The 101,608-nt window shown below is 37.0% G+C and overlaps 2 protein-coding genes and 2 pseudogenes across 3 annotated transcripts; 1 reads left to right on the top strand and 3 right to left on the bottom strand.

Moving 5' to 3' along the window:
• Positions 1–2,416: 2,416 nt before the first annotated feature.
• On the bottom strand, positions 2,417–2,827 carry LOC118837213 (annotated as a pseudogene).
• An 11,369-nt stretch (positions 2,828–14,196) lies between these two features.
• NDUFV3 (NADH:ubiquinone oxidoreductase subunit V3) lies at positions 14,197–38,867 on the bottom strand. The gene is made up of 4 exons (XM_036745803.1): positions 38,696–38,867; positions 37,566–37,686; positions 17,783–18,736; positions 14,197–14,442 (listed from the first exon to the last, which is right to left on the bottom strand). The coding sequence occupies exons 1-4, from the start codon at positions 38,741–38,743 to the stop codon at positions 14,291–14,293; spliced, it is 1,275 nt and encodes a 424-aa protein (XP_036601698.1). The 5' UTR covers positions 38,744–38,867; the 3' UTR covers positions 14,197–14,290.
• Positions 38,868–50,087: 11,220 nt separating this feature from the next.
• Positions 50,088–101,187, top strand: WDR4 (WD repeat domain 4). Of its 2 annotated transcripts, none has more exons than XM_036747487.1 (11): positions 50,088–50,199; positions 52,815–52,880; positions 53,577–53,720; positions 57,324–57,480; positions 71,440–71,552; positions 86,599–86,659; positions 88,707–88,805; positions 91,150–91,214; positions 93,912–94,095; positions 94,589–94,658; positions 99,970–101,187. In XM_036747487.1, the coding sequence occupies exons 1-11, from the start codon at positions 50,111–50,113 to the stop codon at positions 100,101–100,103; spliced, it is 1,182 nt and encodes a 393-aa protein (XP_036603382.1). In that variant the 5' UTR covers positions 50,088–50,110; the 3' UTR covers positions 100,104–101,187. The 2 variants fall into 2 exon arrangements, with proteins under 2 accessions (XP_036603382.1, XP_036603381.1); XM_036747486.1 differs by having other exon boundaries at positions 94,589–94,661.
• LOC118839980 lies at positions 73,391–74,431 on the bottom strand (annotated as a pseudogene).
• Positions 101,188–101,608: the final 421 nt, after the last annotated feature.

Genomic DNA, 101,608 nt, shown 5'->3' with positions numbered 1-101,608 from the left:
GAGGTCCCCCACTTTTATAGTGTCATTATGTCTTCCTGCTTTTCCACTAAGTATTTAGATGCTATGGTATTCAATACATTTATCTTCAATACTGATATTAATTCAGTATGATCACTATGATACCTTTATTCAAAATGGAGTTTCCATTTTTATCTTTCTTAACCAAGTCTGTTTTTGCCTTGTCTAGGAGCATGATTGCTACCCCTGCTTTGAAAAAAATCCAGCTGAAGCATAATAGCTTTTGCTTAGGCCTTTAACTCTGAGCAAAATTTTGTTTGAAATGTATTTCTTTTTTTTGGAAGTAAAAAAAAAATCAAACTATTTTTTCATCAGACCACTAGGAAAATATGACATAGCCTTGAAAACACTGAACAGGAAGGCTATGTTAATTGCTGTAAGTAAGGGGAATTTTAGAGTAAGTAAGGTAGATTTTAGTGTGTGTAAAGTGGAATTTTGTTATTATTTCTTAGAGTTCAGTTTCCCAGGATCTATGGCCATAACAACCTCAGTTTCCCAGGATTTGTGGCCATAACACTCTCTGTTTCACAGGTATTAGATATGAGTTCCCAGGCCCATGTTCAAAACATCTCCACCATGCTTGTGCAGCATTATATAAGGATAAATAATATAAACATGTGCTGAAATTGTAAACATCCACTGCGACTGTGCAGTGAGATATAGGGATGAGGTGATGTAAACTTGTGAGGCTATTGCTGGCAATATGCCTTCTTTGTCTGATACCCTATAAAATAGGTGATCAGTGGTCGGTGAGTTGGGGAACCTTTATGGTTGAATGCACAAGCTAGGATGCTGTGCGCCTTGATCGGGCCCCACCAAGGATTGGGAGGGGGGAATCTGTGTTTGCCTCAACTGGCCCCCATAGAGGCTTGAGGGGATTTAAGGGAGCCCTCTAGGGTTGAATGCACAAGTTGTGCCTGTCTCGATTGTCCCCATCGAGACATAGGGATAGTTGCCCCACCCCCACCCTCGCGGCCCCTGCGAGAAGATTGATTAGGGAATACTTTAGGAGTTTGTAGTGCTTCCGTTACCAGCAATACTGTCTTAGAGAAAAACAGACTAGAATAAAGCTTATTGTTAACCCCTTTGAAGCTGTATTTCCTGTCTGACCAAATCAAGAGTGAACCTGTTAGAGGCTGGAGTCCAAACCTCTAGTGCCTCCTGTGTGTTATCTAACAATTGCATTCAGTAAGAAGTTGGTATAAAGAGAACAACACAATGCATGGCACTGACATATTACTCAAAGTTTTAACCAACAGTGATAACTGGATAATTGGTGCTAGCTGCCTCCTGTACTCTGGGGTAGAAAAAAGCTCTCCCTTGCAACTTGCTTCGAAGTTTAAATTGTCTTCCTACCTTTTCCTGTCCTAAGAGGGTCCTCTTAACAAGTTGTTTCTGTTGAAGAGGAAAAATTAGTAGGGCCAGGGTCAGGGATCACATCTTTTTCTGCTTTGGGGAAAACTAAGTTTCCCCCAAACCAGTCATCTACCATTCTATTAAGCAAGAGGATTAAGATTGTTCTGCAAGCAAAGAGAGGCTCTCTGTGGCCTTAACTCAAAACCATTTCATGCTAGTCTCAAAAAACACTTTAACTGAAGTGTTGCCCCTGTAATACCTTCTAGAAGGGCAAGGAAAAGTAACCTGAGCAGCAGTCCTAGAAAAGCCAATGTGAGCTTCACATGCCTGGTGGGAGGTTTCCCTTTTATGATCTTGCTTGGTGCCCCAGCTGAAACCCAGTGTGAGCAATGCCTTCATCAAAGGAAAGATCACCTGGTTGCTGCTCAGCGCTCTAATCCAAGTAGCCCTCTTTCCCTAGACTCCCCTCTGAATGCCAGTTCTTGGACTGGGGAGAAAAGCACAAATGTGTTTCTCTTTTCCAATCAGTAGTGAACTCATGGCTGCTGCTTAATGGTCGGGAAATGGTTCAATTAGGTGGATGTGAAGTTGGCACCAAACAAAAGTGGGCAGCTACCCCAGGGATTCCTACCAGATGGGAGGTAGGTTGGGGAGGAGAACTGCTAATACCTATAAACCCAACAGGTTATTCCAGCTTCTAGGAACGGAATATCTCTGAACCAGCTGAAAGCTGGTAAGGGCTTCAACAGATAGACTAGGAGTCATCTTCGCTGAAGGGATGGGCCTGGGTAGTATTGGCCCTCCATGCTACCTCCAATCCAGATCTGAGCACCAGTTTCGTCCATTTCTTCACATATGGGCTAAAATATAAAATGGAACTAACAGAGTCCAGAGGCAGATGTGAAATTCCCATAAAGGTATTCTTAAACTTGCTACCAGCCTCAATTTCTTCATTCTTAAATTTTCACTTAAAGGTAAAAATTTCCATACATTTTTACAAGTAGATCCATTCTCCCACCCCAGATGACTATTGACAATGACTCTATTTTGCAATAGATGCCAGGGAATCCTTCGTCTTCTTGGTCATGGTGGGGATGAGGCACATGTAGTCATCAATACATTTGGTCACACAGGACTCTAGCTGCCTCTTCACCTGCTGCTCCTTGCTCCCCGCATCTATCAAGTCTGGCTTTGTCATTGCAGTGCATGGTGCAGTGAGCCAGGAGATCCTGGAATTTCTCCAGTTTGCTGGTCACAAGGGCTTGTGCTGGGCCAAGGGAGCATGGCAGCATTCAATGCACTGATGAACCTGCTGCATGGAGGCCTGGGTATCTTCACAGCAGGTGGCATTGCACTGGAACATGGTACCCTGCATCTTGTGGATATTCTTCTGCTCCAGTCCTTTCACCATGGTGTCCATCGCCTCCTGTACCCAAAGCTGCTGCGACTCCATCCCCCAACACCGTGTCCTGCCCTGCTCAACCAGGGGGCTCTCGCCCAGTGTTCACATGGAGCCCCAAGAGCGACCTCGCTGCACTTGGGACTGAAATGTGTTTCTTATGAACAAATTGTTAGATTCTGCTTTCTAATCCATTCAACTCTCCCCTTACATTTTATAAGTGAGTTTATCTTATTCAAGTTCATGGTTATGACTATTGTGTATTTTCCTTCAATCTATTCACTTATTACTTTCTTGCCTCCCTTTACAAAGAAGAGGGTAGTGAATGACAGCATTAGTGAGCTATGTTTGATGCAATTGAGTGGGAGATACTTCTTGTGAAGACTTCACAGAGAGAAAAAATATAAGAATTATTTCTGGAATAAGCAGGGGCAATGAGATGATGGAATAGACCTTGGGATTTAACCTTGTTTTGTCCCTACCTGAGAAGCCTCTGTGAATTATTGGGGTACTTGGGTGGTCTCGCCACCCCACACACAATCTACTTCTCTTTCCCTTTCCTTCTCTCCTTCATTAAGAAACCAACCACAGGGTCTTAGACTTTCTTACTTTTCTTTTAAACCCCTTTCTTGATCCACCTTCTGAAGTTAGAGCTTACTTATGACTAAACCTATTAGGCTATGCTTCTTCTTATTCCCACCCCCCCCCATCCTCTCTTCCAGTTCTTTTAATATACTGTTGAACTGAATGTATTTGTGTATGTGTATAAATGTACACATGCTTCTTTGACTAGTTCAGATGAATTTCAAGTGGTTTTCACTGCCTCCCCATCTCCTTCCTTGTTGTGTAGTCTTCTACTTGTGCACCCAGATATGACAGTACTTTTCCTTACCCTCCTTTTTTTCCTATTGTATTTTTTACCTCCCTTTTCTTTCTTCTTGAAAAAGATCATTGAAACATAACACAGCCACTTCCAAGCCCTTTTTCTATCTCCTAGATCCTTGATATTAAGGTTCTGATGGGGATACTTGTTTCTTCACCTGTATTAGAATGTAAATAATTCCTCATTGTAAAGTCCCTTTCAATGGCTCAGATATTTACCTTATTGGACTTCTCTTGATTGCTGTATTTATATTTCAACTTTTCTATTCAGTTCCAGTCTTTTAATCAGTAATGCTTGGGAATCTTATTCTGTATGGAGATAGACCAGCCCCTCCCCCGACACAGAGATCATACTGTTTTTGCCTGGTAAATTATCCTTATTTGTAAGCCTCTATCTTTTGCCTTATGGAATGTTCTATTTGAAGCTCCTGTGCTTTATAGTGGTAGCAGCCAAATTTTGTTTCAACCTGACCTGTGACTCCTTGACTTTGCTTTACTCCTTTCTTGGCTGTGCTTCTGATTCTTTGAGACTTTGTGACCATGACTCAACTATCTTTTCATACTGTCTGAATGTCATCTCCTTTTTTCTGCTCCATGGGTGAGTTCCTTCTGGGGGGCCTCCATTTGGGGGACTTAACTGCTGGAGTTTGAGGCGCTGGAAACCCCAAAATGTAAGGGTACAGGGTGAATCTGCCTCAAAAAGAATTCAACTACTCAAGCCTTCTTTCAGTCAAAGTATCAAGGTTTTATTACGACACCAGTATGTCCGGCAAGATTTCTAGTAAATCTGTGAACTTGATGAGGATGGGATTGACACATACACAAAAAAGACTGTAAGACGATCTGGTTGGAATTAAGAAGAGGCAAGTAGCCTGGTGTGGGCCAGGTGCAGACAATGAAAGGAGTTAAGTGGTCAGGGAGCCACAGGAAAGTTCAGGGGCTGGGTTGCTTTCAGACATATGGTGTTTTCCTTTTAGGGGTCCAGGTTCCATCCTCCCATCATAACCACAATAGCTGTTTCATTCAACACTCAATTGTACTTCTGACTTCACCACTACCCTCCCTCTGGATACCTCCCTTCTTCCCATACTTCTTACTTCCCTTTGATCTCGTGGTTATCTTCTGATAAAATACAAGCTCCTTTAGTGCAGAGATTATCATTCTTTTTAATTGTATTTGCATCCCTTAGCATTTAGTATAGTGTCTAGAACAGTATACATGCTTAATGTTTGTTGCCTTGCGTCATTACCCCTTGTGGCTGCTTGCAGAACTTTTTGACTTGGAAGCTCTAGATTTTGGTTATGAAGCTCTTGGGACATTTCATTTTGGAGTTTCTTTTAGGAGGTGACCAAAGGATTCTTTTTGTTTTTTAATGGGGTGGATAATTGTGAAGACTTCACAGGGTATGTCTAAGGGAATAGGAGAGGTTTGGGATTTGGCCTTGTGATTCTGGAAGGTCAGGGCCTGGAGCTGTGGGCATGCCCTTCCCCCTCTCTCAGATGTTAGAAGATAATGAACTTCCTGTGAGCTATTTGTTCTCTGCTCCAGGAAGGTCTCTCCTCCCCCCCCACCCCATTTCTTCTCCTAGACTTTCAGAGGCCACCCTGGCAGTTGAGTCGCAATAGGGAAAACCCGAATGGACCGGATCAACCTTGGTCCTCTGTCTAGTTTTCGTGCCTAGACTGTAAGCCCACCTTCCAGCCAATGGTGAGAAGAGATAGAGGTGGGTGGGAATCTTTTCATTAAGAGTATAAATTAAGGCAGGTTCCCTTTTACCTCGCCTCCTCCATTATGGAGGTGTGCCCAAATCTTGCAAGGTTTGTAAAATAAATTTCCTTTTTTTCTCCTAAAGATGTCTATTATTTAAAAATCCTGTCCCATACATTTTCATTTCATCTTCTGATTCTAATCGGCTTAGATGATCTTTATTCACAATTGTTGAAATACAGTAGTCAGGCTCTTTTTCTAACATTTTTTTACTTGACCTGTTTTCCAGATCAGTTTTTAAAATAAGAAGTATCATTTTCTTTTATTTTTTTAATGTCTTTTAACTTTTATAATTTATTGTTGCCCCCTTGAGTCATTAACTTGTTTGTTGCATTCAGGGAGTGTGTGACTTGGGTAAGGTTTGGTACCGCTTCTATTAATTCTCCTTCCAAGTTTTTTCCTCTAATCTTATAATTTGTTTTATCATGGTTCTTCTGAACTTTTGAGCTCACAAGGTTGTAGCCTGATTTGTTCCAATGGTCATTCACCTAAGAGCAGGAAAGGACAAGACAGGAAAATAGCTGCGTGATATGCTGATGGTTTTATGTCATCCTTGGTGGAGAGAGTAGGCAGCTGTAGGTAGGAACCTCTCTCCCAACCTAGAGACTTAATAGCAATTGTTTGCTCAATCACCAGAAGAGAGAGATGTTATGTGTTTTATTAATGCCTTTTATATGCACTTTGTACCAACTCAGGGTTTCTTCAACACATCATAGTCAGACAGGAAACAAAGAATTCCTACATTTCCTGAACTGGGGGAAAGGCCCTGTGGTGGAAATATGCATTGCTGTGTGATACTTTAATGCTTATTAGACCCCATTTTGTGACCTGGGACCCATCTTGTAACTTTGAATTGTGTTTTAATTTTAATTCTGAATTTAAAAACTAAACTCTCCACTATGCCTTGGCTTTCTATGACTGTGTATATTGATAAGCAACTGAGATGTCTAAGGTCAGACCACTTATGCTCTAGAATAGGAGAAAGAGGAAAGGTATGATCAGAAAGTGAAATGTGCTAATTTTGGGATTAAGAAGGTACAGCATTAAGGCAGAATTCATGACTTTGAAGAAAATCATGGGCATGCCTGAATGGTTCGGAATCGCAGGATATAAGGAATTCTCTAAGAAGGCGGCAGAGGAATTAAAGCATTTATTCAAGCTCCAAAGTAGCAGACCCATGGAACAATGTCCCCAATTCAGCATTGGGGCCAAAACTTTCCAGATCAAATAAGCCTACAGAAAAATATTATGGCAGTAAGCCAAACCATACTTGTGCTTCCCCCCAATGCTAGGGCTCTCCTGTAAGATTACCCACTGGTCTCAAGTCCTTGCTTAGCACTCTCTGGTCCAAGAAGCTGGTTCTCTGGTCAGTCCTGCACTCAGTAGTGCCTGCTGCTTCGGCTTTTTTTGCTCCTCAGCTTTTATTGCTCCACCTCCTGCTTCCCCCACGTCTGCCTCTCCAAGGTCTGTTCTATCTTTTTATACAGTCCTTAGCCGTCATCCAATCAACTAGAAAGTCATTTGAGCAACCAGAACTTAGGCACCTAGTATTGGCTCTGGTTTTAGCAACTCCCCTTAGGACCATGAGGGCTTCAAGCCCACATAAGCTTAGCACCTAGTAATTAGGGGTTTGGGCCTGGGGCTTTTTACCTAGTAATAAAAGGGTATGGGCCTGGGGTTTAGCACTTAGTAAGACTTAATCAAAGAGACTTAATTAATTTATCATTCTAAAACAGTAAGAAAGTCCCACCTTAGTTACCAATGCAGAAGGCCCTGCCATGGCACAGCTACATTCAAGCCATGTGGGAACTTGGGGAATTGATCCATCAGCCCCTATAACACATTCAGCTAAAGTACAAAGATTTCTTTGTTGTGGGGATCAGAGAAGACTGCTGTGATAGTAAAGCTCCTAGAATCACCATAATAAGTATACAAAATACACCATGATAGGGAGGCCTTGTGTGCTGAAATCTGGCAGGTTACTCATACTACCCAGTATGAGTTCTGACACCCAGTTGATGGGTTCCTGCTTGGTTGCGAATTTCTTAGTTTTTGGTTAACAAAAAGAGCTGCTATAAATATTTTTGTACATAAAGGATCATTTCCTTTCTTTGATCTATTTAGAATAAGGCTTAGTATGATACCACTAGGTTAAAGAGTATGCAATTTAGTAGCTTTTGGGGCATTATTCCAAATTGCTTTCCAGAGTGGAATCACAGCTATTAGATCTTTTTAATAACAATTAAAACATTTTTTTCTCTCATTGGCTACGTCTAAAAATGTCTGTCTCATTCTGTATCTTGATTCCATCACCCATCAGGAGTTGGGTGCCATGTTTCATCGGTGGTCCTCTGGAATCATGGTGGGTTGTTGTGTTGATCAGTTTTCTTTAGTATTTTAAAAGCTGGGTTTTCTTTTTGTCTCTACAGTTATATTATTGTATAAATTGTTCTGTTAGTTCTGTTCATGTAGTTCTGCATCGGTTCATGTAACTCTTCCCAGATTTCTCTGAAACTCTGCCCTTCATAATTTTTTTCTTCAATTTTATTTTCAGTTCCGAATTCTCTCCTTCCCTCTAACCCCTACCCATCTATTAAGAAGGCTAGAAAAACAGACCACAAAAAGTCTAGTCATGCAAAACAAATTCCACATTAGCCATATTTTTTTTTAAGAAAATGTTTCATTCTGTACTGAGTCTATTTTTTTATCTAAAGGAGAATAACACATTTCATCATGAATCCTTTGAAACTGTGATTGGTGATCAGAATTACTAAGTCTTTCAAAGTTGATTATCTTTAAAATATTACTGAATGTGTAAATTATTCTGGTTCTTCTCACACCACTTTGCATCAGTTCATCTAAGTCTTTCCCGGTTTATCTCAAACTATGCCTGTCATCATTTCTTACAGCACAATATAATTTCATAATGTTTATAGGTCATAATTTATTCAGCCATTCCCAAGTGATGGGTACTCTCTCCATTTCCAATTCTTTGCCACTAGAAAAAAAAAGATGCTATAAATATTTTTGTACATCTTGGTGGTTTTTTTTTTTATTTCTTTGGTGTACAGGCCAGGGTTGTGTATTATTGGATCAAAAGGTATGCACAGTTTAATATTTTGGGGGAATATTTTTAACTGTTTTCCAGAATGGATGTACTAATTCATAATTCTATCAATAGGGCAGTAATGTACCTGTTTTTCTGTAGCCCCTTCAACATATTTTTTTTTGGTCACTGTTTCCAATCTGATGGGTATAAAATAAGACCTCAGGGTTTTTAATTTGTATTTCCCTAATTATTATTCAGAGAATTTTTTTCATATGGTTGGTAATAGCTTAGATTTCTTACATTGAAAACAGCTTGTTCATACCCTTCCATCATTTATCAACTGGTGAAATGCCCTTATTCTTATAAATTTGCATTAGTTCCTTATACACCCTGGAAATGAGACCTGTATCACAGAAACTTGCTGCAAAGGGTTTTGTGTTTGTTCCCTGCCCTGTCCCTCCCCTTCCCAATCACCTCTTTTAATGGGTATATTGTTTCCATATTCACTTTGACCTTTGGTTCCAAAAACCTGGGCAATTTTCATTTATGAATAGCCAGGCTTTTTTATCAGTTTTCAGAGATCCAGATGTTTTGGTTTTTTTTTTACTATCAATTCTTGCTTGTTGTTTCCAAAATTTTAATAATTTTATTATAGTGGAGTCATTAGCTTACTTAGTTTTCAGGGAATCTCTTTCTTGGATATGGGTTACTCCTTCCTGATGTTATTCTCCTTCTAATTCTCTCTTCCAGGGATTTTAATTCTTTATTTCTTGCTTAATTTTTTCTAGGTATTCACGGAATCTTTTTGGGACACTAATTTATTCCTTTGAGTGACCGCTTACAATTGTTACTGTGTCATTGGTGAATCTGTGGATCTACAATAATTTTTATACTATTTTTTTCTTTGATTTACTCATCTCTCCAGCTGGAGTTCCTGACTTAGAATTTTGTGCCAAGGTCAGGTTCAACCAAGTTTGGCTTTTTAGGGGAGAGGTCAGGTTATCTGCCCAGCTTGTTCTCAACCCTGAATTCCTGTGCTTGACTTCTACCTCCTGGATCTTTGAGGTTGTGATGGATCCTTAGGGAACTTTCTGGCATGTCAAGACAGAGGCCAGAAACCTTGGAGGCCCTGAGCCTGGCACGGCCTAGTCTACAAACTGCCCTGCCACTCTGGTTACTGCCTAGTCCTCAGGCTCTGCTCTGTCTTTGGCTGAACTATGAAGCTAAGGTTTTGTTTTAGCATGTCTGGGCACTCACTTTGCTAGTGGCCCCCTTTCCTATTGTCCTTGGGTGTCTGACTTTTCAATGCAATTCTAAGGTGGAAAAAGAAATCACCATTTCTTTTTTTGTTACACTTTTTTTTTTTGATGTGAGAAGGCAGGGCAATTGTGGTTAAGTGACTTGCCCAAGGTCACACAGCTAGTAAGAATGTCAAGCATCTGAGAAGGGCTGGTGCTCTACTCATTGTGCCACTTAACTGCCCCTCTAATTTGATTTCTTAATCATTATGTGGGCTGGTATGAATCCGGGTTTTTGTTGGAGTGGTATATGTAAGCTGGGCAGTGTGCTTGCTCAGGCAGCTATCTTGGCCATAGTTCAAGGATGTGATGTGGATGAGGCAGCAAAGGAGATTAAGGAGTGTTCACACAGGGTGAAAAACTACTCTATCTCAAAACCCCTTGATGTCATCTCCCACTGTCTTCCTTTCCTCTAGACCCTGACAATATGGTAGTCATCTTCACCCAAACCAACCTCATTCCACATGCCTTCACTACCATCTTCTCCCTCCTTTGCCACCAGAATGCATCCTCAACCATACCTCATGCTGAATCTTCAACCTCTCCCTATCTACTTCATATTTCCCTGTTGCCTTCAAACATTCTTAAAACCTTTACTAGACTCTACCATCCCCAAGAACTTTTCTCTCTTCTCTCCTCCCTTATCCAACAAAACTCTTTAAAAATACTGTCTATGCCACTTGTACAAAAATATTTATAGGAGCTCTTTTTGTGGTGGCAAAGAACTGGAAATTGAGGGTATGCCCATCAACTGGGAAATGGCTGAACAAGTTGTGGTATATGAATGTAATGGAATACTATTATGCTATAAGAAATGATAAGAAGGATGCTCTCAGAAAAACCTGTACTTATATGAATTGATGCTGAGTAAAATGAGCAGAACCAGGAGAACATTGTATAGTAACAGCAACATTGTCCCATGATCAACTTTGATAGACTTAGCTCTTCTCAGCAATACAATGATCTAAGACAATTCCAAAAGACTCATGATGGAAAATGCTATCCACAACCAGAGAAAGAACTATGGAGTCTGAATGCAGATAGAAGCATAATATTTTCTTTTTTTCTTTCTTGTGGTTTTCCCCTTTTATTCTGATTCTTTTTTCATAACATGACTTAGGTGGAAATGTTTAATATGATTGTACATGTCTAGCCTACATCAGACTACTTGGCATCTTGGGGTGATAGGACAGGAGGGAGGGAGAGAGGAAAATATTTGGAACTCAAAATCTTATAAAAGTGAATGCTGAAAACTATCTTTACATGTAATTGGAAAAAATAAAATACCGTTAAGTGGGGGGGGGGAGACTGTGTTGTCTCCACTTTTTTTTCTCCTTTTCTTTTTTTCTTTGTAATCCTACATATTGTTTTTTAATATTTTATTTTTTCCCCAACTGCATGTAAAAACACAACATTCATTTTAAAAATTCTGAGTTCCAAATTCTCACCCTCTCTTTCCACACCCCCCTTCCCTTGGATGGTAAACAATCTGATATAGATTATATGTGTGTAATCATGTAAAACATTTCCATGTTGTGGAAGCAAAGTAAAACTAAAAAAAAGTGAAAAATAATATGTTTTGGTCTATATTCAGACACCATCAGTTCTTTCTCTGGAGACAGCATTTTTCATCATGAATCCTTTGTGATTGTCTCGAATCACTATAATGCTGAGAATAGCTAGGTCATTCACAGCTGTTCATTGCACAGTATTGCTGTTACTGTATACAATGTTCTCCTGGTTCTGCTCACTTTACTCTGTAAGTCTTTCTAGGTTTTTCTGAGAGCATCCTGCTCATCATTTTTTATAGCACAATAATATTCCATCATAATTGTCTACCACAGCTTGTTCAGCCATTTTCCAGTTGATGGGTATCCCCTCAATTTCCAATTCTTTTCTACCACAAAAAGAACTATTATATTTTCATACAAATAGGTCCCCTCCCCTCTTTTTTTCTTATTTCTTTGGGATACAGAACTAGTAGAGGTATTGCTGGATCAATGGATATGCAGTTTTATAGCTCTTTGGGCAGAGTTACACATTGCTCTTCAGAATGGTTGGATCAGTTCACAACTCCAACAGTGCATTAGTGTTCCAATTTTCCCATATCCCCTCCAACATTTATCATTTTCCTTTTGTTTTTTAAAATTTTGGGGGAGGTGGAAAGGCAGGGCAATTGGGGTTAAGTGACTTGCCCAAGGTCACACAGCTAGTAAGTGTGTCAAGTGTCTGAGGCCGCATTTGAATTCAGGTCCTCCTGACTCCTGGGCTGGTGCTCTACTCACTGGTGCCACCTAGCTGCCCCTATTTTCCTTTTCTGTCATATTAGCCAATCTGACAGGTGTGAGGTGGTACCTCAGAGTTGTTTTAACTTGCATTTTCTCTAATCAACAGTGATTTAGAGCATTTTTCATGACTGGATAGCTTTGATTACTTCATCTGAAAACTGCCTGTTCATATTCTCTGACCATTTATCAACTGGGGAATGACTTGTATTCTTATAAATTTTACTCAGTTCTCTATATTCTTGAGAAATGAAGTCTTTATCAGAGATACTTGCTGTAAAAATTTTTTCTGCTTTCCTCTCATCTTGGTTGCAGTGCTTTTTTTTTTGGTGTGTGCAAAATTTTTATTTTGATATAATCAAAATGATTCATTTTATATTTTGTAAATTTAATCTCTTGTTTGGTCCTAAATTCTTCCCTTATCCATAGATCTGGTAGGTAAACTATTCCATGCTCGGCCTTAACTTGCTTACAGCATCACCCTTTATGTCTAAATCATGTACCCATTTTGACCTTATATACATGTATACAGTGAGATGTTTATTTATACCTAGTTTCTGCCATACTATTTTCCAGTTTCCCAGCAGTTTTTGTCAAATAGTGAGTTCTTGTCCCAAAAGTTCTTGATTTCTTAAAACCTTGTGCTATGTAGCTTCCAACCTTATTAACTAAACCTGCTCTCTTTAGTTACCAGCAATCTCTTAATGGCCAAATCTGACAGTGTCTTCTCAGCCCTCATCTTTCCTTTCTGCTGCATTTTTGCACATGTCCGCCGACCATCTTCTCTTCCTGTTTTCTGTTCTTTCAGTTTTTCTGACCTCTCCAGTTTCTTCTCTTACCTGTCTGACCGTTCTTTATCCATATCGTGCCCTCTCATTCCGTGTTCCCCAAAGCCCTCTTCTTTTTATGTATCAACTACATGCATATGACTCATAGATTATCATTAGTTCTGCACCCTCAGTTACCTATTGGATATTCCAAACTGACTGTCCTAAAGATATCTCAAACTCAATATATCCATAACTGAATTCAAATATCTTACTATTTGTCTATAATCTAGGTGTGTCTGCATCTTCCTAATATAGGAAGTGTTTAATTAAAAATAATTCCAAATTTAACATTCCCACCAGCATCTGGTTAATGCCTTATATCCAATCAGAACCTTTTTCTTTTAGCTTAAAGCTTAATAAGACCTATCAAAAAAAATAAACGTCTCTAGAAAGTGTGATACCTTATGCTATTCATCTTTTATACCTTAGAATTAGCTTCATACACTTTCCTACTGGCAGATTTTGGTGGAGGAAGAGGAAAAAGAATATGAGGGTACTAATCACTCAAGGAAAAGGACAAAGGTGGGAGAAAGAGTGAAGAATAGAGAGAGTTTACAACGCCAAAGACAAACTTTACCTATTATGCAATTTTTGTCTATGGCTGACCCTTATCACAAAGTTACTTTAAGAAGAGCATCCCCACTAATTACAGCATTTAGGGGCCTGTACCTTCAACTTAATGGCTAAATGCTACCAATCAGTACTTTCTAACCATTCACAAATACTATATAACAACTCCTCTAACAAGAAATATAGAGATCCATCCAGACAGCAAAGTGAATGAACCCAGCTCCTCAATTTCTATTATGGAGATTAAAACACTTTGAAATAAAGAAATATAAAAATAAGTGTAGGAAAAGATTTGAAATAAACCAAAGAAACTCAAAAGACAACAGCCTTTCATACACCATAATAAAATACAAGTAGATATTTGACTTAAAAAATAAAAGGTCAGATCATTTTATAAATAGTCTAGGAGAATTTTTAACCAAAGGATAGAGTCAATAACAAAATATAAAACAAATCACTTAGATTACATGAAATTAAAAAGCTTTATCATGAAGAAAATCAATAGTGCCTAGGATAAAAAGGGAAGCTGAATTTTTTTTGCATTATATATCTCTAATATGGAATATAATTCAAGACATTTAAGGAATTTAACACAAATATATGACCAAGAGCCATTTCCCCAGTAAGTGGTCAAAGAATTTTCTTGAAGAGTTTTCAAAAGAAATGTAAACCATTAATCACAGGAAAGACTGTTCCATTAATTTTGAAAGCTGAGGTGAGGCAAATGAAATCTTTATACCAGTTACTGTTGAACTGACTTTATTTATGGAGGAGAAAATGCAGCAACAATGACTCACAAGTTGAATTACAGAGAAACTTGAAATTTTTCTTTTAACTCAGTGTCTAGGTGATTCTCGTCCTGAGGATGGCTGAGGCAACCTAAATTTCAAAAGATCCAGGTTAAAATCTAAGAAGGTGTAAGTGTTGTAGTTATGATGTTGAAGGTTCTTGTAGGTAGAATTATCAAATGCCTCTGCATTTTCAGTCTCTGTGGAAGAAAAATAAAGCTAGTAAGTTTAAAGCCAGAAGAATCAATTACTTTTTGGCTAAGTCAATCAACAAGTAAGTATTAAGCCACTTAGAAGTTAAAACATTCTCCAAATACCTAATCTAATGCAGTGAAATTAAAAATTACTAACTTGTTTTTAAAAAAAGAATGCTTACTTAGTAAAAAGCAACAGTTGTTCAAAGCAAAATGAAATTAATCTTATTTTTTTAAATAAATATTTCAAAAATCAAATTAGTGTCTATGATTGGATTATATCATCAAAATTTGCCTCATTAATAACCTCATATTTATAGTAACATGGCTGCATGATTCATAATACTAGCCAAGGAAATGCATAGATGCACTTTTAGCAAGTTTGAAAATGCAGATAAAGCTTGAAAATGCAGATAAAGCAATAGTGGAACATTTTTTAGAAAGGCAGCAAAAGCTGAACTATTTTCCCCTAGTCTCAATGAGTACAGAATTTAGACAAATTTCATCAGTAAACTGTTTTAAAAATATTTTCTTGGTTATAACTACAATGAACAGATACGATAATTTAATAAGTATTTTTTCTTTAAAAAAATCACTTGTTTTTTCACTAAAGCCACTGGATTTGCCTGTGTTCTTTGCTTTTTCAAATTTTGTTTTTCAGTGCTATAGAATATAACTTTATTCCCCCATTCAAAAAAATAAAAGAAGTACCCAGTGAAATATTTGAATAACAATTTGACAAAAATATTTTAAATAATATCCTCCCCATCAAAAGTTCATCTATGAAGCTGAAACTTTCTGTATGTGTTGTCTTCCCCATTAGAACATAAGCTTTATTGAGAGCTGCCTTACTTTTCTATTTATGTCCCCAGTACACAGCACAGTACACTGTACACAGTAATTACTTAATAAATGCTTTTTTCATTCCATTATTCAACTAAATATCTGAAGTTTGTTGTGAGTTGTAGATCCACTGAAAACCGAGAAAAAACATGCTTTCCAAAAACTGAGCATGCCACATAAAATGAGAATAAAATAAAGTTATATGAAATGATACATTATCTTTTTTGTTTAAAGTACAGCTTTTAATAATTCTGGGTATCTGAGACTAATGACTTCATCAAAAATTTCTCTTCCATTTCTATTTCTTGAAGCCAAGAAACCTATCTTTGTAAAAATAATTCCTGACTTTTTTTTTTAATAGCACTTTAAGGTTTCAAAGTGCTATGCATATAGTCTCACATTTGATCCTCAGTAACAAAACAATGTAGGTGTAAACAGGTATTATCATCTCTATTTTTGAGAAGAGGAAACAGAAGCTAGAATTTAAGTGAATTGAGCAGAACAGTGGTGTTAAACTCAAACAGAACCTATCCCTGAGGGCCCACATATTGACTCAGAAAATCACAAATTAACTTTACTTGTATTGTATTTTTATTTATTTTGTTAAATATCCCCAATTTCATTTTAATCTGGTTCTACTCAGGGGATTTTGTGGCTCTACTGCCCTTTGGCACTTTGGTTAAGACAGAATATTATCTGAATTGAGATTCCTACCAACTTGCACTCTGGTGCTCCCCCCCCCTTCTATTATACCAGGTTGTCTTAACCCAGATATTAAAGTCTTTGTTCCTTTGATTTCTAGATCTAAGTTAAACTAAACATATTTGTTTAATTTTGTTTTGTTTAAAAGGCATTTAACACTAACTAAACACACTCAGTGTCTTCACTGTTGCATAGTTAAATCCTCAAACAATACTTGAATGTCATTTTGAAAGAGATTCACAATTACAAAAAAATCTTATTACTATAAAAAGTCAATGTTACACATTTTCCCTTTTTAAATTTTCATGTCTTCTTAAGACTTAATAGAGGACGAGAAAAGTGTCCTTACAAGGAACATATATCCTGAAAGAATTTTCTGTATGTAAACCGCCTCCTCTTCCAACAAAATTTTTGTTAACTGAAAACACACAATATAACTAATCTTGATTCCAAAGTTTCCAGTATTCCTGTCCAATTCAGAGGATGATTTAAAATGGAAGTAGCTGAAAATATTTTTTTGTAATCCTGAGCAAGTTCTGTAAACTAATAACACTATTTGCATGGTGTTAGAATAAGTTAAAAAAAAGTGCACAGAAAATATGTAAATTTAGTAAACATGTTACAATCCACAAAGGAACTATACTAGATAGCATATAAATTAGTGGGCAAAAAGACACTTTTAACTAAGCTGTATACAGAGGAAACAAGAGAGAGCAGTATACGTATAAAGCAGCATAACACATAATCCAAGCAATTACTGTATTAAAAACCTCACCCTGAAATTCTTTTTTAAAATAGCATACACACCTAAAGTTACAGGAAGATTTCCAGTTTTTAATGCTCAAAGAAAAAAAAATTAAGCAAGAGCAAGCAAGCTGTTACTAATCATTTGGCTCTATTTAAAATATTTTATCCAAAATTCTTTTATAAAAATGAATCTTAGAAACAATCAAGTTTCCAATAGCGTTTCCATGGTAAATCAGAGAAAGCAAAACAGTGTAGAGTACACTAACACCCTGTAGCCTTCAATCACAACAAAGGGCAAGTCTTGCAACCTTTTAGAACTGAGATTACTTTTTTTTTCTCCTCAGGGTTGTTGTGAGATTAAAATAGATGGCATTTATATAGCATTTTAAGGTTTGCAAAGTGTTTTACAAATATTATCTCATTTGATCCTCACAACAAACCTGTGAGGTAGGTTGCTGTTATTATCCTCCTACAAGTGGGGAAATAAAGGCAGACAGAGGTTAAGTTACTTTCCCAGAATCACACATCTAATAACCTTCATGTCTTTCTGACTTCAGGTCCAGCACTCTAGCCCCTGTTCTGTTAGCTACCTTAGACACTTAGGTGATATATACTCTGAACTAGTAAGCATACAAAACAATTAATAGAACAAAAGACCATATAGTTTTTAAATGATAATGCTTAACTAGATGATCACTCAGTCACATGACATGATATGAAACCACATGACTATGTCCTATACAAAAATTAAATAAGGGAAGAGCGCTTTATCAATATTCAAAAATTATATTTGCTGTACAATCCAGACTACTATGTTACCTTTCCTTTCCAAATGGAAACACACATTAAAAATACTGTGGAACTGTCCAAAGTAAAAGATTTATGGCTAAAAGATTATTAAATCTGTTAACCAGAGACATTCTAACATGCCATACTTTGGTAAGAGAATGCAATTAAGCAAAATAAAACATATTTATAAATTTATAAAATTATTTTGATCATGAAATCTCCTCAATGGCATAATAATACTTTGAATCAGAAATTAAAGTTGTACCCGGTATGATGCCTTGATTTTTCAACTTCACTGCCAGCCCTTGAAAGACTTCTTCCTTTGCACCAGTGTTTACCGCTGGCACATTTTCCTCTAAAACATTTTCTTTGGTCTGAGGAGAAGGTGCTTCCAAATTTAGGATGGGTACCTGTTCCTCCAAAATGTCTTTGTTCTCAAAATGACCTGCTGTAAAATCAACAGCTGTTGGTTTCTCTTCCCTGTTTTCTTCCTTCACTATGTCTAACTGGGTTGATGATCCTCCTTCCATTTGGTCAGATAACTTCCTAGGAATTTCAACTAGCTTTTGGCTTTCTTTAGTAATTTCATTCAACTTAAATATAGAATTCTGCATTTGTGCTTCTTTTGTACTCTGCTCTCTAAAAGATTCTATTACTTCCGATTTGGGTATTTTAGGTTCTTTATAGGCTTCTGATTGCTTAACAGTCAATTTCATCTCTGATTGATGAGGTTTCTCTGCAAGCGTGGAATCCATGTGTGCTTTCTGGAACTGGGTCTTCTTGGTTAATTTCAAAGTTCTTTGGGTCCTAGTCTCAGAAGTGTCCCGTTGTGGAGACTCTTCTTTGGTTTTGACAGCAATCTGACGTTTCAAGACAATTTCTGAGGCACTATCTTCTCTATCAGAATCTGAGTCAGATGAAGATGATGAAAAATCACCACCAGCTGGTTTTTGGATCTCTTGGTGGCTTGCTAAATAAGTATCCTTTGGTCTAAGTGAAGAAGCTGAAACTCGTTGAGGAAACTCTACTACAGTCTTTCTTGGCAAAAGTTTCCCGATTTCTTCATCTGTCTGCTGTTTGATGTCATCAGAGTTAATATTAACTATGATCTTGCCTTTATTCACAGCTGATGGATAAGAATTAGGTGATGATAAATTTTGGGGAAATTCAGCTCTTTGGGATGGTAATAACTTGACCCCTTCCTTTGGTGCCACTACATCTAGGAAATGGCATAAAAAGGAACATTAATCTTTCCAATATAATTTTCTTATATGAATACGGTTTCAAATATTTTAAAAAATATAAACTAAACCATAGCCCAGTGGGCAAAGATGCATATAATTTATGAAAGTCAGTTTAAAACCATCTATTTAGATATCAAACTAATATCTGTACTGCTTGGAGGTCAGGACACATGTATAGCATAATAAGAAAGTTTAAAATGAATACTTTTCAACCTAATGCTTATATTACATGTCATTCCATTCATTTGGGTATACTTAAAGGACTGCCCCCATAATACAAAAATCAAAGGAAAGCTGTTTAACATAAATAAAAAAAGAATAGCAAAAAACACAATCTATAAATACATATTACACAACAGATTTTACTGAAATATTTTTCTTCAGCAGTGGAATAAAAAAAGGTTTAGGTTAGTAATTAGTATATTTACCAACAGGAACAATGAACAGTCACTAACGAATTAATTAGTTAGTGCCTACTCAACTGCCCAGACACTGTTCCCCATTACAGTAAAATATCAGTAAACAGCTTAAGGTACAAAACACAGTGAAGAAACATTATTGGGTCAGAGAACAATTTTACAAAAAGGAACTCAGAATAGTGTAACTCTACAACAAAAGGTAAGCAGAGCCTCAGGAAAAATAAATGGCCTGACCACAGAGACTTCTTTGAGTTGCCAGAAAAATTGAAGCATGAGATAAAGAAATGAAATCAGAAGTGAAAAAAGGGCTCAGGAGAAAAAAGTGAAAGAAAAAAATAAATAGCAGACAACAGAAAATAGCAAATCTTAGCCAAGAAACTGAATGAAAAATGAAATGAAGTTAACAAAACTCAATGGCTCCATGAAAATAAAAATAATAGAATAAGGTCAAATGACTGGAAAAATGGAAGAAAATCTAAGAGATCACACACACACACACACACACACACACAACCTGGAAAACAAGTCAAGGGGAGATAATTAAAGAATCATCAAATTCACCAAGAACCATGACCATGATTGTGATACCCTATTTCAAGAAATTATGAATGAAAACTGCGCACATCTATTGGAAGCAGAAGGCAAAAGTGGAAAAAAAGAAAAAAAAGAAAAGAATTCATAAATCACCTCCTAAACCAAAACCATTTTGATTAGGAATGTCATGGCCAAAATCAAGAATTTCCAAGTCAAAGAAAAAAATTACCAGCAGACAGAGAAACAAATTTCAAGTAACAAGAAACCTGGGTACCAGAAAGGAAAGAAAACATATTCCAAAAGAGGGAAAAAAAGTTTACAACTACAAACAACTCAACCTGAAAAATTAAGTATAATCCTAAAGGTAGGAAAATGGATTTTTACTAGCATAGTGGACTTTCCCATAGTCTTGTGAAAAGCCTAAAACAGAACGGAATCTTTGAAATGCAAATACAAGAGACAAGAGACACCCAAAAACGTATAACATTTGAGGAATCCAGAAGGACAATACAATGAAGTGATAACATTCTAAGAGAGGGAGAGGTGATAAGTATGTCTTCAGAATATTGTTTGAGGACCATGACATTACAGAGATGATGCCATGGCATGCAAGTAAATTGGATTTAAGTGAAGGAAGGCCGCACAAACTCACCAGCCTCACTTTCTCCTCCAGAGCCATCTGGGTCCAGTAGTGAGATATAGTTCAAGATGACTGGAGATGACCCTGGATGTAGTAGGAGACCTTGGTCTTTTTAAGCTAAGGTCTTTAACAGGTCTCAGTTTGACTGAGGCAACATCCATGAAAAATATTAATTTCTTCAAAGATCAAAGAAGAAAGACAAAAAATACAAATTGAGTGTGGGTTTATTCATTTGGTTGGTTTTTAAATCTATGTGTATGTATGAGTGTGTATATATGTAATATATACATATGTGTATATATTTTTGTTAAATATTTCCCATACACATAAACAAATTTTTAACACTGATTTTTTTTTAATTTTGAATTTGAAAAGCTCTCTCTCTCCTTCTCCCTCACACCTTGAGGAGGTAAGCAATATATTGATTATACATGTGAAATCATATAAAACATACTTCCATATTACCTAAGCTGCAAAAGAAAATGCATACAACACAAACAAGAAAAATAAAGTAAAAGTATGCTTCAATGTGGACTTAAGAATTTATCATTTCTATCTGGATGGACTGCATTTTTCTTCATGGATCTTTTGGAATTGTCCTGGATAACTGTCTTGATAAGAGTTCGAGTCTTTCACAGTTGATCGTCCTTATGATATTGCTGTTACTGTGTACAATGATCTCTTGATTCTGCTTACTTCAGTTCAGTTAATATAAGTTATCCTAGGTTTTTCTGAAACCATCCTGCTCGTCATTTCTTACAGCACAACAGTATTCCGTTGCAATCATCATGTTCAGCCATCAACCAATTGATGAGTGTCCTTCAATTTCTAATTCTTTGTCACCACAAAAAGAGCTGCTTTAAATATTTTTGTACACAGAGGTACTTACTAGTGGTACTGTTGGGTCAAAGGGTATTGCACAGTTTTATAGTCTTTTGGATGTAGTTCTAAATTGTTCTCCAAAATGGTTGGACTAGTTTACCACTCCAACTGTACATTAGTGTCCCAATTTTTTCACATCCCCTCCAGCATTTGTCATTTTCCCTTTCTGTCATGTTGGCCAATCTGACAGGTATAAAGTGCTATTTCAGAGTTGCTTTATTTGCATTTCTCTAATCAGAGTACCTCTGACAGATAGGTGGTGCAATGGATAGAATGCAGGGCCTAGAGTCAAGAAGACCTGAGTTCAATTCAGGACTCAATCCAAAGTTCTAATTTGCTTTCCACTTTCCCCAGCAATCTTTTCAAAAAGTCCTTGCCCCCAAAACTTGGATTTTTGGGTCTATCAAACAGTAAATTATTATGGTCATTTACCACTATGTATTGTGTACCTAATCCATTCCACTTATCTACCACTCCATCTCATAGCCAGTACCAAACTGTTTTAATGATTACTACTTTGTAATATAGTTTGAAATCAGGTATCCTAGGCTGCCTTCCTTCACATTTTTTTCATTGAGTCCACTGATATTTTTGACCTTTTGTTTTCCCCTGTGAATTTTGTGATTATTTTTCTAGCTCTATAAAATAATATTTTGGTAGTTGACTGGCAAGGCACTGAGTAAGTAAATTAATTTTGGTAGAATTGTTATTTTTATCACATTACTTTAGCCTACCCATAACCAATTAGTATTTCTCTGATTGTTTAGATGTCTTTATCTGTGTGAAATGTTTTGTAATTGTGTTCATATGATCCCTGAGTTTGTTGTGGCAGGTAGATGTCTTAAGTATTTTATATTGTCTGCAGTTGTTTTAAATGGAATTTCTCTTTCAATCTCTTCCTGCTGGGTTTTGTCGGTAGCACATAGAAATGTTGTTGATTTCATGATATTGATTTCATGTTGTTGTTCAGCCATTTCAGTTGTGTCCAACTCTTCCTGACCCCACTTTGGGTTTTCTTGGCAAAGATACTGAAGTAGTTTGTCATTTCCTTCTCCAGGTCTTTGAACAGATATGGAAAGTGAGGCAAACAGGGTCACATAGCTAGTAAGTGTCTGATGTTAGATGTGAACTCAGGAAGATGAGTCTCCTTGACTCCAAGACCAGCACTCTATCCATTGTGCCACTGCTAATGATTTATGTAACTTTATTTTAAATCCTGCAACTCTGCTAAGGTTGTTAAATTGTTTAAACTAGTTTTTTCAACTGATTCTCTAGAATTCTCCAAGTATATCATCATATCACTACAAAGAGTAATAGTTTTGGTTCCTCAATGCCTATTTTTATTCTTCCTATTTCTTTCTTGTTTTATTGCTATAGGTAGCATTTCTAATACAATAATGAATAATAGTGGTGATAATGGACATCCTTGCTTCACCTCTGATCTTACTGGGAAGACTTCAAGATTATCCCTCTTATAAGATAATGCATAGTCTTGGTTTTAGATATGCTTTCTACTGTTTTTAATAGGAAAGGGTGCTGTATTTTGTCAAAAGCTTTTCTTGCATCTATTGATATAATCACATGATTTTTCTTTTTGTTATTGATATGGTAAATTATGCTGACAGTTTTCCTAATATTGAACCAGACCTGCATTCCTGGTATAAATCCTACCTGGTCATAATGTAAGACCTGAATTCAAATCCAGCCATACATTTATTAACTATGGGACCCTGGGAAGGTCACTTAATCCTGTTTGCCTCAGTTTCCTCATCTGTTTAGAGCTGGAGAAGGAAATGGCAAACCACTCCAATATCTTTGTGAAGAAAACCCCAAATGGGGTCATGAACAGCTGGACACAGCTGAACAACACAACAACAAAGTGAAGTAAACACAACTAGGAGAACAATTTATACAGTAACAACAGGATAACTCTAATCAACACACTGACCAAACATAATTCTAAAGCACACATGATAAAGCAACCTTTCCACCTCAATAGAGAACTGACAGACTTGAGAGTGCACACTGAAGCATGTTTTCTTCCATTTCTTTCTTTTTTCTTGCTTTTGTTTTAAAGAGGATAAAGGCTGGAAAAAGGCTAATGCAGAAATGTGTTTTGTATTTCTATGTATATATTTGTAATGGATTTTATTTTTATTGCCTTTTCAATGAAGGGAGGAAATGGAGAGAATTTAAAATTCAAAGTAAAATGAAACTGAACCTAAAATTTTTTTAAACAAAAATGTAGCTACACAACAAAAGATTTGTAGGAAATGATATAGAGTGAACAGAACCAGAACGATTTATACAATACAATAAACTTACAATTTGAAAAGATTAAGAACGCTGATCAACATAGCTGCCAAACATAATTCCAGAAGATCTGCAATGATGAACCATACTTACCTCCTGAGAAAGAAAGGATGGACTCAGGGTACAAAATGAGGCCTATATGTTTGGAATTTGTTTTGCTTAACTGCATATTTGTTACAGGGGCTTTCTTTTCTTTTCTTTTTTTACAATGGAGGGGAAAGATATTTGTTAGTTAAAAAAATTGAATGTAAAAATTATGTGTTACTAGTGGGGGTGATCAGATTTCTTGTCTTCTACCCTTTCCCTTCTTCTTTGTAATTGATTGGGGGTAGGAGAGAGAAAAAAATAAATAGGTAAAAGAGGACATAAGAGCAAAATATATATTTTATTATCATATTAAATGACACAAGGGGAGGAAACTCATCTATAAAACAGGTGATGGTAACAGAAAGCAGAATCCAAATAAGATGTCCTTGACAAGAAACACTGAAATGAGGAGATGGAGGCAGAGCCAAGAAGATAAAAGTGGTAGGTGGCAATGCAGTGAACTAAACTGGTCAAAGGAGGGAAAAACACACACAGAGACATAAACAACTGTGTACAGAAATACACTTTAAAGAAAGGGAAATAGGAGGGAAAGGAAATAAGAGAAAGTGGACAGTAGGAATAAAGGGGGGCAGATTAAGGGTGTAATGGCAATCAGAGTGGGACTTTTTTGTTTTCTCTTTTAGAATGCTAAGGTAATCAAGTACCTTTGTTGAGTCTTGCCTTTCAAATGTAATGGCAAGCAAAGTGGACTTTTTGTTGTCTTTTGTTTCTTTGACTGAATCAAGAAGTCTTTGACCTGCTTAAGAAACAAGAAAGCCTAGTTCACATGGGTTTGAGTTGGCTGTGAAGCCTGAAGAAGCATCACGTGGTTTTGAGTTGCATGGTTGTGACGCCAAGACATGTATGTAAGATTTGAGTTTGGCATTTTGCCTTTGGGGGCACACTCATTGAAAGAGTGTTGGTCATGAGACTCTGGGTAAACTGTTGAAGCAGCCCACCCTATCCCCCGCTTTGAAAACCCAAAGCTTGGTGCTTCTCTGTTAACTATGTATTGTGATTTAGTTAGACAGAAATGTTGATCTGTTCATATTATCTCTTTTCGTAATTTCTGTTTATATTTGCTCTGAGGTTCAGGGTTCTGGTTTTTCCCCCTGAACTAAGTGAATGGTATATGTATGTTTAATTAAAGTGAGATTATTAACCCCTTAAAGTAGCTTTCCTTAGAAAAGCAGATCACAGAACCTGTGCTAGCAGCCTTCCTGTGTGCTGGTCTTGTTGGTCTTACGCCCCCACAGCAGCTGCTAGCAACATTGTTGTTACAAAGGGATGGTTTAGTGAGAAGCTAAACCCGTAAAGAGGGGACAGAAAACAAGGACAAGGAAAGGTGTAAGATAATAGGATGGAGGGATACGCACATTTAGCAATCACAACTATGAATGTAAATGAGAAAAACTCATCCATGAAACAGAAGAAGATAGTTTAATGGATTAGAAACCAGAATCTAATACTATGTTGTTTACAAGAAAAACACTTGACTCAGAAAGATACACACAGAGTTAAAATATGGGGCTGAAGGAAAATCTATGCAATCTGCTGAACTAAAAAAGGCAGGGGTAGTAACCATGATCTCAGACAAGGCAACAACAAAACCAGACCTAACTAAAAGAGATAGAGGAAAGGAAGATAAGTATTTTGCTAAAAGATACTATAGACAATGAATTAACATCAGTATACTAAATAGAGATAACTGTTGACATTCATTTTTCAAAATTTTTGGTTCCAAATTCTTTCCCTGCCTTCCTTGTGTCCTCTCTGAGAAGAAAAGCAATTTAATGTAAGTTATACATTTGCAGTCATGCAAAACATATCTCCATAATAGTCATCCTGTGAAAGAAAACATGGACCAACCCCCCCCCCCCAAGAAAAATTTAAAAATTAAAAAAAAAGTATGCTTCAATCTGCAATTAGACTCCATCAGCTCCTTCTCTGGAGGTGGACAGCATTTTTCATCATACATCCTTCAGTATTGTCTTGGATCATTGTATTGCTGAGAATAGCTAAGCTATTCACAATTCATCTTCATCCAATATTGCTGTTACTGTGTTAAAGGTATTCTCCTGATTCTGCTAATTTCACTTTGCATCAGTTCATGTAAGGCTTTTCAGGTTTTTCTGAGAGCATTCTGCTTGTCATTTCTTACAGTACTAGTAGAAGAGTATTTTATTTTTACAACTTGTTCAGCCATTTCCCAATTGATGGTCATCCCCTATCCAATTCTTTGCCATCACAAAAAGAGCTCCTATAAATACTTGTGTGCTACAAATCTTTTTACTTTTTGTTTTTTTTTTTTATCTGTTTGGAATACAGACCTAGTAGTTGTACTGATATGATTACATGATTTATAGATCTTTGGGTATAGTTCCAAACTGCTCTCCAGAATGGCTGAATCAGTTCACAACTCCACCAACAATGCATTAGTGTCTCAATTTTCCCACATCCCCTCCAACACTTGTCATTTTCCTTTTCTGTCATATTAGCTAATCTGATAGGTGTGGGGTAGTATTTCAGTTATTTTAATTTACCTTTCTCTAATCAACAGTGATTGAGAGCATTTTTTATGACTAGTTTTGCTTACTTCATCTGAAAACCTCCTTTATATTCTCTGACCATTAATCAATTGGGGAATAGTTCTTATTTTTATAAATTTGACTCAATTTTCTATATATTAGAGCTATTAGGCCTTTATCAGAGAACCTTGCTATATAATTTTTTTTCAGTTATGATTACCATATGTTTTTTTTTATCTTATTTCCCTACTTATCCCATTCTTCTTTCACTCTCTCCATCCCCAAAAGTGTTTTGCTTCTGACTACCACCTCCTCCAAACTGCCCTTCCTGCTATCAGCCCCCTGCTCTTTTCTTACTCCTTTCCCCTCTATTTTCCTGTAGGATAAGATAGATTTCTATACCCAGCTTAGTGTGTATGTTATTCCCTCTTTGGGCCAATTCTGAACTCCTGTATATTCCCTTCCATTTAAAAGCTCTTTCATGCCTTTTGTGAGAAAACTTATCCCATTTTATCTCTTCCTTTTCCCCTCTCCCAGTACATTCCTCTTTCTCACCCCCTAATTTTATTTATCATTCCATCATATTTAACTCACATCCATGTCCTCTAAGTGTACTCCTTTCAGCTGCCCTAATGATGAGAAAGTTCTTAGATGTTACAAGTATCATCTTCCCATGCAGAAACAGAAACAGTTTACCTTATGATTTCTCTTTCCTGTTTACCTTTTTATGTTTCTTTTGAGCCTTGTGTTTAAACATCAAATTTTCTATTCAGCTCTGGTCTTTTCATCAAGAATGCCTTGAAAGTCCTCTATTTCACTGAACATCCATTTTCCCCCCTTTAAGATTATGCTCAGTTTGCAAGGTAGGTGATTCTTGGTTGTAATCCTACCTCTTATGACCTCCTGAATATCATAATCCAAGTCCTCAATCCTTCAATGTAGAAGTTGCTAATCTTGTATTATCTTGGCTGGCTCCATGATACCTGAAATGTTTCTTTGTGGCTGCTTACAATATTTTCTCCTTGACCTGGGAGCTCTGGAATTTGGTTGTAATATTTCTGGGAGTTTTCATTTTGGGATCTCTTTCAGGAGGTGATTGATGGATTCTTTCAATTTCTATTTTGCCCTCTGGTTCTGGAACAGGGCTGTCCAAAATACGGCCCACAGGCTGCACGCGGCCCTCAGTACAATTTTATTCAACCTACCTGTGGGTTTTAATTTTCATGAGCAAAAAAATAACAATTTGCATGGAATGTATATTAATTTTTTGTAACTCCATCACTAATAAATAATCTCACTGATGTTAATTTTCTTTGGTGTTTTTAAGCAGTATTACAGACAGAACATATCTCACAGAATTTTCAGTCTATCAGTGGGATGCATTCCGTCCATATAATACAGACTAGTCAGTATGCACCTACCTTTATACTGTTGTGTTGTTTTGTTTTTGCTTTCATACTTCCTGCCTTCGCCTGTAGTATTGATGATGTACATTCCCTCACTTTCTAGTAGTGTACTATATTTTTTATTCTGGGTGTGACCCTCGAATGATTATTTTATTTTAATGTGGCCCTAAGATAACCTAAGGTTGGACAGCCCTGTTCTAGAATATCAGGACAGTTTTCCTTGATAATTTCTTGAAAGAGTTGTCTAGGCTCTTTTTTTGATCATGGCTTTCAGTAGTTCAATAATCTTAAATGATCTGTCCTGGATCTATTTTCCAGGTCAGTTGTTTTTCCAATAAGCTATTTCCCATTTTCTTCTATTTTTTTTTCAATTTTTAAAATTCTTTTTTGATGTCACTTGGAGTCATTAGCTTCCACTGGCTCAATTCTAATTTTTAACAGATTATTTTCTTCCTTGAGCTTTTATACTTCCTTTTCCATGTGGCTAATTCTACCTTTTAAAGAGTTTTTTCTTCAGTGAATTTTTGTACCTTTTTCTCCATTTGGGCAGTTCTTCTTTGTAAGGATTTCTTCTCTTCAGTCAATTTTTGTATATACTTTTCTATCTGGCCAATTCTTTTTAAGGAGTTCTCTTCAGTGGATTTTTGTGCCCTTTTACCATTTGACCTATATATATTTTTAAGGTGTTATTTTCTTCAGTATTTTTTTGTGTTTCCTTTACCAAACTGCTGATTCTTCTTTTTAAAAAATGATTTTCTTGCTTCATTTGTGCTTCATTCATTCAAAAATTTCCCAGTTTTTCTTCTACCTCTCATTTGATTCTTAAAATCCTTTTATTGAGCTCTTCCATGAATATTTTGGGTCTGAGACCAACTTACATATTCCGTTGAGGCTTTGGATGTAAGTAGATTTGATTTTTCTTCTGAGTTTGTTTATCTTCTCTGTCACCCCACTAACTTTCTATGGTCAGGTTCTTTTTTTATTGTTTTTTTTTTTGTTGTTGTTGTTGTTCATTTTCCCAGCCTATTTCTTGACTAAAGTAGGGCTCTGCTCCCAGGTTAGAGGAGGAACTGTCCCAAATTTCACACTTTTTTTGCAGCTACTCTTAGAGACAGTTCTGAAAGTCTGTAAATTTTCAGTTCTTCCAAGGTGCTATAATCTAAGGAGAGGTGTGGTTACTGCTCTGGTCTGTGAGTGACCACAACCATTCTTTTCCACTCTGGAGCTGTGCCCAGCATCCCCACTCTCCTGCTGCTGCAATATATGGTATGCTACTGCTCCTTTTTGCCCAGGACTGGGACCGAAGACTGCTACCTGGATCCAAGTAGGGACAATGCAACAGTCCTGCACTCAGCAGAAGCAAAGAGACTGCTGTAATCTCTTTCTGATCGGTGGTCCAACCCCCTTGCTATATGTGAGCTGAGGGCTCTAGAAGCCACTGATACTACTACCGATTCAGTCACCTCAATGCCTGCTGCTGGTTTGCTGGGGTGCGGCCTGCACTGGCCTAGCCTGTTCGGGAGCTTGCTCCACTCTCTTCCTGGTGCAACAGACCTTTACTGCTGACCTTTGTGTTGACTTGAAAAACTGTTTCACCAGTTGGGTTCTGCCACTTCAGAATTCATTTTGAAGCATTATTTAAAGTTGTTTGGAGGAGAATCTGGGAAAGCTCAGACAAATCCCTGCCTTTTCTCCACCATCTTGGCCACTGATGCAAAAATTTTAAATATTAGCAAGGAGACCACAGCAACATATCACAAAGATTATAAATTATGAATAGCCTGGATTTATACCAGGAATGCAGGACTACTCAAATGTTAGGAAAACTATAAAACAATTGGCCAAATAAAAATAAAACAACAAAAACCGAATGACTGTTATGAATAAATATAGAAAAAGCTTTTGATTATATACAACACTGATTACCGTTCAGAACACTAGAAAGCACAGAAGCTTTCCTTAATATGATAAGTGCTATCTAATTCCAAGTGCCAGAATTTTCTACAATGGGGATAATAAGGTAAAGGCCTTTCCAATAAGATCAGGGGTAAAAGGAAGTCCATTATTAACATCACTATTCAATATAGTGCTAGAAATGCTAGTTATCACAATAAGACACAAAAAAGAAACTTAGGGAATAAGCATAAGGAAGGAGGAAACAGAATGATCAGCTTTTGCAGATGCCAAAATGGTTTATGCAGAGAACATGTAGAGTCAACTAAAATACTCAGCATAACAAATAACTTCAGCAAAGTTATAGGATATAAAATAAACCCTCACAAATCATCAGAACTGCTATATATTACCAACAAAATCCAGCAGGCAAGAAGAAAAAGAGAAATTACATTTAAAATAACTACAGACAATAAAAAATACTCAGAAACCTATCTGCCCAAAAACACAGAGAATATTTATGAACACAATTATAAAACATTACTTCCCTGAAAAGACACCTAAATAACTGAAGAAATATTAATCCCTTCATTGACAGGCCAAACCAATAGAACAAACTGACAATACTACCTAATTTGCTTATTTAGTGATACCAATCAAACTACCAAAGGATTATTTTATAGAACTGGAAAAATAATAATAAAATTCATCTGGAAGAACAAAATGTCAAGAATGTTAAGGAAATTAATAATTTAAAAAATACTAAGAAGGAAAGGGGCCTAGCAATAGCAGATCTCAAAGCACACTAAAAAACTGTAATGATCAAAACAATTTAGTACTGGGTAAGAAACAGAGAGGCTGATCAATGGAACAGATTAAGTATACAATGTGCAGAAGCAAATGAACACAGCAAAGCCCAAAGATCTCAGTTATTGGGACAAAAATTCAAAATTCAACAAAAACTGCTGGGAAAACTGAAGAGTAGTCTAGAAGAACCTAAGTATAGAACAATATCTCAAACCCTATATCAAGATAAGCTCCAAATGAGTAGGTGATCTAGACATAAAGGGTGATATCATAAATTACATAAATTAGAATATGGGAGAAATAAACTGTCAGATCTACGGAAAGGAGAAGAAGAGTTCATGAATAAACAAAGAGATAGAGAGTGTGACAGGGAGTAAAATGTACTAGTCTGATAAAATTTAAAAGTTTTCCACAAGTAAAACCATTATAAAAACTGGGAAAGACTCTTTGCATTAAGTTTCCCTGATAAAGGTCTCATTTCTCAAATATATAGTTTATTCAAACTTATAAGAATAAGAACCATTCCCCAAATGATAATGGTCAAAGGATATGAATAGGCAGCTTTCAGAGGAAGAAATCCAAGTTATCAAAAGACATGCTATTGAAAAAAATGCTAACAGAGAAATGAAAATTAAAAGAACCATAAAGCTCCATCTCATACCCATCAGATTGGTAGAGGAAAATGGCAGATGCTAGAGAGGTGATCAAAAAACAGGCAAAAACAGGTGATCAAAAAAAACAGAACTGGTGGAACTGTTTTAGCCATTCTGGAAAGCAATTTGAGATTATGTCCAAAAACCTACTAAATTATATATACTCTCTCCGTCTCAGCAATACTGCTGCTGGGTCCATACTCCAAACAGATCAAAGAAAGAGGGAAAGGAACCATATGAACAAAAATATCTACAGCAGCTCTTTTTATGGTGGCAAAGAATTGGAAATTGAGGGGACGCCCTGATCAATTAGGGAATGATTGAACAAGTTGTAGTATATAATTGTGATGAAGTACTATTGTGCTACAAGAAATGACAAGCAGGATGGTTTCAGAAACACATAGTATGACTTATGTGAACTGATGCAAAATGAAGTGAGCAGAACCAGGAGAACATGGAACACAGTAACAGCAATAGTGTAACGAGGATCGAGTGTGAAAGGCTTAGCTATACTCTGATTGAGACAATGATCTGAGACAATTCCAAAGAACCCATGATGAAAAATGCTATCTACCTCCAGAGAGAACTGATGAACTCTTGAGGATAAACTCAAATACAATTTTTTTACTTAATTTTTCTTACAACATGGCTAATATGAAAATGTTTTATATGATTTCCCAATATATAACTGATATATTGCTTGCCTTCTCAACGAGTGGTAGAGAGGATGGAGGGAGGAAAGGAATTTGGAACTCAAATTTTTTAAAAATGAATGTTAAAATACGTAAATGATTTAAAAATGTTTATGGTAGCCTTTTTTTGTATTGGCAAGGAATTCGAAACTGAAGGAGTGCTCATCAATTGGGAAACAGTTGAATGAGTTAGGGCATATGAATGGAATGGAATATTGTTGTTTTTAAAGAAAATTATGAAGGAGATGGTTTCAGAGAAACCTGGAAAGACCTTGTGGTGATTCCATGTGAAGTGAACACAACAGATAGAACAATTTATACAACAAAACCACAACACCACTATTTGAAGGAAAAACCTCTAATCAGCACAATAACCAACTACAATTCCAAAGGCTTGATTAATTAAGCATGCAACCTACTACCTAGATAGAGACTGAACTCAGGGTACAGATTGAGGCATATATCTTTTTGTTAACAGCCAATGCAGAAATTTGTTTTGATTGACAAACATGTGTTTAACAGATTTTGTTTTTCTTGCTTTTTCAATGGGAAGAAAGGAGGAACAAAAGAATGTGAATCTTTTTAAAAAACAGAGTTAAAAAAATGGAATCCTATAAAACTTTTAAAGACTAGCATGCTGTGATACTATATAAATTGTTCGGGAAAATATGAAGAACAAATCTTACCAATTTGCTTTTATCAAACAAATAAAATTTTGATATCTATACAAGGGAGCAATAAATCAGAAAAAGAAACTGTAAGCCACGATCTGTAATGCATATTGATGCAAAAATACTGAATGAAGGATTATGTGCTATGATCAGGATGAATTTATACCAGAAATACAGGGATGGCTCAACGACAGGAAAATTTAATTTAAATTAAACTAAAAATTAATTTAATACATCATATTAACAACAATAAATATCATAAGCACACATTTTATTCAGCAGATATTTATAAAAACACTAAAAAGCATAGGTTTAAACGGACCTTTCTTTATAATGTTAAGCTGAATCTATCAAAAACCAAGAACTAGAAATTTATTCATAATGGAGAAATACTACAGACCTTTCTAGTAACAACAGGGATAAAGAGATCCAGGCAAAAATGATTAAAGAAGAGGAAGCAATAATTGTCTAGCTCTCTCCCATGATAGAGTTCAACAAAAACTGAAGGACAGCATCAGAATGAATTTGATGCAATGAGAAATCACAGTGGGTCAATTTTTTTTTTTTAGGATCAGTCAGCATAGGAAGATAGTCTTGCTAGTACTGGGGAGGGCATCCAGGCAGCAAGGCATGGAGCCCTCTAGCATGGGGACTGGGTTGGGGCCTATAGCCATATACTAGGAAAGAGAGCAGAAAATGTTATTTACAGGAAACACACTTGAAACTTCACACAGTTAAATAAGGGGCAGAAGCAAAATCATTTTTTTAAAGTTATTATGCACAACAAAATAGACTTGGTTGAAAGAGATAAACAGGGAAACATTTTATGCTTAAAGACACCACCAACAATAAACTCATGTCAATACTTAAGCTATTAAAAGATTAATTAAATGCTATCAATTCTTAAGCTACTAAAGTTTAAAACTGCAGTAAGACTTCTGTGACACCACGCATATGTATTAAAGGCAAAACACCTAAACACTTAAAGGTACAGAGAAAAACAGTAAAGCTAAGAAAGTATGGGACCTTAACATACCCTTTTAAAAACCTATACAAATCTAACATCAGGGAAAAAAAAAAGAAATAAAAGGAAAAAGAAAAGAAGGGAAAGGATTTAATGACCCAAAGAGAATTTTTTGAAGAGGTAGATATGACAGCTCTCTGGCGATTACTGACTGGGAATAGAAAGGTGTACACACACTTCTCAGCTGCTTATAACAATATCTTTACATGCAGTAGGGCATACAAATCTCACAAAAAGACTGAAAGGAAAAAATATTTGCCATCCTTTAATCTCCACAATGCAATAAAAATTGTATCCCTGAAACAATTAAAAATTAATTGGAGGCAATAATTCAATCCTAAAGAAATGGTAGGTCAAAAAGCATATATCATAAAAAAACAGATTTCAAATAAATCAAATAAAATAACAGCCGTTAGACAATATATAAAAATTTATGGGATACCACCAAAGTTGTCCTTGGGGAAAATTTCCATCTTTAAGTATTTTCATCAGCAAGAGACCAAAAGAATAGATTAATTGGTCATACAACTAAAAAACAAAAACAAAAAAACCCAGAATTTTAACAATTCCAACTAAAACACATCAAAACAGAAATTCTGAAATAAACAAAACTGAATGAAAAAATGGAATCAATAAGAGAAAATTTAAAACAAATAAAGAAACAAATAAAGGAAAACTTAAAACTATTTAACACAATTACACCCCAGCAGAACTGACAAATGAAATGAATGAATTTTTCAAAAAATAACAGAACAAGAAATAGCAAACTTAAGATCAGGGATAAACCAAAAATGTCCTTTTCCACCATTATAATTTAATACAATTCTAGAAGTTCTAACTATAGTGATGAGAAAAAAAATTTGAGAAAATAAAGCACAGACAATAGGGAAAGAAAATTATCACTATTTGCAGATAGTATGATGATTTACCTAAAGAACCACAGAGATTCAACTAAAACCTTTGCTGAAACAATGACTTCAATAAAGTGGCATTCATAGCATCAAAAGGGGGAGAAGTCAGAATGTATGCGAGTGACAGGACAGATAAAGGAGAAAGTGGCTAAAACTATCAAAGAGCTTGAAGAAAAACCTTCACTTAAGAACCTGGAGCACAACCATTCCTGAACAGATAAGTGGTCAAAGAGCAGCTAGGTGCTAGGTGGCATAGTAGATAGAGTCCCAGCCAGGCCTGGAGTCAGAAGACTCATATTCCGGAGTTCAAATCTGGCCTCAGCCACTAACTAGCTGTGTCATCCTGGGCAAGTCACTTAACCCTGTTTGCCTCAGCTTCCTCATCTGTAAAATTAGCTGGAGAGGGAAACGGCAAACCACTCCATTATCTTTGCCAAGAAAACCTCAAATGGGGTAAGGAAGAGTTAGACACAACTGAAAAACAACAGAACAAAACCAACAAAGGATATAAACAAATAATTCTTAAAAGGATTGCAAACTGTTAACAGACATGAAAAAAATACTTCCAATAAAAGAATAAAATAAATGCAAATTATAAAAAAAATCCCTGAGGGATTGTCACCTTACACCCCAGAAAATTGGCAAAAATTAAAAATAGATGGGAATAGTTAATGTTGGAGAGGTTTTAGGAAGATAGCACACTAGTAGGTTGTTTACAGAGCTAAGAATCAGTACAGTCATTTTAGGAAACAATAAATAACTATGTAATTACAGTGAATAAAATGTCCATACTCACTGACATAGAGACTATCATATTAGAGGTCACTGATAAGAGAAAGAGAAAAGTCCTTACAAACACCAAAATATTTACCACAGTACTTTTCATGGTAGCAAAGAACTGGAAACAAAAAATGCCCAACAAACAGGGAATGGCTAAACAAATTGTGGTACTTGAATGTAATGGAATATTACTATGTTGTAAGAAACAAGGAGTAAGATGAATATAGAGAAGAATGAGGAAGATTTACATGAACTGAAGCAGAGTATAGATTAAGCAATACCAAGAAAACAATATACACAATGGCTACAACAATGTAAATGGAAAGAATAACAATCACGGTACAGTTTAAAATAAATGTTGCAAAGTTATAAAGGATAAGTATGCCCCAAATGAAAAGACACTTTCCTTTGCTGGTGTGAGAGATCTATGGGTGTGGTATTATATTGCAAAATTTTCAGATTTTTTTCAAAAGTATTGATCAGAATAGCCATATTTTCCTCTTATTCTCTTTCTCCAAAAAAATACTGCTATAAAAGATCTCTGGAAGAGCAGGAATTAGAGGGATATGGGTTAAACATAAGTGACATAAAACAGAGGATATCAACAAAAAAATAGGTTTTTAAAAATTAGAACACAAGCAGACAAATTAAGACAGAGGATGCTAAAATTAAGACGGAGAAGACACTAAAATAAGAAGGATAAGTAATATCAAAAAGATTATAAATTTTGAAAAATAAGTATTACAATAGGGGCAGCTAGGTGGTACAGCACCAGCCTTGGAGTCAGGAGGACCTGAGTTCAAATCTGGCTTCAGACACTTGACACTTACTGGCTGTGTGACCTTGGGCAAGTCACTTAACCCCAACTGCCTTGCCAAAAAAAAAGTATCACAAGACAAGGAAAACTGAACCAATACCTGGTGATTCAAAACACCATGGAATTCCTAAAAAGAATAAAACTACAACAGGATTTCCCAGAATGCTTTGAAAGAGAAAATCAGAATTTTCCAGAATGGTTCAACAAGAAATTTCCTCTTTTCAAAAGAAAACCATGCGTGAAGTTAATAATGTCAAAAGGTATGGCCTAATGACATAAATAATTAGAAGACTGGAAAAATGTATATGCAGAGTACTAAGTATCCCCAAAGAAATGAAAAGGGAGAGAACAGAGCTGGAATACAAATATGATGTAATGAAAGGACAATCTGGAAGAGGAGTTAAAGGCAATAACTTTTGAATGCCAGTTAAGATAAACTCCCTGAACAGAGGCAGGTGGCCCAGTTCCCCTCAACTCAATCCAACCAAACCCTGAAATTTTCACCAGACTAAATAATACAATATTGTTTCTACCTTCACAAAAGTCAAAACCTATGCTCTCTGCTTACATAGCTACCACACGTTGGTATATGTCCTCATCTCTCATCCCCTCATGCCAGGACTAGTGCCATAAATAGACTTCTGGTTGTTCTCCCTACCTCAAGTCTCTACCTACTCCAATCCTTCCTCCACTCAGCTACCAAAGAGATTTTCTGAAAGTATAGGCCTGACAAGGTCACTAACCTTGTCTAATCCTTACTAAACTTCCATTGGCCCCCTTTTATTTCTAGGATCAAATATAAAACACTGTCATTTGAAGACTTTCATAACCTGGTCTCTTTGCTACCTTTCCAGTCTTCTTAGACTTATCTTCCCCCTCCATATCTTACAGCTACTTGATGTTCCTCACAAACAATACTCCTCCATCTCCCAACCCCATGCTTTTCATTTGTTTTGCCTATACATATTTGTTATAAGAGGGGGAGGAGGGGAAAAGGTGAGTTTGTGAGTAGTAATAAATATGGAAAAAAGAAGAAAGGTACATTTTTTTTTCATTTAAATTAATTTATAGTTAATTCTAAATGCTAGTTGTACTGATGATTTTCAATAAAACACACGATATAAAAAAAGGAGGTGGAGTTCAATGGACTCTGCACAATGCCCTCATGCTTTGGTTGATGACTTCCCATTGATAAAACTCATTGAGAAAAAGAGGGGAAGAAAACATAGACAAACTGCAATTACAGTTGAAGGAACCAAGGAGGAGATAGTATAATAAGACTCACCAAAAAAAATGACTCACAAGTATATCTTATCCTCACACTACAAAAATATCCACAGAATAGTATATGTGTTCATGAGAAGTGGCTAATAATGGAAAAAACGACACATTAGGTTTGATAGACACAAACATTTCAAGATTAGAAGAAAAAAAGCAGGGCAACCAGAGGTCTAGTTCATAGTACTATGGGGTTCCATTAGAAATGATGGCATAACACATATTATGTTGTAATATAGTAATATTACACTTAGGACACATAAAAATAATTCAGAGCAAGGCTAAAAGCTGAATGAAAGCTCAATATATTGCTGACTTGTGTGGTCCTAAATTTCATTTATAGATTTTATGTCTGTCTTTAACCGAGCAATATACAGAAAATGAAGATTCATAATTTAATGCTATTTTTAAAATGACTATTTTATGCATGGCATGATTTATTTACTTTGTAGAATCTTCCTTTTATTACCTTTTGGTGGCTGTTGCATTTTAGACTTCTTTTGTTTTTCCTTTTCATTGCCTCCTGATTTTGTAGAGAGAAAAGCTGTTGAAGCAAATTCTCGAAGCCCCCATGCTTTTAGTTGTACGGTCTGAAAAAAAAGTAATTGTAGGCATTTCTTAATACGATGTCAGTCAATTAACTTCATTTATTCTGGCTAATAATTGTTTTGTGCTCACAAAGCATAAGGAGGAACTTTTAAAGCTGTCTTTTTACTGACAAAAATCTAAGGTGCATCTGCAAATTATTATCACTTCTTTCTGCTTTGAACTTAAGCGAATCAGAAAATCAAAAGTGGCTATTTACATACAGAGAAAATATGAATGATTCAAAAAAATCTCCTAGCTCTTGATCTGTAAAAATTTATAAGCTCTAAACCAAATTATTTTATGTGATTTGACATCTATCTTAAATTATTTTCCTTTCCCCCTCCTTTCCCTTATTAACAAACCTTTTTATATCTGTATTTACAAACCCAGATTTTACTGACACAATATTCACATTTTATAGTAGGCTCTTTTGGGCAAACACAATCTTCTTTCTCACTGGCTTGTGTAAAATAGGGTGTGTTGTTGCCAAAGACTGACTGGTAATACCTTGGGTAAACTGATTCAACCTAACCTGACTTCAGTTTCTCCCCTTGCTAGATGAGAGATAAAAGATATTTTAATCACATAAATCACGAGCCAACTGGACTGACAAAGATGATATGTATAAATCACACAAAGCTCCTGTGATTAAAGAGGGGGATGTGAAAAGGATGGGAAATTTTTGTTCTTGCCCTGGCTTAGTGGAATCCATTCTCCTTTTAACGGACCAAGATACAGTCAATGTCAAATTAACTTACACAGTAACAGATTCCGGCAAGACAAGACTCACGTGACCTGTCGTCCGGCAGAGAGCGACAGTCATTCACCCGCAGCACATGCGCAGAGCGACTACTAAACCACCTCCCTTCCTCCCCTTCCCCTCCCCCTCCAATCTCGACGCGCCCCGTCGGAGAAGACCCGGCCCAGCCTAGCCCGGAGACCCCCTTCGGGGCTCCCCCCTCGGAGCCTCTGACGGATCCCTCTACCTGCACAAGCCCCTCCCGACCTTACCTTTAATACCGCCCCTCGGCCCAGTCCCAGGACAGAGGAAAAGGCCATGGCGGTAGTGTTGGGGGACCTCTAGGCGAGGGCGACACGTCCAGAGGACAGCGGCTGGCCTCCCCCAGAGCTCGAGCTGGCTTCTCTTCGCCTAGGCGTGAGCACGATTGGCCAATCCCAAGCCGGGGGCGGGGCCAGAGCTTGCCTTCCTTCGGGCGGGGGAGTAGGGGCGGGTCACAGCTCAGGGCTCTTGTAACACGAAGCTCCGCCCCTCTTCCCCCCTCCCCCCACCTCCGCGCCCTCGAGTCTCCCAGCGGACCCCGCCCCCAGGGAAAGGCGAACTGATAGCGCCGCAGTCTTACCCCAAGTTCGGATTGTGCCGAGGTCAGGAGTGGGACGTAGACAGCCTTATATAAAACAGTCTCTGGTTTTAAAAAACCAACGAACAAACAAAAACGAAGAAATACCTTTAGCAGCACCCAACCTTATGCGGTGCTGTTAGGAGGCAATTCCAATAGAATAATGTGTATTGACTTTTTCAGAACCTTAAAATGCTGCATAAACGTCTCTTCTGATTCCTGTGGGCCTTTTTCTCCTTCCCCCATCCCCACCCCCAAGACCAAGCAAACTGGAGCATTCCACTTTTCCAGTAAACTTTTTTTTTTTTTACTTAAATTGCCTTAATGTATCGGGCAGAATTTCCCCCCAGTCCATCCTCATCTAGCAGAGTGCTCAGTATTCACTATGGCCATTTGAAGTATAGCTCATTGACTTCATCTGTTGTGAATACTACCTCTACTGATGAACCCCGTTTTTGTTCACTTCTTTTCTATGTCATTCTACAAAATCTGTAGAACACACATCTCAGTGCTCTCGTGGACTTCCTCTGATTCTTTTAATATTTTATGGACACTAAATAACTACAAATTGCAGGTTTTTAAATTTTACATTTTTAATTAAACTTTAAGCTTTATTGATAACTTTTTAAAATTTACATCACAATCAATTCCAAGTATGTCTCTCCTTGCCCATACCTCCACCTAGTAAGTCTTCCCTTTAAAAGAACAATGATAACCAAAAAGCAGAACCAACACAGTGAACTCATCCGACCAAAAAATGCAAAAGCCTGGGTTTGCCTGGTCTTTGAACAAAGGAGATATTTCCTCATCTCTTCTTCGGGGATGATTGATCCTTATAATGACACAGAATTCAACTTTGTTTTAGTGGGTTTTTTCCTTTATATTACTTATATTCATTGTGGATTTCCCTCCCCTGGTTCTGCTTGCTTCACTGTATGAGTTCATACAAGTTTATACAAATCTGTATTTCTCTAAATTTCTCATATTTTTTGTTTCTCACAGAATAATAATATTCCTTTACATTCATGTACTAGTTTGTTTAAGCATTCCTCAGTCACTGTGTACCACTTTGTTTCCAGTTCTTTGCTATCACAAAAGTCCTATGAGCATTTTTATATATGTGTATATACATATATACACACATATACATACACATACATACATACATATATGTGGATGGAATTTTGGTCTTGGAACTTCTTGGATCATATGGCCAGAAGCAGGAACTTGATGAAAGGTATGGATATTTTAGTCATTTTTTCTCATAACTTCAAATTGTTTTCTATAAATGTATTAGTGTGCCTACTCTCCTGTAGCCCCTTCCAACATGGTCTATTTGCATCTTTCATCATCACTGCCATTTTTCTGGGTGTGATGGATATCTTACAGTTGTTTTAATTTGTATTGTTAGTGCTTTGGACCAATCTTTTATATAATTGATGGTGGTTAGCAATTCTTTTATAAACTATTCTGATCCTTTGACTACTTTTCTATTGGGCAATGGCCTTTGGTCTTCTATATTTGTGTTAGTTCCCTCTATCTTGGTTATAAGGCCTTTATCAGAGGTATTTGACAAAATATCCCCTATTTCCACCCTCCCCCCCCATTGATAGTCTTTTTTCTTATCCTACTTTCATTGACATTTTTAATGCACAAACTTTTTAAATTTTAGGATAGGAACTGGACCTGTGATTTCATTTGTATAGGGAATTTCCAGAAGAGGAAACACCCTAGGGCAGCTAGGTGGTGCAGTGGGTAGAGACTGGAGTCAGGAAAACTCATCTTCTTGAGTTGAAATCTGGCCTCAGACACTTACTAGCTGTGTGACCCTGGGCAAGTCACTTCACCCTGTTTGTCTCAGTTCCTTATCTGTAAAATGAGCTGGAGAGGAAATGGCAAACTACTCCAGTATTTTTTTCTAAGAAAACTCCAAATGGGGTCACAGGAGACTAAAAACTTTGCAATTCAGTCTTAGAGAGTTGCCTAGAGCACCAAGAAAAGTGACTTCAGGGTCAACTTAGGCAAGCCAACCTAAACTGGCTTCAAGGCCAGATCTCTGTTATTTTATGCTGCCTGTTTTTAATTTCATATAGTTGAAACTGTATTTTTCTTTCATAACTTCTCTGTTTTCTCTGTCTTAGTCCTAGTTGAGAAATGTACATCCTTCTATGCTCCTATGTCTTTTTGTGATATGACCTTTTATGAGAGGCAACATGGGGTAATAGAAAGTTCTGGCTTTAATGTTACAACTCCAACATATACTGGCTGTGTAACCCTGGGCAAGTCTTAGGACTTTCAACAGCTTTCTAAGATTGTAAGTTTCAAAGGACATGCCAGCCTGAATTGGTAGAACTCTGGAGTTTCCTTCCCTAGGAGTTTCTAATACCAGTGAAATCACAGGTCTAGTGCCTATCCCTGAGGCTTTTTTATATTTTCTTTGTATATCTGATGGAACCCTAATAAAGCTGCCCCCAGCCCCAAAATTCGAACTTCCTTATAGGCCCCATTGAACAGCAGGCCCACTGCACCTATCTCACCACTCCCCCCACCCTGCATTCAATATCCTAACTTCTTCATATATGCCTTACTGGTCACTAGAACAACAGGTGTGTCCATGAAGTCATACTTCTCACAGAACAGCAGGCATGTCCATGTGATGGGATCCCAGCCACTGCCCCCAGACCCATTCCTCATATTTCCCACAGAAACAGCAGGTGTGTCCATGCACTCAACCACAACCACATCGGTCTAGTCTCAGACAGGACCACGATAGTCAGCCAATCAGAAAGCAGCCCCACCAGGATGCCCAAGTAGGATGTGGACCCCAAAACAACAGAAGGAACTTTCCCTAAGTAGGCACCTGTGCAGTAATAGTAAAGTCCTGACTTAGAGTAAACTTATGATGTAGAGAGGCTAATTATATCATTGTTATACGTACCCTCCCAAATGGGTTTTTCTATATGCATTGTGGGTAATCGCATGCACAGTTCCACTGTGGCTGAGACCCCTCCCCTATTACCTAATCCCTTTACAAACCCTTCCTGCTTTTTTAATATTCATAACTTCTGTTACGTAATTGCATCTTTACACTATAAAAGTCCATCTTGCTTTCTCTAAAGTCGCTGGTTCCTTTTGGAACTTAGCCCACTCCATGAGAAGTGACAATCTCAATAAATGTCTAAACTTGGATTAGAGGTGGTCTGACTGAATTTTTTGAGACGGTTCCACCACAACACATAATGAAATCTCGACAGTTTTTGACATCCCTGGTGGGGCAGAGACTAAACCCCAACATATCCATTTGAAATTGGGAGGGCAGACAGTTCTATGGTATAGAGTATTAGGTTCCCGTGCCAGTTGACAAAAGCCTACAAAAACCATTATCTACCTCAGGGCTGTCCAACCTTAGGTTTTTATTGAAACAATTGACAATATATTTTGATTTGCTATTTTAGTGGGAGCTCTGCGGTAGCTCTGCTTCTTTTACTAAAGCATTTATATAAATTTCTATGCTTGTAGGCAGCCGCATAAATTGCACTGTGTGATCTATCTGAAGTATAATATCGTGCAAAATGTCACTCAACATATATGTTGGAGTGGGTTACTAAAAAAAAACCCAATAATAATTGGGGAGTATGAATCTGTGATTTTATCTGTGTAAACAGATTGGTGAATCTGCTGAAACAGATTGGTGAATCCCAAGTAGGATCAATTACTTTATTGCCGAACTTGATGGTTCTGAAAAAAATCTCATTTCTCAATTATCATTATAACAAGGCTATCTGTCTATTCCTATGACTTCCATTTCCATTTAATGGACTACAATGTAATGCAAACATAACATTTATATGCACTGGGAAGCCAAAAAAAATGTGTGACTCACTTTATTTGGGTGGTCTGGAACCAAACCTGCAATATCTGTGAGTATGTCTACAGCCTGTAGAGATAAAGATATGGGAAATGAATTGGATAGTCGACATTAAAGTGAAGGTCTTTCACCAGAGACCCAGCCCTGTACCAGGAAACGGTTTGTGTTTCAAAGATGAGAAAACCTCCCCCCACCAAAAAAAAAAAACAAACAAAAAACAAAACCCTTTCCCTCATAATAAGGATTAGTTTCCCCTGGGATCACATTGGACCACGATTCCTTTTGATGAGGTTGGAGAGCTGGTTCATCAAATGTGAAAAAATTCACTTAAACCTTCTCTGTAGCCATTGGGAGCTTTATTGACACAAAAGCAGCGGGCCTGAGATTTAGCAAGGAGCTAAACAAAGGCACTGATGTAGGGAAGGGACCAGACTAATATAGACAAAAAGCTATACAGCCTGTAGGATGATTTTAGGGTTTCTCATGGGGGTTGGAGATTTAGGGATAGGATAAGCCTTACAGGGTAAGGACAAGATAAGGGAGTCCAGACTGGACACAAGATAAGGGGAGAGACTTTGGGGTGCCAGGGAGAGAAACTCATCCCTTAGGGTACCTTTGTATTAAGATACATTAGGGTATCCCCAGGAAAAAGGCAATTTAGTTCTTAGGGCACTGTTTGCACCCACATCATTTCCCCACTCATCCACTAGGCAGGAGAATTCTTTCGGGGCGGGGGGTAGGGGGGTGGGGGGGGTGGGGCGGGGGAGGGCAAAGATTGTTGTCTTCCGTAGTGGCTTCTTGCTGAACAGGAGTGAAGAGTCCATTTCAGGGGCCAAGAATAAGTTGAGGAGAAGCGATCACCTTAGGGGTGTGGAATGCAGTGTCAGCTGAGTCCAGGGTGGAGAGAGGCAAACCACTTGGGGACATCAAGGGTAGAGGTTAGTAGCCTAAGAGCTGAAAGTGGAATTTCTGCAGGTGAGAAGACAGAAAGTGAACAAACCAGGAGGTTAAACAAGCATGGACCAAATATAAGAGCAAATGAAATGATTAATAACTAGGTCAGAATGAGCGAAAGAAGGGGGAGGAACCATGACCCCCAGGAAGAGGTAGGGGGAGATACCAGGCAGGAGTGGATGTCTTGCATTCAAGAGGCTGCCTGTAATGTCCTTCAAGTGCTCAAAGGATAAATTCCATGCAGAGTTTCCAGGGAATAGGGGGAAAGCTATGGGGAGTAAGCTAGTATCCTGGGAATGATGGTGACACACCCAACAATCCTGCACTCTGCCCTGCCCCACAGAGGTCCCTATTTGAATTAAGGCATTAGGCTTCCAGTCCTGAGGAAGCAGGCCTAACCCTAGGCATAGGGTGGGAATCAGGAATAAGTGGGCTAGAAACAGAAGTGGTTCAAGATGGGGCCCAGAACCCAGCATAGCTAGAAGGCACACAGTCAAGTCCCCAAGGAGAGAAGTTTCAATGCATACTCTTCTTTGATCACTCTTCTGGCTACTCACACCCTCAATCTTATCTCACATCTCACATCCTGCCTCCTACTTGCTTCATCTGCCTCAGCATTCCTGTCTTCCTCACTATACACCCAAATGCTTTTTGAGAGAGGGACAAAGTTGCTGTCCCTGTCTGAGTAGGGGTATGGAGGGGAGTAAAATGAGGCTGAAGCAGCATCCAGGGGATGAGGAGAGTGTGGAACAGGAATCCTTGTTGCATGACCATATGCAGGTGGACAGCCAGTAGTCTAGAAGACACGAATCTGACAGACAAGTTTGATATGCAGGGTCCAAATAGGGAAACTGAGTCAGACGGAAGTTAAGTGACATCCCTACAACAATGTCTGAGCCTGGATTTTAACTTAGTTCTTCCTGATTCTAAGTCCAGCCCTTGATCTACCACCTAGCTGACAGTAAATCCAACATCACGGATCACTTAGACACACGTATGGGCCTATCTGAGGCCTATAACCAATTAGTGATTGTTTCACTGTTGCTCTGCTGACTGCCTCAGCAGCCACTGCTGCCTACCCACCTACTACTGGTGCTGTTAAGTGTTAATGTATCACTAGTAAAGCCTCCTTAAGTGACTCTTGGAGTCACTCCTTCTTGGAAAAATTCAAATGGACCAGCTGGCTGGGCAACAGGGCAAGCTGGGGATCCAGGTTCCTATGGTAGGGATTGTTGTACTCACTTCCCCCTAGCTCATGAACCATTGGTGCAAATAGGGATCATTCAGGCAGGTACGTAGCTGTACCAATATCCTGATGAGCATGGCACTGTGATTAGGACTTGAAACTAGAGGTCTCAAATTCTTCAGCAATAGGGCACTCCTTTCTCTTCTTTTTTTTTTTTCCTCTATTTATTTATTTATTCATTTACTTATTTATTTATTTAATATATTTAGTTTTCAGCATTGATTTTCACAAGAGTTTGAATTACAAATTTTCTCCCCGTTTCTACCCTCCCCCCGACTCCCAGATGGCGTATATTCTGGTTGCCCTGTTCCCCAGTCAGCCCTCCCTTCTGTCACCCCACTCCCCTCCCATCCCCTTTTCCCTTCCTTTCTTGTAGGGCAAGATAAATTTCTATACCCCATTACCTGTGTATTTTATTTTCTAGTTACATGCAAAAACTTTTTTTTTTGAACATCTGTTTTTCAAACTTTGAGTTCCAAATTCTCTCCCCTCTTCCCTAAGAAGTCAAGTCAAGCAATTCAGCATAGGCCACATGTGTATCATTATGTATAACCCTTCTACAATACTCATGTTGTGAAAGACTAACTATATTTTGCTCCTTCCCAACCCATCCCCCTTTATTGAATTTTCTCCCTTGACCCTGTCCCCTTTCAAAAGTGTTTGTTTTTGATTACCTCCACCCCCATCTTCCCTCCCCTCCATCATCCCCCCCTTTTTTTTATCTTCTTCCCTCTTCTTTCCTGTGGGGTAAGATACCCAATTGAGTATGTATGGTATTCCCTCCTCAGGCCAAATCTGATGAGAGCAAGATTCACTCATTCCCCCCTCATCTGCCCTGTCCCCTCCTCCCACAGAACTGCTTCCTCTTGCCACCTTTATGCGAGATAATCCACCCCATTCTATCTCTCCCTATCTCCCTCTCTCAATATATTCCTCTCTCATCCCTTAATTTGATTTTATTTCTTTTAGATATCTTCCCTTCATCTTCAACTCACCCTGTGTCTGCTCTCTCTCTCTCTCTCTCTCTCTCTATCTATCTATATATATATATATACACACACACATACATATATATACATACACATACATTCACTTATATATATATACACATAAACATATATATCTATATCTATTTATCTATATATATATATATCTATATTCCCTTCAGCTACCCTAATACTGAGGTCTCATGAATCATACACATCATCTTTCCATGTAGGAATGTAAACAAAACAGTTCAACTTTAGTAAGTCCCTTGCAATTTCTGTTTCTTGATTACCTTTTCATGCTTCTCTTGAGTCTTGTGTTTGAAAGTCAAATTTTCTATTCAGCTCTGGGTCTTTTCATTGAGAAAGCTTGAAAGTCCTCTATTTTATTGAAACTCCATATTTTGCCTTGGAGCATGATACTCAGTTTTGCTGGGTAGGTGATTCTAGGTTTTAATCCTACCTCCATTGACCTCCGGAATATTGTATCCCAAGCCCTTCGATCCCTTAATGTAGAAGCTGCCAGATCTTGGATTATTCTGATTGTGTTTCCACAATACTCAAATTGTTTCTTTCTGGCTGTTTGCTGTATTTTCTCCTTGATCTGGGAGCTCTGGAATTTGGCGACAATATTCCTAGGAGATTTCTTTTTGGGATCTATTTGAGGAGGCGATCGATGGATTCTTTCAATTTCTATTTTGCCCTGTGGCTCTAGAATATCAGGGCAGTTCTCCTTGATAATTTCTTGAAAGATGATATCTAGGCTTTTTTTTTTTTGATCATGGCTTTCAGGTAGTCCAATAATTTTTAAATTATCTCTTCTGGATCTATTTTCCAGGTCAGTGGTTTTTCCAATGAGATAGTTCACATTGTCTTCCATTTTTTCATTCCTTTGGTTCTGCTTTATAATATCTTGATTTCTCATAAAGTCACTAGCTTCCACTTGCTCCAATCTAATTTTTAAAGTAGTATTTTCTTCAGTGGTCTTTTGGACCTCCTTTTCCATTTGGCTAATTCTGCCTTTCAAGGCATTCTTCTCCTCATTGGCTTTTTGGAGCTCTTTTGCCATTTGAGTTAGTCTATTTTTTTAAAGTGTTGTTTTCTTCAGTATATTTTTCAGTATTTTTTTGGGTCTCCTTTAGCAAGTCATTGACTTGTTTTTCATGGTTTTCTCGCATCCTTCTCATTTCTCTTCCCAATTTTTCCTCTACTTCTCTAACTTGCTTTTCCAAATGCTTTTTGAGCTCTTCCATAGCCTAAGACTAGTTCATGTTTTTCTTGGAGGCTTTTGATTGTAGGTTCTTTGACTTTGTTGACTTCTTTTGGCTGTATGTTTTGGTCTTCCTTGTCACCAAAGAAAGATTCCAAAGTGTGAGACTGAATCTGAGTCTGTTTTTGCTGCCTGGCCATGTTCCCAGCCAACTAACTTGACCCTTGAGTTTTTCAGTGGGGTATGACTGCTTGTAGAGTTTAGAGAACTATGTTCCACGCCTGGGGGGATGTGCCAGCTCTGCCACACCAGCGCTCCTCCTTCCCCAAGAACCTCCAACCCGGACTGGCCTTAGATCTTCAGCAGGTTCTTCACTCCTGCTCTGATCTGCCACTTAATTCCTCCCACCAGGTGGGCCTGGGGCCAGAAGCAGCTGCAGCTGTACTTCTGTAGCTGCCCCACCTTCGCTGCTGTGAACTCCTCCCACTAACCTCCTCCACTGTCTTTGGTGTTTGTGGGTTGAGAAGTCTGGTAACTGCTGCGGCTCACTGATTCAGGGCGCTAGGGCACACTCCGCCCGGGTCCTGGTCTGGTTGGTCCTTGCTGCTCACGCTGGGCTCTGCTCCGCTCCGCTCTGCTCCCAGCTCTGTGTGGGATAGACCTCACCCAGAGACCATCCAGGCTGTCCTGGGCTGGAGCCCTGCTTCCCTCTGCTGTTTTGTGGGTTCTGCAGTTCTAGAATTGGTTCAGAGCCATTTTTTTATAGGTTTTTGGAGGGACTCAGCAGGGAGCTCAGGCTAGTCCCTGCTTTGCAGCTGCCATCTTGGCTCTGCCCCTCCCACTCCTTTCGCTTCTTAAGGATGCTGACCAAGGCTGTGACTAGGACCTCTGGCTGCTGGCACCACCAGGGCCAGGTCTTCACATGTCTCAGCAACAGGGAATGCTTCCCCCACAGTGATCAATTCAAGGCCAGTGCCAGTAGGCCCTACAAGGGCCCTACAGGGCAAAATTTTTTCCCTCTTAGAGGCCCCTACAGAAAGACCGGTCCCTTCTTTCACAAAGGCTAGGTAACGGACATCTCACCTCAATCCAGGGACTCAGAATTACTATAGTCAGCTAGAGGATCTTTTTCCAGATATACCTTTACCTTGGTTCTGTAGTAACAGTTTCGCCTCTTTCAGGCTATTAGAAATTAAGATACTTCCCAACAATACCACCCCATGGTTCCCCAAGTCCTCTTTGGGAAGGAATTGTCTGAATCATCTGAAGGAAGGGACACTTTCCAAATGAGTGAAACCATCTGAGGAGAAACAGTGATTGTTCTGGAGAAGGGCCAGAGAGGGGCAGCCAGAATTATGTCCAAAAAAAAGGTAAATTTTTATTGTTTTGGAGACTGTATCCCAGAAACCACTGGTCCAGAGAGCCCTTCCCTTTCTTAGGAGTGTCATTAATTTGTTGCAAACATGTATATTCAAGCTTTGTTAGGGCATAATTTGCACTAGTAAGTTTAATGATTTCTTTTTTTTTAAACTCTTCAATTATTGGCTAGTGTTAATTTTGTCACAAATTCAAACCTGAAGTAAGAGAGCTAGCATTAGGCCCATCTGTAACATTTGACAGTTGATCATTGGGAAGAGATGAGATGACCTATTGGCTCAAATCATGTTTGAACTGGGGAACAGGAATGTAAATAGGAAGGGTGGATTTATCAGATGGCAGAACAAGGCATCAATGGGAACTATTTTCTATGGGACAGGGAAAGTGATTAGCCCAGGCAGAGTAATTAGCATTGTGGGTGTTGGAGGAGACTGCCCATTAAGGTTAAAAAAAAAAGCTTATTCAAGAGAGATCTCACTCAAGGGGGAGTTACCTGAAGTCTCTAGTGTAGCATGATGGGGTCAGGACATGATGAAGACCTCATTTTGGCTTCTTTTCAGTCTTTTCCTTCAGCAACCTGGAGTGAAGTTGGCACATCCATTTTCACTCTAGAAGCTGGAAGCCAGATGTGTCTAAAGCCAAAAGAGACTGAAGAGGTGCCCTGAACAGAGACCCAAGAGACTAGAAGGGCTCTCCCAGCTCTGCCCAGATCCCCGCCAAGGAGGAGAGAGACCCGTGCCAATGCGCTTTGGGACTCTGGCAACATAGTCACGTTCGACTATTTCCGTTGTTTTTTTGTACCAGTGTAATGGCAAGAAGGCCTATTTGCCCGGATTGCCAGGCTGTGGAGGGCTTTAGGAGAATTACTGTGGCCAGTGTATGGAGAATGGATTTATTAGACACTTGAGACAGTGACCCTGATTAGCAATTGTCTAGAGGAGAGGTAGGGATAACCTGAAGATTCCTTGGTGGCTGTGTGAATGGAAAGAAGTGGGGTGGGATGCAAGACACGTTGACTACGTGAAAATCCCTTTTGGGGTGAAGTCTCTACAGATCATTGAATATCATGTGATATTTAAGGGACAGACACATAGACTTCTCGGCATATTTCCTTTCAATTAACCCTTTACGCATTTGATCCCAGCTGCAGCCCTAACCTCAGAGGATTGTTAGGAGACAACCGATGTGACCCTGTATGTGTCGCTTAACATGGTTTACAAGGTAACTACGAGACCCATTAGGGAACGGGAGCTGTGCGAGGCTTCTGCGCACGCGCCTTTACTCCCGGGGTGGGGGAGGGGGGAGGGGAAAGGGGGAAGGGGGGAGTCCGCCTTCCCGACAGCCCCGCGGCCGGCTCCTAGCGAGCTCGTGACGTCAGCACGCGGGGCGTGCGGAAGCCTGCGCGCGCCGGCTCGTCCCCGGGGCTCATGGCGGGTTCTGCCGCTCTGGATGTGTCCCGAAACGGGCTGGTGGTGAGGGGCGGCAGCCGATTTCTGGCAACAGGTACAGACTGCAGGTTAGTCGGGCTGGGGCCGAGGAGCCGGGGAGCCGGAGAGTGCCGGGATGTTACCTAGCTCCTGAGCTCCCCACGGATCCCCACTTTGGGGCCGGTGACATAGATGGTCGCGGGCGGCCGCTGGAATGTTTCTCGTCCTCTCGCTGCGCCTCCTGGATTCCTGCATGCCGAGCAAGTTAGAGTTGGGTATAACAAAGGTGCAGAATCACGTTTGGTTGTGTATCCCACGTAATAACGCGTATGCCCCGGCATCATGAGACAAACAGGTCGGAACTCCCTCGCGCTCTGCTCTCAGCCAGCCCGGTCCACTCTGATGCCCGAACTTCGTGAGGGTGATTTTTTACCTGGCAGATGCCCTTTCACGTGTGTTCGTAGTTTACCACTCTCCCCGGATTCTCGTTAAGTCATTTGTGCGCGGATGCCCTGACGGTTTACCAGAGTTATGTCTTAGGGGTTAGAGAGCTGGCCCCGGAACAGTCAATCATAAACATTTTTTTAGATGCTTACTATGTGCCGGTCAGGGGCCGGATGCAAAGCAAAAGACCTAGGTTCAGGCTCCGACCTCCATATTTACTGACCGTGCGGCACTGGACCATCCCGTTCTTCTTTTGTACCTGATGCCCTATTCGGCTTGACGCGGCAGCTGTTAGAAAACTTTTCATCCCACAGGAATCCTTCCTGGTACCCTCTCTTGCAGGGGGCCTCACCTCATAGCTTCACCCCCCCCCCCCCCAAATCGCGGCCATTCCTCTCTCCTGCCCTCCTCTTCCCCTTACACCCTTCTGACATCTATCCCTGACTTCTGCTTGTCAAGGGGAGCCCCTGCACACGTGCTCTTGATCTCCTCCCCTCTTGTCCGTATATTGTTCTCACCAACTTCCCTGTTCTAATCTTCAACCTCTTCCTATTTATTGGCTTCTCTGCTGCCTACAACACACCTGCATCTCCCTCATCCTTAAAAAAACTCTCACGAGATCCTACCACGGACCCCAGCCATCTCTGTCTATGTCTTCCCTTCCCTCCCTGGCAACAACTTCTATACTCTGCTGTCCTCTGTCCTATAGCCTGGCTTCCTAACTCATCGACATTCAACTGAAACCGCCCTCTCTAAAGTCACTAGTAATCTCTTTTTTTCTCCAATTATGAAACATTTTTTAAAATCCCTCTTACCTCCCTCCACTCCTCTTGGGAAAGGAAGAAAATAAAAACCTTATAAGAAATTTAAACAAATTTCCATGTTGTCCATACCTAGAAATGTCTCATTCTGAAAGTTGGTCCATTACCTCTGTCATGATGTGCATAGCATTTCATCATTGGTCCTCTGGAATTATGGTTGGTCATTATGTTCAGAATTCTTAGGTCTTTCAGAATTTTTTTTTACAACATTAACATAATATGCTGTATAAATTGAGTTCTTCTCATTTTACTCTGTATCAGTTTATGTTTCTCTGAAAAGGTGTCCTTTTTTTTTCAACACAATATGCAGTAGTTGCTTATCTAGGCTCTAAATAAAAATTGCAATTTGATTAAACTCGTATAGCTATTCGTGATGTTTTGTGTTCTTGGTGGTCACTTAAAGATTATGTTTAGAACCTTCCAAACATTTTACCACAAGTCTGTTATGTGGCAAAAAATATTTTAGTTTTATTTAGACAGTTATTGATATGCTGAACAGTGAGCAACAGGCTTATTTATTCATTCCAGTCTCATCAGTTTAAATCATTTGAGCAAATCTGAATGGTGGCAAGTACAGATTTTTAATGACAAGATTCTCTGTTAATTTCACCTCTGTTAATGTCCACCTCTTTGGGTATATTTTTCTAAATAAGCAAGACAGAGTAGGAATCAAGAGACTTGAGTTCCAGCCCTGCTTGATTTGTGACCTTTGGCAAGTCCTTAAGTCACTGTGCAGATGCAACACTCAGAGGTTTTATCGATAGATTTTTCATAGACCATTTTCTTTCTTGTTATGTGTAAGATTTAATTTGGAAGAATGTGGCCTAGTTAGAATTCTCATCTTGAGCCAGGAAGACCCGGGTTCAAATCCGATATCAGACACTATAGTTGTGCATACCTGGGAAAAAAGTTTTCTCTGCCTGTTTCCCCATCTATAAAATAGGAATACAACAGCATTGAGGTTCAAATGACATAATAATTATGATAGCTAACACATATACAGCGCTAACATTTATACAGTGCCAGTGCTATAGCAAGCACTTTACAGTTATTATTTCATTTGATCCTTAGTACAACCTTGTGAGGTAGATGTTATTCCCATTTTACAGATAAGGAAATTGAGGCAAACACAGGTTAAGCGACTTTTCCAGAATCACATAGCTATAAATGTCTGAGGCTGGATTCGAACTCAGGTCTTTTCAACTTCAGACCCATTGCACCATCCATTGTGTCAGTTAATATATGTAACACACTTTGCAAACTTTAAAATTATTATTATTATTTAATGACATGGGGTCTAAACATTTTTAAAAATTTTTAGTTGGAAGAAGGAAATCTGGATTCTCATTCTTTTTCTTGACTTATTCAAGTACAGTGATGACAACTGTTGACAATTTAGCATCTCTTTAGTAATATGTTCTTTTTAAAATTACTTTCAGTGATGATGACAGCTTCTTTATATATGACTGCAGCAAGGCAGAAAAGAAGCCACAAGAGGATAAAGGGTGAGATGACTGTGGGGAACTTTTCAGGGCCCATTAACAGTTTTAAGATATTGGAACCATACCAGTGAGAGTTATTTAGAAGCTGAATCTTTAATTTTCCTGCTGAGTTTCATACATTTGATACCAGCTTCAAAAAAAGGGATTGAAACTTCTCATTTGGAATTTGAGAATTTTTCTGAGGTTTCTGTAGATACTCAGTAGATAGGGTTCAGGAGTTATTAAAAGACATGCTGTTGAACATTAACAAAGAAAATAACAAAGCATTTAAGTTAAATTAATTAAAAGTTTTACTCTTGAAAAATTTCCCTCCCTTTTTATTGCTCATCTTAGCAGGAAGCTTCTTTTTCCCTTTTGTTCTCTTCCACTGGGCAATCTGATCACTAAAGACATTTCTTTTTCCTTCTTTCCTTCTCCTCCACAACCAACTCCCCCAGCTAACCCCTAAGGTTTAGAGGTGGCTCAGGGAGGAAGGGAAGGAGGTGGCTCAGGGAAGAAGATTTCTTTGATACAATTCTAATTAATTTTATTTTTAGTGTAGTTAAGCACTTATTTTCAAACATAATGAAATCTTTTACTTGGTGGATTTTATGACTTAATTTGTAATATTTTAGGTGAATTCATTTGCCTATTGATGACCAATCATGAAATTCAGACAGTGATATTTACTTGATGTTTATTCTGTCTTCTGCTACTTAGAGAGGAAGGACAGACATTGTACAAAGGAAGTGATAACATCCTAGCTTCTACCTTCTCAAGATCTGGCAACTATTTTGCTTTGACTGATGACAATAAACGTCTGATTCTTTTCTGTACAAAACCTTGGAAGTGTGTGAGTATCAGGTATGAAATTCTGCTTTTTAAGTCGTTCAGATATCATATACATAAAGTAATACCTATTGTCCAAAGAGTTTGGGAACATTTTGTTTTTTTTTTCTTAATAGTTGTTGGATTTATGCAAGCAACAGCACCTCAGTATTTAATGCTTTAAAGATTTGTAAAGTGGTTTCCTAGTAGTAACTGCAGTATTGTTATTCTCATTTTCAGTCAGGTTCATTTATTAAGCACCTACTATGTGTTGTCACTGTACTAAGCTCTGGGGATGTAAAAGGAGGCTCCTTGCCATTAAGGAGCTCACAGTCGAATTGGAGAGACAACAAGCAAACAAGTAATGTACAGACAAGCTAAAGACAGGATAAAAAGGGAAATCATTAGAAGAGGGAGGGAAGGCACTAGAATTAAGGGGAGTTGGGAAAGGCTTCCTGAGCCTGAAGGACTGGGAGGACACGTGTTGCCCACCAAAGTGAAAGAGAAGGTAAGGGTTTGGGTAGGGGTGGTTTAGAGGTTCAAAGATAATGGGTTCTGTTTGGGACATGTTGAGTTTAAGATGTCTGAAAGACAGTTGGAGATGTGAGATTGGAGGTCACAGAGAGGTTAAGAAAAGGATAGGTAGATTTGAGAACAGTCAGCATAGAGATGGTAATTAAATCCATGGGAGCCGATAAGATCAGTTAGTGAAGTAGTATTGGAGGGGAAGAGAAGAGGGTCCAGGACAGAACCCTGAGGGACATCTATGATTAGAAGGCATAGGCTAGATGAGGCTCTAGCAAAAGAGACAGAAGGAGCGGTCAGATGAGTAGGAGGAGGACCAGGGAGAGTGATGTTCTGAAAACCCAGAGAGAAGTGATTATCAAGGAGAGGGTGATTAAGAGTGTCAGGGAGAATGAGGATTGAAAAAAGGCCACTGGATTTGGCAGCCAAGAGATCATTAGTAACTTTGGAGAGAACAGGAGTGATGAGGAGCCTGAACTTTAGAGAGGTCAAGTGCCTTGTTCAGTTTCACAGCAGTGGAAGGTAACAGAGGTGGAATTCAAACTATTTCCATCAGATTTTCAAGGAGTGAGCATTATAGAGCTGTTGGGTTGGAGAAAGACTGTGAATCTCCTCCTTATTAAACACAGTACCTGACATACAACTTAATAATAAATTTTAATATAATTTATGTACAATATATAAATATAATAATAATAGCTAATAAATGCTAAGTAAATTCCCTTTTACTAAACCCTTCCTTGAGGAGGGAGAATGACCTGAAATTCAGTATATGGTGAACTGATTGATATAGACAAATGGAGTTAACTTCAAATAAGAGGCTGCTAAGTCAAAGTGGAAGAGAAAGCGTCTCCTCTGTTGCCTAAAAATCTCACATTTCACTCTCATTCCTAGGAAAGTCATCTTTACCTTCTTCTGTTCTTTCCTCACACTTCATTTACTTCTCAACCCCATAACTTTTGGCTTTTGACTGAAGTAACCGCAGTGTCTTACTCAATATGATTTTTTTCCCCTAGTCCTCATTTTCCTTAATGTCTTTGTAGCCTTCTGTTCTGGTTCTCTTACCTGTGTTGTGGATGAAAGATGAAATGACTGAGGAAAAAAAGGTTCAATCTTCTGAGCATATTGATTTGTCGAGTAATGCATGGTAATTGCTCAGTAAAATGGGACCAGACCTCCTCAGCTTAGGCCTGGACCCCAAATACAGGGGGAGGCAGATTAATCAAATAAGACTATTAATTAAAAGAAAACAATTAACTAGGATACAATATTAGGTAATCTGATTTCTAATTGGAGGAAAGACTACAGATTTTCTAAGTTGGAAGGGGGAGAATGAACAGGTGCAGCTCCCTGAAATCGGAAAAACAGGTGTCCCACCCCCTCCCAAGTGTCTGTGAACAATCAAAGGAACATGGAAATAATAACTGATTGATCAGTATGGGGCCAGTTTTCAGATAAGACGTATGGATTGCTTGGGCCCAGCCGGGTGTCTGGTCAGTATAACCTAGGTTCTTAGTTAAGGCTCTCTAAAAAGCAAGTAGAGGTGGTCCAGCTTTCCAGCCACACAGGGTGAGGTTCAAACAGTGCGGTAAGGTTTCCCCCCAGTTCCCACAATTGAATAGTTTTCTCACAAGACAGAAATTGGACTAGATCCACAATTGAATAGAAAGGGAACTGAGCAAGCTCCAAAATGGAGTCACAAGATGGAGTCAGTGTGGTTCACTTAATTTCCAAATTAACCACTTGCTGTCCTAATCCCCTCAGTTCCTTCAATTTCCTCATCGGTCTGAATGCGCTATCTCAGTCTCTATCAGTCTTCTTAGGCTCTGCCTGCATTTCCTATTCCGTAAGTGCAAGTGTCTCTCTTGTATCCATTTTTCTTGGTGACATCATGAGCTGTTGTGGATCCAGTTATCTTTGTGCAGGTAACTTACATATCTCTAAATACCTTCCTAAAAGCTCTTGAATTCTACTCTGTCAACACCACCTACTTGACTTGTCCACCTGAATGTCCCACCATGTCCAAAAAGGAATTCAGTTCTTAGCCCCTCTTCCCTATCTTGCTGCTCTTCTAATTTTCCATCTTTTATATTTCAGTCGAGGGTACCATCATCTACCAGGTTTCTCCCACTTCCAGGTCTCGCTATTAAAAAAAAAATTGTATATTTTTTGTTGTTCAATTGTTCACTCATGTCTGACTCTTTGTGACACTGTGGACTACAGCATGCCAAGACTGTCCATGGGATTTTCTTGGCAGAGATACTGGAGTGGTTTGCCATTTCCTCCTCCAGATTTTTGTTTTTATATCACCTTAATTTCCAAATCTATCCTTCCTCTATCTCTATCCTTGTAACAAAGACTAAATAAGAAAGCAGGAAAAAACAATTTAGTAAACTGACCTACATATCAAATGTAATTACTAATTAGTATGCTTGGTTCTAGTTTTCCTTGTACAATCCTCTTTCCATACAGCTATGTAAATAATCTTTCTAGGCCTCCAGTTTGATTATGTTGCTGTCCTGCTCATCAGTTGTGAGTGGCTTCTTGATGCTTTTAGGATAAAATGCAAATTTCTGACAGGCATATAAACTACAATCTGGCTTGTATCAGCCTTTCCAGAATTAGTTTGCATTACGCTAATTCACACACTCTGTATTCCTGGCAAACTGGCTTACTAGGTGTTCTCTAATTTGATATTTCATTTTAACTTTGTCCCCTACATCAAGAATGTATTCTCTCTTTACCCTTGTGTGTCTGGATCCTTATTTTCATTCAAAGTTCAGTTCAGGTGCTACGTCTGTGAAGCTTTCCTTGACTCGCCCTGCATTTGAATTTATTTACTTATATGTGTGCAACTTACATCTTTCCAATAAAATGTGAGTTACTTATGGGCAAGAACACTTATTTTTGCCTCTGATTTCCTAGCCTCCAGTACAGTACCTTGCTACATGTGCAGTGAATTGAATTGCTTCACTTTACTTTTTTTTAGATGAAAGGGGTGGACAAGTTGGTATCTACTTATGTTTATAACATTCTGTGATAATATTCTAAGGATATATTTTATTATTCCTTACTACCTTTACTAATCAATCCTTAATGTTCTTTGACTTCCAGGACAGTGGTGAGAAGATGTACCTCTTTGACATTTACAGCTACAGATGAGAAGATTTTGGTGGCAGACAAGTCTGGAGATGTATATTCATTTTCAGTATTGGCACCACATCAGGGTGGAAAACTTGAACTTGGACACCTGTCTATGTTGTTGGATGTGGTATGTAGCTGACTAGTTCATTAACTTTATCTTTTTTTCCTTTTCTTTAAAGACTAAATCTCTCCATTTTACCTAGACTGGAAGAACAGGGGCTACTCATGGACCCAATCCTACTACCGATCAGCATTGGAGCCTTGACGTGCTCTATTTCCAACCTGGACTGCTTTGTCCCTTCTTAGGCAACCTGATGGTCTCCCACTCCATATTAATGCTAAACTTAGTGGAGACACCTGATTGGTATAATAGCCTACCACAGCTTAGAACCCATGGGCTCTAGAGATCCCTCAACCTTAGCCTCCCTGCCTAGCAGGGATTACAAGTGTGTGCCACCATGCCCAGCCCCAATTTTGTCTTAAGCTCAGTCATGTGATCTTTAAAAAAAATTAATTCAATATCTTACTAACTTATATAGTGAATTTAATGATCTCTCCTGTCCTACTTTTTTACCGTATGAAGATGAATCGAATAGGTTATATATCTATGGTACCTAGTTGTCCTGGGAGAATACAAAGTAGCATTGTTATTTTCTTGGTTCAGTTCTCCAAAGGGCTATAATTTTGTGGGTATGGCTGTACCTCATTCACTATTGTAGATTGTAAATTCCGTATAGCTAATAGTTTTCTGAAGTTGCTGTGGTTGAAAAATTTACTCCTCTGAAGTCAAGCTAACAATAAGCCTTCCCAAATGTAAATAAGTTGGCTTTCTTACAACCTGCAGAGAATTTTGTAAAATCCTTGGCTTGTAAAATCTTCTAACTTGGTAAAACCTCTCTGCTATAGTTTGTTGGCCTCACCTTTGAGAACACCAGCTCAGACACATTGAAATAAGACTTTTCTTGGGTAAAGTGGAATAATTTACATTTTCCCATCAAATTGGAAGAGTTAGGAAAAATTAAAGATAAATCCCTAAAAATTAAAATCCCCCCCCTTTTTTTTAGCTATACATTTCAAGACCTGTGGAAAAAAAAGTATTGGGCTCAGAGTTTAGAACTTAGTTCTGTCAGTGATTTACTGTTGTTTTAACAATTGGCTAGCAGCTTCTGTGGGGGTGTAAGATGCACCCAGGAGGCTGCCGGGCACACCGGAAAAGCACAGGTTCTTTTTATCTGCTTAAACAAGAAAAGCACGGTGAGGGGGTTGACCAGCTTACTTTAATCCAGCATTCAGTTAGCATACAGACAACACTCATTTAGTTCAGGGGAAAAATGCCAGCATTCAGTTAGCATTCAGTTAGTTCAGGGGAGCATACACACAAGCATCAAGAGACATACTTCAGGGGAAAAAACTAGCACCCTGAGGTTCAGAACATTCATTTAGTTTGGGGGAAAAGAACCAGCATCCCGAACCTCAAAACCAAAATACAAACAGATTACAAATATCAACAGACAGACCCAATACAATTCATAGTTAGCAACATCTGGGCTCGGCCTGAGAGCAAGGGCTGGCCCAGAGTCACGCTCCCTACCACTGCTGCGCCAACCGGAAAAGGAAAGAGGGCTCTTCAAGCTGTCCTCTCCCCGCTTATAGAGTTTTTGACATCATCAAGCACCACCTGAATGACCAGGGCCGATTGGTTCTTGAGTTGGCCCCTCCCCCTAGGGTAGACTAGGTTAACACCCAACAGGGCATGGCTCTGGAGTTAACACCTCCCCTCAGCCAGCCCCATGACTCATCACACAGGAAGTTCTCTGCTTCCTGGCATGGTGTCTGGGCTTCGTGTCCTGGAAGAGGAGCTGCAGACCCAGCAAGGCCGAATGAGGTAAACTGAGCTACGCAAAGAAAACAAAGGCCATTCTGGTTACAACTGTTTAGGGGATATAAAAATAAAACTGCAAGGGTGCTGCTCACAGAATGATGTAATGCTGAGCTTGAGGAACAACTGCCATGCCAGGTTGGCTAATATCTAAAGTATGTGAAGGACAGTGGCATGAACTAGATCTGAAAAGGTAGTTTTGGAATCAGATTTTGGAGTGATTTCTGAGCAAGGGTGAAATGGTTAGGCTTGTGCTGTAGGAAGGTTATTTTGGCAGTCGTGTGGAGTTATCAGTTGACGCGAGACATTAGAAACAAGGTGACCAATTAGGATACTGTTGCCGTAATTCGTGTAGAAGTTTGTGGTCTTCAGTTACTTAAGCTGAGAGAAGAGGATGGATAAGGAAAATGTTGTAGAGGTAATTAGCATAATTTGAAGAATTCAGATCAAGCGTCTGTTAAGCACCTCCTACTTTGCCGGGTTCTAGAGATTCCCAAAGACAAAAGCTAAATAGTCACTCCCTTCATGGAGATTGGTGGTGGTATAGGAGGGAGAAGAAAGAGAGATCGCTCTGAGGTTAAAAATCTGGGTAACTGGAAGTACAGTGTTTTCCCTCAATAGACATAGGGAAATTTGGAAGAAGAGTAAGAGTGGGAAAAGAATGGGTTAAGTTCCGGTGGCTCCTTATTGCCTCCAGGATCAAATACAAAATGCCCTTTGTAACTTAGATCCCTCCTACCTTACCAGTCTTCTTAGACTTTAGTCCCCCGATACATACTCTTCAATCCAATTATTGGCTTCTTGACTCTTCCATGAACAAGACACATGATCTCTTGGCTCCAGTATTTCTTCTGGTTGTTCCCCATACCTGCAACACTATACTTCCTCTGTCCTACTACTGACTTCTTTGGCTTTAAGTCCCAACTAAAATCTCGTCTTTTACTAGAAACCTTCCTCAGCCTCTCTTAATTGTAGTGCCTTCCTTCTGTTAATTGTTTCTTATTTATCCCATATATAGCTTGTTTTGTATATATTTGTTTGCATTTTGTCTCCCCCATTAGATTGTAAATTCCTTGAGGGCAGGGACTATTTTTTGCTTCTTTTTGTATCTTCAGTGCTTAGCACAGTGCCTGGCACATAGTAGATGCTTAATAAATGTTTATTCATTGATTGAGTTTTGGATATATCATCTGAATAGAGATGGTAATTGAACCCGTGGATGCTGATGAAACAGATTCAGGATAAAGCTTTATGGGAAACCCACAGTTAAGGAGTGGGATATGATGGGGATGATGGACCTGCAAAGAAGATTGAGAAATTGGTCAGGCTGTGAGAGAACCAAGAGGGAGCAGTGCTAATAAAGGCAAGGGAAGAGATAGTATCTAGGAGTAGTTTACGGTACTAAAAATTGTAGAGAGAATAGTTAGTAAGTTGAATGAGAACAGAAGAAAAAGCCACTGAATTTAGCAGGTAAGGATCATTGATAACCTTGGAGAGAGCAGTTTTGACTTAGTTATGACCAGCTGTGGGTGACTGTGGCTGATGTAAAATGAAGATATACCAAGGCCTTATCTCAGGCAGGCTACTCAATACTTACTGGCTTGGGGAACTAAAGACTTGGACTTTTTACTTCTTGATAACTTAGGTATAAAGCCTTGGCACAAGGAGCTATCAGATCCTCTGATAGATAATCTTCTAACTGGTGGACCAGCATGGACAACAGAGAGGCAGCAAAGCTACACCCAACTGCTTGCTGAATAACCTTTCTATGCTGTAGCTAAGAAGAGTATTTTGTAATTGTGTGCATATATTTCTGTGTGTCCTGGCAAGTTGACTCCCAAGTATTTTATACTGCCTGCAGTTATTTTAAATGGAATTTTCCTATCTCTTCCTCCTGAGTTTCGTTGATAATATAAGAGAAATGTTGATGATTTGTGTGGAATTATTTTATATCCTGCAAAACTTTGCCCAATTTGTTAATTGTTTCGACTAGTTTTTTAGTTGACTCTTGAGGGTTCTTTAGCTAAACTATTATTTATTTATTTAAATAAACTTTTGTTTTAGAAAAACTATTGTTTAGATAAACTATTGTATCATCAGCTAAAAAGTAATAATTTTGTTTCCTCTTTGCCTATACATAGTCTCCAATTTGTTTTTCTTGTCCTATTACTATAGCTAGCATTTCTAGTGTAGTATTGAATAATAATGGCGATAATAAACACCCCATTATAGATAATGCTTACTTTTAGTTTTAGATGGTTACCATTTATCATTTTAAGAAAAACTTTTTTTTTTTTTTCTTCCTTTATTTATTTTTAGTTTACCACACACGGTTCTACATAGTTTTGAGTTCCAGTTTTTCTCCCCTCCCTCCCCCCTCCCTCCCCAAGACGGCATGAAGTCTCATATAACTGTCATGTATAACTTCGCATTGAATTAATTTATGCTCTATTCAAGTCGTGGAGAAGAATTTTACTTCTTCCTATGTTTCCTATGTTTTTAACATGAGTGAGTTGGATTTTGTCACAACCTTTTTCTGCATTTATTGAAATAATTGTGTGATTTTTGTTGCTTTTGTTATCGATGTGGTCACTTATATTTAATATTGAATATTGAACCTAATATTCAACCAGCCCTGCTTTCTTGGTATGCATCCAGCCTAGTCATAGTTTATAATCTTTGTGATATAATGTTGTAATCTTTTTGCCAGTATTTTATTTAAAATTTTTGCATCAATATTCATTAAGGAAATTGGCTATAGTTTTCTTTCTCTGTTTTGACTCTCCCTGGTTTAGATAGCTAGACTGTATTTGTGTCATAGAAAGAATTTGGCAGGACTCCTCTGTTTTTTCAAACAGTTTATGTAGTATTAGAATTGTGTTCTTTAAATGTTCAGTAGAATTTGCTTGTAAACCTATCTGGTCCTGAGGTTTTTTCTTGGGCATTCCTTTATGACTTGTCCAGTTTATTTTTCTGAATTTGGATTGCGTAAGCCCTCAATTTTTGTTATGTTAATCTGAGCATTTTGTATTTTTATAGTTTATATACTCATCCATTTCTTTGAGATTGTCAGTTTTATTGGCATTTAATTGGGTGAAATACTTTTTTTAAGTTAAGATTTTTTATTTTTAGTTTACAACACTCAGTTCTGCATGTTTTTGAGTTCCAGATTTTCTTCTCCTCCCTCCCCTCCCTCTCAAGACGGCATGGAATCCTATATATCTTCTGCATACAACTTTGCATTAAACTTATTTACATAATAGTCAAGTTGTAAAGAAGAATTATGACCAATGGAATGAATCATGAGAAAGAAGAAACAAAACCAAAAAAAAGGAGAGAAAAAAGAAAAAAAAGAGAGCAAATAGTTTGCTTCTGCATTCAGACTCCATAGTTCTTTTTCTGGATGTAGATAGCTCTCCCCATCATGAGTCCTTTGGAGTTGTCTTTGAACCTTGTATTGCTGAGAAGAGCCAAGTCTATCAAAGTTAGTCATCACAGAATCAATATATCTGTGGTTGTGTACAGTATTCTCCTGGTTCTGCTCTGCTCACTCAGCATATCATGTAGGTCTTTTCAGGTTATTATGAAGTCCGTGTCTTCCCCATTTCTTATAGCACAATAGTATTCCATCACATTCATATGCCACAACTTGTTTAGCCATGCCCCAATTGATGGGCATCCCCTTGATTTCCAATTCTTTGCTACCACAAAGAGAGCTCCTATAGATATTTTTGTGTATACAGGTCCATTTCCCACTTATATGATCTCTTTGGGATACAGCCTAGAAGTGGTATTGCTGGGTCAAAGGGTATACACATTTTTATAGCCCTTTGGGCATAGTTCCAAATTGCTCTCCAGAATGGCTGGATCAGTTTACAACTCCACCAGCAATGTAACAATGTTCCAATTTTCCCACATCCTCTTCAGCATTTATCATTTTCCTGTTTTGTCATGTTAGCCAATCTGATAGGAGAGATGTGGTACCTAAGAGTTGTTTTGATTAGCATTTCTGTAATCAATAGTGATTTAGAGCATTTTTTCATGTGCCTAAAGATATCTTTAATTTCTTCCTCTGAAAACTGCCTGTTCATATCCGTTGACCATTTTTCAATTGGGGAATGACTTCTATTCCTATACATTTGGCTCAGTTCCCTGTATATTTTAGATATGAGGCCTTTATCAGAGACACTGGTTATAAAGATTTTCTCCCAGTTTTCTGCTTCCCTCCTAATCTTTGTTGCATTGGCTTTTTTTATATAAAAACTTTTCAATTTAACATAATCAAAATTATCCATTTTGCATTTTGTAATGCTTTCTATCTCTTGTGTCATTAATTCTTTCCTTTCCCATAAATCTGATGGGTAAACTATTCCTTGCACTCCCAAATTGCTTATAGTATCAGCCTTTATTCCTAAATCATGAACCTATTTTGACTTTATTTTGGTATATGGTGTAAGATATTGGTCTATGCCCAGTTTCTGCCCTACCATTTTCCAGTTTTCCCAGCAGTTTGTGTAAAATAGTGAATTCTTAGCCCAGAAGTTGGATTCTTTGCGTTTATCAAAGATTAGATTGCTATAGTCATTGACTACTGTGTCTTGTGTACCTAACCTATTCCACTTATCCACCACTCTGTTTCTTAGCCAGTACCAAGAAGGTTTGATGACTGCTGCTTTATAGTACATTTTGTTACCTGGTTTGGCTAGGCCACCTTCCCTAGCATTTCTTTTCATTAATTCCCTAGATATTCTGGACCTCTTCTTCTTCTAGATGAATTTTGTTATTATTTTATCCAGCTCTGTAAAGTAATTTTTTGGTAGTTCGATTGGTGTGGCATTGAATAAGTAAATTAATTTAGGTAAAATTGTCAGTTTTATTATATTAGCTCGGCCTAACCATGAGCAACTGATGTTTTGCCATTTATTTAGATCTGACTTTATTTGTGTGAAAAGTGTTTCATAATTATGTTCATATAGGCCCTTAGTTTGTTTTGGCAGATAGACTCCCAAATATTTTACAGTGTCTACAGTAACTTTAAATGGAATTTTTCTTTCTATCTCTTCCTGTTGGGCTTTGTTAGTAATGGATAGGAAAGCCGAGGATTTATGTGAGTTTATTTTATATCCTGCAACTTTGCTAAAGTTGTTTATTATTTCAAGTAGTTTTTTACCTGATTCTCTAGGATTTTCTAAGTAAATCATCATATCATCTGCAAAAAGTGATGATTTAGTTTGTTCTTTGCCTATTCTAGTTCCTTCAATTTGTTTTTCTTCTCTTATTGTTACAGCTAACATTGCTAGTACCAAATTGAATAATAGAGGTGATAATGGACATCCTTGTTTCACCCCTGATCTTACTGGGAATGCATTTAGCTTATCCCCATTACATATAATGCTTGCTGATGGTTTTAGGTAGATGATGTTTATAATTCGAAGGAAGATTCTTTTTTTATTCCTATGCTTTCTAGTGTTTTTAATAGGAATGGGTGTTGTATTTTGTCAAAGGCTTTTTCTGCATCTATTGAGATGATCATATGGTTTCTGCTAGTTTTGTTGTTGATATAATAAATTATGCTGATAGTTTTCCTGATATTGAACCAGCCTTGCATTCCTGGAATAAATCATACCTGGTCGTATGGTGTATTGTTCTTGTGATAAGTTGCTGCAATCTTTTGGGTAATATTTTATTTAATATTTTTACATCAATATTCATTAAGGAAATTGGTCTACAATTTTTTTCTCTGTTTTGACTCTTCGTGGTTTGGGTATTAGTACCGTATTTGTGTCATAAAAAGAATTTGGCAGGACTCCACCTATTTTCCCAAGTAGTCTATAAAGTATAGGAATTAATTGTTCTTTGAATGTTTGATAGAATTCTCATGTAAAACCCTCTGACCCAGGAGATGTTTTTTGTAGGGAGTTCATTGATGGCTTGCTCAATTTCTTTTTCTGAGATGGGGTTATTTAGGTATTTTTGGGTGAAATACTTTCTGATAATTTCTTTTATTTCTTCTTGCTGGGTTGTGAAATCACCTTTTTCATTTTTGATGCTAGTAATTTGAATTTCCTGTTTTTAAAAAAAATCTAATTCAGTAATGATTTTGTCACTACTGTATTGCTTTGGTTTTAAAATTTATATTTGTGTATATATATATATATATATATATCAGCTTATAGAGTTATTAATTCCATGGTTGTTTTTCTTTCAGTCTTAATAATCTCATCTTTGATTTTCAGCATTTCTTTTTGATGTGTAAATGAAGGCTTTTAATTTGTTGGTTTTCTAGTTTTTTTAGTTCATGCCAATTTCTTTACCAGTACCTTCTCTTTTAGTAATGAAAATGTTTATAGAGATTTTTTTTTTAAAGAATTTCTTTGGCTGAATCCCACAAATTTTGGCATGTCTCTTTGTTTTCATTACCATTAATGAAAACATCTGTTGTTCCTATGACTTGTTCTCTGACTCACTCATTTTTTAGGATTAAGTTATTTATTCTCTAGTTCATTTTAATTGTTTCTGCAGTGGCCTTTTGAATGTATTTTTTTCAAATAAATTTATTTTTTATTTTTAGTTTACAACACTCAGTTCCACAAGTTTTTGAATGTATTTTTAATTGCATTGTGATCTGTTAAAAGAGGTCAGTCAATAAGCATTTATTAAAAGACTACTACGTAGCATACAGTGTGCTTAGTGCTTAGCATACAAATACCTGAGAGTTACAAATATGAAAAACAGTCCCTTCCTTCAAAGTACTTACACTATAATGAGGGAAGGCAAAACACCAAGGGAAGCTAGAAGACGGAGGGAAGGCACTTGAGGGTTTTCCTTACATGGAAGTTCTGGGAGGAGCTCTCTACCTTCTAATCCTTCAGAGGGGCCCTAGGAGTAGAAGATAATGTTGGGTGACTTCAAGGGCTGCAGTGATCTTGCAGTATGAAGAAGTTCTTGGTTAGATGTGTTTTAATATTTCTGTTTTTCTGCATTTGTTAGAGAGGTTTTCTTTTTATACCTAGTTTTTTTAAAAAGGTACCTTAAACACATAAGAAATATGTATGCTCTTTTCCACTTCTATTTTGTGATCTTCAGAGGTCTTTGTTCTGGTTCTTCATTTCCTTTTTGTTTTATCTGGATTTGAAAATTGAGGTAAATTTAAGTCTATTACTTTTAGAGTTTTACCTTCAGAAAAGTCTCTGTAAACCCCTTTCTTGCTGTTGCTTTTCCTTGGCTTCTACATTCCTTCACCCTTCTTGCATTTCTCTTATCTGAGTTTTTGAGAATCATATGTTCCTTTAAGTTCTAGGTTTCTTTCTGAGTGTTTCAAATGCCCCCCATGTCCCCTCTCCCCCTTTTAAAAGAATGTTTCAGTTGTCCATATTTTTTCATTTATAGTTAAGTTCAGATTTGTGGGGTTGATCATCCTGGTTTGCATTCTAAGCTATATCTTTTTGAAACACCTTACTCTATTAACTCCTGCTGTTTTCTGGTTGGTTCAGAATAGTCTTATATTTGAATTTCCTTTCTTTTGTATTTGAAAGTCTTTCTCCTGGTTGTTTGCAGAACTTACTGCTTCTGAAATGAATTGCTAAATTTAACCACTGTTTTTCTTGGAGTTTGCAACCTTGGGTTGTTTTCTGGAGGTAATCTATGAACTCTTTCAGTTGGCATTCATTTTCAATATTCAGGAGTTGCGGACAGTTGGGGTGTATTATTTCTAGCATTATGGTGTTAGTTTTTTTGAGTTGTGTTCTGGGAAATAGTGCTTAGCTTCTCTCTACACATCCTGTCTCTACACATTGTGTCTTCAAGATTGGTATGTTTTGCTTGGTTAGAGAGCAATTTCCTTTTAATATTATTATATTTTCCTCCTCTTCTCAATTGCCTTCCACTTCCATGTACTTATATTTTTGATCAGTTGTTCTCATTTGTTTCTTTGGTGAGACTTGCCATCTCAGACGCTAATTTTTCTATTCTCCCCTCTATTCTGTTGTGTAGGCCATAAGTTCTGCTTTTAAAACTCCTTACTCCTTTAAATCACTTAGGTACAGCATGTTGTGGCTCCTTGTTCTCCTTAAATTCCACAGGGTCCTCTTTCTCATCAAGTGTTGGATAGTTTTCCTTTGTTTTATAATATTCAAAAATTCCTGAACTCATTTGCTAGATCTGGAGGCCATATTTTCTTCTATTGTTAATATTTTCCCTGTTGATGTATTTGCTTGTATTCAGAGTGTTTGAATTTTCTTTTTTCTGAGATCTTCGGTAATTTCAGACTTTTCTTCCTTATTTTTCCCTATCTTCTCACTTTCTTACTTCCTTCTATCTGATGGTGTTTTTCCTGAGGGGCTGATTCTCTAAGCATCTCACTCTTCTCACATGCTTGGCATTTCATGGTTCACCTTTGTAGGTCTCTGCCTCAAGTAATTGTTGAGGAGGGGGCGGTGTGACAGTCCCATCTGGATGTTGGGACTCTTTCCATTTGGCTTATTGGAGTGCCACCCAGTTCCCTCACACTCTGTCTTGTTCCCTCTTTTCTTTAGTTCTCTGACATGGTGGTTCAAAGCACAGCTGTATTGGTGGCACTGCAGTCAAGGGTCATTTCTGTTGTTGGAATTTGGGTCTCAGAGAGGCTCTGGGAAAATGATAGATGTCAGATTTGGACCTGTGCTTAGCTCAGGCATAGTAGATATAGTAGAGTTGAGGAGACTCTAAAATTGAGATGTTAGAATGTTTTCAGGATATCAGCATGGATAGCCCTAAAAACACAAGAGGAAAGGAAAACAGAAGAGCAAAAGTTGAAGGAGAGCAGAAGACTGAGCCAGGCATTAAACTAGAGGAAGTAATAAGAATGACTCAGTTGAATGATTTTTCCAGTCTGTTTGAACACAGGGAAGTAGACAGTGAGGCCTGGGGACAAGGTGTAGCTGGGAGACAGGGCCACCCACAGGATTCCTGCCCAGGACCTAAACAGGGCCAGGACTATGCACCAGAGCAAAAACAGGTTCAAAATCCAGCAAAGAGGAGCCCAGCCTTGTGTGGGTCAGAAATAAATGCCAGTTGGCAGCTTTGCTTCTCAATACCCAATTCCAGATCAAAGATCCAAGGCAGAATGAAGGGTGATGTTTTAGGATTAGGAGTGGTGGCAGACCCTAGTCTGTGTATCAAGCAAGGAACAATTTTGAGAGGCAAGCAAGAGCTGTGTGATTGTGACCCCAGAAAATGAGCAAGGTCTCAATTACAACCTCCAGCCTAGTCTGAAGCCTTCAAGGGAATAACTAGGGCTGGCATATCAGACCAAAGTGGACTCTACAGTTCTGTTACTCTGAAACAGCAGAGCTTTCTAGCTGATAGTGGCTGAGTCCAGCAATACTTTACTGGAACTCCAGCTAGGGCAAGACCTTACTTGTGTTGCTTAGGTGAGGAAATTGAAGAATCCAGACCAGGAGGGCAGTGATCAGACTTTGCGCTGGGTCAGACTACTTTGGGGGCACTAAGAGTTTTCAGGTCAGCAACCTAATCCTGGAATAAATCAACATTTAGTAACCTGAGAAAGCCCTAGACATTCTCACCAGAAGTATGTAGGTTCCAAAGTAAGGAAGTAGGTTGGAGAAAAGAGCAAACCAAAAAAAACCCACCATATAAAGAGCTATTGTGATCACAGGGACACTCAAGACATATTCCCAGAAGAAGAGAATGATTCCAGCATACCTACTAAGTTTCAAAGAAAAATATAGCTCGGACACAAGTTTAATTAGAATTCCTGGAAGAGATGAAGCACGAGGGTTTTTTGAAACTTAAAATATATTCTTAAATAAAATGATTATGTTAGAGTTCTTCTGTACGATAAAAATTGAAAACAGAAATAACATCTTGGCACAAGATATGTGCACCTTACCCAAGGAACAAACTTCCTGAAATTGGGATGGAACAAATGGAAATTAATGACTCTGTAAAACAACAAGAAATATTAAATAAAGTAAAAAAAAATCCTGAAAGGTAAAAGAAAGTGTGAGGTATCTCTTTTCTTTTTAATTAATTTATTTTTAGTTTACAGCATTCAGTTCTACAAGCTTTTGAGTTCCAGGTTTTCTCCCCCCTCACCAAGGTGGCATGCAATCTGATATAGACCCTACGTATACATTCACATTAAACTTTCACATTAGTCATGTAATAAAGAATTATAACCAATGGAATGAACCACGAGAAAGAAGAAACAAAACAAAAAAGAGAGAGAGCTAGTATGCTTTCATCTGCTTTCAGACTCCATAATTTTTTCCCTGGATGTAGATAGCATTTTCCATCATGAGCCTTTTGTAGTTGTCTTAGAACCTTGCATTGCTGAGAAGTGCCAAGTCTATCAAAGTTAGTCATTGTATAGTGTGGCTGTAACTGTGTGCAATGTTCTCCTGGTTTTGCTCCCCTTACTCAGCATCAGTTCATAGAAGTCTTCCCAGGTTTTTCTGAAGTTATTGTGCTCATAAGGTATTTCTTTTCTAAAACAATGCACCTTGAAAGTGGGTTGAAGAGAAAAAAATTAAGAATTATTGGACTACCTGAAAGTGATGATGAAAAAAGAAAAAGAGCCTACATATTTTATTTCAAGAAATTAAAAAAAAAACTGCCCCAATGTCTTAGAACTAGAGGACAAAGTGGAAATAGAATCCCCAGTCACCGGCTGAAAGAAACCTCAGAGTGAACTCCCAGGAACATTGTACCTAATATCCAGAGCTTCCAGGCCAAAGAAAAAAATGACTGCAAGCATCCAGAAAGAATTCAAGTGCCAGGAAACATAGTTAGGATCACACAAAATTTAGCAGGCACCAAAATAAAGGATTGGAGAGCTAAGAATAATCCTAGAAAGTAAAAGATAGAAGCTTACCACCAAGAATAACTTGCCCAGCAAAACCGAGTATAATTCTTTAGGGGAAAAAATGGATCTTAAATGGAAGATTTCCATATATACCTGTTGAAAAGATTAGAGCTGCGTATAATCTTTTAAATACATATGTAAGGTTTAAGAGAACTATAAAAAGGTAAACATGAATGAAAAATGATAAGGATAAACTGTTTACATTCAAATATAAGGAGATGATACATGTGTCCCTTCAGAATCCTATCATTATGTGGGAATATAGAGGGAGTTTAAAATACAGACAACCTGGGAGTAGATTTGTTATGTTTTGATATTAAAAGAAGAATGGAAAGGGACAGGAAAAGCAGTATGTTTCAGGGATGGGGCAAAGGGAGAGGAAAAGTAAGAAGAATTATCTCACATAGTTTGGGTGCGCAAGACGACTATGCAAACAAGGAAGGAGTGGGGGGATTGGACAATGCATGAACCTCACTTTCGTTTGAACTTGTTAAAATACTGGAGAATATACACAAGTTGGGTATAAAAATACGTTTCACTCAATAGGGAAACAGGAGAGAAAGAAGGGAAAGGAAAGTTAGATTAAAAGAGGAATTAGTCCTAAACAAAATAAGCTCTAAGTATATACAAAGGTATTAAGAATTGGAAAGTAAGGGGATGCTGACCAGTTGGGGAAAGGCTGAACAAGTTATGGTGTTAATCAATGTGATGGAGTACTATTGTGACATGAGAAATGATGAAGGGGTGGTTTCAGAGAAGCATGGGAAAACTTGCATGCACTGATGCAGTGAAGTGGGACAAAACGAAATAGTTTATACAGAGACAATATTACAAGGACAACCTTGAAAGACTTGGGAAATGATCAGTGGAATGACCACTCACAATTCCAGAAGACTCATGATGATAGAGGCTGATAGAGAGGTGATGGAGAGTGTGGAAATGTTTCCCTACCCTTTTACGGGGTGGAGGTGGGAGAGAGAATGAGGATTGCTCTTAAAAGGCAGGACCTAGTTTAATTTCTTTGTATCTCCACTGCTGAACACAGTGCCAGGCACATAATAAAAGCTAAAAGAAAAATGCTGGATTGATTGATGTAGTTTTGGGAGTTTTCTGAATATAAATGATGATGGAAACTTTAGGAATAGGTGGAATCATCTAGGGAGAGAGTGAAGAGATTTACAGGAGATGGATGAAGGACATATTTTGGGGGTGACCTGTATTCAGAAGTGAGAGAAAGAGAAGCCAGCTTGCTATTTTAAACTGTTATCTTGTTGCTTGGTAAGAAGTCAATAGTTTTGGATAAATGAATTTATGTGAAATGAATTTTTTTTCTTTTCATGGAGGCCATGAGTCCTGATGACCGTTATATTCTCACAGCTGACAGAGATGAGAAAATCCGTGTTAGTTTGTTTGCAGCACCACACAACATAGAATCTTTCTGCTTGGGTCATACTGAGTAAGTAAATTGTCCTTCACATTTGATGGTAGTTGTAATAATATTTCACATTTATATAATGTTGTACAGTTTGTCAAGTGCTTTCATCATAACACTGTGAAGTAGGTAATATAAATAGTTTTATCCTTATTTTGCTGGTAAAGGAAAGTAAAGATCATACGACTTAAGTGACCTGCACAAGGTTGCACAGCTACTAAATACTAGAGCTGAGAACTGAACACAGGTCTGTTCTCTTCAAGGCAAACACCACATTGGTTTTATTTGATCATAATTCATGTATGAATCATTACTTTTATTGTCCAAGGAAACTACAGTATTTATGTCATGAACCAGTTTGCTAGTTTTTGTTTAATCCTTATCAGCTTCACCACATTGAAACTTAGCCTTCCAGTTCGTGTGGATAAGTCCCATCAGTGGGCAGTAAGTATCGCTTTGGGTTTCTTCTGAAATTAGTGGTACTTGCTGTTCGTTTATGTTAATTAACCATGTCTTTTAGAGAGAGTTTATTTGATTAAATAATGTCCTATTAGAACAAAATCCAGTAATTTTTGACATAAGGCAAAATACAGTTTACCTGCAGTGACCATGAAGGAGGCTACTGAGTGGCTGTTCTAATTTATTTAGTTATCAGTTTGAAACTGGTGTTTTTGATGAAGTTTTGGTTTCAGGAGGATGACTACATAATTTGTAGGTGTAGAGATTCCCTTATATCATTTACAGGTACTTAGGGGACAAGAAATAGCTTAATATTTTTAATTGTTAAGAATTGACTCTCTGAACTAAGGAATTGCTTTTTTTCAGTTTGTGCTTAATTTTATTTTAATTTTATTCCTTTTCCCTTAACGTGCATTTAGTTTCTTTCCCCTCGTATCCTCCTATTATTTAAAAAAAAAATCCTTGCGACAAGCATGCCTGGTCAAGCAAGACAAATTCTCATATTGGGTTTTTAAAGAAATGCGTGTCTTATTCTGCATCTTGCTTTCATCACTTCTCTGTCAGGAGTTGGGTAATACTCATCCTCAGTGGTCTTCTGCAGTGGTGGTTGGTCATTATTGCGTCAACTGGATTTGTTAAGTTGGAAATGTGTTTCTCTCTGTCTCTCTCCCTTTTTCCCTCCCTCCCTCCATAAGAACAATTTTATCTTTAATTCTCTGAGTTTTGATGTTTAAAGAAGGCATTTCTGTTCACCTATTCTTGGACAGATTTTTAATTAAAGCTTCCCAGGGAAAAGCTTTTAGTTTAATTTACTGGAAACTGTTTTAAAGTATTATATTTGATGTAATAAAAGGAATTAGGGAGTTAGTTATAAAATTTTGAAATTCCTGTTGATTAATCTGAATTTGCATGATTTGCCTAATGTTTTTTTTTTTTTAAATCCATTTTATTTTATTTTCAGTTTCAAATTTTTCTCTCCTCTCTCCCTGGCTCCTCTATGCATTGAGAAGGCAAAAAGTTCCCCTAAAACATTGTAAATATATATAGTCATGCAAACTATGTCAACATATTAGTTATGGTTCCAGAAAAGAAAGAAAAAGAGAAGAAAATTTGCTTCACTTTGCTCTCTGAGTCCACCACCTCTCTACCTGAAGGTGGTAGCATGTTTGATCATAAGTTCTTTGGAATTGTGGTTGGTCATTTGTTTTGTTGATTAGAGTGACTAAGTTTTCCAAAGTTTTTTTTTTTTCAGTGTTAATACTTTATTTGAAAATAGGACTTAGTGGTATGTACACATAGGCATATATGTATATATATATTTTAAATAAACTGCAGATTAATAAAGGTTTTCATGGAATGTATCATTTCTCCTGCACTTTAAATTGCTGTAACTAGTAATTGCCTTACTGTGCTCCTTTTACACCCTCTGCATTGACTGTGTAGTGACAACAGGACTGGGGCAAATGGGGCGGAAAAATAACGCTCGGTGTCTTAACAACGGATCCAGTAGCTGAGGCATCTGTATTTCTGGAAAACTCACAGGGTGGGTGACTGACCATCAGCCTCATTAGTAGTTGATTGGACCAGGTTATTCCAAGTGCTGGAGAAACTCTCTCAAGTACATCCAGATTAGTGCCAGCAAGCTTCCTCTATACTATACCTGTTACCTGATTAATGCACAATACTGGGCTCTGGAATCCACTGCTATTAAGCAGTGGTGCAACTTTGCTCCAAGGGTCTGTAAATATTTGGCTTTTGTAATGGAATGCTGGATGCCAAATTCACAGCGAAACAGCAGCAATGAAGTCAGTGATGATCAGTTGGATCATTCCTTGAGATAGCAAGATGGGAACCCTCTTAGTAATGCATTCAAACAATATACCTATGTCTGCTGCATGCTCAGTGAAGATAGAGTTGCCAAATTTAATTTTCTTGATGATATCCCCAGCAACATCTGTCCTCAGTTGATGCTGTATAGCTATAAGCTGCAGCAAACGCTTGTCTGGGAAAACATCCTCTGTACAAATGTAGATCACACCTGACTCTAGTCCTCCATACTCATAAAGGTACTGCACACAGAGGGAGAGCTGCAGGCCAATCTGAGTCTTCCCAGCTGAACTCTGTCCAGCAAGCTCTGTGATTCGCTCCAGGGGGAGACCACCTCTTAAAAGTCTGTTAAGTACTGAGCAGCCAAAGCCCAGTTTCTTATGGTGTGTTGGGAATTCCTCTTTCTGTTGTTACATGTGAAGTACTGTCAGAACACAGTTGTTTCTTAGTGCTAATGAGACTGCTTTCAATAAATTCTGGATATCAATGCTGGACAGTTTTGTTAGTCTTTGCAAATCTGGTCCAGAAAGGTGCAGAACTTCCTTTATTGATTTTAGTTTGGCTTTCTTAACAGCAGTGATAACTTTAGGATTCAATTCTTGTTGGTCCCAATCCATTTCTTAAATGTATGTACTACAGATTTCAGCAGTCTCCTATTACTGACATACTCAGTTTCCAATTGCATGAAAGTTCACTTGACTGATGAATTTTCTGCATTCTCCAGAGTTAATTTTCCTTAAATTTGTCTCCATGAAATCTCTTGCTCTCTGGGAGCATCCTAGACCCAGGAGTGGGGGGTGCCCCTGCACACCATCCAAGAGCACCTCGTCTCTTAAGTTTTTCAAAGTTGATGACCTTTACAATATTGCTGGTAAAGTATATATTGTCCTGCTTCTGCTCAATTCACTTTACATCATTTCATATAAGTCTTCTCAGGTTTTTCTGAAACCATTCCCTTCTTCATTCTTATAGCACAACAGTGTTCCATTGCCTACATATGCCATAATTTGTTCGGCCATTCCCCAGTTTGTGGGCATACCCCAAGAGAGTTGCTATGTACATTTTGTACATATGGAGTGCTTTTCCTTTTTCTTTAATCTCTTTGGCGTCTAGACCTAATAGCAATATTGCTAAGTCAAAGTTTAATAATCACCAGACACAGTTGAACAGATGTTGGGGCATCATCCCAAATTGCTTTCCAGAGTGGAATAGGAGTCCAACTAATCCTCTATCACATTGGCTTTGGAACTTTAAAACTTTGCTATGATGTTCCTGTGAGTTTTCTTCTTGGGAACTCTTTTTGGGCTTGTGACCATTTGACATTTTTCTTTGTAGGAGTGCTTTTTTTAACTCCACTGCCTAATGAGTATGAACCCAGATCTTTTCTATCCCTATAGTAGCTATCTATGATGATTGGGTTCTCTCTCCTTTGCTTACTAATTTTTTTAAACTGATTCATTTTTATAGTCATGTTTTAGTCCTGAAGTGTGGGGGATGATGCTTAAGGCTTCAGGTTTTTGTACTGTTGCTTTCTGAGCTCTTTCTGTGCCTGACCTCGGGCAGTCTTTCTTGTTCCTGAGCCATGGCTAAGGCCCCCAGCCATGCTCTCACCACAGATGCGCTTGTTCTCTCTGAAGTCCCTCCCATGGCTGCAAACTTTAGCTTACTCCTCTGCCCCGGAACCAAAATCAGGGATTTTGCTGTCCTTCACATGCCCAAAGTCAGCAGAGTCTCTGCCCCTTTGCTACTGCACTCAGGGGGTGGGTGCTTAATTCTTGTCCCACATGTCTGTATACCTGAGCCTGGCATATAACCACAGTGGAGAGTCCTTCAGTCTTCTCCATTTCAGCTGTCCCGTCCTCATGCTGTCTGTGAGGTGAAAGTTGTTGAAACCATGGCTACTTCCCTTCCCTTCCCTGCCCCCTGCCCCCCATCACCTCCTTCCTTCCCCAGTTGCCTAGGGCTTCTTGTTCGTTGATGCAGTGGAGTCTGCCTGGAGATGTTTGGACTTCAGTCTGGCCAAACCTCAGATGGGGAGATCAAGTCTTTCCTGAGGTCCTCTGAAGTTGTCTGAGGAGAACAACTGCTTTACCCTGACTTTTTAAATTATTTCTGCTGCTTGAAGTTCACTTTGAGGTGGTATTTTATCTTCTTTGTGCGAGAATTTAGGAGAGCCCCATATTTCCTGTCTTATTCCACCATGTTACCAGAAATTCTCTCCTTTCTCAGCAGTTTGTTGACCAGTGCTTTCTTGCAGTAATAAGAGATTGTTGAATTTATGGAACACTAGGGTACTGAGCTCATTTTCTTCTGTATGTTGTGTTCCTACTCATCAGTCTCTAATCATCTGTACTAATCAGCCTCTTTATTTCTTACCCAGTACAAAATTGTTTTGGCATTGCATTTTGTAGTATAATGTGAGGTCTAGGCCCCCTTCCTTTTTTTTTTTAATTGATTTCCTTGATGTTCTTGACGTTTTGTTCCTCCAGATGAATTTTTATTATTTTTTCTAGCTCTATAAGGCAATTCTTTGGTAGCTTGATTAGTTTGGCCCAGAACAAGCAAATTCATTTAGGTAGTATTGTCATTTTTATTATATTGCTTCAACTTATGCATTGTAGCAATTAATATTTCTCCAATTTTTTAGATCTGTCTTTGTATGAAGAGAGTTTTAAAATTGTGCTCCTATACTTCCTGTGTGTTTCTTGGCAAGTAAACTCCCAAGTGCTTTCTATTCTCAGTAGTTATTTTATGTGAATTCTTTTTCTATCTTTCTCTCCTGGTTTTTGTTGGATAGAAATGCCGATGACTTATGTGAGTTTATATTATGTCCTGCAACTTTGCTAAAGTTTTTCAATGAGCTTTTTTTTAGTCTTTAGGGTTCTCTAAGTAAGCTAACATCATCTGCAAAAATGAAAGTTTTGTTTCTTCTTTGCCTATGCTTATTCCTCCATTTTATTTTTCTTATTGCTATAGCTAGCATTTCTGTTACAGTATTGAATAATAATGGTGATAATGGTCAGCTTTGAGTCACCCCTTATCTTATTATAAAGACTTCTAGTTTGCCTCTATTACAGATAATGCTTGCTCTTGGTTTTAGACAAATCATTTTAAGGAAAGTTCCATTTTTTTCCTGTGTTTTTTAGTATTTTTGACGGGAATCATAATCAGAAAGCTTAACTTTTTTGCATAGGTATTCATTAGAGAAATTGCTCTGTAGTTTTCTTTCTTTGTTTTGACTCTGCCTGGTTTAGGTATCAAGGCCATATTTGTATCATTGAAGGAATTTGATAAGATTCCTTCATTACCTGTTTTTTCAAGCAGTTTATGTAGTATTATAATGAAATATTCTTTAAATATTTGGTAGAATTTGCTTTTAAATCTACAGAATCCTGGAGTTTTCTCTTTGGGAGTTCGTTTTTGGTTTGTTCTATTTTTTTGTCTAAAATAGGGTTATTTTAAGTTTTGCTTCTGTTCTGTTAACTTTGGTAATTTATATTTTTGTAAATATTCATATTATTTAGATTGTTGGTGTTATTGCCACGTAATTGGACAAAATGACTCCAAAAATTTTTTAAAATTTTATCTTGATTGGTTTTGAATTTACCTTTTGAATTTTTTTATACTGAGAATTGTAACCAGTATTTTTTATACTGGTAATTTCATCTCTTTAAATTAAATTATCTAGTAGCTTATCTTTTTTATTGCTTTTTAAAAAACAATTCCTAGTTTTCTTTAATAGGAATTTTTGTTTTCAATTTGCTTAATCTCATCTTTGGTTTTCAGGATTTCTGTTTCTATTTTTAATTGGAGGTTTTTAGTTTTTTGGTTTTCCAGTTTTTTTATTTACGGGCTCACTATGTTGATCTGCTGTTCAGGTCTTTAACCTCTTTCTTATTGTTTGCTTAGATTTTTATAGTCCTGAGATGGGTCAGTTGAATTTCTCCAATACTAGAGTTTTACTGCTTCCTCCCTGAGCTCTTAACTTTTCCTATAAGATTTTCGATGCCAGTAATGGTGAATAATATTCCTTTCTGTTCCCATTCACTATTCTCCAGAGGTCTGTCATATCTAACTGTTCTGAAATTCTGTTCAGATCCTTCTTTCTTCTTTCTTAGGCCTGAGATGGGTCAATTGAAGTCCCCCAATATTAGAGTTTTGAGGTTTTTTAGGTATTTTTTTTGGGGGGGGAAAGGCAGGGCAATTGGGGTTAAGTGACTTGCCCAAGGTCACACAGCTAGTAAGTATGTCAAGTGTCTGAGGCTGGATTTGAACTCAAGTCCTCCTGACTCCATGGCTGGTGCTCTACTTACTGCACCACATAGCTGCCCCTCCAATATTAGAGTTTTACTATTTCCTCCTGCAACTCTTAACTTTCAAGAATTTTGATGCTACATTGTTTGGTGAATATATGTTCAATATTGATGTTATTTATATTCATTTCGTTCACTTTTTAGCAAAATATTGTTTCCCTGTGTATATTTTTAATAAGTTGTTTTTACTTTTGCTTTGCTTGAGAGTATGATTGTTGCACCCTCCCTTTTTACTTCACCTGAAGCATAATATATACTGTTCTGGTCCCTCTCTGTGCCCCCCCCCTTTAAAAAAACTTTATTTGAATCTTCTGTTTCAACTATGTTTCTTTAAAACAACATATTGTTGGATTCTGGTTTCTAATCCATTTTGCCATTCTTATGGGTGAATTTATCCCAGTCATATTTCCAGTCTCAAGTGGTAGGAGAGCCTTCCATCTCCTGCTGCTTTTGTCTCCAGAAGAAAGACTGTCAGGCTGGCAGAATGGCTTCCATCTCTAGGAGCATAAGGCAACTTGTACCTCTTAAAGACATCGTAGTCTCCTAACCTTGATGTGGAAAACCTTTGGTGCAAAGACCTTCCATCTCCTGCTGAGCCTGTTCTGTGAGGGAAGAGAAGGAGGAAAAGTCAGTGGGAGTGGTACTCTCTTCTCTTGCAATCCAGATTCCACTTCCATTTCCTTCTGCAATTTCCTCCCTAATGTCCAGCCTTTGGAGGGAAGAGAGTAATGAAATGGAGCTTCGAGTGTGACCACCTTCCTTTCACTTTGTGTTCTACTCATTTCCAGCCTGATCTTCAGTATGCTCTAAAAAGAGGAGTGGCGCTTCCACTCTTATTCTCTCACCTGATCAGACCCAACACATCCCAGTGATTCTGTACCCCTCTAGGACATCATCCAAACCCTATTTCCCATTCCCTGCCATCTGATTCCTTGTCCCGACCACTTGATTCTTTGTTCCCATTCCCCCAACCCTTTCACTCCTAAATGCCAACTAAATATAATCTATCCTTTACCCTGTGTGCCCTCTGGGATGTCTGTTTCATAGGCAACAGACCTCCCTTCATTCTAAATCTCTTCCTCTCATATTTTGACTGTTACTGAAACCTGGCCACCCTTTATAATACTAGTTGTATCCTCATTCATTCCCCTCAACTCACTGGTCAGGGTTGGGGAGAATAAACTCAATAAACCCCAAACCATAAATCAGAAATAGTGGAACTTAGTAAACTCCAAACCATAAGTTATCTAAAAAAGAACTCTTTATTTGGTAAGAACTTCTGGGAAAAATGGAATACAGATATTAGGCTTAGATCAACATCTTATACCATATTCCACAATAAATTCAAACTGGATATGTGACCTGAATATTAAAGATCGTATTCTAAGAAAATTGGAATAGAATCAGATCATATATTCTTCACAACTATGAGTAGGGGATGGATTCTTACAAAACAAAGAACGGGGAATTGTAAAACATAAAATGCATACTTTAATTATGTGAAATTAAAAGCTTTTGCACAAATATAATTCTCTTAGGAAAAGAAAGGAATCAGAAGATTGAACAAAAATATTTGTATCAAATAGTTTTGATAAGAGTTGGAAAAAATATGAAAAAAAATGTTCCAGATCACTAAGAATAAGAAAGATATGTATTGAAACAACCCTAAGATTCACCTCACATCCAACTAACTGACAAAGATTATAAAAATGGGAACAGACAGTGTTGGAGAAGCATCCTAATGCATCTGTTGGATGGGATCTGTTCCTCTGCCTTTTTTGCTGTTGATAGTACCAGCAAAATTGTCCATAGTGTTTAGGGTAGTGGTTAGCACTTAGTACTAAATCTGTCAGTTCTCTTTGGTAATGTTATCATTTGCATTATATTGAGAGGGCCCAGCCATGAGAATTGAATATTCCTCCATCTATTTAAATTAGTCTATTTCTTTGAGGAGCATTTTATAATTGAATCTATAAAAGTATTGAGTGAACTTTGGTAGATTTAACTCCCAAATATTTTGTGCATTTTGTAGTTATTTTTGTGATTGACACCCAAATTAATTTTTCATATTGTAGTTATTGTTTCCTTTTCTTTGCTTCAAGAAAAGTGCTATTATAAGTATTTTATGTTGGAATCTATTTGTATATCTTTGGTCTCTTTGAGAAACATGCCGTAATAGTGGTAGTAGTAGTAGTAGTATCACTGAGGCAAAAGGATGTGCATATTTATTGGCTTTTTGGGGTATAGTTCAAAATTGGTTTCCAGAATGGTTGGATCAATTGGCAGTTTTCCCCACAAGGATTGTGCCTAACATTTGTTATTTTCTGTTTTTATTAACTTTTTGTAAGACTTTTTTGCTTGTTTATTGTGTCTGTTTTAATAGTATCTGTACTGCTTTTGTGCAAAAATATTTTTATTTCCTGTCATATAACATATATGTCTCCTTTATGTTCTGTGATTATCTGTATCTCCTCTTTTGGTTAAGAGCTGTTCCCGCGATGTGAAAGGGAGCCATTAAAAATTTTTGTTTTTGTTGATGATTTTAAAAAAAATATCATTATAGTTTCTCCTAGTTTTCCTTTCTTTCTCCTTCCCAGAGAGCCATCTCATATATTCAATAACATTTTTTAAAGAGAAAAATCCAGAAAACTGATCAATACATTGGAAAAGTCTGAAAATATGTGCCATTTACCACACTTACGAACTACAGTAGGTAAATCACCAGCCCTGGAATCAGGAAGATCTGAGTTCAAATGTGGCCTCAGACATTTACTAGCTGTGACCTTGGGCAAGTCACTTAACCCTAATAGCCTCCAATAAATAATAAATGCAAGAAAACCTATGGGATGGGAGTATCATCTCATATCTCTTCTTTTAAGTTATACTTGTTTTTTGAATTTTGCAACACGCCTTTGATTTTTTTTGGGGGGGGCCATATAGTTTTTTCATTTACATATTCCTTTACATTTATTTACCCTCAGTTGTTCACCCATTCACCACTGGATGGTCATCTATTTTGTGTTTAATCATTTGCTGGCACAAAAAGTGCTACTATAAATACTTTGGTGTACGTGGGAGATTTCTTCTTATGGATGGCCTTATTAGCCTACTAGTAGAGTCTCTGGGTAAGATAGTTTAGTCACTTTACTTACATAATTATTATTGTCCTGATTCAAAGCTCCATCAGCAATTGATGAAATAAAATGACTACCAGTTACAAAATGGAGTTGGTTTCGTGTGGGAATCAAAAGACCAGATCCATGAACACTGATTCCATCTTGTGCTGCCACGTGTGTTCTTTTGTTGTTTTTCTGTTAGTCATCCTTATCATAAGAAACTAGATTATAGAAACCATCTATTACTTATGGATATAGATGGATGCAATTAATCAGCATCTTTTAATTTTATGAATAGAAGACCCTGAAACCTACTCTTCTCCCTCCCAGCTTGACTTTCCCCTTCCCAACTTGGAAAGCCCCTAATCTTTCCTCCAGTTAGAAATTAGGTGATCTAATTTTGTATCCTGGTTTACTGTTTTTATTATAGTTAATTGGTGTTATAGGATCAATTGTTTTTTATGTATAAAAATCTGCTTCACTCAATTTTCAGGGTCTTTGGTCTTTGGGGAGTCCACTAACCCATTTATTCTAATTGTGTAACCAACAAATTTCTTTTGCTTAGATTGTTTCCTCAGTTATTATTAATTACCTTCTACACAGTGCATCAGTGTTGCTAATTTTCCATAACATCTCACGGATTAAATATTCCTGTCTTTTTCTCATAATAGTGATTTTATTAAATTAGTTACTTTGTAAAACAGTGCAGATGTCATAATTGTTAACCTAACAATTTACTAAGTTGTACTTTTGTTGTTTTTTAAATTGCTTTTTGTAAAAGAAAGGAAATGCTAAAACCCTATGTGAATTGTTGTATTTCAGCCTAGGAGAGCAAAATTTTCTCAGATGTTTTAAATCAGGAAAATAAAACAGGTAAAGGCTCCCCTCCCCCCCACTCCCTTTTATAGCCTCATTAGTAGAAATATTCCAGTAAATATAGACTAGATTCTTCATTCATTAGATATACGATAAGTTGAAGGTTTTATCAAATGCAGTAATAAAGACATTGCATCTGTGGCTTTCAGATTGATAGGTTTTGGCTACTTAATTTTTAAAGTGTCAGACTAGTAGCCATTTCAGGCACAATATTCTAATTCTGAAATAAGCAGTCATTACTATGTGTTTTAAAAATCCTCATACTCCATCTTGAGACAAAAAAATTTTTAGAAAGATGCTTTTTGTGAACTACTTTTTTGGAGAAGATTCGAGATAGTTCAAGGATGTATGATTTAGGCTGCATTGTTGAGTGGTACTGGTGAATATTACACAATTTTAAAAATCACATAGGAACTGTTTTCCAGTTTAGTGACTTTGTTGCCTTGGAAAGAAATAGCAATAATAACAGCATTATTATGATTTCTTTTATTGATATTTAGGAGCAACTGAGTTTCCCAGTTTTAACCCGTTGGCACCAAGAACCCAGTTCCCTATTGCATTAGTGTGTAAATGTCAGGGGGTTTAAGTGACCAGGAAAAAATGATACAGTGCTGATTATAGTATTTGGCAGAACTGAAAGGAAAGGATCTTGTGCTATATATTGAAGGGACTGTGAGTAACAGAAGATAATGGAGAGATGAAATGTCACTGAAAGTCTTTTCCAAGGCTTGCACCTTTCTTCCATCATAGCCACCATAGTATGTAAGATTGTTTTTCATTGTAGCTTTTAATCTTTCTCCTAGAAGCACACCTTTCTTTTTTTATTTGTCTTTGCTTTTGCTTTTCCTGTTTTTAGCATTGTTGGTAAATTGGTGATGTTTTTCAAATCATCACTTTCTAATGAATATACAACGAGGACTTTCAAGAAACTGGCAAAATATAGAGATTTTTCATATTGTATAATTTCATATTTTAATATCTTTCCAAACTATGTGAAGTCTTCACTTGAAGATGGGTTTATAGCATCCAGAGCAGATTGTTATTAACACTAAAGGTTCCTTTTGCTAACCTGAAGCCTTCTTCTTCCTGCAATTTCTTAAGTAGTTTATCTTCTCGTTCTACTGGAGTAAGCCCCTTAGATTCTTCAGGCTCTTCTAACTTATTGTTAATTTCTTCTTGTTGCTGTCCTTTCTTTTTGATTTTTTTTCCACAATTTTTTTTCTTGTTTTAGTTTTTATTTCCTTTCTTTTCTTCATTTTGGCTATCCTAGTTTTTCTGTCCTAGAAATCAAAGTCCCTTAACACTGCTATCTCAAGCAATGTGTGAACCTGAGAGTGTGGGAAGGGGCTGTTTCCATCTTTTGACATCATTGCCAGTTTGCAGGGTGTAAGGTGAAACCATAAGATTGTTTTAGTTTGCATTTCTCTTACTAGTAATTTGTAGCACTCTTTCATATAGTTGTCATTCATAATTCTTCTTGTGAGTACTTTCTGTCCAGATTCCTTTACCCCTCCATCTGTTGGGGAATGGTCATATGTGTGAATAAACTAAATCTATATTTTAAAAAATTAGAAAAGTGGTAAAAAAAAACCTCCCTAACATGAACACTGACTGAAGAGGACATATTAAAAATTAGAGGAGAAATAGATAAACTCGAAACCAAAAACCAGTAGACATGATACATAAAATTAAATGCTGATTTAAAAAAAACTAATAAAAATGATAAACTCTTTAGACAGTTTGATTAAAAGTCCAATCATCAAATGAACAAGATGAATTCACATCAAAATCAGAACTACAAAAAATTTATCAAAACTTATTTATATGTTACCATAACAATACCAAAAAAAGGAATTCCTTCAAAAATGTAAAATACCTAAACTAACAAAAGACCCAATAGAAACCTTAATCCAGTCTTAGAAATAGAAATAATTGTAAATGAACTACCAGAGGGAGTGAAAAAAATTACTGATCCTGATGGATTCACAAAAGAATTCTACTTCTGCTAAGTTTTTCATCAAAAGGGTCAATATTTTTGTGGGTTATTTTTATGTACTAATATTCCGAAGTTACCAGTTTTTTTCAATTAAATTTTTAGTTGACTCTGGTTATGTAGGTTGTTGATAGTATCATTTGCAAAAGTGATAGTTTGTTTCTTTGTCAGTATATACTTATTCTCTCAATTTATTTTACTTATTGCTATGGCTAGCATTTTTGACACTATGCTAAATGGTAGTGATGTTAATGAACATTTTTGCTTTACCTGTGAAATTTTTGGGAAGGCTCTTCCTCTCTTCTCCTTTCTAAAAAGTTGTGAAAACTTGTTTCTACCTCATTATAGCTCTTTTTTTTTACTACTCACTCAAGCCTCCAAGCTCTCATCATGGTGCACTTGGAATATAGCCTCCTAATTAGTCTTTCTAACCTATCTCTTGCTTTAAAATCCATCTTCCGTACAGCTGCCTAAGCATTAATTTTCTTAAACCATGTTACTTACTCCCTGACTCAGTAAACTCTACTAGTTTCCTATTTAATCTAGAATCAAATGTAATTTCATCTTTATCTCATCCTTTAAAATTTTCTATTTTGAGTAAATTTTATAATGTTCATAATTATTAGTGCAGTGTTAGATGTATATAATTTTTAAGTAAATATACACATTGGTGTGTTCTCAGAGTTTTTTAACTTATAGAAGTGCATAACCAAAAACACTTAGAATTTACTGCTCTAGACAATCTGCCTAGACAGAGGTCAGCTTAAAAAGGCTTGAGAGTGGACTTACTTGACATGTATAAATCATGAACAGACAAGTTAAGCATGAACCAATTTATTATATCCTTAGTAATATAATGGTAGCACGAGGAAACTTACGCTAATTTATATCAGATTAAAAGATAGTAGGGTTTAAAAAAAGTGATGAAATTATAAAACTTATTTCTCCAAAGAAGAGACAGGCTAAAAATACAATTTACATTTTAAAAAATATTCTGATAAATTCATGTCTTTAAGCTCTATACTGAAATATTTAAGAACCAAGATGTTTCAAGTATATCTTAAATCTTTGATCTTGAAATCAGAGAGGACAACTTTACTCTTCCATATACTTTGTTATAGAATGACAAACTACATAGACCTTGGCTTTGGCCCAATTTTGCAGTAATTTGATTGTGAAAAAAATCTATGTATAAACAAGAAAGGGTCCATGTAGTTACTACAATTGTTACCTGGATTGTAGAATCGAAAATGAACTATCATGTCATACACAGTGTTGGATATTGTCCATAAACTCTGCCATGTCTTTTATACATGTTATAGACTGATTCAGGTAGTTTTAGACCTTTGGAGAATCTTTCTTGGATCAAGGAAGAGAGATTTGGGAAAAATTATTCTAATACTACTAATGATTGTGAATCTGAAATAGGAAAGATGATGTCACTACTAGTTAGGTATTTCATAGTAGTGGTTCTCAAACTTTTTGGTCTCAGGACCCTTTTATACTTTAGAAAATTATTGAGGACCCCAAAGACCTTTTGTTTATGTGAGTTATATCTCTTAATATTTATACTGTTTAAAAAAATCTGTTAATCAAAAATAACAAAACTACTACATGTTAACATAAAATAACCATATTTTTATGTTCAGAAACAAAAATAGCCAAATGAATGACATTGTTTTATGTATTTTTGCAAATTTCCTTATTATGTGGACTTCTGAGAAGAAAGCTAGTTTTTCCTATCTGCTTCTGCCATCAAACCATTGTAACATATTGTTTTGGGTGAACTATATGAAGAAAATCTGGCCTAGTACAAATACATAATTGGAAAAAGTAGAGGAATGTCTTAGTTGTATTATGAAAATAGTTTTGACCTTGTGGATTGTAAAAAGGGGTTTTGGGGCCCTCCACGGGCTTGCAGACTAGAGTTTGAGAATCATTGTTCTAGATAATTAATTGTTGTGGAACATAAGATGGTATCCTGAGGTCTGCATATACCATCCCTTGTAGAAATCTAAATGCTGTTTATTTGGCTGTATCAAAGAATAACACATAACGGGAGGCAGCATGGTATGAAGGAAAGAATACTGCATTTAGACTTCAAATCCTGGTTCTGTTGCTATTTGTTTGACCCTGTGTAAGATTTAAGCTCTGGACCTCAGTATCTTCAAATGTAAAATGAGTTAGAAGAAAGGAGGAATCGAAATAGACTATCTCTAGTCTCCTCTAGCCCTAAAGCCTGTGATACTACTAATTTTGTATGTATATATTTTGTCATGAAGTTACTAAATAATTTCCCTCTTGCCCTGATTTTATTAAGTTTGGGGGGAGCTAGAGTTACTGGATGAGGGAAGGCGATTTTCTGAGGACAGTTAAATCTTTATTTGCTTTGTAACTGATTACACGTGTAGCTGATGAGTATGCTTGGCATAGATAGCATGGCTGATAAAAGTTTAACATCTTTATGTCAATCTTTTTATCCTTAGGTTTGTGAGCAGAATATTCGTGGTGCCAAACCATCCAGATCTGTTATTATCTACCTCAGGGGTAGGTATTTTCATCATTTCTCCTATTCTTTTTTTCCCCCCTAGATAAGTATGTGGTTTGTTGCTACAACTGGAGGTTCTTTTAGAGATAGGCTTTTTGTTTTTGTTTTTGTTCAGTACGCCTAGATGATGCTTGTGGTTTTTCCCCCCACTAAGATAAAGAAGTAGCTGTAGTTCTTGTTTCCAGCAGTTTATTAGATAGAAAATATTAATTTCATAGCTCTTTTAATTGATCCTGACATGGACTTGATCTATGTTGATTACTGTCATTAGTTCTAAAAATGCCATCATTATCTCAGACGAGGGAGATAAGAGGGAGACTTTCTGAATCTCCAGGACATTTAGATTGTACAGAAGTGCAAAATGTAAGAATGTATAGAATGTAGTGTTCTTACCTTAGTAAGGTACTAAGGTTTATTATTCCAGTATCTACTGCAGTGGATGCCGCATCATGTCATGCAAAGTTACCCAGTTTTTGAAGTCTGAGACCTGAAAGCAAGCTTAAACAGGTGCTAACATTTTGCAAAACCTTTCAGTATAGGCCTCATACTGAACTGTTGTTCAAGGTCCAGCCTTACAATTTTGGAGAGACTCATCACTAAGTGATACATTTTTTAGCCACAGAGACTAACAAAGCTCATTCATTGTTTCATAGGGAAGTTGTGGTCTGCTTACTTAGAGGCAGCCTTTAATGAAATCACAGCTTTTCGAATTATTGAGATTCTAAGAGTTGTTACAGTTGCATTCTTATTTTTAATATTAACAACTTCTTTGTCTTAAAAAACAGCACCCAAAAACTCAGCTGCTAAATAAAAAGAGATTAATTATGTTTCACAAAGGTGTTTATCTTAATTACGTAATTAATCTTAATTAATTACGATAGTTATGTCAAAATGAAGGTTTCTAAATTATTAGCAAGGTTTTGAAAATAGTTTCATTCACTTTCAGAAGCCTTACATTTGTCCATGAACTTTCTTCTTTGTTGCTTCAATTTTTCTACTTTTCTTTTATCAATCCAAAATCATGTTTTTGTCTTTCATGATTTTTTTTTGTCCTTGCTAATCCATTTTCTAGTTGATTTTTTTTGTTGATTTCCATCGATATCTAAGTTTCTTGAGTTTTTACATTTCTTTCACTTTGTTAAGGCCTTGCTTTCCTAGTGCCTTAAAGTCTTCTTTGAATTTTGCTATGAACAACGGAAATTTTATGATGCAGTTCTTTCAAAATTCAGTAAATGTTTATTAAGTTGCTTATTATTTGTAGACCCATTGGGGTAGACACTGGATAAGATAAGTGGTATTAGTTTTATCCTAAAATTCAATGATAAAGCTATACACATTAATATCAATTTCTGATTTTATTATAGTATACTCTTGATGACTTTTGGTTGAAACGTCATAGAACAGAAGCACCATTGTAAAATATGCCCTATGTGAGAACAATTTTTGATCTTTTCCAGTTGGAGAAATACTCCATTTTTTTGGTTTGGCACAAGAACAAACTAATCTGCTGAAATTTTCTCACTTCCTCTCTTATTGCCTTTCAGTCCATTTTCTTTTTATATGAAAATTTTTTACAGTTTACTGATTTTACAGATTTACTAATTTACAATCTTATTTCACATACCTAAAGGTAGTCTTTTTTCTGTCATTCTGTATTGTATGTGGTACCAAATTATAGACACAGTCACAGAAATCTTCAGATTGGTTGCAGTTAATTTACACTGTTGATAAGGGTGTCTACAACAGTCAAATTTGTGAAACTGATACTTTTATAGAATCTGTGTATTTATAAAAATATTGTTTAAATATCTTATGACCAGTGCAAACCTTAACTTTTTAAGGATTCATTCCATCATATATATATATATATATATATATATATATATATATATATATATATATATATATATATATATATATATATATATATATATATATATATATATATATATATATATATATATAAGATTTAATGTGATTTGGGTGGTATGCAACGGACAGAAGCTTATAGTAATGAATCTTACTGTCTTTTTTGAATATATGTAGGACTGTACTCTGAGACTCTGGGAATACAAAATTGGAAAAGAATTGCAGTGCTATCATCTCAACAAACTGAGAAGTCCTGAGGCAACCTCATGTGAGAAGGTGGGGTTTGTGATTTTAACCTTGTTTTTGTTAACATGCTTCTAGCCTTTTATTGTGTTGCATTGATTCTACTAAGTTAAAAAGAAAGCTAAAAATGTTTAGTATCAATAGTAGACTTCTTGCAGGGTTAATTTTATTTGTTAAAAATATTGGAAACACTTTTTTTGTCCTTGCTAATCCATTTTGTAGTTGATTTTTTTTGTTGTTGATTTCCATTGATCAGTTGTCATTACACAGAAAATCTTTTTATCAATCACTCTAGGTTGTCATTAAAAGAAATTTTTTACTCAAATGTGTCTAATCTTACTAAGGAATTGATACTGCTTGCCAGAATCAGTCAGTAAAAATTTAAAAATCCTGTTTAGCAATGTCTTTGAAATTAGTAAAGAATGGGGTTTCAAAAGCAATTAGTATTGTAGTAGATTTAGCACTGCCACTCTAAAAATATTTTCCAATCTTTCAAAGGTATTTTTTGTAGATATATTGTGCTACTATGATAGTCAAGGCATGATAGTTAACTCATTTTTCCAGTTTGGGAAAGTGAATCAGAGGAAGGCTAGAAATGGCTTACTTTACTAAAGCACCTAGCTCAGCTAGTGCTAAGCCAAGAATTGAGCTTTGGTGGCCATGTCCTCATATTGTCTGGTAAGGTCCCAATGTGCCACCTGAGTTGTGTGATGTAAAGAACAGTGGCTTAAGAGTCAGGACTCCTGGCTTCTAGTCTCTTCTTAGATGCATGACCATGGATGAGTCACTTCTCTCTGTGCCTTAGATAGTTTCTCATCTATGAAATTTGAATTAAGACCAGCAGGAGTCGTTAATCTTAAAACAGTGAACTTTTAAAAAAATGGTTTTTGATAACTGCATTTCATTATAATTGGTATCCATTGTAATCATATGTATTTTGTTTTGTGTATATAAAAATGTTACTTTGAGAAGGGGCTCATAAGCTTCATCAGACTGCCATGCAGTTCCATGATCCCCCCCCCCCCCAAATTAAGAACCTCTGATTCATTTTTTTGGACTCATAAGGCCTCTCCTGAATTCTGATTTGATGTCTTTAAACAATATTAGGACATGGCCACTGGTATCTTAATTTACAGATACTTTTAGGCTCATAGCTTTACTCCCTGATTTGTTTCTATTTTTTGAGCTTCAGTTATGGAAATTAATTAATTTTATGCGGGCTGCTTCACTCCCCCCCCCCCTTTTTTTTTGCCTTTTGATTGGCTATTTCTGTTTTCATGGTTGCTCTAAGCCAAATGCTTTAAGTTCTTGATTTTCAAAATCTCTGTGATGACAGATCTTAGAGATACAGAAATTTGAGGTTAAGAGACTTGCCTAATAGGCAAGGACACAGGTGAAATCTTAGAATTCACAAGCAATCGATAGGCCGTACAGTGATTTTTCCAATTCATTTTATCTCTAGAAATCTTCAAAACTGTTTTCTAACGTTTTCAAATATCTCTTCAAACTAAATGTAGTATAGTGGATAAAGCACTAGATTTGACACGAGAATTCCTTGTTTGAATCCCTTGATGTGGTATTACATAATAGCCATTTATTTATTATGTTTGGAGTGTCTTTAATGTATGCAAACCTTAGAATTTAGAGTATTCACTAACACATTAGAAACAGGAGTCAGTGTAGTGATTGTCTATGAGTCTTCCTACATCTTTCTTGGATGTTTTAGCTTGCATCATGTAACAAACTTCAGAAAGTTTTTTCTTCTTTTTTTTAAACAATGAATTTATCTTTTTTTTCAATTCCATTATGCTGTTCTTCTGTGATTTCTTGTTTAGAGTGGATCCTCATTGTTCAAGTGCTATTTATATATGGTGGCTCAGAGTATTTCATGTTGAAAATATTTTCATTGCTTTTTGTGTTCTTTTTTGTGATAGTAACAGTCGTGGTAAACTATCTCAGAGCTCATAAACTGAATAACTGGACGTCTGAATATATGGCTTTTAAGCCATTGTATTGAGTGAGGATAGGGAATCAAAGCCTCATTATAGATTATGTAACATAAATTTGTGCTGGACCCAGTCAGTCTGATTCATGAATTTTCTCTAGCTTTGTTCAGCAGTCCTTGAACAGAAGTGAAGGCAGTGGATGGTGGGTGTAATCCAGGGTTGAGGCATTGCAGGGCTTGATTGGCATGGGGATAAAGAGACAAGGAACTTGAAAGAAGAAGATAGGAAAGACGAGGATAGTGTAGAGTTGAACTTTTTACCAAGACATCAGGATAGGGAAGAAAGAAAAGTGTAGCCAGTGAAGGGGTACATAATTCCTTCTATAGATCAACTTCTGTTCTCCTTAACCAGTGTCTCTTTTTTTATTCCAGATATTTGCAGTGTCAAGGATAACTTACTATTGCCAAGAAAACTACATTGCGATTTTATGTGACTGGTAAGGTACCACATGATTGTTATTGGTCTTCCTTGTCACATGCCATAAATCTTAGTTCATTGGAGACTATAGTGTACCATGACTTGCAGGCATATGACAATGCTAGTGGAATATTGTCATTAAAAATGGGCCTTCATCTTTGAGGCAGGGAGATCTTTGGAGTTATTAGAAGAGCTGTTCTGTTTAAGTCTCTGTCCAATTCCCTATCCATTTGTATTATTTAGCCAAGGGGTGTGTGTCTGTGTGTGCGTGTGCGCGTGTGTCTGTGTGTGTCTGTGTATGTGCACATATACATACACACACATTACATTGATGGATGAGATCCATAGTTTCATCTACCTCCATGTTATGTTTTGAACAATAAACATTTTAAATCCAGTTTTTGTTTTTTTTTACTATATTCTTGGTTAGTCCAAAATTTTCAGTACTGCACAGCAGGCAGTGTAGATGTGAGAATGCTTCAATGAAGAACCCAAGTGAAGGACATCATCTAAGAGAGGGATGTTTTATATATGATTATATGACAAAACTTTAGGGATAGCTGTTATATGGTACGTATATGCCACAAGTATTCTTGCAATGTCAAGAGAAAGTGAGGAAAATCATTGAAAACTGCCACTCCCCTACTTTTGTGTCCCTGCTGTACGAGGACATAAAAAAGAGAAACAAAGGGTACATGGTCATAGTTGAATAGCAGTCTACTTGATTGGTGGGAATATCCACATAAATAAAAGCACAAATCTATTTAAGAATTTGAGTATACCAAAAAAAATGGGAAAATATGCTTATTATTTCATTAGACCTTTCCCCTCTAATTTGGGTGCTATGTTACTCTAAAGCTAGATTTCGATTTGGAAAATCTTAATAACTGCTTCTGTGTCAAAATTCCTCCTTCCAGTGAATTTGGACTATTACATGAGAATGTGTGTGCTTACACTGTCTGCTTTATTAATATAATTGTAACTCAGTGCTTTAGTGGATATGTGATCTTTTCAGTGTGGTATTCCCTCCACTTGATGCAGATCATAACTGACTTTCTCATCCTGTGTAACTTATTGATGTCTCCCATAAATTGGTCATAAAGAATCCAATCACTGGGCTTGAGACCTGCCTTCATTGTAGTGTTTTTAATTTTATCTGTATACCAATACTTGGGCTGCCCATCCTTTATTTGCAGTACATGTTCAATTAAATTCCTTTTCTGATTGTATATTTCCTAGACGCTATCTTTTCCGCCGTTTTTAGTGCACACGTCATTATTAGCTGTCTTTCCCGCATCTATGCCAACTGTACGTTTCTTTAGCGCCCTGTCGTTGCCTTCAAGTTTCATTCTTCGGAAGAGATTTTGGTGTTCCATATTTCACAATCACATAACATCACAGGTAGAATGTTGGCATTAATCAAAGAAATGTGCATTAATCAAAGAAATGTTCATTAATACACTGTTTTGGGAGTGTACTTGTTACAGCTTTTCTTTGGCTATTTGTTAAAATAAAACATTGGATTTTGAAGGATAAAACAGATTGAGTTAATGTTTAAAGGAGGAGAATGGGATTGACAAAATCATCTTCCAGTTTCCAAAATGCCTTCAGTCTTCTTTTCACCTTATCTTTATTGTACATTACATTAAGTGTGGCAGGGGCCTCAAATTGATTTCTTCATGGTCATATTTCAACAAAGATAATTGGGACAGTCATAGAGTAGTATGGATTTTCTGGCATGCTGAATGTTTTGATTTCAGTAGGAATTGGCAGATGTGTTTATTATTCATATTTCTTGCTACTCAACACCTTTATTTGTTTTTTTGTCTAGGCATATAGTTATATTTGTGAAATCAACTGGAATTATTCAGGGAACTCTAGGCCCAACTACAAATATAAGAAGAGGATAGAATTTCAAATATTTTTGAAAGACTACTTTTGTCTTAATTATTAAGCATTTGGTAGTTTATAGATGGAAGATTATCTAGTGAAAGTAGTCTTTCTTTACTCTGTGAAATTAGTCTTTCTTTAGCAATCAGGTTAATAAAGGATCTAGTACTTATGTTTTGCTTTTGTCTTTGTGTCCTCATTGCCTGGCACTAGTAGCCAGTTAATGGATGTTTGTTGATTGATGATGAATATCTTATGTCACAGGAGCATACAAAGTACATGTAAGCATAGTATCTGTTCACTGTTGGCGTTGTCCTGATCCCCATTAGCTGTCTCATTATGATTGTTGGCCACATCGCCCCTGATAAAACAGTACAACAAGCCACTGATATTATATAATTTGACAGTGAATGTTGCTAATGAGAGAAGAACAGTGTGATGGGCCATGGTGAAGTTGATACTATCTAACCTTTGAATTCAAAGGGCGAGGCTTTTAAAAAACTTGGCATATATAAAACTATGTGCTTAATTGTAAGCTTGTAAAAATATATACAGGAATCTTTGAGTATCATAATAGCTTTAAAAGAATACAATTACAGTTTTGGATTTCTCTTTCTGATGCTACAACCTTCATATTCTCAATCCCAAGGAAATTTGACTATGAAAGCAAATAGCCATCCCCTGCCCTGAGTCACGGTGTAGGCTCTTGCATTTCACTAAAACCCTTAGATTTTTTGCATGTGAATTGTTAGACCCAGGTGAGTCTAGTTACAGGTACCTTTTTTACAGGTACCTTTTTTTAATCTTTCTTTTTCTTCCTTAAAAGTATTCCTGTAATCTACATCTTCCAACTTGATGACACCAAGAAACAGTTGATATACAAACGACACCTTACCTTTAATCACAGAGTGTGGGACATTGCTTTTGAGGAAACGCAAGGGCTTTGGGTTTTACAAGAATGTAGAGAAATGCCAGTTTTGCTCTATCACCTTGAGAATGGAGAGTGGCAGGTAAGAAACATGCTTTTTAAATAACAGTAAATACTATTCATATTTATGTAGACTAAGGATGTACAATATGAGTTCTGTGCAGCATACTTTCAGTTTCTCTTAAAATTTTTTGCTTGACCTCACTCCAGTTTTTGTTTTCACTTTTTTAGGAAGAAGCATTATAGTATAGTTGAGCAGTGATAGCTTGGGTTCTAGTCCTAGCTCTGCCACTTTGTTATCTGTTTAACTATGGCCTATCACTTATTTTAGCTTCATTTTTTTCATCTGTAAGATAGGTTTATGATACCCCCCCCCTTGCTTACCTAATCATTTATAAGGATCAATAAATAATGTATGTAAACTACTTTGAAAACTGTAAAGCATCATATAGACCCACAGTGATTTCAGTTCTTTTGCTTTCCTTGAGACATTTGTTTTCTTCTTTATGGTGAGAACTCCATGTGTCTTGCATTTTACTTCTGATAAATATTGCCATTTTTTTTGTCTTCCTCAGCCTGTTTCTAAAAATGAGGTGTTAAAGAAAATCTCCAGTAATCTACATGAGAACTGGACCATGGTGGAAGGTGGTGAGATATTTACTTATTAATATAATGTCTAAAATTATTCCTTGGATCTCCTCTTTGACACTCCATAGGGCACCAGTGATCATTTTCAGCATTACCTCTCTAGCTCAGTCTAGGGATGAAAAGGAAAGTGCCTTCACCACATGTCATTCTTATTTTTAGGGAAAGGGGTCTGCACCTATGATTTCATTTGGTGTTAATTTCTTTGGCCAGGGCAGATCAGCAGCTATTCTGCAACGTAGCCTTAGCTAGTTGCCTTAGAGATTAAGCGACTTGCCCAGAGTCAGCCTCTATGTCTAAGTCCTAGATCTGACACTTAACTCTGTGAGTCTTAATAGGAACTTCACAGTTGTTGGCCTCAAGGCTTTTCATACATAGAATGAGGCTAGGCTGATTGATCTCTAAGGTTCTGTCTAACTCTGAGTTTCTATTAAGCTCATGCTTATAAAGCAGATGTATGTAAAGACAGTTATCTCAGGGCTCATTCCAAGTTGGTGTGAACTCATGGCAGACTTAATTTGTTGTTTGTATCTGGTCAGGACGGGATATAAGAGTCTTTAATCTGTGTGGGTAAAAGATATTTTCTCAATGTGCCAGTCAGGTTCAGGAATTAAAGGAAATCCATAATAATTCGATCTAACTATAGAGTTTATTGAATTGTATATGCATCATTGGACCTCCTGATTCAGGAAAGGCACAGGAAGATGTGCATTCACTTCCCTATCAGCTGCTGAGTCTCCTTATTTGTCTGGATCAGCAAAGTTAAACCACACTTAATGGAAGTGTTTAGGCAGTTTTCTCTAGATAAAGCCCAACCACTGACTGGCTCACAGATGTTAAAGGCCATGCAGTTTCATGTTGAGGTAGGTCCAGGGAACTGGAGACTCTTATAAATATACAAACTCAGAGTAAGCAAGGCTACGTTTACCCGAGAATATGCCAATTACAAGTTGGTCAGATAAAGGAAAGGATAATGGCCAGTTGAATTGCTTTGAAGTTTTGGGCTACATTCATAAATATTCCCCAGTCATTTTAGCTGTTTTCTGCATGTTCTTCCCCTTCTTCTGTTGAGTTGAAGGGGATGGATCTAATTATCCTATATTCCTAGACTTTTATATTTTTAGCTCTTTTCAGTGTATGAAACTCTTTACCTAGTCATGATAAATGTTTTGAATTTTAGTTTACAGTCTACCTGCTTATTCTTGTTAAGAGGGAGGCATTAGGATGGATAAACTATTGACAGATCATTTTTATTTGAATTTTGCAGTGTGATAGACAATGATAAGTTTTGTTTTTACATGCAGATTTGCCTTCGAAATTATGCTTTGTTTAGTCTAATAATAAAAATGATTTGTGTACCTAAGAACATGCTGGCCAGGCAGTATGACCAAGGAGTAACTGTGCTTCATCCAAGGCTGGTTTTTAATTTAATATCTATATTTCTCATCTTATTAATACTGAAAAAGGTAATCAAGAAAACATTAACAACTGCCACTAAGCTATTTTCCCTTTGTGCTGACTGTCTGCTACAAATTTGTAACATAATTTCAACTGGGCCTTATTGTAGGAAGGTAATCCTTTTATGCATTTTAATTGATTCACTATTCCATTCTCCACAGAAACTCTTCCAGGCCTTTTCATCCTTACTTAAATCTTACATTGCTCTTGACCCTCTCAGCTGAGAACCTTGCTTCATATTTCACTGAGAAAAATTGAGACCATTCACCAAGAACTTCTCCCCTTCTCCTAATGTCACATCACTCAGATGTCTTCTGCTATGATCTTCAAGTATGTCCCACATGAAAAGGTGTCCCTTCTCCTTGCCAAGGCAGATCCCTCTACAAACAAGAGTGATCCCATTCCATCTCATTTTCTCCAACAGCTTATCCTTTCTGTTATTCCACTCTCACTAATTATCACTGTCTGCCTATTTACTGGCTGCTTCCTTATTACCAACAAATTTGCCTTGTTTCTCCCTATTCTCAAAAATCCCTCACTTAATCATCCTCAAAAGCTATCATCCTGTATCACTCCTTTTGTGGCTACACTCCTTGAGAAAAACATTTTCAGTGGGTGCCTCCACTTTGTTTCCTCTCACTAGCTTTCCCATTATCTCCAGGACTAAATTGAGAATCCCGTTTGACTTTTAATGTCTTCATAACTTGGTCCCTTTCCACCTTCCCACTCTTCTTATATGGTATTTCCCTCCGAGTACTCAGTGATCTAGTGACAATACTTTTTTGAGTTGAATTTATCAACAAAAATCCACAACTAAAGAGCTCTTCACAAACAGCAAAAACAAAACTGGCTAAATAAGTAATTAAGAAGAATAGTAATTTACTTTGCCTGTTAACACTTTGTAGTTAGGTATTAATACATGCCTAAACATACGTATGTGGATAAGATATATTATCTCTCCTACCTATAATAGAATCAAAGTTTTATTTAAAAAGTGTATTATAAAAAGGCATTATGAATTATACAAGATTAAAGAACATTAAGATATTTTCATATTTACTAATAAAAAAACTGTTTAATGCAGATGAAAGGGAAGAAGAGGAAAAAGAATTGGCAATTTCAAAGACAGTCTTATATAATAAAAAGGGTGCGTGGAATCAAAATTTCAGGGAAGCTTAGGACTTAATAGTTTAATAAACTGAAATATAAAATGCCTTATTTAATAATTGTTTTAGTTAAAATAGTTATATAGTGTTAAGATTAGTTAAAATATATATAGTGTTAAGATTGATTTAACTGCCTTTTAGTTAGCCTCAAGAATAAGAGTAAAGGTTGGATCAATTGCTTTTGTTTTATATAAAATAAATGTGAATAGTCCAACTTGTCCCCTTAAAAGAAGTTTTAGAAACAGAAGACACATCAGTTTGTTGCTTTTAGGAAACACACTGACTGGAAGATTTACCTCTGTTTCATTTGAGGTGGGTCATGCTATTAGAGATTCAAAAAAAGGAAGAATAACTGTAATTTTCTTTGATAAAGAAGACTTCAAATTAGAAAATATATAATGAAGTGAATAAGGACTTCACATAATGATAAAAAGAATGTAACTATTCTCTTTAGGCATGAAACAGATGTTAAATTCATAATAGAAAGATTATCTGTAATACTTTCTAATACTTAGTAGAAAAAAATACTTATCTAGACAACAGCATGATGCAGTAGAAAGAGCATTGAATTGGAAGGCAGAGAACCTGGGTTCATATTCGTGATGTTGGGCAAGTTGACATATTTGGCCTTTCAGCACATCATTTTCTTCATCTTTAAAATGAAGGGGTTGGACTAAATTTCCTCAGAGGCCCTATGCTGCTCTAAATGTATGATGCCTGGTTCATATTAAGGACCGAAAGAGCAGAAAGTAGAAAATGAAAGAATAATAAATGATAAAACCAGGAGTTGTTGGCCCCTTCCCCAGGCAAATTCAAGTTTAAAATGAGAGAAAAAAGTACCATTCCGTTAAATTACATTTGCAAAGGTCAAAACAGATACAAAAGAAAGGAAAATATTATTAGGAAATATTACACAGAGCCATTGTCTGAAAAATTGGAAAGCTAAAAGGGAATAGCTACTTATTTACAAAATATTAATTTCCAAAATTGATGTAATAAGAATTTAATAATTTAAACAAACCAGTCTGGAAAGGAAGAAATAAGAGGAGTAAATAAAGAAGTTTCCCCACAAAATAAACAAACTTTGTGGAGAAAGTTTTCCCAACAGAATTCTTTCAGACTTTTCAAGAACAATTAATACTACCATAGTTAAGTCCAGTTATAACATTACTGACTTATACCGAGTTTACAATCCACTAAAAAAGCTAGATCTTTTCCAAATTGTATCTAACCAAGCTTTTGTAAGATGAATTTTTGAATCCAAATATTTTAATTTACATTTATCCCTATTAAATTTTAACTTGTTAAATTCAGCCCAGTGTTCTAGCCCATCAAGATATTTTTTGATCCAGTCATCCCATCCAGCTTTGTGTCATCTGCAAATCCGATGAGCATGGCTTTTGTGAATTCACAAAGATGTTAAACCAGATATAAATCCCTAGGGCTCCTCACTGGAGACCTCCTGCCAAGGTGGCAATGAAACATTAAAGACTATTTTGAGTCCAAATGTTTAACCAGTTGTCTAAGTGAATTATGTTCTAGCCTACATTTTTCCTTGTTTTATACAAGAATAGTATGAGGATTTATGACAGGAACATTTCCTTAATAATTATCACTATCCATAATAGGACTAGTCTTCTTTGGAAGGTAGTATATTCCCCTTCCTTGGAGGTATTCATTGATATCCTAGGTGATATATCCTTTTGTCCAGATACGTTGTAATGGGATTTCTTTTTTTGAGTTTGGGTTGTACTAGATGGCCATTAACGTCCTTTGAGTTCTAAAACTCCATGATTCTTTGAAAATATAACTGGAAAAAAATCTCCCCAAAACCCTTATACCAGCAGATTCAGAAAATGTCTTATAACTTATGATCCAGAAACATAAAAACACCAAGTAATAGGTATAGAAAAACTTTTTCTCAACATAACACAGTAAAAAGTAAGTCAAGAGCCAACTTATTATATAATGGAGAAACATTAAAAGCATTCCCATTAAAAACATATACAAAGCAGGAATACTTATTTAAACTGCTATTATTTGACATGTAATATTGAGTTATTTGTCATAGTACTACAAACTCTAGCAGTTGCAGTGTAGTTAGGTAAGAGACATTAAGGAATTCACGTTGAAATTAGAGGTCAGGATGTTATCATTTAAAAATGATGGCTTAGAACATTTGGACTATAAGTGTATTTCAAAGTTCAACTTCCTCAACTAAAGAACTAATGGATATAGTAAAGGAAATTGCCAAATACAGATTAATCCATAAAAAGTCTTCCTTTTTATTTACGATTAAAGCTAATAAAACAAAATTTTAAAACCTGAATACATTGTTTGATAAACCCAAACATCCAAGCCTTTAGGTCAAGAACTCACTATTGATAAAAATTGTTGGGATAACTGGAAAGCACTTTGGCAGAAAGTAGGCAAAGACCAACATCTCATGCCATATACCAAGAAAAAAAATCAAAATGGGTACATGATTTAGACAAATAAAGGGTGATATAACATATTAGAGGAACATGGAAAATTTTCTGTCAGATCTTTGGACAAAGGAAGACTTTATGACCAGACGAGATAGAGTTTATAATGGGGCCTTGAGAGGGTTCAGTTATGTTTTGGTGGTATATCAGCATCCTGCTGTTAAAGATTTCCTATTTATTGTTCTTTTTTCCCCATCACAGGATCCCCTGGTATGGATGACAGCTTTAGCAGTCTCTACAAGACCACATTTGATAACATGACTAATTACTTGAAGAAAAAAGAAGAAAGAGTACAGCAGCAATTGGAGAAAAAGAAGAGAAGGAAGAATCCTTGACTTGGTCTTAAGAGGCAAACAAAAAAGCAATGAAAGACACCCATGTGACAGTTATTTCTCTAGTTGTTTGAAGGTCATAGAGCATAGATTTAAAGCTTGAGTACCTTAGGGGTCATCTATTCCATCCTTCTTATTTTATAGATCAGAAAATAGGTTCAGAGAAGTTTTGACTTGTCCAGGTTCACACAGGTAGAAAGTAAGAGTTGAGATTTGAAAACTAGTTCGGTAAATCTAGTACCTGGTAAAAATTCATGGGGGCAAAAATCACATTATCCATTGCCTTACTCTTCTTTCTCCCATTATATTTGAAAAAGGAAATGGTGTGAACTGTTTGCATCTCCTAAACTTGGTGGTGGTTAGTGCTGTTCAGATCTAGGAAGGCACTTGAATCAAGCTGTTTGGGGTAAAATGGCAGTATCCTTTGTTAAGAGGAAATGATATTGTACCTATGGTCCTTTATTGTATATATACTTTATCCTCCAATTGAGGGAAGAAATAGAGTTTGTAAATTTAACTGAAGATGTTATAAATAATTGTAGTAGGAATACAAGGCCTGTTATCTTCTTTTTTGAAGGTAGTAATCTGGGACCCCTTGCTTCTCACCAGGTTAGATGTGCTATTTTAAGTCATCACCTGTTAAAAACCTCAATCTCCTGAACTCCCACCAGTATATCTCAGAGCCAGACCATGTAAGATGCACAAATTTCAAAGTGGAGGCATTAAATGAAAATAGTAAGATAAATAATGAGGAATTGAATGAAATGTTCATTTTTTAAATTTCAAAATATATTTTTTGACATATCACTAATTCGTTTATTTGAGAGACTGATATGACCGATCACCTTTACCTTAAATATTATTTTAGATATTGGTAATTCATTTTATATGTCTAAAGAGATCTTCTGTGCCGAGTGGTGAAAAGTAAGGATAAATTGATCCTTTTTTTCTGAACTTGACAAACATGTACAAATAGATGTTTCTATAAAAAAGCAAAAAGCGGGTTGCATGCAAAACTGCATGTTTCCATTATATGCAGTTTGCATTTCTTTTAAAAATAATAAATACAACATTAGTTTCAAAACTGTCCTGGTTGTCCATGTCTCCTTCCTAATCTCCTGTTTTTTTTTTATGCCTTTTTCTCCTTTTCTACTAAAAATCTCTCCAAAAATCTGCTTATTAAAAAAATCAATACCCTTATAACAATTATGCATGATCAAGCAAAACAAATCCATACATTGGCCATGTCTGATAATGTGTAAATTGTTTTCATTCATCAAATGCAGGAGAACTTTGAAGATTGCTGAAAATTGTTTTCTTTAAAATGTATATGAAGAACTGGGATTAAAAAACAATAGGGAGTTTGGCAAGGAAGATATTCACTTCCCCCGTCATGAACTTGTAAAATTATTTTTCTTGAATCTAAATGTAAGACTTTATGGTTATCCCAATTGAATTTATTCTAATCAAAGCCCTAAGTGAAACAAGGCTGGCGAATGAAGCCAGCT

The sequence above is a fragment of the Trichosurus vulpecula genome, chromosome 2, assembly GCF_011100635.1.
Source record: "Trichosurus vulpecula isolate mTriVul1 chromosome 2, mTriVul1.pri, whole genome shotgun sequence".
NCBI classification, from domain to species: Eukaryota; Metazoa; Chordata; class Mammalia; order Diprotodontia; family Phalangeridae; genus Trichosurus; species Trichosurus vulpecula.
The sequence above is the reverse complement of the archived record's forward strand: the minus strand, read 5'-3'. Positions and strand labels throughout refer to the sequence as shown.

Coding starts and splice junctions, on each gene's coding strand:
- WDR4 (XM_036747486.1), top strand. CDS start 50,111: ATGGCGGGTTCTGCCGCTCTGGATGTGTCCCGAAACGGGCTGGTGGTG. Junction 52,881..53,576: donor AAGCCACAAGAGGATAAAGG/GTGAGATGACTG, acceptor TCTGCTACTTAG/AGAGGAAGGACAGACATTGT. Junction 57,481..71,439: donor TGTCTATGTTGTTGGATGTG/GTATGTAGCTGA, acceptor CTTTTCATGGAG/GCCATGAGTCCTGATGACCG.
- NDUFV3 (XM_036745803.1), bottom strand. CDS start 38,743: ATGGCCTTTTCCTCTGTCCTGGGACTGGGCCGAGGGGCGGTATTAAAG. Junction 37,687..38,695: donor GCCGAGGGGCGGTATTAAAG/GTAAGGTCGGGA, acceptor CTTTTTTTTCAG/ACCGTACAACTAAAAGCATG. Junction 18,737..37,565: donor AATGCAACAGCCACCAAAAG/GTAATAAAAGGA, acceptor GCCATTTCCTAG/ATGTAGTGGCACCAAAGGAA.